Source organism: Pongo abelii, chromosome 23 (genome assembly GCF_028885655.2).
Source record: "Pongo abelii isolate AG06213 chromosome 23, NHGRI_mPonAbe1-v2.0_pri, whole genome shotgun sequence".
Classification (NCBI taxonomy): Eukaryota; Metazoa; Chordata; class Mammalia; order Primates; family Hominidae; genus Pongo; species Pongo abelii.
Genome location: NC_085929.1, coordinates 36,014,803 through 36,135,703, shown reverse-complemented (window position 1 = coordinate 36,135,703; position 120,901 = coordinate 36,014,803). Strand labels below are relative to the sequence as shown.

Genomic DNA, 120,901 nt, shown 5'->3' with positions numbered 1-120,901 from the left:
AGGGGAGGGTGGTGAGGTGGTCAGAAGGTGGGAGGGGAGGGGAGGGGAGGGGAGGGTGGTGGGGTGGTCAGGAGGTGGGAGGGGAGGGGAGGGGAGGGTGGTGGGGTGGTCAGGAGGTGGGAGGGGAGGGGAGGGTGGTGGGGTGGTCAGAAGGTGGGAGGGGAGGGGAGGGGAGGGTGGTGGGGTGGTCAGGAGGTGGGAGGGGAGGGGAGGGTGGTGGGGTGGTCAGGAGGTGGGGGTGAGGGGAGGGGAGGGTGGTGAGGTGGTCAGGAGGGGGGGTGACGGGAGGGGAGGGTGGTGGGGTGGTCAGGAGGGGAGGGGAGAGGAGGGTGGTGGGGTGGTCAAGAGGTGGGAGGGGAGGGGAGGGGAGGGTGGTGGGGTGGTCAGGAGGTGGGGGATGACGGGAGGGGAGGGTGGCGGGGTGGTCAGGAGGTGGGAAGGGAGGGGAGGGTGGCGGGGTGGTCAGGAGGTGGGGGGTGAGGGGAGGGGAGGGTGGCGGGGTGGTTAGGAGGTGGGAGGGTGAGGGGAGGGGAGGGTGGTGAGGTGGTCAGGAGGGGGGTGACGGGAGGGGAGGGTGGTAGGGTGGTCAGGAGGTGAGAGGGGAGGGGAGGGGAGGGTGGTGAGGTGGTCAGGAGGTGGGAGGGGAGGGGAGGGTGGCAGGGTGGTCAGGAGGTGGGAGGGGAGGGGAGGGGAGGGTGGTGAGGTGGTCAGGAGGTGGGAGGGGAGGGGAGGGTGGTGGGGTGGTCAGGAGGTGGGGGGTGAGGGGTCCTGGGGAGGCATTCACTCTTCACTGTTCCCTCCCCTGCCTTAAACTTCTCTCTTTCTAGAACCTTGATCTTGATCTCCAGGTCTGAGACCTGAAAACCAAGGTTTGCCCAGCCCACCCCCATCCTAGACTCAGCATTTCCCAGGCACTCTCGAGCATCCTAAATTGCATCCATGTGCTCCAGCCTGGACAGGACCGAAGGTGGCTAATACCAGTCCTGTCACCGGAGGGTCAGGAGCAGCACGCTTGGGGCAGACACGCAGCAGCCACCAAGTCAGGGTCCCCTGTAATGCTGGGGGAGAGACCTCGCGGGGCCCCTGAGCCCAGTGGAGGTCATCCTTGAGTATCTACGGCTCTTGGCCCCCTGGTGTCCCCCTCCCCATACCTTCCCTGCCCTGAGGAGCTCCTGAGGGTGGGGTGTTTCCCTGAGCCCTGCCTTGCGGGGTTCTCCACCCTACACACAGCATGCACTGGACACAGCAGGGAGGGGACTCTGGACTGGGGCTGGGAGCTGCCCCCAACACCTTCTGAGGGGAAGAATCTGCCCCAGCTGGGAGCTGCTCTCCCATCTTGGCATTTCCAGGGGCCCTTCCTGCGTGATGTGGGGAGCCCTGGCATCCCCAGCTGCTCTCCCCCTTCCATGGGAAAAGAGGAGGGAAGAGAGGAAAGCCGTATTAATAAAAGAATAGGATACTGCACTAACCCCACAGCATGTGCGGCTCAGAATAGCAATGCGCCTTCTCAAGGCAAACAGAACTCCCCAGGTGTTAATGCAAATTCACTCCAGTTAAGATGAAAGAGGGTTGTTTCCCCCTTTGCTGGTTAATATGAAGGACTTAATAGATTCAGCCTCAGGAACTCAGGAACTCTGGCTGGGTGAGGAAGGCTGAGGGGTGAGGAGGGGGAAGGATGAAGGCGTGGGCAAAGAAGGGAGGTCCCATGGGTTTTGGGGCAGAGCAACTGTCACAGCAGGCCCGGCCAACGCTGCGGCTCCTGCCACCCCCCTCCACCACCCGGGCTGACGGGCGCTGGGCCTGGTTGCTCAAGAGGAAAGCCCAGAGTGGCCGTGCCAATCCCTGCCCTGGCGCCTGCTGCCTTTCACTTGAGCTCGGGGGCTGGCAGCACAGTGGCCCCTCCCGAATTTGTGCCAGAGGATCGTGGGTCCAAGAGAAAGGAGGGATGTGGTGGGAGCTCTAACACAGGCCCCAGGCTGGGGTCCCCGCAGGGTACCTGGTTCCACTCCGGCTCCCGGCCATGGCCGTAGCCATAGCCACTCCTGCGGGATCCTGGGCCAGTCACTCCCATTTTGGCTCCTTGGAAGGTGAAGCTGGCTTGACATGGCCTTGGGGGACCTCGGAGGACCAGTCTGTGGAGTTGGAACCTAAGGGGGCCTCGAGTTCTTCTGGTCCAAACCTGACCTTCTATAGCCAAGGCATGGAAGCCCAGAGAGTGGAAGGGACTTACTCAAGGCCACACAGCAACAGGCGGAGAGCTGCAGGGGATCAGAGCCCACAGCCAGCTGGCCTGAAGCGCAAGCTGGACCCTTGAGCTGCCGTCTGCTGGGACAGACAGGGCCCGGTCCTCCCAGAGTGGAGCTCCTCTCCAGCCCCGGGCTCCAGGCTAATCTGCTCATCCCAGAGCACTTGACTTTCTCAGATATATTCCCTGGGAATTATCCTCTGCTGAAAATCCCCAGGGCCCAAGGAGGGCCCCTGCTGGGGAGGGTGGAGACACCATGAGCAGCTTGCCACAGCAGGGGTGTGCCAGGGTTCCTGGGGAGGCGCTGCCTGGCTCAGCTGGGGATAAAGGGAGACTTCAGAGATCCGGGGAGGGCCGGCCTGAGGCTGGGCTGTCCCTGTCAGTCCACTCCACTCGTCCAAATTTAACTCCTCTCTCTCTCTCTCTCTCTCAGGGTAAATGGCACAGCAGGTGCCTGCCTGGGACACCTCAGCAGCCTTCTTTGCTTTGTTTACCGACTTAATTCCTTCAGATCAAAGGCTGCCCCTTCCTCCCTGAGCAGGCAGATGGGGAATGACATTATTTATATTGGAAATGGGCAAGGTTCCATGGGACTTCTTCCTTATGCCTGATAAGAGAAAATTAGGTCACTCCCGTGCCTCCCTGGCGTCTGCAGTTGGATTTTTACAGCCCAGGTACTCACAGGCTCAGGGAAGAGCTCATGTGCACAGTGTGGCCCACCTGGTTCTCTCCCATCCTGAGCCTCCAGTCAATTATTGACCTGAGCAGCGAGTATTAATGGGACAAAATGAGAACATCCTTCGCAGGCAGCTCCAGCCCGGAGTTATCTATCATTTCCCGGGCTTTGCAGCTGGCACTGGGCAAACATGGGCTCGGACAAACAGACCAGCTGCAGGCTCATTAAGCTCAGGGTGCAGGTGGAGGGGATGGAGGCCACAGGGGAGCCGTGAGTGGACCTGATCCCTCTGAGCTGTGACATCCCCTGAGTCACTATGGCTCTTTTCTCTGCTTCCTCCTGCCCTCTGCCCCAAAAAGCAGCATTCAGAAAAAAAGCCACCATGTACCGAGTGGTGACGCACATCTAGGCAAGGTGCTTAGAGCTTTCTGGGCATTCGTGATCCCCACAAAACCCTATAAAATTCCCATTTTACAGATGAAGAAACTGCAGTGCCCAATAGACTGGGCAATTTACCTAGGCTCACATGGCTGGTCAGTGGCCGAGCAGGAACGCAGGTTTCTCTGTGTTCTGAGGCAGGGAGGGCTCTTAGCCTCTCAGCTGTGCCGTTTCCCCAGCTCCCCCTGCAGCTAATGGTAGAGATTTCACCCTTCTTCAGGCCAGCTGTGTCTATTACTTGTAAGTTACGGTAACACTGTGACAGGTCTACACCCCTTTTCTTAGAAACCTGAGTGCATTTTGTTCCTGTTCTTCACGTTATCCTGACAACATCCCCCGGGTACCCAGAGGCCTCACTGTCAACTGTCTTCACAGGGGGTGGAAGGTCTGGCCCTTGTGGGGAAGGAAGAGCCAGGTGCCCTCCACCTCTGCCCTGGGCGAGTGTGGCTTAGGGGAGGGGCGAGGTGCCTCTGGCTGCTCCGACTGCGGAGCCCTTCAGGAGAAGTCTTGATTTCAGCTCAGAGGCGAAATGCCAGGTGCTATTCTGGGGCCACCAACTTGGTGAGAAATGGGCATCAAGTGGAAACCAGGAGAGGACACGGCGGGGGTTCCTCTCCGAGTCAGCTCGAGTCCTTGCTGGGCAGATTAACGGCCCTGTAATTTTCCCCAGGTGCTCCCATCACGGCGCAGAGGTCCAGAGCCATCTCTCTGGAAGTGAGCTGCAGTCTCCCTACCGGAGCTGGGGCTGCGGCTAGGATCCTGCCGTAATGCAGTAATGACAGGCTGCCAGGGAGCCCCACACGGCCCGGCAAGGGAGAGGGAGAGGAGCCCTTGGCCTCCCTCTCTGCTGGAGATGATGCTGCCTGGGCTGTCTGAAAGGGAGACGGAGAACATGCGGGTGCCCGACTTTCTCTTCCCCAGACGGCTAAGAAATTGGATTAGATACAGTCACAGCAGTCTTCTCGCCAATACCTTTCCCCCCAGAGTTTCGCTGCCAACTCTTCATTATATGTGGGTGGCTCCTTATCCTCTCTGCCACATGAAGTCTTCTGGGGTAGGCAGCCCTGGGGAACAGCTGCCAGGCACTCCTCACTCAGGCGAGGACCAAAGGCAAAGAATGAAGTGCTAGCAGGGAGGCCAGAATGAGTCACTTGGGGCTCCGATGGGACTGGCGGCAAATGCCACAGTGAAGCACTGAGGTCTGGCCCCCCACTTTGCATTTACAGCAGGGTCACTACAGACTAGAAAAAACAGCAAAGAATTCAACTGATCTCCTCAATACCAAAATACCATTAGAATCAGTCATTGGAACTCTGGTATTAGTAATTCTAACTCTACTTAGCGGGGACCTCTGACCTCAGGTCACATTTACTATTTTGGTTGGCGGCGGGGGGGGTCGGGTTGTCTTTAATAGAAAGTTTAGGTGAAAATATTGCCTGGACGGCTTTAAATGACCAACCAATATTTTTCAAAGTGCTTTCTTTGGCTTAGACTACGTAGGAAATCAAACTGCTTCCAATTACTAAAAATAACAATCTACATTTGAGAAATGAGTTTATATTATTCATCTAATAAAAAGTCTAATTAGTTACCATTTTTTTTTGAGATGGTCTCACTCTGTCACTTTTTTTTTTTTTTTTTTTTTTTAGACAGTCTCGCTCTGATACCCAGGCTGGAGTGCAGTGGCATGATCTTGGCTCACTACAGCCTCACACTCCCAGGTTTAAGTGATCTTCCCACCTCAGCCTCCCAAAAAGCTGGGCCTACAGGTGCAGCCACCACACCTGGCTAATTTTTAATTTTTTTTTGTAGACACGGGGTCTCTCTATGTGGCCCAGGTTGACCAATTCTATATATTCAAAGCTAACAACAAATTGTTAAAACTTTTCATATTCTTGCCGGGCATGGTGGCTCACGCCTGTAATCCCAGCACTTTGGGAGGCCGAGGCGGGCAGATTGCTTGAGGTCAGGAGTTGGAGACCAGCCTGGCCAACATGGTGAAACCCCGTCTCTACTAAAAATACAAAAAAAGTAGCTGGGCGTGGTGGCAGGCGCCTGTAATCCCAGCTACTCATGAGGCTGCAGCAGCAGAATCACTTGAACCGGGGAGGCAGAGGTTGCAGTGACCTGAGATCAGGCCACTGCATTCCAGCCTGGGTGACACAGTGAGACTCTGTCTCAAAAAAAAAAAAAAAAAAAGAAAAAAAAAAACTTTTCATATTCTTTAGTTTATCCACTTCAAATATCTTTCTAAAAAAAAACAAAAAACAAGTTATGTATAACTCAAACATTTTGGAAAATCCTTGTGTATTTTGATAGGCTGTTTTCCTCACCGGCTTGTGCAATGGAAACCTGAAGTATGTCCTGACAAGTGTGTCGAGTGGGTCCCTTAGAAGTCCTGGCAGCCACACTGTGCTGTCTGAATCTCCAACTGGGGCTGCAGTGCTTTGGGACAGAGTTATCCTTTAGAAGTTTTGGTCTTAATAAAGGACTTTTGTTGCTTAAGAAAACAGAAGCAAAACCCAAACCATAAGCTCTGCAGTGGTGATTTCCAACCTCAAGTGCAAATGTCGCATAGCCCTGACAGTGGCTGCACCTCATTTACTCTGCAGACAGCGCCTGGGCCCCAGGGGCTCTGCATGCACCCCCAGAGCCTGGAACGCCGAAAACAGAAATGTCTGGAAGGATCACCCAGCCCAGCTCCCTAGTTCTCCAGTCTGAAATCACGGATGGGCAGGGACCACAGAGAGGAAATGGAGTGCTGGGATGCCATGCAGGGCCCTTGCCACCCCCCAAGTGCCCCCAGGAAGAGGGAGGGAGTTCCCTGGCGAAGGTGTCATTAGGGGTGCTGTGGAAGGAGATGATTCTTTTGCCACCAAAGACAAGGGGCCAGACGTGAAGGCCCAAGCAGTGAGGGACAGCAGAGGGCTCATTTCTCCACAGAACCACAAGACAGCCCCGCCACCCAGCCGCGTTGACGCCTCAATGGCCTGAGCAACAGGCAAACTGAGGAAGCCCAAGGCAAGTATTCTCCAGCTTAGAATTTTTATTAAAACAATCATTTAAGTTACAATCGTTCCCCAGAATAGAAAATAGCCTTCTATGATCTGGCCCTGACAGGAGGCAGGACTCGGGCCCTACAGGAAGAAGTGACGTTTGACATCTTTGAAAATGGATGGCGCTTCCCTGAAAGCCCTGGAGGGGCTGGCTTGGGCCCAGGGTCACTGGGCCAGGCTGTCTCCCTGCCAAGGCTACTCCCTCCAGGGGCGGTGAGGCCCCACCCTGTCAGTGAGGAACACTTAGACACTGCAGCTGGTTGTCAGTCTCTGGGCTTTTGAAAAAAAAAAGAGGGAAAGAGAGAAACCTGTCCCCAAAATTACAAGACACAGCCACTCATGAAGTGTTATGTAATGCCACGGGGTGCTGTCTAGCAGGGCCTGGCGGGTACATGAATAATAGGGTGGACGACACAGGTTGGGGGGACTGCTGTGGCTGAGGTGGGGCCTTGATCAGGATGAACGAAGCCGTCTGTGCCACACAGCTGCACACGGCTACTGGCCAAAAGGACAGCCTCACGGACATCATGAGCTGGGCAGTGACCTCATGAATGGTCCCGGTGCCATGGGGCTTCTGCCTGAGAGCCAGCAGAAGGGCTCGTAATGAAACCACCATGGTCAGGACGCCGCTCTATGGGCTTGAGACTTCCTTACTTGACAAGCTCTCAGGCCCTAAAATGTTCGCTTAAAAAGGACGCAGTCTGGCCAAGCGCGGTGGCTCATGCCTGTAATCCTAGCACTTTGGGAGGCCGAGGTGGGCAGATCACCTGAGGTCGGGAGTTCGAGACCAGCCTGACCCACATGGAGAAACCCCGTCTCTACTAAAAATACAAAATTAGCCGGAGGTGGAGGTGCGTGCCTGTAATTCCAGCTACTCGGGAGGCTGAGGCAGGAGAATTGCTTGAATCCGGGAGGCGGAGGTTGTGGTGAGCCGAGATCACGCCATTGCACTCCAGCCTGGGCAAAAAGGGCAAAAACTCCGTCTCAAAAAAAAAAAAAAAAAAAAAAGGATGCAGTCATGCCAGCCATAGGAACCAGTCTGTGAAAACCAGGCATCTCTTTCTTTCTTTCTCCTGCTACTGGGGCTTGAGATGCTCCTGGCCGAGCAAGGTCCTGCAGTTCCCAGCCTGCTCCCTGGAGCCCCAGGTGCTTCTGCCACCTGGGAGCTCAAACACCAGCCAGCTCCCTTGAGGCCGCGTGGCTTGGCACTTCCCAGACTTCAGAAGTACACACGGCAGCTAAAGAAGGAAACAAAGCCCGATAGCGTTTTTATAAACCACCATATGCTCCCGCCTGCAGCCATTGTTAAAGAACAAATTTACAGGTCAGGAGGAAAGTAACTCCCGGTGGAAATCCAGGGATGGGCTTCAAGACTGAGAAGAGACCAGGCACGGTGGCTCACGCCTATAATCCCAGAACTTTGGGAAGCCGGAGCGGGAGGATCACCTGAGGTCAGGAGTTCGAGACCAGTGTGGCTAACATGGCGAAACCCCATCTCTACTAAAAATACAAAAATTAGCCAGGCGTGGTGGCACACGCCTGTAGTCCCAGCTACTCGGGAGGCTGAGGCAGGAGAATCTCTTGAACCTGGGAGGCGGAGGTTGCAGTGAGCTGAGATCGCAACACTGCACTCCAGCCTGGGCGACAGAGTGAGACTCCATCTCAAAAAAAAAAAAAAAAAAACAGAAACAGAAACAGAAAAAAAAAAAACAAGAGGAGGCAGAGCCAGACCTCACTTTACAAACGCCTGAAGCTTCTGCTCCTGGCTGGGTCACACTAGGAAGACACAGGGCCACAGCATCCATACTTATGCTCTAGGTCTGGAGTCCCACCCTGTAGACCCTAAGTGGCTGGGTGGCACCCAGGGCTGGTTTCCTTGGGGCAAGGTGACCCAAGCAGTTGCCGAGCAGTCCAACCCCATTAGGTCAGCCTGACAGTGGGAAGAAGGCAGGATCTCTGTGCTCTGTGAGCTGCTAAGTTTCTCAAAACCAGATGGAATTGCCAGAGACCACCTCTGCTCTCCAAAAATCTTGAGGCCCCCATAGCCTCCATCTTTTATCTGATTAAGACAAATCACTTGCTTTGCATAACAGCCAAACTGGAAGGATCTCAAGGGCCCTGGCTGGCCACAGCAGCATCAGCCATGGAGAAAAGAAAGGGCAAGAAGGGGCTGGGTGCGGTGGCTCACGCCTGTAATCTCAGGTGTGAGTTTGAGACCAGCCTAGCTAACATGGCAAAATCCCGTCCCTATTAAAAATACAGAACATTGGCCAAGTGTGATGGTGCATGCCTGTAGTCCCAGCTACTTGGGAGGCTGAGGCAGGAGAATTGCTTGAACTCAGGAGGTGGAGGTTGCAGTGAGCCGAGAGTGTGTCACCACACTCCCACCTGGGTGACAGAGAGAGACTCCATCTCAAAAAAAAAAGAAAGGGCAAGAAGGTGGCCCCAGACCACGGAGTGAGCCGTGGGGGTGGTTCTGTGGCCCTCTGTTGCCTGGCATGGAGGTGGGTCCTGTGACAGCCTAGGTGAGTGCCACCTGTGAGTGGACACCTGCATCGGGCCTGTGCTGGGAGGGGCACAAAGGGCCCTGGCTGGCCCTCAGGGAACAGAAAATTCAGGGCCCGAAGAGGGACAAGGGCAACAGCAAAGTGAGGCCTGAGTACAACAGTGGGTTGGGAAGTGGCCTGTGGCCACTGGCACGTGGCTGGGAGGGAAGGTGAAGCAGATGGGCCGTGCAGACTGGGCCGGTGAGAAGCAGCACCTGTGGAGTCACAGGGCTTACGGATCCCTGGTCATAGTCGGGTTACGGGTACTGACTACAGTACGACCAGGGAGTGCCCCAGCCCCACACAGCGTCATTGGGCGTCGGGCAATGGGGAAGACATGAGTGGCTCCTGCCTGCCTCTTGGACCCTGGTCTAGGGTGGCCGGATGGGGACAGCGAGTGCCCTGTACCATCAGCTCCCGCACGGCACTACCCAGCCCCTTGGCTGGCAGTCAGCCTGCATCACAGCTTCTGCCTAAAGTCTCTCCCCAGCCACAGCTGCCCTGCCTATTCCCCACCAGCTGCCAGCCAGAACGCCACCTCGGGGTGCCTGGCGGGGACCCAGCACTTGCTCGTCACGAGCTCTGGGAGGGCTCCCTGACGATGAGAAGCCGGCAGGCGTGCTGGGCCTGGGATCCGCCGGGCTGGGCTGCTTCACTGCATGCCAGGTCCTCACCCGTGGGGGAATGAATGTTCCGGAACCCTGGGCTGGGTGGGGATGATGGCACTGGCTTCTCAGGGATTCAGTATCTCACTCCCTACAATGACTTCCCAGGCCGGGCATTGGAGGTCAGCTCTGGAGTGCAAGACACACACACACCAGGGTGCCTTGGACGAAGGGAGTCAGGAATCCCACATTAGACAAAGGAAGACAAATACTTCTTAAAACAAAGACTCAGGTCAGAGAACTAGAACGCCATGAGAGAAATCTCTACAGGGTCGTAGTTCAAGGCAATTGCACATAAGAGGGGCTGGGCTCTTCACTCAGCTGGGGAAAGTTCTGGAGCTCCCACAGAAACCCCCAGCCAGCTCCCTATGGATGGCTCTCTTGGTATCTGGTCCATCCCGCGGTCCCGGGAGCAGGAGAAGTGGCAGGTCCTGGGGTGGCTGGGTCACCTGCTAGAGCTCTTCAAAGAAGGCCACTCGGGACTTGGCGCTCTGCAAGGTGAGCTGTAAGAAAGCAGAGAAGAAGCTGAGATGGCACAAGACCTCCGCTCTGTCACACAGGGTCCTGTCCTGCCACTTGGACTCACCTCAAAGGTGGCTGGGAGCGAAAGGGAAGGCTGTTCAAATAGATGCTCAAGAAGTTGGCTGTCAGTCCCAAATAAGCGGCCAGATTTGCCCAATAATTCAAATTAGGAGGTGACAAATGAGGATGTGCAAGGGGAGGGCTGGTGGGCAGAGGCACGCCAGCAGGAAAAAGCCATCAGCATTGCCTCTTGACAGAGGACCGGAGATCCCTGCCTATTTTAATAGATTCTCACATTCCCATCTACCAAGGTCCCTGAGCCACCTCTGTGGTGTGCTGTCTGTGGTGGCACCAGCTGAGGCTGCTCATCCCCTCTGGGCTTGGCAGGGCAAGCATCTTAGTCCTCATGCCCTGGCAACATGGCTGGGGTAAGGTGACATGGCCTCAGGCAAGGCAGGCCTGTGGCAGATGAGGAAGAGTTTACCCCTTCTACTCCTGGTTTCCCAGGTGGTACCGAAGCAAACTTGCTCATGACTTGGCAGCTGAGAAGGTGTTTCTCTCCATGAGCTGGAGGCAACGGCTTTCTCAGCGTGGCTGGTGCAGGCAGGGAGGGCTGGTGCACACAGGTGGCACTCTGCCCAGCAAATGTAAAGAAGGACAGTCAGGGAGATGTGGAAGGGGATGGGGTGGATCAGGGACTGAGCTCTTGGCATGGTGAAGTTTGCAACCTCCTAAGCCCCTGACTCTGGGCCACTTCTCAGCATCTCCCTGGACAGAAGCATCTGGAGCCAGCACTCTCCCTATTCCCTGCTCTCTGCTGACTCCTGAAATCAATGCCTTGGATGTGACTGTGTTCCATTTCCAGCTCTGGGACTTCCCACAGGAGTGCGGGGGTGGAGGGGAGGGAGTCTGTACCATTCATCTTCATATCCCCCAAATATCTGGCTTAGTGCTATGTGCCGATCAGCAGCTCAATGTTTGTTAAGCGACCAGGACGTGGGCTATGATGATAGCTAAACTGAGGTTCACGGGAGAGGCAAGAGCTCCACACGGGGCTAAGAAGGTCCGAGAGCTGCCATCAGCAGCTCACTGCGGACACGCTTGACCTCTCTGAGCCTCTTTCCTCTGGAGGTTGCCATGGGGCAGGTAAGATGGTCTGGCCCATTCTCTGGACCCCTGGAGTCTGCATGTGAAGAGTCCTCAGTACTATCGGCAGCTCCATAAAGGGCAGGGGAGGGAGACTCCAAACCGACCACTTCACCATCAGAAGACAGACAGCATTAGTGTGCTCAGAATGAGACAGCCTGAGAGCGACTCTTTAAATCCTGCCAAATCTTTTGGCCTTGAAGTTCCCAACTAACAAGCAGAATGTGGGGAGGCAGCTCAGCTGCTTTCTTCAGTGGAACCAATTTCAGAGCCCTTCAGAAAGCCCGGTTCTGATGGGAATGGAGAGCGCTTTTTTGCCTAAATGGAACTCCCTCTAGAAGGGAGCTGCGTCAGGATGGGCTTCTCCCTAAATGTAATCAGAGGAGAAGGGCCAGGAGTTATGTGCCCCGTGATGACAGGAACCAGAATGGTCACTGGGGAAGAAAGGAGGAAGAGATTTAGCTGCCAGATAACTACTGGGACAAAAATGGGAGAGGGTTTAAATGAAAGCATGTGAGCCCAGTGTCTCCGCTCAGGTTTCTGAAAAGAACAGCCACTTTGAGTCAGACACAGGCACAGTCAGCTGCCTGGTGCAAGGCCCAGCTGGGCCACTGACCAGCTGTGTGGCCCTGGGCAGGTCACTTGCTCCCCTCTGGCCTCAGTTCCTCACCGTAAAGTGGGCGTGATGGCAGCCCCTTCCTCGTGGGGTGAGACGCAGAGGAATTGGGAACCGCGTGTGATGCGCTCAGCACTGTGCCTGGCGCATGGTGGGAACTCGGCAGCTGTTATTGCTAATAGCAGCATCATGTTTCTCCCCTCCCTGGGGAGGGAGGAGCCCTGGCTCCTCTCCTTCCAGCGGGAAGCAGGGTGCTCGTTAGGAAGGGGTGCAGGCAACAGCAAGGTCACGTATGGCACTGGCCTCCATGTCTACCAGGCAGGCCAAGTGATGCCCCCATGAAGCCTGGCCACTTCCCCAGGCAGGGAGCCTAGGCTGTGAGGGCCTTGAGAGGCTCCTGCCCATTTGTGCAATGTTGGCTCCAAGAATTCCTGGATCCTCCACCCAAGCAGCATGCTGGCTGTCCCCTCGAGGTGCTAGGGGAGGGTTCTGGCAGTGCCAGCAGCACCAGATTCCAGTGACTCGAGCATGTGCTTATTAGGATGCAGAGTGCTCTGGGGTGGGCGGGCTGCTTCCTGAGCCCCACCCCAGCTGCACTGCAGCGCCTTAGCCCCACCTCTTATCTTGCAAGAGCAGGAGCTTCGCCTCAGCCACAAGTAAAGGTAGAGAGGGAAATCAGTCTGCCCACACAGAAGTAGGAAGGCACCACAGCCACTGGGCAGGAGAGAGAGCCACAGTCTTCCAGAAGGCAATGAGGCGGTCAGAGGGAAAGGCAGACCCACCAGCTGGAGGCAGCCACGACCTGGCTGCACTGGTCAGCAAGGGCTGCTGCCCAAGGGCCCTGGGAGCCTTTGGCCACTGCTGCTTGCCCCTTAGACAGACCCGGCTGCTGCCACCCCACCCTTTACCCTCACTGTGCAATTCCTATGCGTTCCAATCCCCACAGGAGCCCCGGAGTCAGAATTTACTGCACAATGCTCCTCCCTGCTGCTGGAGTGGCCCTCCCAGGCATCCCCATGGCTCTGCTTCCACCTTGGGGGTATCTATTATCTCAGACACCACAATGCCCTCCTCCCAGCAGGTGAGGAAGGCAGGCAGTGAGATGAGGAGAGCCCTTGAGCTTCTTTCCTGCAGGTAGAAGCTCAGGGGAGCCATTTGCCCTCAGGCAGTTTTTCTACAGAGAGCTTAGGAAGCCACCCTGCAGGGCATGCAAACAGCTCTGCCACCTGCATGCCCTGCCTGGGCACTGTCTCACTCCTCCAGTGGGCAGGCTCCTCACCTGTGGATCTTTCACCATCTGCTGCTTCTAGAAAGCTCACTGGCTGTCACATTTACAGTACATCCATAGACAGGAAGTATTCATGAAGGAAAAGGCAAAAGCTCAGAAGAAATGGCAAAAAGCCAGCCCTTCATAAAATAAACTCTGCCTCCGAGTCTTCTTTTTAAACACATGAAAACCAGCTAACAAGTTTCCTTGTTCCCCTGCGATGCTCTCATACCCTAAGGTGTGCGGGCCCACCAGTGTTAGGTACATCTTCCTGCTCAGCGACTGGCCTGGGTCCCTCTACACTGCCCAGCAACACCTGCTTGCTAGAGCCAGAAGAGGCCTCCCAAGAAGGCCTTCACCTTGTCCTATGTTGCACTGTGAGTCGAGCACTGAAGCCACTCTGGTGAGTCCCATCCCCACCCTGAATTCCAAACAAAAATGTCCATGCTCCCTTTGGCAATCCAGCAACAGCCCTCCCCTTGCCCAACCTTGCCTGCCTGGGGAGTGGAGTCCCCCCAGGAGGGCGGGGAATTCCTCGCATGCACAATGAGTATCTTGAAGGTTATCCAGGAAGAAGAGGTCTCCAAATTTCAGCAGGTAATGAAGCAGAAGCACCTCAGGGTGTACAACCAGGGTCTCGAGGATAGTGGCTGCACCAGTCTGGGACCTGCCAAGTCTGGTCAACTGCCTTTGAATCCTTCTGAAGACAAGTGGGCCAAGCTCTGGTGAACGTGACCAGTGACGTCTGCCACGCACTTTCCTTCAAAACTTTCACTGAATCTAGACGAGGTCCAACCATGGGAGTCCCGCAGCCAGGCCCAGTTCCTTGGGCAGGCTATAAACCCAAGGGCCCTGCTCAGAGTCTCCAATCCAAAGCGCTCCTGCCAGTTCCCTGAAGATGCCTACAAGAACATGAAGCCTCCGCACCAGGCATGGGCTGACCCGCTGCTCTCCTCCAGCTGTCTCTTCACATCTGATTAGAATCAGCCGTGTGAATAACACAGGAGGAATTAAGTTCTCTCTCAACTGAACCGGCTGTTCAAGTCTGTCACTAATCCAATTCCATTCTGAGGAGACGAACTTCCTTGGTTCTTTCTCTGGGGCAGATCTATGAGGCTTTATTGCTATCTGACTGTTCACCTTCACATCCCCCCTCTGATCCACTTGTTGGGGCCTGGCTTTTACTTCCTGCCCAACATCGAGACTCAGCCCTGGCAGAGTCCCTTTTCCCCCGCCCACTTGTCCATAAAACTGCCAGCTGTTTGTGACAGCCAGCAGGCTGTGAGAGGGCAGGGGAGAACTTAGGAGAGTTCCATTCTGGCAGAGCTGGGCCTCCTTACGCTCCCCAAATTGTGTGTGGTGTGACAAAAACAGACACATCCACCCAATCTAAACAAGTTCAGATTCAGGAGACACATCTGTCTACTTAAAAAGACAGAGGAGGCTGGCTAAAAGAACCTGGTACCCAGCCGGCACTCTCTAACCCAGGCATGCAATCTGCATCTTCAACTGTTCCTCCTCACTGCTACCTGAGGATTTTGGGTGGCCCATTAAGGTACTTCTGAGAAATGGCCCCAGGGTCTGGAGAAAGCAAGCCTGGACAGCACCTGTGACAAACATTCTCCTGCTGCCCTGCCAGCAGCAGCTACAAAGCCTCCACCAGCATTGTTCCTGAGAGTGCCCCCTGCTGGAAAACCACAGCACGAGGCGCACGGCCAACTCTCCTTCCAGCTCTCCTCTAAAAGCCCTTTTGGGAGATCGTTTCCCAAAGTGATGGGAGGGTAACTAAATGTATTCCGGCACGGAGCCTGCAGCAGCAAGGCTGCTTGATTAAGAATGAATTACACTTTCATCAGCACAGAGAGAAAATTGATTCACAAGGCTGCATTGTGATCATCTTGTTCCTAAAGCAAGGGAAGGTTGGGGGAGACACAGAGCCACTTTGGCTATCAGTGGTGAGAGAAAGGCAGCTGTACAATTAAGCTGGGGAACAAAACTAATCAGAGCACCAGGATTCCTTCAACTCGTCTCTGGGGGCCTTGCCTGAATCCACTCATCCCAGGGGAGGAGAAAAGAAGGCAGGAGGGGATCATCTCATTCATTTTAAACAATAAGACTCACAGTGTTGAACCCATTTTAGATACTAACCTAATAACTCCAGGCGCTGGGTCTCTGCTTGTCCCATAAAAATGCAGTGGAATTGACATGTGAGCCCTAAAATCATGTTACATTTCCTCTCCATTACTACATATTGAAAACGAAGGAGCCAGGGAGGGTGTAGACACAAATGGACGCGCAGATCCTCTGGCACCGGATCCACAGGGAGAAAGCAGACTTGGAGCAGAAAGGTGACAGCTGAATCCAGTAGCAGCAAATTCCAAAAGAATCTTTGGTTTGGGGTGTGGAAAACCTTCCCCCTTCCAAATGAGCAAAGAGGAAGGGCCAGTGAAGGGGGATGGCTGTACTAAGTGGCCAGATCAAGCTTTTCTTTTTCTTTTTTTTTTTTGAGACGGAGTCTCACTCCGTTGCCAGGCTGAACTGCAGTGGCGCGATCTCGACTCACTGCAGCCTCTGCCTCCTGGGTTCAAGCGATTCTCCTGCCTCAGCCTCCTGAGTAGCTGGAACTACAGGCGCATGCCACCACGCCCAGCTAATTTTTGTATTTTTAGTAGAGACGGGGTTTCACCATGTTGGCCAGGATGGTCTCGATCTCTTGACTTCGTGATCTGCCTGCCTCGGCCTCCCAAATTGCTGGGATTACAGGCATAAGCCACTGCGTCTGGCCCAGATCAAGCTTTTCTGCAGTCTGGCTAGGGAAAGCTGCACCCAAATGCCATCTGGTGATGTGCACAGTGGGAGCACTATCCACACACTTACCCTACACAGAGGTGGAACGAAAGGCCAAGTCCACCCCAATGAACAAATCCAATTTGGTATTAGCGACTTTATCTGCTCTCAAGAGAAATCTGCCACTGAATACCCAAGGGGCCCTTTTTGTGTATTAATCCCTGAGGGACCCAAAGCAGCAAAAGCTGCCTGAAAACCTGTCTACCTGCTTTGCAGGCTGCCCTGTGGCACCGGCCAGCAGGGCTCTCCGCTGCTCCTCTGTTCCTTCCCCTGACAAATGGCCTAATGGGCCTGATTCACCTCACTGGGCAGGTGGCGGCTATCTACTCAGTGGTCTGAGCAAGAGCCTTAGGAAAAAGGTCCAGATAGACTGATGTCATTTTAAAATTGCCAACATCAAAAGAGAAATCACAGCAAGGATCATGAGAACAGAACCTCGGGCTCGCAGAATGAGTTTGCATCTGGCTCTTCCCTCCCACTGTTGCAGCAACGAATCCGGTGCCGAGGAGAGCTGCACTGAAACACATCTTCGGTGCCGAGCGGCCGAACGGGGTGTTTTACTGCCTCAAATAAGGCCTGGTAATATCCTCAGGCACCTCCAAATGGTCGTAAAATACCTAGGCAGGCAAGGCAGGTTTGTAGGCTCTTCAACACCTCCCAAAGAACAACTGCTTGACCGGGTAAAGTCTCTTAACCAAAAACAGGATTGGCTTGTTGACTTTTAGAAAACAGGCCAAGACATTCTTCTATCTAGAGCTACCAGAAACAAGCAAGAAAACTAAGCTCTCAACAGTTATGAGACCAGGAACTCAGTGTGTGAGAGTGGTAGGAGTGGCCTTCAGGGATGAGCCCAAGGTGTTCCATCCGGGAGGAGCACTCAGAGCAGCCTGCAGTTCCTAATGCCTTCCCTGGGCTTCCAGAGAGCCAGGAAGCAGAGAGGAAGAGTTCAGATCGCCACTGCAATTTCTTCCCAGTGTGCTATGCCCACATCTGGTGCTGCTACTGCTCCCTGTTAATCCTTGCTCCCCACCCCACTCCCCACTCCTTTTTCTTTCCTTCCCCCTCTCACCCCTGCCTTGCTCCAGCAGGGAAGGTTCAGGGCTGGAGAGCCAGTATGCTACCTTTTATGTCAAGGCCAAGATGTTCTACCATACAATGCCCAGTTCCTAAAGCAAGCAGAGCCATTCAGCCCACTGGGGTCATAAGGAGGGTTGGCTATATTAACTACCTATTAAACTTAAGTAATTTAGCAGCCATCTTCAGGGCTGGCAATGCAGACCAGAGGTCGCCAGGGAGGCTCTGGCCACTTGTTTTAATTGTGGGAGACGCCTTTCCCACATACGCAATCTCTCTCTGTGATTTATCACTTCCCCGGGTGTTTTTTTAACTGTTCTACTTCACTTCACCGGCTCTGCAACTCCAAGGGGAGCCCACACAAATTGAAGATGACATTGGACTTTTATGTCTTCCTGATCCAAGAGAAGCTGCTGGCGCTTGAGATAAATGTCAAGGCTCCTCTTCTTCCTGTTCCTCCATCAGTGGAAACCACAGCTGGACCTTGACGGTTCAAACCATTTACTAATGAAATAAGCTTTCTAAGCTCCACCACCCCCATGATTTCTCATCCATCAATTTCCTTGGAAATCCTGTGCTCCTTGGGAGACCACAGGCACAAAAGTGATGACTTTGTTTGCTGGCACTCAGACCAGCTCAGGATCGGGAGACTGAAACCCCTCTCTTGAGAAGCAATGAAAGAAAGACCCTGAATGTATATATTCCAGGACTGCATTTTACCTTCAAGGTATGGTGGTACAGTTACGCCACACCAAGCCACCAGTCCCATCATTGGCACTGTGGCTCTGAAGGTACGAAAGCCAGGCTCAAGGCACCCCGTGTCCCCCAACCCCAGCCTGACTGCCAGACTCACTCCCCTCACTCGGAAGGCTCAGATGCCAGGACACGTGTCGCTCCCGCTGAGAATGAAACAATTCCAGGTTCCCCAGGGCGGCTTTTGATCGCCAGCACTGCTCTGACTCAGATGCAAATGCCAAACTAGTTGTACTGATCATCAATTGGGAAAAATGGAAATACAGGAAGTTAAGATTAGCAAGAGGAGAAAAATATATCCTTGCAAACCCAAGTGAAATATTACAAGGAAACAGTGAAGTTAATTATGGCTATTTATTTATTTATTTATTTATGAGATGGAATCTTGCTCTTGCTGCCCAGGCTGGAGTGCAATGGCACGATCTTGGCTCACCGCAACCCCCACCTCCCAGGTTCAAGCAATTCTCCTGCCTCAGCCTCCCAAGTAGCTGGGTTTACAGGCATGCACCACCACACCTGGCAAATTTTGTATTTTTGGTAGAGACGGGGTTTCTCCATGTTGGTCAGGCTGGTCTCAAACTCCCAACCTCAGGTGATTCACCTGCCTCGGTCTCCCAACGTGCTGGGATTATAGGCATGAGGCACTGTGCCCAGCCAATTATGACTTTTTAAAAGTTTTTACTTCCAGCCACATAGCAATTAATACAATGAATGAATATGCCCACCACAAGCTGTGTACCTAGATGTGGTGGTGTGGCCCACATGCGGTCCTTCGCCCTTTGCTGCAGGATCACAAGCAGATTTTCCCTTTTCAGAGTTTTAGCCCCTTACTGAGCTCTGACTGTGCACTGAGTGTTGCATGCACATTCTCTCATTTATTCCTCACAACAGTCCTGGAGGCAAAGACTATTTTTATTCACCTTTTGCAGGTGAGGACACTGTGCCTCAAGACAGAGTAAGAATTCATCCTTTTTTACGGCTGCATGTATACATATGTAACAAACCTGCACGTTGTGCACATGTACCCTAGAACTTAAAGTATAATTAAAAAAAAAAAAAGAGCGAGTATGAATTATAGAGAAAGGAAGTGGCAGAGAAGTAGGAATCTCGGTTAATCAGGCTGGATGGCCGCTCAGCATTCCTGAGGGAATGCGGTAACCCCTGGTAGCCTAAGGGCAAACTCCTTGAATCAGCTTCAATGTTACACAGCCCCCATGGGTACTGCTGAAACCACACAGACTCTGCGACCTCTCAGCGAGGCAGAAGAGTACTGAAAATGAGGACAAATACAATGGCTGGGCAAAATGGCTCATGTCTGTAATCCCAGCATTTTGGGAGGCTGTGGCAGGAAGATCACTTGAGCTCAGGAGTTTGAGACCAGCCTGGACAACGTGGCGAAACCCATCTTTACAAAAATAAAAATAAAAAAATCAGTCAAGCATGGTGGCAAATGCCTGTAGTCCCAGCTACTTGGGAGGCTGACGTGGGAGGATCGCTTGAGCCCAGGAGGTCGAGGCTGTCACCAACGTGGGTGACAGAGTGAGATCCTGTCTCAAACAAAACAAAACAAACAAAAAACCTTATTAAAAACAAAACAGGCCAAGCACGGTGGCTCACTTTTATAATCCCAGCACTCTGGGAGGCAGAGGCGGGCAGATTGGTTGAGCTCAGGAGTTCAAGACCAGCCTGGGCAACATGGCGAAACCCCATCTCTACAAAAAATACAAAAATTAGTTGAGTGTGGTGGCTACTACCTCTAGTCTCGGCTACTTGGGAGGCTGAGGCAGGAGGATCACTTGAGCCTGTGAGGTGGAGGTTGCAGTGAGCCGAGAATGTACCAGCCTGGGTGACAGAGGGAGACTGTGTCTCACAACAAAACAAAACTAACATCAACGCAGGCTGGTTTGATCCCAGATTAGCGAGCTTTTGGACATTGGAAACTGTTCCATTCACTATCAGCTTTTGTATCTCATCCCCAGGCATTCTAGATGGAGTTCTGCCCTTGACATCTAGGTAACCCCACATCCAAGCCTAAAGCAGTACTTCTCTTCAGCTAGGCTTGTGCCAGCCAGACTGCAGCATGCACCACCCCAGAGCCACCCTAGTGCAGGCATGTGGCTGCTCATCAGTCCCGGTCACTGACCACAGGCACTGCCAAAGTCTAGAAAATGGAACATGCACTGAACTTTATGTGCAGCAAAATTTAATAGTGCAGCATTATTTAATCTAGTGATGCTGAGAGAATGCCTGTCCTATTAAACATCAAGTCCCTGCTTTTATTAACCCTTGATTAACCCGAGTGTTTGATTAACTGCCTGGTAGCCTGCTTTAAAAACAAGTTCACATCGAGACATTAAAATGGATGAATAAATAAATGCATCCATGCATGTCCCAGGAGCAGTGCAAATTTAACTAAAAATGAAACTTCTTTTGTCTGCAGTAAAAGCTCAGTGAGAAATGACAGTCAAAATCAGGACCCTGAAGAATTTCAGCATTCTGCATCATTATAGAAAGAAGAAAGAGGAAGTCACATTCAGGTTGAGCAGCACCTTCCCATGGAGGGAACACCTGGCAGCACTGGCTGAAATGCAGCGGGATTTTCTGCTTGCCTCCGTGGTTACAAAAAGTTCAGTAAACCAAGGTGGGTCCACCTGGCTACTCTGGGTGCCATGAGCTGGCCTGCCCATGACAATGCTGGCCATAACTGCCCTGCTCAGAGCACGGACTGTTCTGTATCAATGCCAACATGGGTATGAAAGCTGAAGAAACAGGAGCCCGCTAAATGAAAGTGTCACATACAAAACAGGGTTCATGTCATGGATTCTTGGAACCACTGACAGCTCAAGTGTACCTTTTAATGAGATCTATCAGGGACTTTAACAGCTGACCTCTCTTGATGGGATAACGACCACAAGTAGGATCTATCTTATGCCAGATCTCTTTTTGGTAGAAAGGTTCCAATGAGCTTATTCTACTCTATGAGCAGAAACTGCGGGGAAGACTCCAAAGGACACATCCTATGCTGCTGTTGGGTGGTGTGGGGCTTGTTGGCATGGGTACTACTGGGGATTAGGTGAGAAGTAGAGGCAGGATGTCATTTTATTATTGGGCAAAATATATTCTCTCCACTGCCTAGGCATGCTGGAAGAATAATGAACTGTTGCAGGTGAAAAGCAGCAAACATTCAGTTAATTCACTCAGCAACCAGTGACCGCTCCTCTCCGGGGTGCCATGAGTGTACTGTTCCAATGTGAGTTCACTCTGACCACATCTCTGCTCAGCCTGTGGAGAGGAAGCTGAAGCAGAGGTGGCTGAGCACGGATGAACAGACAGTCCACTCCCTGTGGACTCACATATCAGACCCTGTGCTCTAGGTTTGCTTTATTTGAAAAGAAAAGGGATGTGTACAGAAAGGGAAAGCTCTAAAGGAAAATGAGCCAGCACAAGCAACCCTTTCGCCCCACGACCAGAAGCTGCCAGGTGTGACCATGGGTCTTGAGAGGCTGTCACCGCATAAAAGGTCTTGATCTTGAGTTAAAGACACCAGTCTCCAAAGTGCCCAGATTGACCCCATTTCCATGCTAGGAGTATGCCACCAAGACAAAGGACTTTTAGACACACCTGACTGGACAAGAAGCCATAACCTTCCCCAGCCCAACAATGACACGAGATGGGAAGAATGGCCGGTCCTACAGTCCCATGACATGCCCTTCGGAACAAGGCAGTCTTCTGGGGCCCTGGAGGCTGGTCTGGCTCCACAGGGTGGGTGCCTGCTTTTAGACTCAAAGCATGCTGCGGCCAGTACCCAGGCACCACCTGCCCTCGTAAGGGCTCAGTGTGGCCCGAGGACAGAGACAGGCAAGCTCATGCACGGGTTAGTATCACAGAGGGCAGTACCATCACCACATAGAGAGTACCTGGGAACAACCTACTTTGAGGGCTCAAATGCAGATAGGTCTTCTGCCTTGGGCTTGAGGCTAAACCAGCAAAATAAAATGAAGAAAAACAAAAACATACCCTGTGATATCAACAATGCCATAAGTGCCATCTGCAAAATGCTTGGATAGGCCTGAAATCGTGACGAGTGATTTTGTTTGTTTTAGTGGCTTGGAATGGGGTCTCTCCAGCTCTCACACTGCAGGTTTCTGTGGCTGAGGGCCCTGCTCATTGCCGCAGCAGTGGAAATGGTGAGACTGTTCCTGGAACCCAGGTGACAAGGCTGGGGTAAGGGGTGAGATGGGGTGTCTGAGGCAGTTCATTTAAGGGCTGATTGGCTCACCGGCTCAGCCATCATTTTACCTCTTTCCTTAATGGCTGAGGCCTCCCTTGAACTCCCCTTTACTGTTTAATAATTTTGTTTTGGAAGGGAAGCCCAGTAAATTACAGAAGCCAGAGGAAAGAAGAATGTGGAATGTGGAAATGCCTTTCCTTCTAGGTTGCACTATTAACAGGAATTCTCTACCCGGTGCCAGTTGTGACTGGAGTCGAGAGGTAGAAGTCAGGGCTGCCTACTGTACCCAACAACAAAGGCAGGCAGAAACAGATCCCCTGGAGTTTTCAGATACAGCTTAACCACTAAAAACAGAGACAGTCCATAAAACTGGAAGCCCATTTTAAAGACTGAGGTAAAGAGTAAAAAATTAACTGTATCAGTATCACCTAAACTCAGTGGACAGTCTTATCTTAATAACACCTATTTTACAGGTGTTAACCTGGTCCTGGGCTATCAGTTAAGAGCAGAGCATTATTTGGCATGAGAAGACCCTTCTGCTTGGCCCAAATGAGAGAGGTATGCTCTTGGGCTGATAATTAGTATGGAATTTAGCTTCTGAATCTCGACAATGCTGAAAGCTCAAAATACCAATAGAGAAAGATATGAAACCATTTGCAAAGTAATAAAGTCTTCTCTTTTAAAACAAAGAGGTTCTCTCCTAGACACTTCCTTTTAAGTATGAAAAAAGTTAAAAATTCAGTTTGGTTTTATAGTCCTTGCCACTTAAAGACACCACAAGACTAGAGGGAAAGTCCATTCTCAATAGCCTCCATTTCATTCTGCTTTCTCATAAAGTAAGGCAGCTCCCTGGGTATAACACCCCTTGGCTTAAAAGGGCATTATGCTTTACTGCTAAATGAGGGATCAAAATCCACCCTGTAACAGGGGTTCATTACATTAGAGCTTTTAACACAAGCTCAACTTCCATCCAGCCAATGGGTTCATAGTCATTGGCAGATTAAATTCCCTTTCTGGCATAAATTTAAAAATTTCCTCAACTAAGTACATACAAAAGATGCCAATAGTCTAGTGACTTGGCTACTGAGGAAACCAGATGCCAACCGCACATTTCATTAATGATGGTCCTGATCAGCAAAATACAAGAAAGAGACCCTGGGTACCTTTTTAATGGTATTGTGCTTGCTGCTGCCACCCCTGTCGGAGTTCTCATTGTGCAGAATATCCAGAGCTGTCTCCCTCTCTTTCAGTTTCAAGGCCTCGATTTCTGTCTTGAGTTCATTGAGCTGCTCCTGCAGATGCTTGCTCTTTTCCATGTATTCCACTCTGCCGGCAAGAGGGTATCATGCATCAGGGCTTGGGCAGACAGTGAGACATGGCTCAGGTGCTCTGTGGCCCACAAGCTGCTTGGTGCGCGATCTAGGGTTTGAGGCCTAGGGTTCATGTCTCTACTTGGCCACTCACAGGCCATGGGAGCTTGGGCTGGTCACTTAAGTGCTATGAATGTTTCCTCATCATTAAAATTGGGATAATGATCACAGGGCCATGGTTAGGATTAAATAAAACAAAGTGTAGGAGGCCAGACACGGTGGCTCCACCTGTAATCCCAGTACTTTGGGTTGCTGAGGCAGGAGGATTGCTTGAGCCCAGGAGTTGGTGACCAGCTTGGGAAACATAGCAAGACCCTGTCTCTATTTTAAAAAAAAAAAAGAAAAGAAAAGGAAAGAAAAAGAAAGAGTAGAAAAGCCCTTGGTACATTCTCATAGGGGGCTCTACAAATACCAGCTGTCATGGACAGCTTTTTGTTCTGTACAAAAAAAAAAACATACGTGAAACAAGCTTCCTGGGAACCCAGAACAATCTCCTTGTCTCAACCCTTCTTGGAGCAGTAATTCAAGTAAACTCTTTTTTTTTTTTAAAGGATCTTGCTATGCTGCCCAGGCTGGCTTTGTACCCCTGGTCTCAAAGGGCTGGGATTATAGGCATAAGCCACAGCGCCCAGCTTCACGTGATCTCTTTTGATAGGCCACATCCACACTCCCACTTGTTCTGAGACTTCATCTAAAGACGAAAGAAGCTCACTCAGAAGCTCACCCAACGCAAGGAAGAAAAGATCCCCACCCTCACCTGAGAACAGATACACTGAGTGACAGCATCCATGATGGTGAAAATCTGGAAACCACCCACAAAGTGTCCAACTACAAGGTATGGCCAGAAAAACCATGCAATACAAATACCAAAAACACTCCATAGGGATTGCCATGGTTAGTATAGAGACTCTGCCAATACGTGCAAGGGTAAGAAGTGCCATGGTCTGAATGTTCATATCTTCAAAATTCATAGGTCGAAACCTAATCACCGGCTGGGCGTGGTAGCTCACGCCTGTAATCCCAGCACTTTGGGAGGCCAAGGTGGGCAGATCATGAGGTCAGGAGTTCAAGACCAGCCTGACCAACATGGTGAAACCCCATCTCTACTAAAAATACAAAAGTTTGCTGGGCATGATAGCGTGCGCCTGTAATCCCAGCTACTCAGGAGGCTGAGGCAGGAGAATCGCCTGAACCCAGGAGGTGGAGGTTACAGTGAGCCAAGATCGCACCACTGCATTCCAGCCTGGGCGATAGAGCGAGACTCCGTCTCAAAAAAAAAAAAAAGTGTCAGGAGGTGGGGCCTTTGGGCAGTCATGAGGGTAGAGCCTCATGAATGGGATTAGTGCCCTTATAAAAGAGACTCCAGAGAGACCCCTCATCCCTTCCACTGGGTGAGCACGCAGCAAAAAGGGGCTGACTATGAACCAGGAAGAATGCCCTCACTAGACTCCACCTCTGCCCGTGCCTTGATCTTGGCCTTCCCAGCTTCCCAAACTGTGAGAAATCAATTTCTTTCCCTTTTTTTTTTTGAGACAGGGTGTCTCTCTGTTGCCCGGGCTGGAGTACAGTGGTGCAATCTGGGCTCACTGCAACCTCTGCCTCCCAGGCTCAAGCAATCCTCCCACCTCAACCTCCTGAGTAGCTGGGACCACAGGCTTGTGCCACCACACCCAGCTAATTTTTGTATTTTTAGTAGAAATGGGGTTTTGCCATGTTGCCCAGGCTGGTCTTGAACTCCTGGCTCAAGAGATCTGCCCCACCTTGGACTCCCAAAGTGCTGGAATTACAGGCATGAGCCACTGTGCCTGGCCAAGAAATAAATTTCTGTTGTTTATAAGCTACCCAGCCTCTGTACAGTAGCCAAAACAAACTAAGATAGTAACAAAATACAAACTATAAAATAGCAGACACAGAACAGCTTCACCCTGATCCCGGATCCCAACCACATAAATATATATGTCTGGATAATGGTGAAAGGAACATGGACAGCAGATATGACAGCTAGAGGCTCTGGTTCATTGGCTACTTAGCTATACCCTCAGTGTGAGAGCCCAAAGAAAAACAGCCTGGGTTGTGGTTGCCCATACTGGACTCCATGGAGACACTTTCCCCAAAGGGTTTTCCTGAGGATACCACCCATGGTAAAAGCACATGGGCTGCAGAGTCAGATGGGTGAGGGGTTTCAACCCCTCTGCATCAGCTGTGGGATGCTGGTGGAGTTCACTAAACTCTCTAAATCTGAGTTCTCACTTATAAAATGGGAACATGAAAACCTACCTTTGATGTCAGTTTGATGTTTGTAAGTTAGCAGGAACTAAATGTGACAAAAGCCAAAACCCCTGACACACAGGCACTCAGTGCATGGTAGCTACTGTGGGTGTCCTCCAGCAAGCAGCAGCAGTTAACCAACTTACCGCTAGCTCTGGGAATTAGGGGCCCTCGCTTAGATTTCCTCTGCAGTGGGGATCCTTTCCTTTCCATCTCTGATCCACTTCTACCCACCATAAAGGGAAGACAGAGGGCAGCTCAGCAATTGCTGCCATGATCAGGCCATGCTGGGGCCCTGCCCAGCGCCACCCACTGCAGCAAAGTGGCCCCACCAGCTGTCAGCTTTCCTCAGCCTCGAGCCTGAGTCTCTTCTCTCACCTTTGTTTGTTCTAGACATGGGAACCACCACAGATCCCAGTTGCTGGAGAATGCAACTAGGAGGTGACTACAGTCCAGTAGTGTAACAGCAGTTGAACTGACTCAGAGATGCTAACAACCCAGTCCTACACTTTAGGTGAGGTTTAGAACCACCAAAAACTTCAGGTCACCAGTCAAGTGTTATTTTTATCCTGGATAAAAATTTTTATTTTTATTCATTCAGAATGAATGCTGATCTGTTGTCCCTTAATTTCTGATTAAGGAAATTCTTCCTCCAGGGGGTAAGTGCAGAGCAAACCTTTGCAGGAGTAATGACAGGCTGCTGCAGCGACCTCTCACCTCTGCCCCAGCTTCCCAAGGCCCCAATCACTCACTCTAGTTCACGGCTGCCCACAGCAGGGCACAGGGGGCTACATACTTTTCTTTCTCTATCTCCATGGAAAGCCGCTTCATGTCAGTATCCTTGAAGTCGAAAGACAGGCTGTCACCAACGAGGTTGAAGCTTGGTATGTCAGGAGGCAACGGTGCTGGAATTGGGTTCATGGGCTGTTAATGAGAAATTTTGGATTAGGAGCTTGGGTCGTACAAGCACAGAAGGACACTACTGTGTTGACAACTGATCCTCCAGCAGCCACAGAGGCAATGGGCACAACTCGGGTCCCACCTCCCAATGCCACCACGAGCCCCCATCCCTCCACTTCACTCCCTCCACATTTGCCACTGCCAGGTAAACAATACCAAAGACTACAAATCCAGGAAAATCATCCCTCATCCCTCAAATCTCTAACCGTTCTTCACGCTCAGCTGAATCAAACACAAACTCCCACTCGCTTTTTCATTTAGGAAACTCGCAGGCCCTGTGCGAGGGGCTGGAGATGCAGAAAACAAGACAGTATCCTTGGCTTTGAGCAGCTGAAAGTCTTGTTCAGGAAATACATGTGTTCACAGATCATCACTGTTAAAAAAGGTAAACACTGTAGCCAGGGAGCGAACAGAGGCTAGAAGAGATGCTGCTTCTGCTGGGATCCAAGACAGTGCCAGGAGAAGGTTTGCCGGGCGGGAGGTATGGCAATGGGTGGGGCAGTGCCCAGCGAGGGTGCCAGGAGTCTGCCATGCAGTGTGGAGAGGTGGGGTGGGAGATGGGCACCACCACAAAGGGCTCCACCTGCCCACCAAGGGGCTTGGGCTTGGACAATGGAACTGGAGTAGGGCCTGAAGCAGGGGTGGTGTAGTTTTTTTTTTTTTTTGGACTTTCATCCCAGCACAAAGGGTCATCTAAAGAGGGCCCCAGTCTAGCTTCCCGGCTTCTCCTACTATTTGCCCTACTAAGTCACAGACAGTATTGTTTATTATCCCCTGGACTACTGCCTTCCCAGCTCTGTACCCCTGCCTATCCCATTTCTCCTCCCTATGCTCCATCCCTCTTTCAAGGCCCTTCTCAAACACCATGATCTCTCACCAAAGCCTTTCTAGCCCCTCCCAGCCAGCCGGCAACCCTTTTCTTTGCTGTCCCTTAACGCTGTGTTTACAGTTCTCTAATGGTTCTTCTGCGATTCCACCCTGTAGAAGATTTCTTTTTGGCTGTATCTTCTTTCTACTATTTGCAAGTTTCCTGCAAACAATCTGCCTCTTTTTCATCCTTGGATCCCGTAATGAGTCTAGGACAGTGTCTGGGAAAGAGCAGAGGCTTGGAACATTCATTTGAGACATTCTCAAGGCCTGAGGCAGACCATCTGCAAGGGTGCTGAGAGAAGGCTCCTGGGGTGCCAGGGATGTCCTGTTTTCTGATCTGGGTGCTGGGTACATGGGTATGTTCAGTTTGTGAAAATTCTTCAAACTGTACAGTTGTAATTTGGGCACTTCTCTATGTGTATGTTATACTTCATAAAAATTTCCAGCAAAAACGCATACTAGTTGCTGCACCACTAGTGAGAGCATGAACTGGTATGACTTCTTTGGAGAGTATCAAAATTGAAAATTTGACCCCACAGTTCTATTATAAGAATTTATTCTACCAATATATCCATGTGTGTGTGTCAAGATTTGTGTTCAGGGATGTTCAGTGCCATTTTGTTCAAAATTGCAAAAGAAAACAGACTAAATACTCATCCATGAGGGACTGGTTAAATAAATTACAATCCATCCACACAACAAAACATGATTAAAAAGCTGACATGGATGATCTCCTCCAGGATTGACTGCTAAGAGGAAAGAGCAGTTACAGCAGTGTATAAGCTTTGCTCCAGTGTATATTTTAAAAACAACACATATAGGCTGGGCACAGTGGCTCATGCCTATAATCCCAGCACTTTGGGAAGCTGAGGCAGGCAGATCACTTGAGCTTGGGAGTTTGAGACCAGCTGTGGCAACATAGCAAAACCCTGTCCCTAACAAATACAAAAAAAAATTAGCTGGGCGTGGTGGTGCATGTCTGTGGTCCCAGCTACTCAGGAGACTGGGGCGGGAAGATCGCTTGAGCCTATGAGGCGAAGGTTGCAGTGAGCTGCGATTCTGCCACCACATTCCAGCCTGGGTGACAGAGTAAATAAAACTCTCTCTCTCAAAAAAAAAAAATAAATAAATAAAATAATAAATAAAAACAAAACACACAACTCAGGTGTTCAGCCCAGTTGAGTGCTCAGACGACTACAATCCCAGCTACCATCTGACTGTGACCACCAGAGAGATCCCCAGCAAGGATCTCTGTCTGGCCCAGTCAACCCAACAAGCCACCAGAGATACTAATGAAGCCACACAGCTGGCTTGGGTGGGTTGTTACACAGTAACAGAGAACCGGGATATACGGCAACAGCAAACTGCTTACATTTTCCCCACCTCAAACCCTGGGCAGCTTGTGCCTCTGGTGCCCTTTGTGCATCTGGGTCACGTACGTGCCTGTGCCATGTGCATGAATGTAAGTATGGGTGCGTGTGTGTGTCTGTGCTGTGTGTGTGGATGTGCTATGTGCATCAATGTATGTATGGGTACGTGTGTGTGTCTGTGCCATGTAGATGACTGTGCCGTGTGTGAGTCTGGGCCATGTGTGCATCTGTGCCCTCACCCTGAATACCCTATGTTCTCTTCTCCACCTGGCTACTTCCTGCTCCCCCTTCAAGCATCAGTGTAGACACCATACTGAGCCTCTCCTGCTCCTCCAGGGTGGGCTGTGTCCTCCTCCTCTAGGCACCTGTGCACTCTGAGAACACCTGTCAGGATAGAGACTTCCAACTGCGTGGCACTATGTGGACACTGAACAAATATGCATTAAAAAAAAAAAAAAAAAGCCAACTGAATGCACAGAAGAAAGGAAGGAAAGAGGCTTCTATTCATTTTGTGACCCCATTTAATGGAAGTCTGACTCTCTGTCCCCAAACTGAGAGTGGCTGCTCGTTCTTGCACGGCAGTAATTCACTCTGAGGTGTACAGCCAATCCCTTCCCAGAACTATAATTATGATATATGTTATATACTGATAGTTGAAGATTACATTCAGCTCAGCATTAAGAGGCAAGAGAGCAAATTCTCTTGAGGATAATTTGGGACTATATTACTTAGAACAAGAAAAACATTCCAGAGCTGGAAAAGGCCCTGTTGCCTGTTATCCAGGCAACCAAAGAGACAACTAACTAGTCCAAAGCCAAATGGCAGACCAGGATGTTCTACCCTGTCCCTAACTGCAGGCTCTCTGCACCTCTCATCCAGCCATGCATTTGCTTGAATGGTCACCCTGAAGGCACTGCCAGATGAACTGAAGGGCCGGGAGGAAAGAGAACATCACCAGGACTAAGGCAGCCCCAGCTGGTGGCCCCCAGGCTCACCGGGTATGTGGGCTTGGTGGCAATCTCCAGGAGCTTCTGCTTGGCTCTTCGCTCCGCCTCACGCGCTTCCTGCAGGTCTTGCTTCAGCTGATCTGCCTCTTTGGCCCTGTAAGGAAAGGATGAGATGTCAGCTTCACAGAAGAGGGCAGGTGGCGGGAAAAGACACCACCCTACCCCTGCAGAGGAGGGACCTGGGCTAACCCTGAGGATGGCACCTGAAGAGGTGAAAAAGGACAGTGAGACAGGGACATTTACATGAAATCAGAACTTCCAAGCAAGGACAACATTCCTGAGGATTTTTGTTTGAGTTGGTAAATCTAAACTGGAAGAGCAGGAAAACTGGTGGGGAATGAGAGAAACCAGACCTTCTACAGCCAGGAGTCAGAGGAGCTGGAGGGGGCACCAGCAGCTTTCTCTGCTTTATTTTTGGGTGAGAGTGAGCTGGGCAAAGGAAGAGCCTGGAGGATCAAGTTCTTATATTGGATCACAAAGGGCAGAATCTGCAAGAACTGCGTCTTCACAGCCCCCGGATAAAACACCAGTGGGCCTTGTGCCCACTTTCTCCAGCAGAAAGATGAGCCCAGTCACTGAGGGCACCCACACCCTGGTGTAGATCCTCATCCTATGGGGCTCAGGTGGACACGGCATGTGAGGCCTGGTGCAGGGACCTGGCCCAACCTGCATCATGCACAGGCAGTGACCCCCATATACAGTAAGGGGCCTGAAGCAGGGCAGGCAAAAAGGAACCATATTCCCAGAACGACATGCAAAGAGTGGTGAGGAAAACTGTAGTGAATGCACCTTGGTAGCTAAAAGCCAAATTCAAGTGCTCTAAATCAACAGAGCCAAAAGCTGTGGGGAATGTGTCAGTGTTTATCTGAAGGTTGCAGACCTAGAATAGTCTTTCAAAAGTACAGACAACAGTTCCATCCTTCAACCTGGCCATGAGTGGGACATCCCAATCACAGAGATCATCCTAGCCCTCCTCCCCCATGTGCCAAGGAAGGCTGGGGGATGCAGGCACTAGCTTCCCTTTAAAGGTAAGTAGCTGCTGTTCTCCTGCAGCCCCACTGAATGAAAGCAGAAAAGAACCACATTTTTTTTTTTAATGCACAAAGAGCCTCCTCACATCTCTTCAGCTGAAAGCAGTCTGTGGATATGCTCAGGGATTTTCCTGCACACACGGCCATCAGAGGGACAGGGGCTTATCAAAGAGACACAAAGAGGCCCCCCTGGCAGGAGAACTGAGTTCCTGTGCCCAACCAGTAGCGCCAGCCCCAAAATGGATAAAGCACCAGTCACTATCAGCCAAGGAGGAGCCTCCCCCCGGCCCAGAAGATGGGCAAGCAGCTTGAGGACAGCTGCTGTAGAGCTCAGCCTCAGGGCAGGCTGGTCTGCAGCCCTTCACCAGCCTCCTCGCCAGTCTGGTGCCCGGTGCCCCTCACCTCCTCTCTGACTCCTCAGCCATCTTCAGTGCCAGCACCTCGGCTTCCAGCACCTTCTGCTCCATCAGGCGCTTCTCCTCCTCCGTGCGAATGGCTGTGGCCTTGATGCGCTGCATTTCCTGCTCAGCCTCTGCGGCCTTCTGGGCCAGAAGTTTTGCCTCCTCCTCGGTGATCTGGGCCTTTTCAGCCAACAGGTCAGCTGTCTCCTCAGACCGCATCTGGAGGGCATGGTGCTCTTAGCTGAAGCGGGATCATGTGCTATTCTCCCGCCCAGATCTGCCTTGAACACTGAGATGGGACAAACCAGAGTCTCGGACTCCTGGGGCCCTGCTGCTGAGTGCCCTCCATGACCCTCTGACAAGAGATGACAAGCCACATTCCCCAATTTTTCAGAAGGGCCCTTCGGGCTGTACCCATGGGGAGTACCAAGAGCACCTTCTCTGAGTACCCACCTCAGCTCAGGCTTATGCTTCATGTGGAGAAAAACAACTTAAATTCTGTTCTTTCCCTTTAAATCAGTGGTTAGAACCAGAGTTTTTTGTCCCCTGCAAGAGACATGTGGCAGGCGGGGCATGGTGGCTCAGGCCTATAATCCCAGCCATTTGGGAGGCCGAGGCGGGCGGATCACCTGAGGTCAGGAGTTCAAGACCAGCCTGACCAACACGGTGAAAACCCATTTCTACTAAAAATACAAAAAAAAAAAAAGCCGGATGTGTTGGCGCGCGCCTGTAATCCCAGCTACTTGGGAGGCTGAGGCAGGAGAATCACTTGAACCCAGGAGGCGGAGGTTGCAGTGAGCCAAGATCATGCCATTGCACTCCAGCTTGGGCAACAAGAGCGAAACTCCATCTCAAAAAAAAAAAAAAAAAAGTACAGCTGGGCACGGTGGCTCACACCTATAATCCCAGCACTTTGGGAGGCTGAGGCGGGCAGATCACGAGGTCAGGAGTTCGAAACCAGCCTGACCAACATGGTGAAACGCCATCTCTATTAAAAATACAAAAATTACAGCGTGCCTGTAATCCCAGCTGCTCAGGCGGCTGAGGCAGGAGAATCGCTTGAACCTGGGAGGTGAAGATTGCAGTAAGCCGAGATTGTGCCACTGTACACTCCAGCCTAGGCAACAGAGCGAGACTCCATCTCAAAAAAAAAAAAAAAAAAAAAAAAGAGAGAGACATGTGGCAATGTCTGAAGATGTTTTGGATTGTTACAAATGGAGGGTGAGGTGCTGCTACTGGGATCTAGTTCCTACAGCAAAGGATGGTCAGCCCCAAATGTCAGTAGTGCCCAGGCTGAGAAGCTCTGCTGTAAAGGCAACCTCGTGGTGAAAGTGGAGTTTGGCTGCACATAAGCTCAACCTAAATCTGCTTCAGCCAACACAGGTGAAAAGAAAAGGCACTGATTTTTTTAAAGCTGAAATTAAGTATTTCAAAGCAAACGCTGCTAACTCATGGTTTTCAGGAGACCGAGCTCCAGAAAAGCCAAGGAAGTCCCCAGGTAGCCTCCTGGAACCCCAGCCCCTCAGAAATCACCAGTGCTTCGTTGGCCATTGTTGCCTCTTCTTTCATCTGCAGAAGCCTCCTCTCCAACTCATCCCTCGTGCGTTCAGCCTCCTCCCTCATCTGCTTCTCTCGAGCGAGGCGCTGCCGCTCCATCTGCGAGGGGTGAAGAAAAACAGTCATTGAATCACAGGGCTCGAGACCTAGGGTGCCACAAGGGCCCAAAGATGCCCCATCTCCAGAGTCTCCCCTTTTGGGACCTTTTTCCTTCCCTTTCCTTTAGGTAGCCAGGGTCATTCTTATTGCCCCCCACCCCGTCCTTCTAAACCAGTTGCAGAGTTGAAAGCTGTGCCACTTGAAAAACAGTCTAGTGGTGAATGAACAAACGAACAAACAACAAAAAACCAAACTGAGTCTTGACCTGGATAGAAAGAGGCATTCTTTTTTTTTGGTGGGGGGGACAGAGTCTTGCTCTGTCGCCCAGGCTGGAGTGCAGTGGCACGATCTCAGCTCACTGCAACCTCCGCCTCCCAGGTTCAATCAATTCTCCTGCCTCAGCCTCCCGAGTAGCTGGGACTATAGGCACCCGCCACCATGCCTGGCTAATTTTTGTATTTTTAGTAGAGATGAGGTTTCACCATATTGGCCAGGCTGGTCTTGAACTCCTGACCTTATGATCCACCCACCTTAGCCTCCCAAAGTGCTGGGATTACAGGCATGAGCCACCGCACCTGGCAGAAGGAGGCATTCTTATACACAGTGCACTGAAATGGCTACCTTGCCAATGTTGCTTTTTGTTGGGAAACCCCAGGTGGCTCTGCCTTGTGGCCGATGGGATGCAATGCAGGACCTCCTCCCTCAGATAGAGCCCCAGAAATAAGCAGCTTTCTCATCTGGGCAGGCTAGCCATCTCACCATTTCTAATCCACATGGACCCCTCTCACATCTCTGATTTCATCAACAATAGCTCCACTCTTGCCTCTGACCCACAGAAAAGACGGAATCATTCTACGTGATGCATCAATAGTTCACACATTGTATTTCACGGGGGGAGCTGCAACAGCCACAGCACAGACTTGTACAGCCTCATGTGGAGACAACTCCTGAGCCAGGCCTAGGACAGGAGGGAGCCAGGCGAGGAACACAGCCCCCTGTCCTTAAGGCAACAGTACAAAGCCATCACTACCTCCCTTGCCTTCTGGATCACTGCATTAATTGGACCACATGCTGAGCTTAATAAGGGGAACAAGCACAAGACAGTGCCATTCCTCTGTGATCCCAGGGTACTAACTGAGTCCAAAAAGCAGAATCCAGAAGTGACCACTGCACTATTTTCTGCCTTAAATAATTAAAGCACATTTAATTACTTCTTGCTTCAATCTTATCCCACACTCTGGTCATACAAGGTTTCTAAGACTGCTGCTTTTTCTAAATCCTAAGCCAAATACACACACACACACACACACACACAGAGGAGCTCAAAAAGATAATGCAAAGACAAGCAATAAAACAGTGAAAGTTCTTCTCCAATTTTCTCCTTGCAAGTCAATGAAAAGCTTGGCCAATTTGTTCTCTCATTTCCATCATATTACAATTTCCATAAGGTGGCTTACTACATATCTATAATTCTTTAAAAAAAAAAAAAGAAAGAAAGAAAGAAAGAAAGAAAGAGCCCAGTCAGGCCAGGCAGGCATAGCAGCTCATGCCTGTAATCCTAGCACTTTGGGGCGCCGAAGCGGGAGGAATGTTTGAGCCCAGGAGTTTGAGATCAGCCTGGGTAACATAGCAAGACCTGATCTCTACGAAACAATTAAAATTAACTAGGTGTGGTAGCATGCACTTGTAGTCCCAGCTACTTGAGGGGCTGAGACAGAAGGATTGCTCAAGCCCAGGAGCTTGAGGTTACAGTGAGCTATGATGAAACCACTGCACTCCAGCCTCGGTGACAGAACAAGACCCTCTTGTTAAAAAAAAAAAAAAAAAAAAAAAAAAGCCAGGTAATCTCCTTCAGTTCCTGGCACTGTACTTTCCCTAAGACCTCTACCCCAATATAAAGGACCTCCTATTCACAAAAGAAGTTTACTGCTTACAAAGACTGTAAGGTGTAATATACGTCCCTTCATCTGAGATGGAGAAGGTATATCATTAGTTTCACCTGATGGATGAGAAAACTGAGGTCTGGAAGGTAAGTCATTGACTTACTCACATTCTAAATTTCAGATCTGGCTCCAAGGTCAGTGTCTGTCCACCTGATATGTGGTTGCCCAGATGCCAGGTTTGTGGCTCTGCTGTGCTGTAGGCAGTGCCGATCTGCAGTGTTCCTGCTATTCTCTGCCAGGGCCCACAGGCTACATATTCCCTGACACTTTCAGATTTCTTACTTCTAAGCTTTGCTCTGGTAAGAAAAAGGTCAAAGAGAGCTCTCCTCCTCCTTCTTATTTATTTACTTATTTATTTATTTATTTTGGTATTTTGTTTTTGCTTCTGTTTTGAAACAGGGTCTTGCTTGGTCACCCAGGCTGGAATGTAGTGGTGCAATCATAGCTCACTGCAGCCTCAAATTCCTAGGCAAGTGATCCTCCTGCCTTGGCCTCCCAAAGTGCTGGAGTTATAGGGATGAGCCACTGCCAAGAGCTCTTCATGAAACTTCCACTGTGACTCCCTGCTGGCTCAGTAGGATTTCTTTGTCCAACAAATCCATCCCATCACCCTGAAAGCATCCCAAAGAACACATTTGTGGCCCACCACCTCAGAAAGCAAACAGATAGAGAGCTGGAAGCACACTGGGCATTTCATTCTAAATCCTAGGGCTGGGAGCCAGCCTCTCCAATGTATCCAAATCAGAAAGGTGCGCACAAACTAATTATTACACTTCTGAGCTTGCAAGTCCTGAGGGCAGCCAACTGCAGCTGCTGCTACTCTATCTAGTAGTTTATCCAAAAACACAATTGATATTCTCAGCAGTAAGGCCCAAATTAGTTGTGTGGATTTCCATGGGCAGAGAAGGTTTATGAGTAGAAAACAATGATGCAGATCATCCAGTCTGCTGATAGATGCTCCTGGCAAGTCCTGGGGCAGGTGACATGCCATAAGGCCTGACCTGCAGTGAGGAATTGCAGCCAGAGTCAAATTAGCATTCCAGCAGCAAGCACTGAAATGCCACCTTGCATTCTATCACCATCTAATTAGAAAAGGAGAAGGCTGCACAAGGAGGGAGACAGGCAAAAAAAGAAAGCAAGCTAGCTAGCCAGATGGATAGATGCATGCACTCTTGGTTATTTCATCCCAAACTGGTGTTAATCACACTTAATTTCTCCAAGTGTAGAAATTACTAGAGATGTTTCTTTTAGATATGCTATTAGGGTTTATTCCTCATTTCCAGAGCTGACTTCCCACCAGGTAGGCATCGGCAAATGAAGATCCAAAAGGTATAAAACAAGAGCAGGTATGTCCACGGCCAAAAGACTCCTGCCAGCCCATGACCACTCCTCGCCTCCCAGTCCAGGACTGACCACACAGTGACATCATCAGTTAAAACAAGGTTGTGCTCACCTGCTTTCTAGCTTTCTCCTCCCTGGCCTGGGCTTTCATCTGCTGAACTTCCAAAGAATCAGCTTTCCTTCTCCTCATAAATAGATCATGGTTCCCGATACATAGCTGGAGAATCTGTGGCCACAGAAGCAGACAAAAAGGTTAATATCCACAAATTTACTTCACTGCCTACCGGCCCACTAGTGCCATAGCAGTTTGAGCTCTTGCAGGTAGCAGTAAACGTGAAGATGAATGCATAGAGTGAAACACCAAAGCCCTACTAGCGGCCTCTAGTGCTGTCAGCTCTGGAAATATGCAAAATGAAGGCGCCTCAGATATGCCAGGAGGTAAAAATCATAAATGAAGAGAGGACTGGAGGACACTTCACCATGTCATCTGGGTACACCTTACTCTCCTACATCAAGATGTGGTTCTGCAGACCAGGCAGGATAGGAAAGCTCGTTCAGTAAGCTGGGCTGAGGTAACAGGTTATACATGTGGAAAAAAATAAGCTGGATCCCTCCCTTATAGCTTACACAAAAATCAACTCCAGAAGGATTAAATATTTAAATGCAAAGATTAAGCCCTTGAAACTTTTAGAAGACAATATAGAAGAATATGATCATAGGATAAGAGAAGATGCCAAGTAAGACACAAAAAGTGATTAAGGAAAAAATTTACATATTTGTCTACATTAAAATTAAAAATTCTTATTGTCAAGACATAAAAAAAAGAAAAAGAGCAACAAACTGGAAGACATAGCCAATAAAGAAAACAGGCTAGGTGCAGTAGCTCACACCTGTAATCCCAGCACTTTCGGAGGCCAAGGTGAGAGGATCCTTGAGCCCAGGAGTTCAACACCAGCCTGAGTGACATAGTGAGACACCATCTCCACAAAAAAATCAAAAAATTTGGCCAGACCTGGTGGCTCAGCACTTTGGGAAGTGTAATTCTAGCACTTTGGGAAGGGGAGGCAGCCAGATTGCTTGAGCCCAGGAGTTTAAGACAAGCCTGGACAACATGGCAAAACTTCGTCTCTATAAAAAAAATACAAAAAATTAGCTGGGCATGGTGGTGTATGCCTGCAGTCCCAGCTACTGGGGAGGGTGAGGTGGGAGGATCACTGAGCCTGGGGAGGTCCATACTGCAGTGAGCCATGATCGTGTCATTACATTTCAGCCTGGGCAACAGAGTGAGACCCTATCTCAAAATCTCAAAAAAAAAAGTTCATATGATAATGAAATACCATTTTAGATGCACAAGATTGGCAAAAATTTTAAAAGGCTGATAATACAAGTATTAAGGATAGCAAAAAAGAAATTTCACCCACTACTGTTGGGTCTGTAAAAATCGATTCACCTTCTTTAGAAAACAATGTGTCATAATTTTGAAATTTGAACATATACTGAGCCCTGTACTTCTACTCCTGTGTATATACTCTAAACTCTATTTTTAATTGATTTTTATGTATTATTATTATTTTTTGAGATGAAGTTTTGCTCTTGTTGCCCAGGCTGGAGTGCAATGGCATGATCTTGGCTCACTGCAACCTCCATCTCCTGGGTTCAAGCGATCTCCTGCCTCAGCCTCCTAAGTAGCTGGGATTTATAGGCATGTGCCACCACGCCCGGCTAATTTTGTATTTTTAATAGAGACAGGGTTTCTCCATGTTGGTCAGGCTGGTCTCAAACTCCCGACCTCAGGTGATCCGCCTGCCTCAGCCTCCCAAAGTGCTGGGATTACAGGCGTTGAGCCACTGTGCCCAGCCCTATTTTTTATTTTTTAAACATTTTATTTATTTTCATTTTTTTGGAGACAGGGTCTCGCTATGTTGCCCAGGCTGGTCTCGAACTCCTGGCCTCAAACAGTTATCCTGCCTTGACCTCCCCAAGTGCTGAGATTACAGGCATGAGCCACCCCACCTAGCCCAGTATACTCAAGACTCCAAAGAAACTATTGCCTATGTGCACCAGGAGGCAGATACGAAAGTTTTCATAACAGCCTGTTAAAACAGTATAGAAGTGGCCGGGCGCAGTGGCTCACGCCTGTAATCCCAGCACTTTGGGAGGCCGAGGTGGGCAGATCACAAGGTCAGGAGTTCGAGACCAGCCTGACCAACATGGTGAAACACCATCTCTACTAAAAATACAAAAATTAGCCAGGCGTGGTGGTGGGCGCCTGTAATCCCAGCTACTCAAGAGGCTGAGGCAGGAGAATTGCTTAAATCTGGGAGGCGGAGGTTGCAGTGAGCCGAGATTGTGCCACTGCACTCCAGCCTAGGCAACAGAGTGAGACTCCATTTCAAAAACAAACAAAAAAAGTACAGAAGTAAAAAGCACTTAATTATCCATTAACAGAAGAATCAGAAAAATATATAACAGAGTGCTACAGAGGTGAGAATGAACAGACTATCTTTAAGCATCAACAAAGATATATCTCAAAAAAATAATGAAAAAGGAAAAGGCAAATGACAGAAGAATATATATACTTGACAGCATTTAGATAAATTTCATAAACACATGACATTGAATAGTATTTTTCTTTTGCCATATATGAAATAAAATTCTGTTGAAAAGCAAGAGGATGATGAATACTCAACTCAAAACAGTGATCACCCTTGGGCAGAGGGAAAGGAGAGACCAGCAGGGTGTTAACATGAAGGGTCTCAACAGTATTGGGACTGTGCTATTTCTTTTTTCCTTTTTCTTTTTCTTTTTTTTTCTCGACCTCGTGATCCACCAGTCTCGGCCACCCAACGTGCTGGGATTACAGGCGTAAGCCACCGTGCCCGGCCAGGACTGTGCTATGTCTTAAAGTGGGGTTGTGGGTACACAGCTATTCACTTTTGTTATTCTTTATAATTCATATAAGTTACACTTACTTATCCTTTAATATGTATGAAATACTGCATTAAAAATTCTTTTTAAAACTTCCTCATCGGCTGGGCGCAGTGGGTCATGACTGTAATCCCAGCACTTTGGGAAGCCAAGGTGGATGGGTCACCTGAGGTCAGGAGTTCGAGACCAGCCTTACCAATATGGTGAAACCCCGTCTCTACTGAAAATACAAAAATTAGCTGGGCATGGTGTCTCATGCCTGTAATCCCAGCTACTCGGAAGGCTGAGCCAGAAGAATCTCTTGAACCTGGGAGGCGGAGGTTGCAGTGAGCCGAGATGGCACTGCCACTGCACTCCAGCCTGGGCGACAGAGCAAGACTCTGTCTCAAAAAAAACAAACAAAAAAAACCTTCTTCATGATATAATTTAGTTTTAACTCTTTAAGCTAAACAGAAAGTATGCGCCAAGTGAGATACCATTCTACACTTCACAAGATGTCACTCTGATATCCTTTAAAAAGAAGTATTCAATTCTCAGAAAAGCTACCATTATCAGTAATGAAAACCAGGATCTCAACTTACCAGCTTATTAACACGAAGCTTTGAGGAGTTAAACTTGAAGACATCAATTTTCTTATCCAGTGGTTTAATAGTAAACTGGAAGAACGAAGCAGAACACAGTTTCAGTCCGACAGCCTGGAATGTTACCACCAATTGGAAATTCCACAAATGCAGCAACCACACTGGCCACAGACCAGCATGAAGTTATGCCTTGTCCTGGCTTCCCAGTATCCAGGCACTAAACCTCAGGGAATTAGGAGCACCAAGTCTCGGGCTGTGGAAGCTCAGGACCCTAAAGGTATGCTCTCTAGACCACCTTAGGCATGAGTGTGGGAAGGGATTCTTGACAACCTAAAATAAGCATCCTTAATGGGCCCAACCCTGAGGCCAACACTGGAGGGCTACTGTAGTCTAGGGCATGGGCCCACCTTCATGAAGCTCACCATCTAGTTGGAACTAGGCTAACAACAGCCAATTACTCAAGAAATCACATCAAATATTAGTGCTTCATTGGGTGGTACAAATCACAAATGTGTGGAGGTTCAGAGTAGATCCACCATAAGCAAGAGAGAGTGAAGCTGATCTTAAAAGAAGAATCCAACAGGGTAGCTAAAAGGCAGGTGAAGGGGCATTCTGCACAAGGCAAAACCAGAAATAAGGTAGAGATGGGGAAATGAGCAGTGTGTGAGAGTGTGTGTATGTGTGTGTGTGTGTGTGTGTGTGTGTGTGTGTGTGGTATTAGCTTTTTGGTGACTAAGATGATATAATAGGCTTAGCCTGGGAGGTAGGAAGGGGTGGGCGTAGGGGCTGGCAGTGAGAATAAAAGTCAGAGGTGGCCAGATATGGTGGCTCACACCCGTAATCCCAACACTTTGGAAGGCCAAGGCGGGAAGATCGCTTGAGGTCAAGAGTTTGAGGCTGCAGTGAGCTGTAATTGCACAACTGCACTCCAGGCTGGGCAACAGAGTAGACCCCTATCTCAAAAAAAAGAAGGGTTTAGGTTTGATGTGACAGGATACCTGCGCTCACCACAGGTTTCTGAACATGGGAATAATTTGATAAAAGCTGTTAATAGAAAGAATCAAATGGGGGAAAAATGGACTATAGTAGAAGGGAAAACAGTTCTTGATGCTGAAATCAAAATGGAGAGAAAGATGAATGATAAAGACAGAGTGGTGGCTTGGTAGGAGAACCTAGGGTTAGACCACTAGCAGGAAAGCCTGCAAGGAACAAATGGCTGCTGCTCTCAACAAACAGATCCTAGATTTCCAAGATGCACTTACAAAATGGATATCCATTCCCAAGAAAGACTTGCTAAGCAGATAAATATGTTTGGGAAGACATATTTCTTTCACACGTTATATTGCCCAAGAAGGGGTTAGTACATTGAGGACAGAAAATGATCCTTTGTTTAGCTTTCGGCCAAGTTAACTTAGAAGCAGTGTTGCTCTTGTGTAGGCTGCTATTCATGAATTTTGTGAGCTTATTTTTGGCTTTGCTGTCAAACCCTGGAGCTGTCAGTGGGAAACCACAAGTAGTGGGGAAACCACAAGTAGTGGGGAAACCGCAGGCTCTGCACCATGCCAGGGCGTACACAAAGAATCAATGGATCACTTAAAATAAACTAACATTTCTGTTTTGACAGTACGGCTGTCATGCATAACTACCAAGACTACTTCTTTTATGTCAAGTCAGCTTGGGGTCTGCTTACTGCATGAGTTATTGACATGATGGAACATGATGGCGCCTGTCCCCCAGAGAGGGCATATTAGAGTTTACTGCGTCAGGCCACACTATGGGAGACTTCAATCCTTGGCTTCTTTGAAGAACGGGTGTTTAGGGAGCCTTTAGCACACAAATGTGTGGACGTGAAATAAACAGACTTTATGAAATTGGGAGATGAAAAACTACCATACGGTGGCACACATACAGCTTTATGTCATGTGGAACTTTCAATTTAAGTACTTTAAAAAAGAAATACCTAACTGCTTATCTCCTGGGCTAACTACTAACAAAAACTTCAGAGTCAGAATGTTTTGAATTAAGGGGCTCAGTCTGTCTTATCAAGCACGGCTGAGTAGATCCCAACCATATACTGGAAACCAGGGGCCTGGTGTTCCCTTCCTTGAGTTGCCATGAAAAAAGAGAAAACAGGAAATATGCTCAGGTTTGGGGCTCTGCAGGCAGCAACATAAGCTGTTCCTGTTCTTCACTCTCTACTCTGTGTCCTGGCTGTGCAGGTACCAGGAGGTCACTGAGTGGAGCCTCCCTCTCCCCGGTGCCCCTGTGCTCTCAGGGCTCAGCCTCTGGGCCTCCCTGAAAGGCGGGGGCTGTGGCATCAGCAACTCTGGCTCCTACTCTCTGCTACTTCACTCAGACACAGGTCACTTGATCCTTCTGTGTCTCTGCTTCCTGATGTGACACAGAGATAATGACAACACAGCCCCTGCCTTTACAGCAGTGTTCTTATAGAGATTAAATTCAGAGGGTCAGGGTGAAAGTGCTTGTATGTGGAAGACTACATTGGCTGTCATCATGTCTCTTCCATGGCACTTATTTATTATAGCAGGTGAGTAGTTACTTGACTTCCTTGAATGCTAAGACTGGATTTTCTACATCTTTGTTTCCCCCATTAAATCTAACACAAAGCAGATGCTCAATAATTCCTTTAAAATTAATGAAGAACTGCTGAGCACAGTGGCTCACACCTGTAATTCCAGCACTTTGGGAGGCTGAGGTGGGAGGATTGCTCAAGCCCAGAAGTTCAAGACCAGCCTGGGCAATGTGGCAAAACCCCATCTCTACAAAAAATTAGCCAGATGTGGTGGCACACGCCTGTAGTCTCAGCTACCTGGGAGGCTGAGGTGAGAGGATCACCTGAGCCCAGGGAGGTCAAGGCTGCAGTGAGCCGTGATCGTGTACCACTGCATTCCAGCCTCAGTGACAGAATGAGAACCTGTCTCAAAAAATAATAATATATAAAATAAAATGAATGAAGGATGAATGAATGGATGAGTGAATGAATGAATGGATGGATGAGTAAACATAAGATTATATGTTATGGGACCTTTCTGGTAAAAGTCACCACCCTACATGGAAATATTTGAATTCTAAGAGCATTTGTCTAAGTTATTCAACCTTAATTATTTTGGAATTGTTGTAAGCATATTAACCTAATATACTTATTTATATCATTACTGAGAGATACACACACAAAACACATATATGTCCATATGTGTATATGTGTGTATATGTATTTCTCTGCCACACGTATCAAGCACCGGACACAGAAAGAGAGCTCAATAAAGACCACACTTAAAATACAAAGAGAATTTAAGCCAGGTGCTGTGGCGCACACCTGTAGTAGCTACTCAGGAGGCTGAGGTGGAAGGATTGCTTGAGCCCAGGATTCAAATCCAGTCTGGGCATACATAATGAAATCCTGTCTCTAAAAAAGAAAAGAAAACATACAAAGAGAATGTATCGACAGAAATAGAAAGCCAAGTAATGAGAAAATGTTACTGTTTTTGTTCACTATTCTTTGGGGTTTCTCCCTGGCCAGTTGAGCTTCCCAGTTTCCTATTAGTCATAGTGGGGTTATTGATGCCAATACTGTTCTGTAAAGACTTCGAAAATCAACAACCACACCCTCAAAGCCTGGGAATTAAAGGATTCTATGAAGAACAAGGAGATGCCCTGGCTGGGGAGGCTCCAGCGAGGGGGGCAGACAGGGAAAGATCTGCTGGACCCCTGGGCCACTAGTGGCGTCTGCAGTACACACATGTCCTACCTCCTTGTCACTGTACGAGATGTTTCGGATTTCATTCCACGGGAAGGAGATCTTGGGGGTCAGTCTGTTCTCAGGGTCATAAATGTGAAGCCCCAGGGCATCCACTCCAAGCAGCAGCTCTGTGCCCTTTTTATTCTGTGGATCCAATAAAAACAGCCACTGTAAGCTCCAGCTGAGGCTCAAAATTTTATTCAACCTTCCAAAGAATCTGGCACACACTGTCATATGTGACAAGTTTCAGCAGGTCCCAACAGAAGTCACAGCCGTCTTATAAACCAAGAAGATTTCAGCTTTCTGAATTGAGGCAGGCAGAAGCAAAACTGTTCCATTCTTGTGACTTCTGGGTCCCCCAGAACAATCACTGAGGGCTTCTGTCACTGGCTCGATGGCTAAAGGAAGAGTAACATAAGTGTTGTTCCCTCTGGTTAAATAACCAGGCTATCATAGATTTAGAATTAAAGCCCATAGGTTTAGGCCGGGAGCAGTGGCTCATGCCTGTAATCCCAGCACTTTGGGAGGCCGAGGCAGGCGGATCACGAGGTCAGGAGTTCAAGACCAGCCTGGCCAGCATGGTGAAATCCCATCTCTACTAAAAATACACACACAAAAAATTAGCCAGGCATGGTGGCACGCGCCTGTAATCCCAGCTACTCAGGAGGCTGAGCAGAACTGGTTGAACCCGGGAGGTGGAGGCTGCAGTGAGCTGAGATGGCACGCCGGCACTCCAGCCTGGTCGACAAAGAGAGACTTCGTTAAAAAACAAAACAAAAAAAAAACCATAGGTTTAATGATTTCTTATATTTAAAGAAACCATTGTTGGACTACTAGAAAGAAAATTTTCAGTGCCTGGGGCTGGATGGTCTCATTTTATGATAAAATGTAGTCTTCATGTGATAAAGCAAGTCTGGTAAAATATTAACTGTAGAATCTAGGTTGTGCATATATATGGGTATTCACTGAAAAATTCTTTCAATTTTCCTGTAAGTTTGAAATTTTTAATAATTGCATGTTGGGAAATACATATCAAAAAGAATTCTATTCATCAACAAAGCTGTCTAAAAGCGGTACCTATGCTCTGCCCCTGACAGCAGTCCTGGCCAGCAGTCAGAGCAGCTCGCGGCGGGTGCCCTGGGCTCCCACAGCACTGACCCTGCTACGGACTGAGTGGCTGTATCTTCACGTGCAGGTCCACCCACCAGTGCTGTGGTCTAGCCCGCATTTGGAGTGGAAGGAAACTCGCTGCACAAGGATAATACAGCTCCTGACCCCTTGCCGATAATGGAAATTGAACCAAGACTCAAGGGCAGAAAAACAGGTCTGCAAACTGAGAAGGTACTGGGACTGTGAAGAGAAGTACCCATCTAACAGCAGACATCAGATTGAGGAGTGAGTACTCCAGCATAAATCTTTTTACTCCTAACATCCTGAAGTCAGGTGCTATCACCAAACCATGAGAGACTCTTCTGCTTGTCAGCAAAGCCATGAAAGCTACTGCATTAACAGAAGTGAGGCTTTGTACTTTTAAATCTGCAGTACATTTTGGAAAATGAGATGTTTCGTTGTGTTTCAATAGTCAGAAAATAGTTTCTGACTATTTAGTTTAAATTTTTTAAAAAAGATTCAGCCTTCTGCCTCCTACCATTATGACTCCAACACTCCTAGAGATTAAACAGAGAGAGAGGTGGGGACTCAAGCAGCCCTTTTTAAACTGTTTTAAGCATACATCTTCCTTAGTTAATGGTGAGATTTCAGGAAATTTAACATAAAAGACACTAAAATAGCCAGTAGCTTTGTCTATTGCTCAATATAGGAAACACACACAAAAAACAGTATCCATTAGTCTAACTGATATAGAAATATTCCCTAAGAAGAAACTTTTTCAGCCAGGCACAGTGGTACACCCCAGCTACTTGGAAGGCTGGGGTGGAAGGATCACTTGAGCCTAGCAGGCCTGGGCGATATAGCAAAACTCCACCTCTAAAAAACAAAAAAGATTTTTAAAAACCAAAAAACTGTTTTCTGAGGATTATAAAACTTTAGTTTTCTAGAATCTAGGTGGCCAGCACGTGGGGCAAGAGGAGTTGAGATGACAAAACCACAGAAATGTGTTACATTAGTTTGACCTTAAAGAAACCAAGCAATTAGCAAATACAAACTGACAGAACTTTAGAAAAGAACTTCCTGTACTATTATGGGGCATCTTGTAGGCACTTTAAGTGTGCCTTATTTTCTTATGCAGCGTAATCCATACAAATCTGTATTTACAAAATACAAATGAAGTAGAAAGCTATGCTAGAATATTTAAAATGTGTTTCAATTTACCTGAATTTAATACAACAACTGTAGGAGACCAATAAGGGAAAGCAAAGCATGACTATGAAAATAAAGGTGGACCCGCCTGATTGTTTTAATATCTACTCATCTGCAGTTTGGAGTCCGCAGTGAAATGCTTTGGCAAATCGCATGCATCCCTTTGTAAGAAGCTGCCTATACACTGCATCCAGATACTGACCCACAGGAGAAAGACATTCTAAAGGCCCAGATCTGGGCTGCACACAAATGCCTCTCCCCGCAGAAGCAGTGGGTTCCCAGCAGACAGCAGACTATTAATAGTCTGAATAGAAAACCAATTAGCCTCATAGTGAGAATCCCAAACAAATCAGTAATCTATAAAGGCAGATATACTCTCCTAGTGCCTGGGGTGGGGGTGGGGGAGGGGTGTGTTGTGGGGGGAGAAGTACTTACAAGTGCTCCCTGTGGACTGAGATCTCACAGAGCCAGAAATAATCAAATCTTACACACAGAGCATTCAAACAGGTTTCTGCTGAGATCAGAACCAGGTCCAAGTCCCCCAAGGCTCAAGTGACCCTTAATTACTTATGATCTCATTGAAGTCCAAAAATAGAAAGTTAGGCACTAAGACCTCTCTTTCCTTCCTCTTTTCTTCTTTACCACAGAACCATAAAATAGTCTATCACCTTGGAATGAAGAAGTAACCATTTTAGCAGTCTGGCCCTCATTCAGTCTCTGTCTACTACACAAGGAGCTCAGAGAGGTTTCAACACACCCGGATTGCAAAGTAGTTCACACCATACATCTCCAGGTCCTGAGCTATCTTCAGATATTCCATTTCAGCTTCATCCCTGTGGGGAGAACGGAAGACACTGTCACTGGAGCTAAGTGAGATGGGTGGAGAGCGGGTGGGCACCAAATCAAGCATTCTGACCCTGCCGTTCCTCTAGAGCCACGTCACTGCCAGAAGACAAAAGCCACAGCAGACACCAGCAAACCTCTGCCCGGCCCTGAGTCTATTAAACACACTGAGGTCAAGCAGAATTTTCCACCCCCATCAAAAGAGAGTCAGAGAACAGACTCACCACGGTGTTTCTTGGCCTTCATTTCTCACCTTGCCCTTGGTAAACAGTAAACTCATCTCAAGTAATTCAAGAAGAGTGTGTGGTATGTTATCTTCTACCCTCAAACAGATTTGGGTGTTGGAATTTTATTTAAGTTCTTGCTTTTCCTTTGTGTACTTTCTTTACCTGGAAGGTTCTGAAATGAAACAGCTCTCTCTGCAAGCTTCCTGAGTATTGTTGGAGGTTAGGGCAAGAGCTACCTGGGTTGTAAAACCCAAGTCAGATCACCTTCATCTAAGTTATAATTTAAAGTAAGCTCTTGAAGTAGCAATAACTTGCAGAAAACTCCCAAACAGGTATCATACTGAAATATTTTAACTCAAGTCTCCCTATGACCTTGTCCTCTTCCTTCTCTCTCCAATCTCCAAATGCTCTCAAGTGAATTTTTAAAAACCCAGCCTGAGAGAACGCCAAGTGTTGGTGAAAAGGTGGAGAAATCAGAAATCACACACATTGACGTAAATTGATACAATTACTTTGGGAAATTATTTGACATTATTGTAATAGCAAAACCCACGGGACAACCCAACAACCTAACTGTCCATCATTAGGAGAATGAATAAATAATTTGTAATATACTAATACAGTGGAAGTCTATACAGCAATGAAAATGAAAAAACTATTGCCACTTGCCACAAACCCCAATCTGACAATATGATGCTGAGTAAAAGGAGACACAAAAAATAGAATACAAAGTTTAAGATGCGCAACACCAATCTGGAATTAAAAATCAGGAGACTGGTTGCCTTTGGGGAGGAAGAAAGGGGAATTGGGGTTAGGGAGACATAGGTTATTTCTTCCTCTGGTGTTTTCACCTTACGATAATTGATCAAGTTGTATACTTACAATTTGTCTACTTTTCCATATGCATGTTGCACTTAAGTTTTTTAAAAAAAAGCTTCAAATCAGTGTTAGGAAACTGATTTGAAGAACAGAAAAAACTGTTAAAGGCTAATGGAAACATGACCAATTCCTAATCAAGGGAATGGCAATTCTAACATGAGATACAACTTTTCACTTTTTAGATTACGAAAATTCAATTGATAAAAACAAGTGTTGAGGAGACTGGGGGTGGGGGGTGGGACACTCTCATAACATTTGTCGACAGGCATGTATAAACAGGTACAGCCTTTTTGGAGAACAATTTGGTGGTACCTGGCAAAATGAAAAATGCTCACATCCTTTGATCCAACAACTCGTTTTAAAGAATATATCGGCCAGGCACGGTGGCTCATGCCTGTAATCCCAGCACTTTGGGAGGCCGAGGCAGGCAGATCACGAGGTCAGGAGATTGAGACCATCCTGGCTAACACGGTGAAACCCTGTCTCTACTAAAAATACAAAAAATTAGCCGGGCGTGGTGGCGGGTGCCTGTAGTCCCAGCTACTCGGGAGGCTGAGGCAGGAGAATGGCGTGAACCCGGGAGGCGGAGATGCAGTGAGCCGAGATCCCGCCACTGCACTCCAGCCTAGGTGACTAAGTGAGACTCCGTCTCAAAAAAAAAAAAAAAAAAAAAAGAATATATCCTCAGAACTACTCATACAATTGTATAAAAATAAAAGATTGTGCACTGAAGAAATTTTTGTAAAAGTGAAAAACCTACAGATACTCAAATGCCATCAATAAAGGGATGGATGCAAAAGCAATGGGATAGCCATACAATAGAATTCTTAAAATTCAGGCTGGGCACAGTGGCTCAGCTCACGCCTCTGATCCCAGCACTTTGGGAGGCCGAGGTGGGCAGATTGCTTTGAGCCCAGGAGTTCAAGACCAGCCTGGGTAACATGTTGAAACCCCATCTCTACTAAAAATAGAAAAATTAGCTGGGCATGGTGGCGTGTGCCTGTAGTGCCAGCTACTGGGGGTGCTGAGGCAGGAGGTTTGCTTGAACCCAGGAGGTCAAGGCTGCAGTGAGCCGAGATGGCACCACTGTATTTCAGCCTGGACAACAGAGCAAGACTCTGTCTCAAAAAAAAAAAAAAAAATCTTAAACTTAATTACCAATGAGTACAGGTCTATATATCCTGACAGGCAGTACACATACCTACTTTATGTCATACGTACTAGAAAAGGACACACACAAAACTGAAGACCAACGTTACTCCCAGCTCCCCAGCTCTCCCTTTTTCTTTTATAGACTTCAGTACTGCATTTTGTTTAACAAGCATGTCCTAGTTTTGCAGTTCTTTAAGGCAAAAAAAAAAAAAAAGCCCATAAAGGAATGTAAACCAACAATGAATGGGCCTCACCTGGCTCGGCCTCGGTGCTCTGCATACCAAGCAGTAATTCTCTCCTCCCACATTTCCGGAGTCATCTGATACAGATTTATTACCTACCAAAAAATAGAGCAAAATAAAAAACCTACACATGAAGTAAATTTGGTATTGTTTGCCACTTTTATAATTATGCATCATTTTTACAAAACAGTAAAGCTATTTTTAAAAAGCTACACCCAGGGAGATAGTCACACAGAGAGAGGGCGTGTAAACAAGGCACCATTCTATTGGAGGAGCAACTCAGAAAGCTGCATGGTAACTCAGACCTAGGTGCATCCCTCATCTGGCAGTGCCCCTGTTCCCTGCCTGGGCGGTACATCCCAGAGACCACCTCTGACAGCGGAGCTCAGTCAGAAGCAATGCTCACTCATCTCAGGTCTTCACATGCTCAGAAGCCATCGAGGGACAGGTAAAGGCAGCAAGAGGTGAGGAACGGGCCTTTATTACCCAGTGACAGATGAGTGGGGCTATAAAATCGGCAGGAGCAAAAGGGAGGGCGGGCTTGCTTCTGTGGCTAATGAATAAGATGAACAACACTGAGGATTAAAAACCACAATGCTCACCCCTACCTCATCTCCTCTATCCACCCCTCGACACTGCAAACAGCTCAATTCCCCAAGCTGAATAAACTCTGCTCCAGCCTCCTCTTTGGGAATCAATGATGCTCAACCACATCTGAAAAAACAACCATGCTAGAAAAAACATTTACAGGCCATGCTAGTCCTGGTGACCCCAAACTAACTACACAACCTTTGCTTTTTAATATTCTTAACAGAGATCCCACACTCTTTACTAGAGATTACAAAATATTTATTAAAATTAAATTGCTATGTACTTCCAATATTCCTTCAAGTCCTTTGGTTAGCTTTCTTTTAGACCACATATCTGCTATGTCTTCCTGAAAAGGAAATTTAATCTCTTACCCTTTTTGGAAGCAATTCCTCTTGGGCCAAAAATCCCCGCTTGTGAACACTAGGGTCGTAGTCACCATACTGGAAAGAAGACAGGGAGAGCAGGCAATTGAGATTCTAAAGACAACTGCCATTTCTGAACAAAGCTGGACCAATCTCATTCCCTCCCAGCTCCAGGGAGCAATTCAATTCCGATGACAAGTCAAGATTTCAACCTTGCTAGTTTGTTATCCTTGAATGAAAATACAAAGCTGATTATATCTATGAACTGAGTTGCATAATCCTGTAAGAGATGGATGGGTGATGTGCTAATAAGAATGTGACATTTGTATGGAAATGTGGGCATGTTTTCTAACCCTCAAAGAAAGCAGTCACTTCCAAAACAGTAGCTTTTGAATTAAAACACCAAATCACAACTGTGAAAGTTGTGATTAGCAACATATGATAAGAGTCTTACCTATAAATTCTTATAAGTGACTGGTAATTGGAGCCCATTACTAGGGGGATCCAGGAATAATACAGGCAGTAGTTTTAATACCTTTCACCCAAGTCTCTGAAAAACACTTTGGAAAAATCTGATGTCAACACTGCCATTCCTATTGTACAGACAAAGAAGTGAGTAAAAGGTTAATTGATCTTCCTAAAGCTACGGAGAAGTCACTAATGCGGTTGGAAATAGGCCCTGAATTTTAATTTATCCCTCCGGGGACAATGACTTGGAAATTTATTCTCTGATTTAAAAAAAAAACTCTTTTCTTTCCTAGAAAACTCAAGTCTGATCAGGAAATAATAAAAAGTTAAAGAATGTTTAAAAAGAAACTAACTGAAACATATAGTAGAATATAAAATCAAAGCCTATCTCTTATCAATCAGCGTACAGTGGCTCTTCATTTTACCAAAAACAACAAAGCTCAGTACTTCAGTATAATCTTCTATAAACATTTATTCTTTTAGCCACCAACAGTGAAAAAACAAAGGTCAGGCACAAGGCTGCTATTTCTAAATACCACCAAATCTCATTATTTCGTTCGTTCTCTCATTCTCAAAGAGCCTCGAGTTAAGACTTCTGGTGTGTTCTCCAAATGAAGTGGCCTAAAACTACAGACACAGGAGTGAAAGAAGATATTCATCATTAACTTTAAATCATGCCTCATTCCCATATCACCTTAACTGTAAAAGCCCCATGAATTAATATTTCTTTTGAATCTCATAATTATCTTCCAAATAGCAGAATTGTATTGCTTTTTTTTTTTTTTTTGGAATCTTAAGGGAATTAATTTGTCAATTTTTTTTTTTTTTTTTTTTTGAGACAGAGTCTCGCTCTGTCACCCAGGCTGGAGTGCATGGCGTGATCTCAGCTCACCGCAACCTCCACCTCCCAGGTTCAAGCAATTCTCCTGCCTTAGTATCCTGAGCAGCTGGGATTACAGGTGCACGCCACCACGCCTGGCTAATTTCTGTATTTTTAGTAGAGACGGGGTTTCACCATGTTGGCCAGGCTGGTCTCAGACTTCTGATCTTGTGATCTGCCCGCCTCAGCCTCCCAAAGTGCTGAGATTACAGGCGTCAGCCACCGCGCCTGGCCTAATTTGTCAAATTTAAACATTTTAAACATGCCACAGTTTTTGTAACACAATTTAAGCATTTCTTCATTTAAAAAAATAGGCTGGGCACCATGGCTCATGCCTGTAATCCCAGGACTTTGGGAGGCCAAAATGGGAGGGTCACTTGAGCCCAGGGGTTAAGGCTGCAGTAAGCTGTGATTGTGCCACTACACTCCAGCCTGAGTGACAATGGAAGACCCTGTCTGTAAAAATAAAAAATAACTTAGAAATTATAAATGAAAGGCCTTGGTATCTCTCTACTTCTGGGAGGCTCAGAGACATGATGCAGTAAGTCGTAACTGTACTAAGCTTTAACAGTACTCCCTGCAAGGCAGCTGTAGAGTGAGGGTAGGAGCCTGGCTCTGGAGGCAGGCTGCCTAAGATTTTATCCTACATCTTTCACATAGTAGCTATGTGGCCTTGGAAATTTTTGTGTCTCAGCTTTCTCATCTGTAAAACAGGAATAATAATAGTATTTATCTTGCAGGACTCTTACAGGGATTGAATTAAATAAGATCAGCAAAGTTTTTAAAACTATGCTTGGCCAGGCACGGTGGCTCACGCCTGTAATCCCAGCACTTTTGGGAGGCCTAGGTGGGCAGATCACCTGAGGTTGAGAGTTCGAGAGCAGCCTGACCAAATGGAGAAACCCGTCTCTACTAAAAATACAAAATCAGCCAGGAGTGGTGGTACATGCCTGTAATCCCAGCTACTCGGGAGGCTGAGGCAGAAGAATTGCTTGAACCCAGGAGGTGGAGGTTGCAGTGAGCCAAGATCACGCCATTGCACTCCAGTCTGGGCAACAAGAGCAAAACTCCATCTCAAAAAATAATAATAAAATAAAATAAAATAAATAAAACTATGCTTGACACATACAACCTGATGTCCAAAAGATCTCAGGTCTCTCCAAATCTGTCTTCTTATTTGTCAAATGAGAGCACTGGCCTTAGAGGATCTTGAAGGGAAGTGGGTGGGGGGGTGCTGGAGTACCCTCTCTGAGGCCTTGAGTAAGGCATCCTCTTTCTAAGCCTTAACTTCCTCATCTGTAGAGTGAGGGTCATAATAGCATCTGCCTTATAGGGGATGATGAGGATGAAGTAAAACAATACAGGTAAGCATTTAGCACAGGACATGGCTCATGGTGAAAGTCAGGTATTATTATTATTGCCATCCTCTGCATTACTTATGACAACATTGATCATTGTTTGCCTCCTGGATTTCTGAAAGGGTAGGATGCTAAAGAAAGCCCTGTTAGTTGCATTTGCAAATCTCTCAACAGTGCTGACCAAGCTCTAATGCAAAAGCAAGCAGATATGCAAAGTTAAAGCTGTAAATTCAGGTTCCAAAGGCATGCAAGATTAACAATCCCCATTATTATACCAAGCTCTCAGCTAGTCCACTGATCAAATACATCACATTTGAGCAATGCAGAGGTGGCAAAGACCCTGCTAAAAGAACTTCTCCACTGGACTAACTCCGCTTCCAACATTAAAGCCACCTTGATGTATGTGTCTGCTCTTAAATGTCTCTTTAAACAACAAGGGAAGAAAAAAATCCTGAAGTTGTGGTAGCTGGTGAATACAAAAGGAAGTCATACCACTCCAGGGATGGAGATGGCTGCTCCTCATCCTTTTATGTAACAGATGCATTCTGATAATGTAACCAGGGTGAATTTACTGGGAAGCTAAGGAAGCTTGGATTTCAGGTCTCTGCACCTTCATAGGTCTGTATCTAATTTGGTACTCTTGCATTAAAGACAATCCCCTAAATTATTAAAATTCAGACCCAGAAAACCTGGACCTACTCCTGACATAAACTAATTGAATTTAAATTCAAGGAGTTTACCATTTAAAAGACTTGTGGAGCCAATACTTAGGTTAAACGGAGGCTCTATCTAGATATGAAATAATTTCCTGTCTATAACTATAAGAAATGAGATAAAATGCTCTGAGTAGGATTTCACAAAAACATAAAGGTTAGATTACTACATATGTAGAAAAAAGACAGACCCCCTACCTACTATACCCACACACCAGTCAATAAATTCTTAAACCTATAAATGAAAATCCATAAAAATACCAGAACAAAACATAACAGAGTATGGATATAATAATGGTTGGTAAACGCCTTCTAAAAGTCACTGAAAACATACAAAGAAAAAGATTGACTAGTCATACGTAAAATAGACAAAAGGTTGATAACTCAAAATACACGGAGCGTCTACAAATCAATCGGAAAAAGATGAACAGGTTGGGTGCAGTGGCTCATGCCTGTAATCCCAGCACTTTGAGAGGCCAAGGCGGGTGGGATCACCTGAGGTCAGGAGTTCCAGACCAGTCTGGCCAACATGGTGAAACCTCATCTGTACTAAAAATACAAAAATTAGCCGGGCGTGGTGGCGCATGCCTATAGTCCCAGCTCCTCTGGAGGCTAAGGCGGATGGATCACTTGAACCTGGGAAAGGAAGAAAGGAAGGAAGAAAGAAAAGAAAAAGAAAGGGAAGGGAAGGGGAGGGGAGGGGAGAAAAGGGGAGAGAAGGGAAGGGAAGGGAGAAAGAAAAGAAAAAGAAAGAAAAGGAAAGAAAAGGAAGGGAAGGGAGGGAGGAAGGAGAGAGAGAGAAAGAAAAAGAAAGAGAAAGAAAGAAAAAGAAAGAAACAAACAATACAGTAGTAGACAAGTCATAAATGGCTGATTCACAGAACAAAGAAATACAAATGGCCAGTAAGTTTATGAAAAGATGTTCAGTCCCAATAGCAATCAAGGAAATGCAAATTTAAAAAAATATTTTTCTATCAATTAGCAAAAATTTTAAAGACTGATAGTATCTACTGTTCGCAAGGATGTGGAAAAACAGGTATTCTCACACACTGTTATTGAAAGTTAAATTATGACATCACTTTTGGAGGGTGATTTGGCTATATCTATTTAAATTTTTTATTAAGATAAAATTTATATACATAAAATTTACATTAAGTGTACAATTCAGTGTTTTTTAGTATAGTCAGAATCTTGTGCAACCATCACCACTATCTAATTCCAGAACATTTCCATCACCCCAAAAAGAAGTCCTGTACTCACTAGCCATCACTCCTAATTTCATTTTTTAATCTTTGTTAAGTTATAATTTTATTAATTTTTAATTTTTAATTTTTGTGGGTATATAGTAGGTATATATGTATTTGTGGGGTACATGAGATGTTTTGATACAGGCGTGCAATGTGAAATAATCACATCACGGAGAATGGGGTATCCATCCCCTCAAGCATTTATCCTTTGTGTTACAAACAATCCAATTAATTATGTTCTTGTAGTTATTTTTAAGTGTACAATTATTATTGACTATAGTCACCCTGTTGTGCTATCAAACAGTAGGTCTTACTCATTTTTTCCTTTTTTTTTTTTTGTACCAGTGGCTCCTTTTTTATTTTTATTTTATTTTTCGGACAGTCTCACTCTGTCACCCCAGGCTAGAGCGCGGGGGGGCAATCTCAGCTCACTGCAACCTCTGCCTCCTGGGTTCAAGTGATTCTTGTGCCTCAGCCTCCCAAGTAGCTGGGATTACAGGCATATGCCACCACAGCTGGCTAACTTTTATATATTTTTTAGTAGAGACGGGGTTTCGCCATGTTGGCCAAGCTGGTCTCAAGCTCCTGGCCTCCAGTGATCCACCCACTTCAGCCTCCCAAAGTGTTGGGATTACAGGCATGAGCCACCGTGCCTGGCCAGTACCAGTCACTCCTAATTTCCTCCTTCTCCCTTTCCCTGGAAACCACTAAATCTACTTTCTGTCTCTATGGATTTGCCTGTTCTGGATATTTCATATACAGGTAAGTGGGAGCATAAAATATGTGGCCTTTTGTGTCTGGCTTTTTTTTTTTTGCTTCACATTACTTATATTTTAAATGTTCTTATTCTTTAACCCAGTTATGCCATGTCTTGATATCTATTATAGAGAGATATTATTCATATATGTCCAAAGATGCATATTCAAGGATGTCCACTGCATCTGTTTCACCAATAGAAAAAGAACAGAAAGAAAAACAAACCTAAATATCTACCAATAAAGATATACTTAAATAATCCAGTCCCTCCTTTCTATGAAACATAGTTCAGCAGTCAAATGGAAATGAGTTGGGGCCAGGTGCAGTGATTCATGCCTGTAATCCTTGCACTTTGGGAGGCTGAGGCGGGTAGAGAGCTTGTGCCCAGGAGTTTGGGACCTGCCTGGGCAACAAGGGGAAACCCTGTCTCTACAAAAAACACAAAAATTAGCAGGGCGTACTCTGAGGCTGAGGTGGGAGGATCCCTTGAGCCTGGGAGGTGGAGGTTGTAGTGAGTGGAGACTGTACCACCTGGGTGACAGAGAGAGACTCTGCTGTCTCAAAAAAGAAAAAGAAAAAGAAAATGAAGTGGGTCTATCTGTTGTGACAGTTTTAAGTAAAAAGGATGCATATGCAGAGATTCCTCTGGAGTAGCCACCTGGAACAGCCAGCGGTGTATCTCCTCACTTCTACCTGTCCCTTCCACACCTGGTGCTCTACAGGGGTTATGCCAATTTCACAATCCCTTTGGCAGGTAAATGAGCACCAACAATGCAGTTACCCAATCTAGTAATCCCTGCCAATCTTATGGGTTTGAAATGTTGCCTTATTGTTGTTTTTTCTTTTTCTTGATTACCTGTGAGATGAAACATCTTTTTGTATTTATGACCATTCTTGTTTTCTCTTCTATAAAGTGCATGTTTCATGCCCTGTTCATAGCATTTGTCTTTTTATCAACTTAAGATTTTTTTATATTGGGGTTCACCTCTTTTGTCAATTCTATGCAATTCTTCTTCTAGACACCTACCTTTTTAAATTTTTTTACTTTATTTATTTATTTTTTTTTTATTTTTTGAGATGGAGTCTCACTCTGTTGTCCAGGCTGGAGTGCAGTGGTGTGATCTTGGCTCTCTGCAACCTCTGCCTCCCGGATTCAAGCGATTCTTCAGCCTCAGTCTCCCAAGTAGCTGGGACTACAGGCGCCCACCACCGCACCCAGCTATTTTTTGTATGTATGTATTTATTTATTTATTTTTGTAGGCACCTACCTTAAGGGGAAAAAGCATTTGCACATGTACATAAGGAATCACATAAAAGGATCTTCATTTGAGCACTGTTTAGATAATACGGAAAAAGTGGAAACAAACTACCTCTCCCTCAGAAGGGGAACAGATAAATAAACTAGGTTTATTTATCAGTGGTTATACCATATGGCAATTAAAATCAATGAGCTGCATCTATACACACAACATGGATACATCTCAAAGTAGATGCTGAGTGGGAAGAAAAATACCATTCTGTAAAAGGATATGAAAAAAAGGGATATGCAGAGTACAGCACCATCCAATCAACTTTTTATCTCCTGGATATTTTTAAATCAGTCAGCCCCCATCTAACCAACCACCTGAAGTGTGAACCTAATATTCTCTCACCAGGGCAACTATCACAGCCTTCTAATAGGTCTCCCTGTTTCCAAAGTTGTCTCACTCCAATCTGTCCATCACACAGCCACTACAGGCTCTATCTAAAATATAAACCGTTCACTGCATTGCCTACAGGATAAAGTTAAGACCTTTTAAGATCTGATTTTTTGCATACCTCTCCAGCCTGAACTCTTGCCACTCTCTACCTACACTTTATACACTCAATTTTCTAATTCAATTGTACTTTGGCACTCTGTCCCTGATTTACATTAAAGAGTACTAAGAAACTAAGCTTCCCCTCCCACAATTCTTTTCTCTCTTCTGATCACTAGGAGTCTGCACACAGCAACATGAGATGCATAAATTATATGCCATTCTCTCCCAAAGTCATTTTTAATAAGAACACATTTCCAACACCAAATGGTCAATATACAATCCAACAGGTGACTTAAACATTGCAAGATGGTTTAGTGTGTCATGTGACTGCACCAAAAAAACCCTGCCTACATTTTTTTTTTTTTTTTTTTTGAGATGGAGTCTCACTTTGTCGCCCAGGCTGGAGTACAATGGCACAATCTCAGCTCACTGTAGCCTCCACCTCCCAGGTTCAAGCAATCCTCCTGTCTCAGCCTCCCAAGTAGCTGGGACTACACCACCACGCCTGGCTAATTTTTGTATTTTTAGTAGAGATGAGGTTTCACCATATTGGTCAGGCTGGTCTAGAACTCCTGACCTCAGGTGATCCATCCTCCTTGGCCTCCCAAAGTGCTGGGATTACAGGTGTGAGCCACTGTGCCCAGTCCCTGCCTACACTTTTGATTCAAGCATAACTCATATATGGTTCTTGTTAACTGAACCATGTGATTAGTATTTGTATTTATACTTTGAGGGTAATTGTTTCTTTACGCTTTGGAATTAACTGTGTCTATATCATTCCAACAGCTGAAATACTGTAATGAATACATTTGTGCATAATTACATTCCACGTGTTAATGAGCTCAATTCGCTTTCCCTTCCACACTTCTAAAGTTCCTTTCTGTTTCAGAAAGGTTGTGGAAGAAAACAAGCTGAATATAATGGAAGGAACCAGTATGACTTACTGAAGAACTTAGACAAATGTGATCATATAAATGAAACCAGCCTTTAGTGAAAGGCAGTGGTTGCTACCCAAAGACCTCCCTCATGCTAGACAGTGACAGGCAAGTGCAATGTGCTAACTTAGGCAGCGTGGACACTAGGGTTCCCATCCCAGCTCCACTCATTCTATTTGGCCTGAAATCCTCTCCATCGAGAAGTGGGCTATAAATTTCATAAAAATAGGCTTAACATAAAAGTATTGTGAGTTTGCACAAATCACAAATCCCTTTCTGAGCCTTAAATTCCTCATCTGCAAAACAGGCGTAATACTCTCAAGCCTTGGCTTCTGGAAAGACTACACTGAGTGTCGCACAAAATATTCATTTGTATTGCTTTGGTAAAACTAGAAAACACTATGGGCATGTAAGTTCTTATTAATATTATAATCAGATATCCTTTCACTATTAACCAGCAGTCCTAGAAACTGGAAGCATGTCATAGTAAGCCTTAGTTTCCCAAATGAAGACTTTAAGCCATAGATTACCTTTATTTGTAAGATCCTTAAAATTTACACCAGAAAAAATAGCTAGAACATCCTCCTCCATGTGAGCCACATATGTTGTCTGTGAATCACTTTCATCTCCAAATTAGTAGGATCCAAATTAGCAGGGCTTTCCTACAGTGAAATCTGTTTAAGCAAACATCTGCTGGTTCACTGAAAAGTGATTTTTTTCTACAGGTGGCCTTTGAATTTGTGGCCCAAAAATCCATAGAAACAAAATGTAGCCTTTGAGATGGAAGCCCTTCAAAGAGAGGTGGTGTCCTTGAAAGCCTGGGTCTGCTCTCGCTGGGGAGAAAGTGTGCGAAAAGGAACTCAACTCCAGGCCAGGAAGTGCTCGGATTTAATCAAAGTGCCAATGACTGCTTCATCACTGTCGGAGTGATACCGATTGAAAGGACACATTTTTCGTCTTACTAATATTCTTGATCAAAGCATAAAAGGAAGCATATGTTTTAGTTGAATGAGGGCCCATTTTCTGTTTTCTCAATTACTCATTTTTCAGGGAAGTAGAATATTGGAGGCACAAAATGCAATCCCAAAGCCATGAATTCTGCCCTTCTGCTCTTAGCTTTGCCCAAGATTGTCTGAATGATCTTGGGCAAATCACTGAGGGCAGATACTTGCTTTAGTGCCTGCAACTATGAGATGGTCAACAACTCCCACACTCCTCCCCACCCCGGGCCTGATGAACACTCAGCAAATATTACATGAGCCATCAAATGATTAAATTGACTTTGGTGCTTCTATTGGTCTGACCAGCATGTATAGCCTTTTTTCTCCACAAATGACAGTTACTTCCTGGCTTTGATCTGAAATTGCATTAATCTACCCCAAAAAGTGAGCTAAGAGTATTTTATTATTTTTTCTAACCTCATAGGGAAATGGCTTCATGAACACCTTTAATTAAAAAGAAAAATAAGTGAAAAGATTATGTTTTAAAATCACACAAGTAAGACCAGGCATGGTGACTCACACCTGTAATCCCAGCACTTTGGGAGGCCAAGGTGGAAGGATCACTTGAGCTCAGGAGTTCAAGACCAGCCTGGGCAATATAGTGAGATCTCATCTCTATAAAAATACAAATAAAACGTAAATAAAATAAAATCACACAAGTAATCAAGGAGCCCCAATTCTGGGGACAACATCTTGTGCTCTGGTGAAAGGCAGGGATTGGGGAACCAAGAGAAGGTGATATATGACTGAAGTGAAAAATCTGAGGGACATGAAACACCATGGCTGACCCTCTCATTGATCTTGTAAAAAAAAGGTCTATAGTGATTTAACGGAAGTGAACCATTTTCAGCTAACCAGACAGCTCAACTGGGCTTGGTGGGCCACAGCACCTGCACTGCTTAGCCACATGAACAGCTAGCATGTCAATCAGGGGCAGATGAAGCAGGGCATTCTCTGAGGGTGTAGTGTAGTGTCTGTCCACACACAGGGCAGCTGGTTCGCAAATGAGTTTGGAGTGAGGACCTGGGGCTTTCTGACCTAAAGGCCATGTTTGGCTAAAATTGGAGACCATAAATTCATTTTTCCTGGCTAATAGAAAGGTTGTACCACATGGTTGAGTTTATGGTTTTAAAAAAAAAAAGAAAAAAGGTTTGTCCAGTAAATGTCATAAACCACATGTACATAATGAGATTACACAGAAAATTCATCTTTCTGAATGAATTCACTTAGAATGAATTCTAATTCATTAGAATGATACTTATAATTTCTGCACACCACACACACACACACACACACACACACACACACAAAGATTATACAAACACTGGAACAGCAACAGTGGTTCTTTAAGTCCACAAGTCCCATAACATCTTACTTTCTGGGGCAAGTCTCTCTGAAGTACAGAAAACCCAAAGAAAGAGAAGATAGGAGTGATCCCATAACCCAAATTAACGCCCAGGAAGAATACATTTTTCTTCTTTGAGCCTACCTTGGCCTGGACGGCGTAAGAAGCCAGGAGCACAGAAGCCTCAGGAGGGCAGTAGATCTTTTCATCTAAAATCTGCTTCTTTACCTGAAAGGAGCAACAAGGGAGACATGATACTGTGTGCGTGGAAGTGAGGTGTGTAGGCTGATCACAACAGATGGCCTCACGGTGTTCTAATGAGGGCTGCCAGAGCAACCTGTTAATAATTTTCTGACAAAGGGTACAATTTTTTTTTTTACTGATGCAGACAGGTGGAGAGTTCAGTCACAGAAGTTACTGGTATGACGGCTATGCATAAAAACCCCTTATCTCTTCTCTTCATGATCAATGCTGAAGAGTAAAAACGGTCTCTGTAGTTACAACAGAGGCTGTGTGACAGAGCGCTATGAACCCAAGAAGTGTCAAGAGCAGCTCTGGGGGTGACTGCGGCCTCAGCCCCTTTGAATACACATGGCCCCAGAGGAAATGGATCTACTTTTAAGTATTAACACAAGACAAAAGTCACCAAGACCACTGAGTTATGATTGCAGAAAAAAACCATCACTCTCAACGTGCTGCTCTAAGGGAAAAGGAAGCAATAATATTTGATCGATTCAACTTTTAAGTACACGTGAGGTCCAGGAAATATAATTCTTAAGCCATAATGTTGAATTAACATATTTCATTGCACTTAATTTTCTTAGGATGGTGCAACTTGGGATGTTCCAGACACATGTCGTGGCGGAGGGACATTGAAATAAACACAACAGGAAAGCCAGTTCTCCCATCACAGATGTCAACAGTCACTGGATTCATAAAAGCAGTAAATTTTGCCTTGCTCAGTCATAAAAATGCCTTAACATTTCAGTATGGGGAAAATCAAGTCAGTCACACAAGAGATAGGCAGTGCTTCCAAGTGCTTACAAGAAAGCCATTTCTACAACATTAGGACATTCTGGGACCTAGGAAATCGTTATGTGCTTTCGTTCAAACACAAAAATTCTTCTTAGGTTTTAAAAGTGATTTTATATTCTTAGAGAGAAAATGAAACCTGAGATGTTTCTGAAGCAGTGCAACTTTCTAATCCCTTGGTTTCATTTCCAAAGAGAGGGGGAAAAAAGCAACCCTATAGAAAAACTGCAAGAGCATCCCTTTTTTTTTTTTTTTTTTTTTTTGAGAAGGAGTTTCGCTCTTGTTGCCCAGGCTGGAGTGCAATGGTGCAATCTTGGCTCACTGCAATCTCCACCTCGTGGGTTCAAGTGATTCCCCTGCCTCAGTCTCCTGAGTAGCTGGGATTACAGGCATGTGCCACCATGCCCGGCTAATTTTGTATTTTTAGTAGGGACAGGGTTTCTCCATGTTGGTCAGGGTGGTCTCAAACTCCTGACCTCAGGTGATCCACCCGCCTCGGCCTCCCAAATTGCTGGGATTATAGGCATGAGCCACCATGCCCAGCCTAAGAGTGTCCCTTTGATCTGAAAACATCAGAAATAAATTTGTCACCTCTTTTGCGCGTGCACACACACACACACACACACACCCCAGACCTTTTTTAAAAAGAATTTAGGGGGTTTTATTATATTTAACTTAATATTTGCTGAACACAATATACTGAGGCTGAAATTAATTACAGGAGGGCTATGTGACAGACTACCCATCTATCTCTGGGAAATCATGTAATTAACGCCCCTACTGCCATCTTTTACATTACTGAAACCTTTGAGCACACAAATAGTCCCAGTGCCAATCACTGCAACTGGCCATGAAACTGGGGAGCCACTCTGACCTGCAGTAAGAACATAAGTGAAACTGATAAGGTTTTCATCCTCAGACCAGTTCCCCTCCCTGTGCCTCTGGATGGTCAACCTGTAATTATGAATTTCCTAATTTCTTCAATTCGGTGGGACAATTACTTATGGAATGCCTACTGTGCACTTAATGAGGCTTGCCTTTAAGGGGCTTACAATCTAATGAGGAACTAAGGAAGAAATAGGACAATTAGAGACACAGCATAGCATGAAGCATGATGTCTGAAGTACCACATATGGGGCACAAACCAAGTGTCACTAGAGCTCTGAAGTCCTCTCTTTTTTTTTTTTCTTTTAGACAGAGTCTCATTCTGTCACCCAGGCTAGAGTGAAGTGGCTCAATTTTGGCTCACTGCAACCTCCGCCTCCCGGGTTCAAGTGATTCTCCTGCCTCAGCCTCCTGAGTAGCTGGGATTACAGGCATGCACCACCATGCCTGGCTAATTTTTGTATTTTTAGTAGAGATGGGGTTTCATCACGTTGGTCAGGCTGATCTTGAACTCCTGACCTCGTGATCCGCCTGCCTCAGCCTCCCAAAGTGCTGGGACTACAGGGGTGAGCCAACGCGCCCAGCCGAAGTCCTCTTTTTTTTTTTTTTTGAGACGGAGTTTCACTCTGTTGCCCAGGCTGGAGTGCAGTGGTGCAATCTTGGCTCACTGCAACCTCCACCTCCTGGGTTCAAGTGATTCTCCTGCCTCAGCCTCCCGAGTAGCTGGGACTACAGGCACCCACCACCATGCCCGGCTAATTTTTGTATATTTAGTAGAGACAGGGTTTCACCATGTTAGCCAGATGGTCTCGATCTCCTGACCTTGTGATCCGCCCGCCTTGGCCTCCTAAAGTGCTGGGATTACAGGCGTGAGCTACCGCGCCCAGCCAGTCCTCTCTTAATGAGGGCAGATTTTAAACTTTTGGAAGAACTACTGCTTTATAAGACTCTCTCTTTAGCCTTCCTTTGAAACTATTGAGTACTTTTAAGTTAGCTAGAAGAAAATAGGATCCATTTTCAAGGAGGTTTTAAGTTAGGTAGCTACTTGTATCCATTCTTCACCATCACACCTTCGCAATTTCATCTGACACCAATTTTCATCACTCGAGTATAGTTCTGTTCTGAAGCCTTTTTTCCATTACAGAACCAAAGGGGCTGACTTTCCAGAGGCAGAATATTTTTGCAATACAAAGGTGTTTGTGGTCAACTCTGAGGCCAACTCTGCAACCACTCCTGGGCAAGTTCTCTCAGAATTGGGGGGTAGCCTGGACTGATGTACCTGTAAGAAGAATAAATGTTGTGTGATCTCCTGAACCAGCTCCTCTTCGGCATTCTCAGGATAAAATTTGGCCAGGAAGTGAAAGGTGACTGGTTCTTCCTTTGAAACATCATGATCCAGTACCTGCAGAATTGCAGAGCAAAAGACAAACACACTATATTGGCACTTCTTCCTCCTGTGCTACCCTCAAAGAAGCCTTTGCAAGGCATGCATTAAATTTTTTTCCCACTAAATTTATCACATTTCCCGAAAGTTGTGATTCTACAGTTTGAAGCATTCACAAAGTCACCTATAACAAGAGGTAATATTCACTTCCCATGGTGTTTCTGAAACAAATTAATCAATAGCCCCAAGAAGTGAGTAGAGCTAGGATTAAGGCATAAATGTTCTCAGGGCCACGGAATAGCTAAAAACTAGAAATTTATCACTCAGCAGTCTTGGGCACTGTCCTTTATGGTAGGTGGAAGGTTTTTTAATTATCTGAAGTAGTGGAATCTTCCTTTATTCTTTTTTCTTGATGCCTACTACCAATATTTAGGTCCGTGTTAGAATACGGCTTAGAGGGCTGGGCGCGGTGGCTCACACCTATAATCCCAGCACGCTGGGAGGCCACAGCAGGTGGATCACCTGAGGTCAGAAGTTCAAGACCAGCCTGGCCAACATGGTGAAACCCCATCTCTACGAAAAATACAAAAAATTAGCCAGGTATGGTGGTGGACACCTGTAATTCCAGCTACTCGGGAAGCTGAGGCAGGAGAATCTCTTGAACCCGGGAGGTGGAGGTTGCAGTAAGCTGAGATTACGTCATTGCACTCCAGCCTGGGCAACAAGAGCAAAACTCTGTCTTAACAAAAAAAAAAAAGAATACAGCTTAGAGATGATGAACTAGATCATTATGAAGTCATCTAAACATTAACTGAGCAACAGAAGAAAATGTGTCCATCATGGCAACCCTTTGTTTCAAGGAACCTCCAGAGATGCCCCACAAAATACTTGAAGCACAGTCTGTAAACCACTGCCTTTAATCTTCTAGCATTTCCATTCACCCCTGTAAAGCTTGAACCATCTGCTCTCCAGAGTGAATTTCAAGACATAAACATGCCATGTGACAGGCTACAAGGCTCCATTAACATGTGTCATGATGTATTTCCCTTGAGCAGCAAGTTCCATGGCTCCTGATGCCCCCAGTCTAATATCCATTTGGCCTACACTCAGCTATCATTAAAATTCACTTCGCTAAGAATCATAAAAAATATACAAAAAGCTTTGCTGTCTTTGACACATGACTCTCCATGCTCCTGCCCAAATTCTAGATGGCAATGCCAAGGAAATTCAAAATCTGGTCTATGACACCCTCACTGACAGTGGCTCCCAGTGGCACTTAGATGCTCATGATCATTGGGAATTACCATTGAACTTACAACTAGCAGGGATTCCAATGTGATGATTTAGATTACTGTGTACATATGTGAACACAATTCGAACACTTAAGCTTTGAGTCAAACTGGTGAAAAAAAAAAAAAATAGGAAGCTTTCATTATTTATTATGCTCAGGTAGGCAACTGGAGGGGGCATCATTTGGGGTAAGAATTAGACATTGACTTACTTTGAAGTTCAGGTGTCTTTTAGGAGTTACTGACAAAAGCATATGGTCCTGCTCCCCGCCTGCCTTTCATGGCTAGGTAGGCAGGTCAATAAGCAAGTGTATCCTTGTGTGAACATATGAACCCATGCAGAGGGCAGTTCCTTTAGGCAATATTCATTTCCAAGCCACATTAAAATTGCCAGGAGCCCAGCTTTTTTGGCCGTGTGTCAGAAGCCCCAGAGAATCCTGAGGACAAAATGGACATTCTTTCACCCTGGGGACCAGGCACTCTCTATTCCTTAGATCATATTAATGATTACTTCACATCAGACTATGGTGTTTCTCAAAAAGACTTTAAAAAATTCCCTAAAGAACACAAGCCCCAATACTCTCTAAAAGACACAAATTGGTTATTTTTAAGTATATGAAGATAACAGTAATTTTTATTCATAAAGTTTTTATTCATAAACTGAAAGGCATAAAGCCAGAAGCAATCAGGCTGGTAACAATAGGTAAAGAAGCCAGGGCCAGCAGCAGTCTAATCCTGGTAACTTCTGCTTGCCCAGGAGAGCCTGTGAGGAGTAGGAAACTGGTAGCATCTCTAGATCCTGCTTTCTGCATGACTTCATTCAGGAATGTGCCCCCTTCTCTACTATACAGCTACAGCGTCCCAGTGATGAGCTAGGCGCCTGCTCAGGGAAAAACTGGAAAGCACACGTCAGCCCCACCAGTTTCATCGAGTTCTAGCCCAACCTTCTTGTCCATTTTGAGCCAGGCCACTGTGTCCTTGATTGTGTACTGCAATCCAAAGAACCAGGTTTCTCGGAGCCCCAGAGTCCGGCACACCAAATCAAAGAGGTCCTTGCCTTTCCACTTCATCTGCAATAACAAACCAATGGGGAAGGATATCGTGAGCAAAAATCATTAATAAAACCTTTTCTCTGCACTCTCCACTCTCAGATTCCAAAACGTGGGGATGACACTAAGACAGCTGATGAGGACTGAATTCCTAAATAATTTTAAAGCTTCCTTTACAAGCCCATGAGTGGGAAAATACCAATTAGAGCTTAATGGCTTAATCACTGCAAAGCATACACAATACATCCCTTGGACAGTTCCTTACGGATTTTAACATCCCCAAAGCTGCTAATTTAGGAAAGCTGGTAAATAAGCATCCTCATTTAGGAGAGTCTAGCCTCTTGAGTTAACTCGGGGAGATGGCTAGCTTCTAGGGACATTCATTCCCTTGAAATTTTGTTGATTTTTTTTAAATCATTACTTTGCCCTTTGATAAAAGGCTAGTATTCCTTTAAATAAGACTGGTTTTACTACAAGTTTTTTTTAATATAAAGAAATCATAATCAAAGTCATAAATCATGGAGAAAAAGAACCATGAGAGACCAGACAGTCCAATCACAGGTCTCTCCTGTCAAGGATGCCTAACTGAGGCCAAAGGGGAAGCTACTTACCCAGTCACCCAGAGCAAATTCAAACTCCTGGTATCTAAACCCAGGTGATGAATAGATACCAATATACTGTAGTGTGTTTATCCTATAGCCTCACTTTCAAAAGAACCTGAAGCAATGGCTACTAAACTCTTTTCTCAGCTATTCCATCTGCTATGTGGAAAAGCAAGTTCAATGTCTTAAGGGAAGAGAATGGCCGGCAACTTAGTAAATGTTGCCACCTAGTGGCTTTCAAGTCAAACCACCCAGGATGTTCCCATACAACCCCTTAGTTGCTGCTTGCCCCCTCCTTGCCCCAACCACCCCTAAATATCAGATGGACATTCAAATACAAACTCGAGTGCATTAGGATCATATGAGATGCATCACAGAAATGGTGGTCATGAAAGAGTAATCTTTCAACAGACATGGGAAAAATGTGACCACTCAATTGCAGAAGCATCCATCCCTTCCTGCCCTCATTAGAAACCTCCACTCAAAGTCTTGGCACACTGAAGATGTATAATGAAAAGGAATGAAAAAAATTCTTAGGCAGCCGGGCGCGGTGGTTCACGCCTGTAATCCCAGCACTTTGGGAGGCTAAGGCAGGCGGATCATGAGGTCAGGAGATCGAGACCATCCTGGCCAACATGGTGAAACCCTGTCTCTAGTAAAATACTAAAAAATTAGCCAGGTGTGGTAGCGCATGCCTGTAGTCCCAGCTACTCGGGAGGCTGAGGCAGGGGAATCGCTCGAAACCAGGAGACGGAGGTTGCAGTGAGCCGAGATCATGCCACTGCACTCCAGTCTGGCGACAAAGCAAGACTCCATCTCAAAAAAAAAAAAAAATCTTAGGGTTTAGAGACTTGATATAAAACCAAAAAGGGAAAAATAAGTTAGACCTCTGATACCTGATTGGTTTTTGCTAAAACCTGATTCTACAGGGGAGTTTTCAAGTAGGCTTTTTATTTTTAATACATACGAATGAACAGTGGGTTCTCTACAAGGTACTCAACAGGAAAGCCCATCCCTTCTCTGTGTTTGCAGTCAAAGTCAAGCAAAGCTGCAACCTAGATGGAAGAATATCAGGACCGCAGCAGACAAGTAGCTGAGATGCATACTGGCTTTTATCTTTTAGCAGGGCCGTTTCTCCTATCTGTCCTTCAACTTCTGCCCTGTCTCCTCTCTGACTATAGTGGGCCCACCAGAACACTATAAAGATTGAGGTCTTTAGGGATTATTTTGAGAAGAATAAAAGAAAATGATGAGTTTTATTTTTTACAGATGATCTCCTTCCTTGTTTTTAAGGCTGAGTAATGGGCCACATCCATTTCCCAGTCTGACAATAGGACAAAAGGCTTTTTAATTCACCAAAAGTTTTAGTTCCTACAGGCAGACTTCACTGAAGAAATGTTATTTTGGAAAACTAGAAGCTTCAGGATGCTGATTATCCTCTTGTCTCTATTTTAAGGCAGCTCTAGTATATAAATTATAAATGACTACCTTGCTACAAGATAATGTAACATTAAAGAACAGGCATTAACTTGGAAAAGTTAAACACCCAAGGGTTGAGAAGATCAAGGTAACAATTCTCAATCTGCCATAACTCATAGTCATGGCTGGGCCAGGCTTTGGCAAGAAGGGGCTGTCTGTAAGTGGGGTGTGCAGTGCAGAGAAACAAAAGCTGCCAAGGGAATGATGAGTGAATTTCCTGACTTGGGAGTTTAAATTCTCCAGCATAAAATTGTATTAATGCAGTTTTCCTGTATTCCCTTCTACTTTGTTTTTAAAATGCAAAACTGTCTTTGTTGAATGCAAAAAGACAATGTATTTGTCCCCTTGGCACTTGCAATACAGTGAGGAGAAGTGCATCAACTCTGACACCAATTCAGAATGCCCTACTTAGATTTTTAACTTTGACACAAAGGATCGTAGACTGTCAAGAGTTGGAAATGAGCATGAGTAATTACCTAATCTGTAGATTCATCCCCTTTTTGTGCAAATAAGGAAACTGAGTCACAGGATTCTTTGCCAGCTGCCAAAGCATACACTGGCCTTTTTCATGGTGATCTAACATAGGCAAACCACAGACCCTAGAGTGCCTCTTTTCCTGTTCTGTGGGGTCCCCTTGTTCTTGCTGTCCAGCACTCTCCAGACACCTTTTCCAGTAAGTAACCAGTGTTTGAAACAAAATCCATTCTCAGAAGAGTCAGATATTGCTCATTTACAGCTCAATGTTAATTAAGCCTCTGTTGCCTCACACTTATTCTTTCAACAAGGATTATAGAGCACACCCTACATGCCAACCAATGTTAGACACTGATGCTACGAAATGGTGGAAGCAGTGTTCTGCAGGAGAAACAGGCAAGACCTAGGTCAGAGAAGGCTTTAAAGAGCAAGTGAGAGTTACATGCAGGAGAGAAGGATATAAGTCTTTTTTAAAAGTTATGCTCTCTACAGGAAACTGCAAGTCACCTTGTAAAGCTGAAACAGACAGGAGGTGGCATGGTGGGAATGGGGCTCCATTTGGGACCAGGTGGCTCAACTTCAGCCAAAAGCCGCAGTCTTTGAAGATTCTTGAGCAGAGGAGTCACAGGCTCCAATCTGCATTCTGAATGGGCTCTGACAACAGGGTAGAGTATGAGTTGAAGAAAAGAAGCCCTGGATCAAGAAGGCCAGAAAGTAGGCCAACCCCTGACATAAGGAAGGCAGTGGAAGGTAGAGAAGGCAGCCTGAGAAACAGAAAAGAGGCAGAGTCACAGAACAGGCGCCTGAACAGGACCAGAGGAGACAGAATTAAGAGGGACACCTGTGTGTCTGGCTTGAGTACCAGGTGGTTCCACTAAAGGAGAGATGGATTCAAGGAGAGGCAGCAAATCTGGCAGGGATAGACCAGCAATTAAGTTTTAGACAAGATGAGTGAAGGTGCCTGAGGAAACCAAGTAAAGACGTTCAAACATACTTGATTTAAAGCCCTAATTCCACTTATAAAATAAAATGTTGTCTTTAAGCAATTAAGAAGTCTTTCTGTTTGGTTAAATCTAACCTCAACATGTTGTTACCTACATCAGGTTCCACTTTCCAACAAGCACTTCCCCAAATGCATGAGGTTTGCTCGGTCTTCCTAATTTGGGTTTCTACTTCTTTAAAAACAAGCGCCATTGGTCACAGTTGCTCTGGGTGGTTCTCAGGACGCCCTGGGAAAAGAGGTCTTGGGGTGTGGACGGGACTTCCAGGTGTCGGCCAACTTGCCAGAACATGACCAAGCTCATCTTCAGTGTCATCACTCATCCACTACACCATGCTGATGCTGTGAAGTGACTCACTGTCCTCTGAACATCTCCCGAGACCGTAGATGCCTCAGCACAAGGGCAGTATTAGTCCTCTTTCTGCTCCCCACAGTGCCAGGCAAGTGTGTACATACAAGACATGGCAAACAATGGCTGTCCACAGGACGGACTTGACTACTTCAAAAACCCAAAACTCAAAGACTGAAAGCCAGTTAACTCCCGCTCACCCATTTCTTCCACAAATAGTGAACACACACATTGTGTCCAAGCACCACCCAAGGTGCAGGGGACAAATGGGGAATAAGAAACAAGTCTCTACACTCAGAGGACTGGGATATGAACTAGCTGGGAACAGATAATCACCTCCTTCACCGCACACATAAAAACCCCAGGAGTGGGCTTTCAGCACTATAACACTTGTGAGTGCCACAACAGGGACACCCAGGGGCTGTGGGAACCTCCTATCCTGGGCGGGTAGGGAAACAACATCTAAACTGGCTCATGGTAGAAAAGAGGAACCAAGTGAAGAGGGCTTGAGGAAGGAGGAGCAAGCAGGTAAGTATGTTCCAGGCAGAGGGAATAGCATATGCACAAGTCTAGAGGCAAAAAAGAGGTCAGTCTCCTTACAGGAAATGGGAGTAGGATAGTTCAGTCTGGCTGGAGGATAATGCTATGTTTCCAAAAGGACCGAAACTACCATCGAAAATCAAGAAAAAAAATAATAAAATAAAATAAAAATAAATACATAAAATCAATTCTTTGTCAATTAACTCTACTCTCTCATCTGAACCAAAAAAACACAGAAAGTTATCTGGTGACCATTTTCTCCATTCTCCCAAGTACGGAACACACTAATACCATTCTAGAAACAAGAGAGAAGTTAAATTGTTACCTAAGATGGATGCCTCAGGACATGAGGGCTTAATCTTTCCAGGAACTAGTCTAAAAGGAATATAGATAAGTGATGGTTATCTACCATTGGTATGAATCTCTGCACTGTCACTGTGTGACCTTGGGCAAGTGACTGAACTTCCTTGTGCTTTGCAAAGGGGATAATAAACAGAACGCGTCTTAGCAGATTGATCTAAGGATTAAGTGCATTGATACATTTAAAAACTCTAGGAGAGTGCTTGGCCCATAGCAAATAAATACTCAGTAAGGGGTAGTTATTGTTAATTGTAACTCTGTCTCCTCTCCTTAGATTCTCAAGTGGCACTATTTAAAGCCTCCGAGCCCTGCTTCACACCAAGGATGATGGATGACAGATCACAAAGGGCACCATCAATTCTCACTGAGCTAACCATACTATCACTCATTTGACAAACCTTTATTGAGCATCCACTACATCCTGGTCATTGTGTTCAAAACAGGAGATAAATGATGAATTGAGGACAAGACACTGTCCCTGTTCACATCTGACAGGGAAGACAGGTAAATGGATCACAAAAATGCAACCTGGTAAGTGCTAACAGAACAGGGTACAGTGGCAACACAACTCGGGCCTGGGTCTCCAGGAGTAAGGTCTTTCCTGAGGAGATGCTGTTTAAGCTGTATCTTGAAAGCCAGGGTGTAGTTGAGCTGTGGTAAAGGGGCTGACAATAGGGAGGTCACGCCAGCCAGAGGGAACAGCAGGTCTGCCGCTTGGATCCAAGCTGTTGCAAAGTGAAGGAATAGTCTTTGCACTTTTCTAGTATCTGACAAACAGCATAATTATCCTATCTGCAGTACTGAATGTTCAGTGCAGTACTGAATATGCAGCTTCAGCCCAGTGCATGTGACAATTCTGACTCTCCACGCTGATTAGGAACTGGGTTGTTCAGTCACTGATTTGAAGCAGTGATGCATCCTGCAACAATACCTGCGGGGCTCCAAGGACCTAGGACTGCTAGCGGGATGAGTCTCATGTTTATTTTCTGGTTAAAAAATGTTCTTTTTGGATACCCGATGGCACGTAAGGCTTTCAGGCCCTGCACTCATGCCACCTGAGGGCCTTTTTGTTAGGGTTTATCATTTTTCCTCAACAGGTTGCCAAAAGAACAGCTCCTGGTTCTGATTAAATGTTCACTTAACCCCATCGCTTTCCACGCAGCCAAAGTGTTCAAACTGCTCTGGATCCACCACGGTTCCCTGCCTCATCTCAGCCTAGTAAAGAAGAGGGAGGCTAAGAGGCAGATGCTTATTTTGCAGAAGGAAATAGAGAGGTGGAGGGCGTGAGAAAGGTGACTTGCGGGAAGAAGAAAGACAGAAAGGAGCACAAATGTGGGCTCCAATGCCTGGAAGCTCCCTTCCACAGACCTCCTCCTCAAGGTGCCCTTCAGGCATAGAAGCTAATAGGAGGAGTCTGGAAGTCGGATGCTTCTCGCCTTTGTGGCTGTGCTCACCCATTACTTTAACAGGCTGCAGTGCTATTTCATAGATATATACTTGTGCCTGTATCATAGATAGATGTGTATGAACTTTATAAACAGGACTAAGTGCTATCAGCTTGCTATTTTTTTTTTTGTAGGAGCTGAATTTATGAGCTTTACCCAGAGTGAAGTGCTTGTAATTTATCAACCTAGAATGTTTTAAGTAAATAGCACTAAGCACTTATGTTCCACAGCAGGAACGTAGCTGGAATGCAGTACTTTTCTGTTATAGGAAGCAACCAGCACCAATAACCTGCAGGACTGATTGAGGTCTATTAACCAGGGAAGCATTAGGAATAACATCTACTGAACAGCCATCTTGCAACTGGCCAGGTTGAGACTCAACCTTAAAACTGCTATTTGTTTTTTGCTTTGACAGCTGCATTTCTCCCACTGCTTTCTTTGGGACATACAGTCATCAGCAATCATATCCTGGTACCTGCTGATACAACAGTGCGGGGTGAGTAAGAAACCAGACCCATGACAGGAAAAGGCCACAGTTTGAAAAGGACAACTTTCTTGAAGAAAGTGAACTGAATCTGGCTACTATATATGAAATGCGTAAGTATTAGAACCTATGGAGAAATGTTGGCTTTAAAGAGAAGACTAAAATGTGGAAAAAGCTAAGAGAAAAGCAATATTCCATTTCATAGAGGTCTGGCGGGCTGAATTACCAGCCACACGAAGAATGCCGTTTGACTGGCTGTCTCCTCTACAGAAAATGAAAGAGAATCGACGAATTCAGCATTCACTTATCAGTTTCTTCTAATTAGCTCACAAGCTGCCCTAGCATTTGCCATAAAAATTGTCAAAAGGTTAGCTCCCATATAGATAGAGCAACAAAAGGAACGGCGCCTCCCCAGGCTCAGGACATGTGCCACGTGTCTGCCGTTATTTCAGAAATGGAAAACAAAGGATGATGTGATCTCCCCTCTCAATGTTTATCCATAACTGACTTCTGCAGTCATAGCTGGCCTAAGAGAACAGGTTTACAGGAGACTTGAGAATTTAAGATGCTAACATACCAGATCCAAACTTAACCTGAATATAATTTTTGTCTGTTTTGAAAAATAGAGGCCAAATACCTCAATTTACAAGAAAAACACAATGGAAAGTTATGAAAGTAATTTTACTGTGCAGTAAGTGAATAATAAATTCCATTAAAATCTATTTTGATTAAGCGAAGAAGATAAAAAAGTACAGTAATATAGGTCTAACACTGATACTCTCAATTCAGGGTATGGTATCACCACACAACAAAAGCTGTTCTTGTGTCTCATGATTAAACCGCAAAACCATCATGCCATTTCCTTTCAAAATTAAAGGATAAACCGCACCTCAGCCATTATTCTCAACATGAGGGGAAAAGAGATCCTCCAAATAGAAATAGATCACAGGTCAACACCTGTGAAAAGTGTGGGAAAAAAAAATAGATCATAGCAAAAAGGTGGGGGGGGGGGAGAGAGAGAGAGACATTTTTCCTCTGCTGTACCAATCCTGAACCCCACATCCTTCATTTAAATCTGGGCAAGATCTCACAAACTTGGAGGCCAGGCACAGTGGCTCATGCCTGTAATTCCAGCACTTTGGGAGGCCGAGGCAGGTGGACCACCTGAGGTCAGGAGTTCGAGACCAGCCTGGCCAACATGGTGAAACCCCGTCTCTACTAAAAATACAAAAATTAGTTGGGCGTGGTGGCGCATACATGTAGTCTCAGCTACTTGGGAAGCTGAGGCAGGAGAATCGCTTGAACTTGGGAGGCAGAGGTTGCAGTAAGCCAAGATCACGCCACTGCACTCCAGCTAGGGTGACAGAGCAAGACTATCTCAAAAAAAAAAAAAAAGAAAAGAAAAAAAAGACATCACAAACTTGAAAGCTCCTCTTTGCAAAAAATCCCAACTCTAATCTCTTGCCCTGTCAGTTTCTGCCATAATCAACTATAGTAAGTAACTTTCTTCTCCCAGTGCTCCAATCATCTGTTATTATGCCAAATCTATCTAAATTATTGCCTTCAACTCTTCACCAATTGCTTCCTCCCTCCTTCAACCAATTACCCTACCTTATTACAACCCAGCCTATGTCCTCCCACGTCAGCAAACTTACATGCTTCCATTTATTTGTAACTAGACCTTTCTAAGATCCATCCCTTTGTCTCCCTGCTGTCCATGTCCCCCAGTGCCACATACATGATCAGTATGGGCTTTACATGTATTGAAAAATGAGGTACTTGTCTTTCCCCAAGTTTTCTGTCTTTCCTCCAATTCTGCAGATCACAAACTCCTTGAAGGCAAGGGTGTACACACACACACACACACACACACACACACACACACACACACACACACACGTGTGCGCGCGCATGCGCACACAGACAGATTAAGTCTCCCAGAACCCTGGCAAGTGCTGCATAATCTGTGGATACTCCATAAATGCTTGATGCTTGTGGTTGGTTGACGATGTTGATGATAATAATGATAACTAGATGAGGCTTCTGAGCAGAACAGTCTTCCAAGTAATGATTGCAATGAAGCAAGAATTTATGACACTCATTATTAAAAATGTAATTGCACAATTAGGCCTTAAGGTATATATTTTACCCCTTTGGTGACACATACTGATTTCCTCTCTCTAAAAATACTTTGGCAAGGAAATCTAAATCTCAAAGAACCAAAGAAGAAAATTTTCCGCAGAACAAAGGAGACTAGTAAGAAACAAATCACAGCACCTTGGGAAGCCACAAAATGGAGCTTTTAAACTCTGGTAAGTCTTTCAAAACCAAATGAATTACAGTTTTTTAGGGGAAAAAAAGGCCTTATGCTTGCAGTTTCTGGCATCTTTCCCGCTGAAGTGCAGAGCAGTTACGGGAGCGGGAGGAACCCAGCAGGGAGGTCTGTATCCTAGATTCTCTGCCTCAACCACACACAAGTCTATGACTTGAGTGTGCCATGCAGCTCAACCGGGCCTCAGTTTCTTCATTTGTAAATCTCTTATGAGCCATGCAATCACCGTATTTTACTATGCTGTAAACAAAGAAGATTCGCTTCAAAGTTGACTGACAGATGATAAAGCAAAAAGAAACAATACAACCATCATGCTATGAAAGCAATACAGTCCCCACAAAAGCAAACACGACAATATATTTGGAATTTAGCTCACAACATGAGAGCAATCATAGCTCCGTCAAACAGCTATAAAACACCCAAACCCGCTGTGCTGGGTAAGTCACTTAACCTCTTTGGGTCTCGGCTTCCATAATCATCAAGTGGTCTTTCAGGATTAACACCACTCTCTGAGTCTATGAGCTTGACATGACTTTGTATAAACCATGTAGCACTTTTTCATTGCTACAATAATTTTCTTTTAATCCTTTAACATCTCATTCTGTATCTTAAAATCATTTTCAGGGATGTAAATGACTTCACCTTTAGTTTATGTGTGGTTTCACATTCTTTTCCCTCATTCAGGGTCTGCTATTATGTTCCTTACTCCTAATAATCATGAGTTGACTGTATAATGATGAACTCTCTGATGTAGTAAAATTGGGAATGACAATGCTGCTGACAAATAGAAGTTTTCATCACCTAGCATGTTATTGATATTCAGTGATTGGCAATGATTACAAATGTGTGATATACTGAGAATAATTTTGCAGAGCACTACAAATAGGAAACAATAGTAAATTCAGCACAAATAAGGCACAAGGTTAAATTTCAAATGGCTAAACATCAGGTACAACTAGCAGACTATGAAACACAACCTCTGACTAAGTATCAACCAACTGATTACTCCTGCCCTGGACAATGTAAATATTGTGGTTAGTATGTAACAATGCATTCCTTCAAAAAAGCTCCCAGCACAACAGAGCTAGAGCATGATCCATTCACGTGAACTAGCATCTATTGAACTCAGACGTTTGCCTGGAAAGAAATTTTGAATATTATTTGTTTCTAGCTTGACCTTTTGATTAAGTTTCATGGTCATCAATGATAATAAAACTGACTTTAATAACATTAGAAGGTGTATAGGCATGAGAGGGTAGGACAGGTAAAAATATCTGCAGATGGGGCCAGGCGTGGTGGCTCGCACATGTAATCCCAGCACTTTGGGAGGCCGAAGCAGGTGGATCACGAGATCAAGAGATTGAGACCATCCTGGCCAACATGGTGAAACCCTGTCTCTACTAAAAATACAAAAATTAGCTGGGCGTGGTGGCAAGCACCTGTAGTCCCAGCTACTCGGGAGGCTGAGGCAAGAGAATTGCTTGAATCCAGGAGGCAGAGGTTGCCAAGAGCTGAGATGGTGCCATTGTACTCCAGCCTGGTGACAGAGTGAGACTCCATCTCAAAAAAAAAAAAATGTCTGCAGATGGATGAGAAATACTGTGGGCTGAAGACTAACATATTTATGAGACTGATTTAATTTCAAAATCAATATGATTAAGAAAGTAGGGAGATGCACTGTTGGTGAATTTAAAACCACAGATCAGTCGAGATACATTTAGTAATTACTCCGGGCTTCAGTTTTAAGTTTTATCTGAATGTCAAACTATCAAAACTATTGAAACAAGAAGACTAAAACAGGCAAGGTGGAGGAAAAAGCTATAAGCAACATAACTCACTAAGAGAAAGTTTATATGAATTTTTCAAAGCTCTGTCCAAATTTGGCAAAGAAGCAAAAAAGAGAACAGTGGCGAAAGAGTTGGAAGAGAAAAGGCTGTGTCTTTAGAAATGATGCAGTCTGGCACCACCTAGTGGTGCCACAGAGATTCCTGCACTAGGACAAGCACCTTGTGTCAACATGAGAGACTGAAGATTTCATTAAAATTTTTTCCCTGAAGTCAGTACTACTTTGGTAATAAATTTTGACGCACTAAAAATGTCCTAAAACATGTAGATTCAGAATCTAAATTAGACAAAGTACAGACAGGCGGACAGAACACATCATCCTGTAACAAGAATTGAGAAGCCTCGTCACCAGCTGGCTAGAAAGATTAGCAGCTCTAAGAAAACTCAATTCTGGGTTTTTAAAACCTCAAATGCTTTAGTTTACGAAATTAAAAATAAACAAGCAGCAAAAATATTCTTGGACACGATGCAAAATTGGCATGAATAACTGGAGAAGTCATCAAAAACAAAGCAAAAAGAAAAATTTCAATATGACACACTAGGGACAAAAGAATGCAGAATAATTAACTATGGCAGAAATCCGAAAAGAATCCTGCTATCACCGTGGACATCAAGCTAAATAGAGATGTATTACTTAGCACGTTACAAAAAAGAAGATCCGGCCAGGTGCAATGGCTCGCGCCTGTAATCCCAACACTTTGGGAGGCCGAGGCGGGCGGATCACGAGGTCAAGAGATTGAGACCATCCTGGCCAACATGGTGAAACCCCATCTCTACTAAAAATACAAAAATTAGCTGGGCGTGGTGGCGTAGGCCTGTAATCCCAGCTACTCGGAAGGCTGAGGCAGGAGAATCGCTTAAACCCAGGAGGCGGAGGCGGAAGTTGCAGTGGGCCGAGATCTCGCCACTGCACTCCAGCCTGGCGACAGAGCAAGAGGGCAGGGGCCACTGCACTCCAGCCTGGCGACAGAGCAAGAGGGCAGGGGCCACTGCACTCCAGCCTGGCGACAGAGCAAGAGGGCAGGGGCCACTGCACTCCAGCCTGGCGACAGAGCAAGAGGGCAGGGGCCACTGCACTCCAGCCTGGCGACAGAGCAAGAGGGCAGGGGCCACTGCACTCCAGCCTGGCGACAGAGCAAGAGGGCAGGGGCCACTGCACTCCAGCCTGGCGACAGAGCAAGAGGGCAGGGGCCACTGCACTCCAGCCTGGCGACAGAGCAAGAGGGCAGGGGCCACTGCACTCCAGCCTGGCGACAGAGCAAGAGGGCAGGGGCCACTGCACTCCAGCCTGGCGACAGAGCAAGAGGGCAGGGGCCACCGCAGGGCAGGGCAGGGCAGGGGGCAGGGCAGGGCAGGGCAGGGCGGAAAGGAGAGAAAGAGAGAGAAAGAAAAAGAAAGAAGGGAGGATCCTTCAACAAGAACATGGCATAAGGTGAGTTCATTTTATTTGGACTAATTATAGTTTAGAGCGTCTACAGTTACAAAGGCATGGATAATCTGAATAAGGTTCAAAGAAAATGAAGGCAATGATTAAAGGAGAACATTCACAGTGCTTCTGGCATGAGACACTTCCTGTTCCCACACTCCCAGCCCATGACAACATAGATAGGTAATATTTATCAAATGCTCACTAGGGGTCAGGCCCTGAACCAAGTGCCTGTAAAGGTCCACCTCTTTCATGTCTCAAAACAACCGTGGCCAGGCACGTTGGCTCACGCCTGTAATCCCAGCACTTAGGGAGGCCAAGGCAGGAGAATTACTTGAGGTTAGGAGTTCCAGGCCAGCCTAGCCAACATGGCAAAACCCCATCTCTACTAAAAATACAAAAATTAGCTAGGCGTGGTGGTGCACTCCTATAATCCCAGCTACTCAGGAGGCTGAGGCATGAGAATTACTTGAACCCGGGAGGCAAAGGTTGCAGTAAGCCGAGATTGTGCCACTGCACTCCAGCCTGGGCAACAGAGGGAGACTCCGTCTCAAAACAAACAAACAAAACAAAAAAAACCCTCTAAAAAACATACTATTATTCTCATTTTATAGATGCAGCAACTGAGGTTTAAAGAGTTAAGTTCAAGGTCACTTGGGAAGCAGGTAGCAGAGACAGGGCTTTTCCCAGGCCAATTTACCCCTTCCATCAGGGCTGTAGCTCTTATTGTTTAAGCAATATTCTTCCTGTCCTCTAGCAGATTTCCTCATGCCTATACACTCAAGTCTTGAGACGACTTCCTACCAAAGCAGGAAATATGAAAGGGAGAGGAGCACAGTGAGACTCTTCTGCCCAGATCGCCTAAAATAAGACGCTAAAGCTGAGGGCCTTTGAAAGTGAGTTCTTCCCCTCATCTTTCAGAAGAACTGAGGCCTGGGGGAAATAAGTTATGTATCCAAGGTCACACGGTGGAGCTCTGCCTAGAAGCCTGGTGTTCAGACATCGGTTTAGGGATCTCGATGGTTTTTACACAAGTAAAATCATGCAGGAACCAGACAAGAGAAAGTGCACTGACTTCCTGAGCTCAACTCTGGCCAGCTTGATCCAAATTCCCTTCTGCCTGACTGACTTCGGAGACTGAGGACTGGCTTTGGACCTGAGAATCTCCTGAATCTTAAGCCTAGCAGGTCTTCTGCTCATTCTTGGTCACAGAACATCCTAATCCCTAGATTCACTAGACGCTTACATCTGCCTAGTTTTGTCCCAACCCAGCAAGTCCCACTGCTGTCCAGGTTTCAATGTGATACCTTGCCCAAAGCGTTTGCCTTCTAATTGTTTCCTATTTCCAACCTCTCTCTCCCCACCCCAAACCCCAAACATTCCAAATCATTTTGCATGCCAACCAGTTTAAATCACACTCCTGGTAAAAACTTCAAAGCTCTTCATCGCATCTGATGAATACAAGCCTCTTTAACCTGGGCTTCATGAGCCTCCAATATCTAGCTTGAACCTACCAATTCACACACATCTCTAGCTGGGCACGTTGGCTCATGCCTGTAATCCCAGCACTTTGGGAGGCTGAGGCGGAAGGATCGCTTGAGCCCAGAAGTTCCAGACCAGCCTAGGCAACATAGCGGGATCCCATTTCTTCAAAAAAATTAGCCAGGTATTGGTGGCACGTGCCTGTAGTCTCAGCTACTTGGGAGGCTTAGGCAGGAGGATCACTTGAGCCCAGCAGGTCAAGTCTGTAGTGAGCTGTGATGGCACCACTGCACTCCAGTCTGAGTGAGACCCCATCTCAAAAAAAAAAAAAAAAAAAAGGCCGGGCACAGTGGTTCACGCCTATTATCCCAGCACTTTGGGAGGCTGAGGCAGGCTGATCACGAGGTCAGGAGATCGAGACTGTCCGTCCTGGCCAACATGGTGAAACTTCGTCTCTACTAAAAATACAAAAATTAGCCAGGTGTGGTGGTGCACACCCATAATCCCAGCTACTCAGGAGGCTGAGGCAAGAGAATTGCTTGAACCCGGGAGGTGGAGGTTGCAGTGAGCAGAGATCACGCCACTGCACTCCACCCTGGGCGACAGAGCGAGACTCTGTCTCAAAAAAAAAAAAAACAACAGGCTCTTCCAAAACTGAACTGTCAGTGAGAGGGAAGCAGATTTTAAAAGTCAAAGAAACAATGTCATCTGAACAGTTAACTAACTTTTCAAAATCCATACATGAAAGAGTCTCAGAATAAAGATGTTACCAATTGCTATCTAGGTAGGCATACCAAATATTATAAGACACCAGGCTGAATACAGGCAGGAGCATTCTGACTATGTAAAATATGCAACTAGACAATGCTTAACTGTTATAAAATAAGCCTCATTTTAAGCCAAAGGTAAGGAATTCTCATTATATTATGGGCAAGTGAAAATGATTCACTTACAGAAAATGTCCACTTGATTCAAAATGACAAACTAGACACTGAGGTAATGTAGCAGGGATCGTTAGTCATGTCATTCACCCGGCAAAAATGTAAGCCACTGGCAAGTTTACAAAATGCTTTTGAGATAGTATCATACACCAAATGCAATAAAATAATGCCATAGGCAAATAGTTGTTAAATTGAGGAAGTCCTTCAAAGGATCTCTTCTTTCCACTTTCTTTTTCCTGTTTACCAAATACCTAAGTTCTCTCCAGGTTTCTAACTTTTTCTCTCCTACTTCTCTTTTACGCTTCCTATTTGGGTAGCACAGGGTAGTGGAAAGAGGGCTGGCCTGAAAGACAAATGACCTGGCTTCAAATCTCAGTCCCATCACTTAGAAGCTATGTGGTGACTTTGGGCACAAAGAGGAGGAAACCCTTGAGCAGAGCCTAGAAGGAGAATGAGTACAGTTCTGCCAGGCAACAAGTGAGAATGGCATTCCAGGCAAAGAGAACAGCCTATGCAAAGGTGTGGCAGTGTGAAGGAGGGACCAGGACAATAGGCTCAGAGCAAGAGGGTGCGTGAGGAAGTGGAGGAGAGGCTGAGAAAGGGAGCAAGCTAACGACAGGCACTGAACTTATTTCCTTTTTATTTTTTTAATTTATTTTATTTATTTATTTTTTGAGACAAGGTCTCACTCTGTCACCCAGGCTGGAGTGCAGTGGTGCAATCAGGAAGCTTATGGCAACCTTGACCTTCCAGGCTCACATGATCCTCCCACCTCAGCCTCCCGAGATGCTAGGACCACAGGTGCACACCACCACAACCGGCTAATTTTTGTATTTTTTGTAGAGACAGGTTTTCGCCATGTTGCCCAGGCCGTTATTTCTTTTAGGTAACAACCATTATATATAGCACTTATCTTGTGTTAGGTACTATTCTATGTACTTTACCAGTAATTACTCAAATTTAATTCTTGTAACACTATGCAGGAAGAATTAATTACAATCACCATTTTACGGATAGGGAACAGAGGCATGTGAGGGGGTTAAGGAGCTTTAAGGTTGCAAAGCTGGTTAGAGGCAGAGCCAGGAATCAAACTCTGAAGTCTATGCTTGTAATCTCTAGGCTATGCTGCCTCAGTGGCCCCAACAAGGAAACTGAAGCTTGAGCTAAGACTTGCTCAACTTACATGACAGCCTCAATGTGAGGTTCAAATAAGCAACTGCAGGCTTTACTGGTCGATATTAAGTTAAAGGGTGTGCCCATCTATTCTCCCTATTCTCTCACTACCTACCTGTCCCTGTCCTATTCTGCCTCTTTCAGAATAGACAGTGGCTTCACTAAGCCTTTAAGCATGCTATGTATCCCGTCTGAGCCTCTGTTTCCCCACTTAAAGATGAAGCCAATTACAGAACCTAGGTCCAAAGTAGTCCTTGATCACTGCTAGGAGGTGTTTCCTGCCTGGTCAACATGGGCACCCAGTAAATCAGAGCTGCGTGTGGTGGTTCACATCTATAATCCTAGCACTTTTGGAGGCTGAGGCAGGAGGATCCCTTGAGCCCAGGAGTTTGAGACCAGCCTGAGCAACCAATGTAGGGAGACCCCCCGTCTCTAATTTTTTTTTTTTTTTTTTTGGAGTCGGAGTCTCTCCCTGTCATCCAGGCTGGAGTGCAGCGGCTCAATCTCAGGCAACCTCCACCTCAGGCAATTATCCTGCCTCAGCCTCCCAAGTAGCTGGGATTATAGGCACATGCCATTGCCCCCGACTAATTTTTCTATTTTTAGTAGAGACGGGTTTTTCCCATGTTGGCCAGGCTGGTCTTGAACTCCTGGCCTCAGGGATCCACCTGCCTCAGCCTCCCAAAGTGCTGGGATTACAGGAATGAGCCACCATGCCCGGCCAACCCTGACTCTATTTTTTTAAAAACAAATAAATAAAAGAGACAGTCTCACTCTGTCACCCAGGCTTCATGCAGTGGCATGAACATAGCTCACTGCAGCCTCGAACTCCTGGGCTCAAGTGATCCTCCTGTCTCAGCCTACCAAGTAGCTAGGACTACAGGTGCGCACAACCACGCCTAATTATTGTCTTTTTTTTGAGACAGAGTCTCACTCTTCTCGCCCAGGCTGGAGTGCAGTGGCGCGATCTCGGCTCACTGCAACCCTCGCCTCCCAGATTCAAGCAATTCTCCTGCCTCAACCTCCAGAGTAGCTAGGACTACAGGCGCCCACCACCACGCCTGGCTAATCTTCGTGTTTTTAGTAGAGACAGGGTATCACCATGTGCCCAGACTGGTCTCGAACTCCTGGCCTCAAGTGATCTGGCCGCCCTGGCCTCCCACTGGGATTACAGGTGTGAGCCACTGTGCCCAGCCTATTTTATAATATCTCTTGAATGAATAAATGAGTCCCTGTTATATCAAATGAGGTAGTGTGCGTTTAAAGCATTTAGCATGGTACCTAGCACAAAGTAACCGCTAGTCCCTGGCGCTTTGTCCCATACAAAGGCAGAATGGGGTCCAGTGGAGGGCAGCACTAGCCAGCATCTGTCCTACTTCCTTCTTCACACCCCTTCATCAGCACGCATGCACTCATCACTCACCCCTGCCTGTCCTAGGCCTGAGTAGTGGCACCCATGCCATCCATAGGCACTACTTAAAACCCATGGGAGAGGCCGGGCACGGTGGCTCATGCCTGTAATCCCAGCACTTTGGTAGGCCAAGCCAGGCAGATCACGAGGTCAGGAGTTCAAGACCAGCCTGACCAACATGGTAAAACCCCGTCTCTACTAAAAATACAAAAATTAGCCTGGCGAGATGGCAGGCGCCTATAATTGCAGCTACTCAGGAGGTTGAGGCAGGAGAACTGCTTGAACCCGGGAGACAGAGGTTGAAGTGAGCCGAGATCACGCCACTGCACTCCAGCCTGGGCGACAGAGCGAGACTCCATCTCAAAACAAAGAAACAAACAAACAAAAAAAACCCATGGGAGAGCACAGCGGTAAAAAGGTAGATAACAGGCCAGGCATAGTGGCTCATGCCTGTAATCCCAGCACTTTGGGAGGCCAAGGCGGGTGGATCACCTGAGGTCGGGAGTTCGAGACCAGCTTGACCAACATGGAGAAACCCCGTCTTTACTAAAAATATAAAAATTAGCAGGGCGTGTTGGCACATGCCTGTATTCCCAGCTATTTGGGAGGCTGAGGCTGGAGAATCACTTGAACCCAGGAGGCAGAGGTTTTGGTGAGCTGAGATCATGCCATTGCACTCCAGTCTGGGCAACAAGAGTGAAACTCCATCTCAAAAAAAAAAAAAAAAAAAGGTAGATAACAGTCTTACTTCTGAAACAGGAATAGAAGTTTCTTGTTGCACTAATAAAGAGTATAGAACTATTACCCTGTACAACTACACTGCCCTCCAGAGTTTACATCCTTGAAGGGGATGGTTTGCCTGGTCCTAGGGAGCCTAGGATTTAAGATTTTACTGAAAATGCCAGAATTGTTCTATCTGTCTTCCCCTTTAGAAAGTTCCTTCCGTTATGGACAACTTACATCCACTTGTATGCTGGAATGATCTGCAATGTTGGTATTTAATACAATCATAATCCCACTTAGGTACGTGAAAACATTTAGAATGCCAAACAACAGGAGAAGCAGGCTTTGTTTTCAATATAAGATAGTATTAGGATCTCTCACAACTTCCTATTTGGCTTTTCTTACTGATAGATTGAATTATTAGAGTAAAATTCCAGCCTAGATAAGAAATAACATAGCCGTTTAGTCTCCTGGCAAATTACACTCAGCACCCACTTTCTCAAAATGACAAATAACAAATCTTTCAAGTGGAAAAATCTTCCAAAGCATCCAGCCAATTGTGCAATGCAGCAAGTAGTGCAGGAGATTTTTTCCCCCTATCTCTGCAGTAAAAAGAAAAAAATCTGAACTTATTAGCATAAGGTAACATGACTCATATGTTAACTGCCACCAGTTCTGAAATTGAGTCCTTCTTGAAAAGCCACCTACATTTGACCTCAATAAAGTCAAGAATTCTACAAGTACTCGCTCTCTCCTTTTTTTTCAAAATGCATCTGCCATCTCCTTGCATCAGCACCTTGCTCATTAATGGACAACATAAAAAGCAGGCAGGAGAATAAAACTAATCACTTATCTGAGCCCTATCATCATAAATCAAACTGATTACTTTCAACAGAATATGTGAACATGGTTTACAAACAGGTTTTTCCACTGGAAATCTGAGGTTCAGTGAGGTGTAATGGCTTGATAAATCACAACAGGGCAGTGCCCATGGTAACCAGAGCCTCCTACTTTAGGCCAATTATAGTCCCTCCTATATCTTCTTTTCTGCCAGGGACTATGCATTCCATGAATCCTTATAGGAACTCTGCAGGGTCAGCATTATTAGTTTCATTTTACCAATGAGAAAATAAGGTCCAGAGAGCTATGTATCTTGTCCAAAGTAGAAGTATTTTAGCTAGAATTCAAGCCCAGGTCTGTCTTCTTTCAAAGCCCATGCACTCTCTACTACTGCTCTGCTACTCAAAGTGTGGTCCTTGGGCCGGTGGCACAGGTATCATCACCTGAAAGTTTGTTATTAATACAAAATTCTCAGTTCCATCCCAGAACTACTGAATCAGAACCTACATTTTCCAAGATTCCCCAGGTCATTTATGTAAAATTAAATTTTGGCAAGCTTTGCACTATACCATCCTGCCTCTCTGAATGTCACTACTATTATCCTTTTCTATAGATCAGTGGTTCTCAATATGGTCATGGAGGTTGGGTAGGGAGAAAGAGGAGATTGGAGGGTGTCCTCCCTACCCCAGGGACACCTGACAGTGTCTGAAGACATTTTTGGTTGTCACAACAACTGGGATGGGGTGGGGGAATGCTACTGGCATCCAGTAGATAGAGGCCAGAGATCCTGCTAAACATCCTAGAACATACAAGACAGCGCCCCACAACAAAGAATTATCCAGCCAAAATGTGAATAGTCCCAGGGTTGAAAAACCTTGCTCTAGCTGATAATACTGTCCAACATCTTTGGGTCTGGAATCTACTTAATGAAGAAAAAAGAGCTTTTCCTAGCAAAATTGCGGCTGAAAAATGTCATACAAAATCCCTTTCCTGGACGGACACAGTTGTTCATACCTGTAATCCCAGCACTTTGGGAGACCAAGGCAGGGGGATCACCTGAAGTCAGGAGTTCAAGATCAGCCTGGCCAACATGGTAAAAACCCGTCTCTACTAAAAATACAAAAATTAGCCGGGCATGGTGGCACGTGCCTGTAATCCCAGCTACTTGGGAGGCTGAGGCAGAAGAATCGCTTGAGCCTGGGTGACAGAGGTTGCAGTGAGCTGAGATCACACCATTGCTTTCCAACCTGGGCAACAGAGCGAGAATCCGTCTCAAAAAAAAACCCCCAAAAAACTAAAATCCCTTTCCTTATAGGCTAGTCTCTCTTACCCTCTCACAAATCTAACATCTATCAAATAGTAACTTAGATCAGAGATCAGCAAACTATGGCCCACAGGACAAATCCAACCCACCACCTATTTTTGTGTGGCCTGAGAGCTAAGAATGATTCTTACTTTTTTTTTTTTTTTTTTCTTGAGACGGAGTTTCGCTTTTGTTGCCCAGGCTAGAGTGCAACGGCATGATCTCGGCTCACCACAACCTCCACCTTCCGGGTTCAAGTGATTCTCCTGCCTCAGCCTCCCGAGTAGCTGGGATTACAGGCGTGTGCCATCACGCCCAGCTAATTTTTCTATTTTCAGTAGAGGCAGGGTTTTACATATTGGCCAGGCTGGTCTGAAACTCCTGACCTCGTCATCCGTCCACCTCGGCCTCCCAAAGTGCTGGGATTACATGCATGAGCCACAGCACCCAGCCTGTTACATTTTTTAATGTTTTTTTATTTTCTTGTGAAAATTATGTGAAATTCAAATTTCTGTGTCCATAGAGTTTTCTTGGAACACAGTCATGCCCATGGTTTACATTTTGCCTAAGGTTTTTTTTTTTAAAACATCTTGATATATAATTCATATACCCTAAAATTCACCCATTTAAAGTGCACAATTCAGTAGTTTTTAGTATATTCACAGTGTGTACAACCATCACCAGTCAGTTTTAGAACATTTTCATCACTTCGTAAATAAAACCTTGTATATTTCAGCTATCACACCCTCTACCTCATCCATTTTTGCCAGCCCTGAGCAACCACTGATCTACTTTGTCTCTGTAGATATGCCTATTCTAGACTTGCATATGAATGGAATCATATGTGTTCTTTTGTGGCTGGTTTCTTTCACTTAACATAGTGTTTTCAAGGTCCATCCATGTTGAAGCATGTGCTGGTACTTCATTCTATTTTATTGCCAAGTAAATCCATAATATGGATAGACCACATTTTGTTTATCCATTCATCAGCTGATGTATATTTGAACTGTTTCTACCTTCTGGCTATTATGAATAATACTACTATAAACATTCACATATAAGTTTTTCTTGTAAACCTATGTTTTCATTTCTCTTGAGAAGACATCTGTAAGTTGAATTGCGGGGTCATATGGTAACTCTGTGTTTAACTGTTTGAGGAACTGCCACCATGTTTTTCTTTTTATCTTTTTTGAGACTGGGTCTCACTCTGTCGCCCAGCCTGGAGTATAGCACCACAATCACAGCTAACTGCAACCTCAAAATTCTGGGCTCAAGGAATCCTACCACCTTGGCCTCTCAAGTAGCTGTGACTACAGAGGAACGCTACCACACCCAGCTAATTGTCTTCCTTTCTTTTTTTGAGACAGGGCCTCACTTTGATTACCAGGCTGGAGGTGCAGTGGTGCAGTCATGCCTCACTACAGCCTCTCCCAGGCTCAAGTGATCCTCCCACCTCAACCTCCCAAGTAACTAAGACTACAGGTGCGAGCCACCATGCCTGGCTAATTTTTAAATTTTTTGTAGAGAAAAGGTCTCACTTTGTTGCCCAGGTTGGTCTCAAAATTCTGGCTTCAAGTGATCCTCCCACCTTGGTCTCCCAAAGTGCAGGAATTACAGGTATGACCCACCATGCCTGGCTAACTAGTTTGCTTTTCAAACTGGCTGCACCATTTTACGGTCTTACTAGCAGTGTAAAAGGGTTCACATTTCTCCACATTTGTTTTTTGTTTTTGTTTTTGTTTTTTCCAGACAGAGTCTTGCTTTGTTGCCCAGGCTGGAGTGCAGTAGCACAATCTCAGCTCACTGCAACCTCCACCTCCTGAGTTCAAGTGATTCTCATGTCTCAGCCTCCAGAGTAGATGGCACTACAAGAGCATGCCACCACGGCTGGCTAATTTTTGTATTTTTAGTAGAGATGGGGTTTTGCTATGTTGGCCAAGGTAGTCTTGAACTGCCGGCCTCAAGCAGTCCACCTGCCTCAGCCTCCCAAAGTGCTAGGATTACAGGCATGAGCCACCACACCCAGCCTAATTTTTGTATTTTTAATATAGACAGGGTTTCATCATGTTGGCCAGACTGGTCTTGAACTCCTGGCCTCAAGTAATCCATCCGCCTCAGCATCCTAAAGTGCTCAGATTCCTGGGGTGAGCCACCTCAACTGGCCCTTTGATCCATTTTAAGCTTTTTTTTGGGCGGGGGACGGAGACTCACCCTATCACCCAGGCTAGAGTGCAATGGTGTGATCTCAGCTCACCCCTGGGTTCAAGCGATTCTCCTGCCTCAGCCTCCCGAGTAGCTATGATTACAGGTGCCTGCCACCACGCCCAGCTAATTTTTTTTTTTTTTTTAGACGGAGTCTCCCTCTGTCGCCCAGGCCGGAGTGCAGTAGTGCGATCTCGGCTCACTGCAAGCTCCACCTCCTGAATTCACGCCATTCTCCTGCCTCTGCCTCCAAAGTAGCTGGGACTACAGGCGCCCACCACCATGCCCAGCTAATTTTGTTTTTGTATTTTTAGTACAGAGGGGGTTTCACCATGTTAGCCAGATGGTCTTGATCTCCTGACCTCGTGATCCACCCACCTCGGCCTCCCAAAGTGCTGGGATTACAGGCGTTGAGCCACCGCACCCAGCCTACTTTTTGTATTTTTAGTAGAGATGGGGTTTCACCATGTTGGCCAGGCTTGTCTTGACTTCATGATCCGCCCGCCTTGGCCTCCCAAAGTGCTGGGATTACAGGTGTGAGCCACCGTGCCCAGCCATGAGTTAATTTTTATATATAGTGTGAGGTAAGGGTTTAATTTCTTTTTTTTTTTTGCATGTGGCTATCCAGTTGTCTCAGCTCCATTTGTTGAAAGGACTATTCCGCCTGGGTGCGGTGGCTCACACCTGTAATCCCAGCACTTTGGGAGGCCAAGGCAGGTGGATCACGAGGTCAGGAGCTCGAGACTAGCCTGGCCAACATAGTGGAACCCTATCTCTACTAAAAATACAAAAATTAGCCGGGCGTTGTAACAGGCGCCTGCAGTCCAGGTACTCAGGAGGCTGAGGCAGGAAAATCACTTGAACCCAGGAGGCGGAGGTTGCAGTGAGCCAAGATTGCACCACTGCACTCCAGCCTATACAACAGAGCGAGACTCCATCTCAAAAAAAAAAAAAAAAGAAAAAAGAAAAGAAAGGACTATTCCTTCTCACAGTCTGTGGCATGTAGCAAGAAAAGACAAGACAAGACAATTCTCCCCCACTGAACGGTCTTGGCACCCTTGTCAAGAATCAGGTGACCATGAACTCTCAACTCTATTCCACTGGGTTTATTTCTGGACTCTCAATTCTATCCTGCTGATCTATACATTTATCCTTAAACCAGTACCACACTGTCTTTTTTTTTGAAATGGAATCTCGCTCTGTCCCCCAGGCTGGAGTGCAATAGCACGATCTCAACTCACTGCAACCTCCACCTCCTGGGTTCAAGGGATTCTTGTGCCTCAGCCCTCCCAAGTAGCTTGGACTACAAGTGTGCACCCCCACGCCCGGTTAATTTTTGTATTTTTGGTAGAGACAAGATTTTGCCATGTTGCCCAGGCTGGTCTCTAACTCCTGACCTCAAGTGATCTGCCTGCCTTGGCCTCCCAAAGTGTTGGGATTATAGGCATGAGCCACTGTGCCTGGTGACATTGTCTTGATTATAGTTGTTTTATAGTATGTCTTGAAATCACAAAGTGTGAGTCTTTCTGCTTTGTTCTTTTTCAAGATTTAGCTATTGTGGGTCCCTTGCGATTCCATATGAATTTATGAATTGACTTGTCAATTTCTTTTCTTTTTTTTTTTTTTTTGAGATGGAGTTTCGCTCTTGTTGCCCAAGCTGGAGTGCAGTGGCGCGTGATCTCAGCTCACCGCAAGCTCCGCCTCCCAGGTTCAAGCAATTCCCTGCCTCAGCCTCCCGAGTAGCTGGGATTACAGGCATGCGCCACCACACCCGGCTAATTTTGTAGTTTTAGTAGAGATGGGGTTTCTCCATGTTGGCCAGGCTGGTCTTGAACTCCTGACCTCAGGTGATCTGCCTGCCTCGGCCTCCCAAAGTGCTGGGATTACAGGCATGAGCCACCACGCCTGGAGACTTGTCAATTTCTACAATGAAATAAACCGGGATTCTGACAGGGATTATGTCGAACGTGTAGATCAATTTCCAAAATACTGCCAACTTGACAATGTTATGTCTTATGATCCATGAACAAGAGCTATTTTCTATTTATTTATTTATATCTTCTTTCTTTTAAAAATGTTTTACAGGCCAGGCACGGTGGCTCACACCTGTAATCCCAGCACTTTGAGGGGCCAACATGGGAGGATTGCTTGAGGTCAGGTTCAAGACCAGCCTGGGTAACACAGGGAGACTGTCTCTACAAGAAATTAAAAAAAAAAAAAAAAAAAGCTAGGGATGACTGTGCATGCCTGTGGTCTGAGCTGCTTGGGAGGCTGATATAGGAGGATCGCTTAAGCCTGGAAGGTCTAGGCTGCACTGAGATATGATTGCACCACTAGACTTGTTCTCACTTCAGTGCAAGTCCGAGAAAAAAAAATAATCAATTAATTAAATATTTTAAAAGGCCAGGCCAGGCGCACTAGCTCACGCCTGTAATCCCAGGAGTTTGGGAGGCTGAGGCAGGTGGATCACCTGAGGTCAGGAGTTCGAGACCAGCCTGGCCAACATGGTGAAACCCCCTCTATACTAAAAATACAAAAATTAGCCAGGCATGGTGGTGCACACCTGTAGTTCCAGCTACTCTGGAAGCTGAGGCAGGAGACTCTTTTGAACCTAGGACTCAGAGGCTGCAGTGAGCCGAGATCGCACCACTGTGCTCCAGCCTGGGCAACAAAGCAACACTCCATCTCAAAAAAATTAATTAATTAATTAATTAATTAAGGCCAGTGCGGTGGCTCACACCTGTAATCCCGGCACTTTTGGAGGCCGAGGCAGGTGGATCACGAGGTCAGGAGATCGAGACCATCCTGGCTAACATGGTGAAACCCTGTCTCTACTAAAAAAAAATACAAAAAATTAGCTGGGTGTGGTTGCACGTACCTATAGTCCCAGCTACTCAGGAGGCTGAGGCAGGAGAATCGCTTTAACCTGGGAGGCAGAGGTTGCAGTGAGCCAAGATCGTGCCACTGCACTCCAGCCTGGATGACAGAGACTCCGTTTAAAAAAAAAAAAAATTAATTGAAAAAACAAAACCAAAAATGTTTTACAGCTTTTAAAGTTTTATACTTTCTTTTACTCAACTGTCAGAGAATGGAAAAAAAAGATACCTCTTTTGTTATAAGTATGTTTATTTTCTAGGTTATTGTAAATGGAATTTTCTTAATTTCCTTTTCAGATTGTTCATTCCAAGTGGATACATTTACAACTGAGTTTTGTGTAATGATCTTGTATCCTATAACCTTACTAAACTAATAATTTATTAGTTCCAATACTTTTGTAGTGGATTCCTCAGGGTCTATATGCAAGATAATGTCATCTGCAAACAGAGATGATATTACTTGTTCCCTTCCAACATAGATGTATTTTATTGCATTTTCTTGCCTAATTGCCCTGGCCAGAACTTCCAGCACAATGCTGAATAGAAGTGGTGAAAGTAGACTTAGCTCTCTTTTTCCTAATCTTAAGGATAAGCATACAGTCTTTCACTATTTTTTGTTTGTTTGTTTGTTTCGAGACGGAGTCTCACTCTGTCGCCCAGCCTGTTGTGTGCAGTGGTGCTATCTCACCTCACTGCAACCTCTGCCTCCCAAGTCCAAGCAATCGTCCCACCTCAGCCTCCCAAATAGCTACAATTATAGGTATGCACCACCACACCTGGCTAATTTTTTTTTGTATTTTTAGTAGAGACAGGGTTTCACCATGTTGGCCAGGCTGTTCTTGAACTCCTGACCTCAAGTGATCCCCCCAACCTTGGCCTCCCAAAGTGTTAGGATTACAGGCGTAAGCCACCGTGCCCGGCCTCAGTCTCACTATTATGAAGTTAGCTGTGGGTTTTTCATAACTGCTGTTTATCAGGTTGAGGAACTCCTCTTCTCTTCTTAGTTTATTTAGTGTTTTTATCATGAAAAACATGCCGAATTTTGTCAAATGCTTTTTCTGTGTCTACTGAGATGACAAGGTGATTTTTGTTTTTTATTCTATTGATATAATGCATTACATTATTTACACTAATTCATTTTTGGATCTTAAACCAACCTTGCACTCCTGGAATAAATCCTGCTTGTTTATGGCATATAATTATTTTTATATGTTACTGGATTCAGTTTGCTAGTATTTTTATTGAGGATTTTTGCTTCCACATTTGTAAGATATATTCGTCTATGGTTTTCTTTTCTTGTAATGTCTTTGTCTGGTTTTTGGCAACAGGGTAATACCAGTCTCATAAAATTCGTTTGTAAGTATTTTCTCCTCTTTTTCATTTTTGAAGACTTTGTGAAGAACTGTATTAATTTTTCTTGAAATGTTTGGTAGAATTCAGTGGTGAAGCTATCAGGACCTCTAGTAGGTAGAGTCCTGGGCTTTGCTTTGCTTTTCTTTCTTTTTTTTTTTTTGAGATGGAGTCTCACTTTGTTACCCAGGCTGGAGTGCAGTGGCGCGATCTCAGCTCACTGCAACCTCCAACTTCTCGGGTTCAAGCGATTCTCCTGCCTCAGCCTCTCGAGTAGCTGGGACTACGGGCGCACGCCACCATGCTCGGCTAATTTTTGTGTTTTTAGTAGAGATGGGGTTTCACCATATTGGACAGGCTGGTCTTGAACTCCTGACCTCGTGATCTGCCCACCTCGGCTTCCCAAAGTGCTGGGATTACAGGCATGAGCCACTGCACCCAGCCTCTTTTCTTTTTTTTAAGAGACAGGGTCTCACTCTGTCACCCTGGCTGAAGCACTGTGGCACAATCATAGCTCACTGCCTCCTCAACCTGCTGGGATCAAGTGATCCTCACACTTTAACCTCCTGACTAGCTGGGACTCCAGGCTGACACCACCACGCCTAGCTGAGTTTAGATATACTATGTATATTTTAGAGTTGGGGTCTCTCTATGTTGCCCAGGTTGGTCTCAAGCTCCTGGCCTCAAAGGATCCTCCTGCCTTGACCTCCCAAAGTGCTGAGATTACAGGCAACAGCCACTGTGCCCAGGTCTCTCTCTCTAATTATTTATTTATTTTTTAAGGGTACACTATCCTACCCAAACTTATATTTTTAAATTCCATTAGACTCATATTACCAAGCATATAAACAAATCACACATAACATGAAATAGAAAAAAACATGAAGACTTCCTTTGCTTTTGGAAAACAACTGAGAAACAAAAAAATTCTTCTCAGAAATACAGAAAAAAATTGTTTTTATAGTGTAGCTAATATGCCCTCCTTAGACATTAAGACACTTTTCTGTTTGTAGCCTTAATGCAGCCATATATTTACTCTATAAAAATCAAAGCTCTCAATAAAAACAGTATCTCACTCACTAATCATTAAATTGCATAACTGAAAATGTAGTTATACACACCAATTTCTAACTTCTTAGAATACTCTGCACAATCAATTATAATCACTGAAATGAATAACTGCTCAAAAACGCAGAATGGCTTCAACTGCACTATGATTTGGTAGTCAATATTCCTGTTTTCCAGTAAAAAGGGGATTTCATAAACAAACATTGGGCTCCTTAAGGTTTCATCAATCAAGAGAATCTTTCTGAGCAGCTTCTGAGCAAACATTTCTTAACAGGCTGATCACAGATCTAGGGTCTTCACTCCTCACAACAGCACTGCCAGACACAATCATGTTAGCTCCTGCCTCTGCACACCTATGGACAGTGTCAGGATCTATTCCACCAGCGACCTCTATAGCCAAAGATGGGAACTGGATCCTCAACCAGTGAATCTTTAACATCATATCTTCCATGAATTTATGCCCTCCAAACCCTGGTTCCACTGTCATAACCAAGGCCATATCTAGTTGGTTAGCCCATGGTGCCAAATACTGAACTTAGGTTCCTGGTTTGATGGCAAGGCCAACCTTCATCCCATTCTCCCAAATGTCTTTAATCAAAGCCCCTGGGTTCTCAGTTGCCTCGAGATGAAAGATGTACTGACTGGCTCCTCTTATAGCCATTCGCTTTACCCACTGTTCTGGCTTGGACACCATCACATGCACGTTCGTCCATTACATCCCGGTGGAGATAATCATCCCCAGAGTCTAGCATCCAGAGGCACTGGGCCCCTAAATTGGCCAGGTAGCGTTGAGGATGGACAGGCCAATCTTGCAGCCCGATGCCATACTACTGGTTCCCAAGGGCAAGTTACCCCATGAGTCTCCTCAATTACTAATTTAATATCTTTACTTGTTACAGGTCTATTCAGATGGTGTCTCTTCTTGAGTCAATTTTGGTGGTTTATGTCTTTCTAGGATTTTGTCCATTTCATTGAAGTTATCTAATTACTTGGCATTCAACTGCCATTTTACTTTTTTTTTGTATGTGTTTCACATCTTTTTTTTTTGTGGGGGGGGAGGCAGGGATGGAGTCTCGCTCTGTCACCCAGGTTGGAGGGCAGTGGCACGATCTCGGCTCACTGCAGCCTCTGCCTCCTGGGTTCAAGTGATTCCCCTGCCTCAGCCTCCCAAGTAGCTGGGATTACAGGTGCATGCCACCACGCCCAGCTAATTTTTGTATTTTTAGTAGAGACAGGGTTTCACCATGTTGGCCAGGCTGGTCTCAAACTCCTGACCTCAGGTGATCTGCCCACCTCGGGCCTCCCAAAGTGCTGGGATTAGAGGCATGAGCCACCACACCCGGCCTATTTCACATCCTTTTTATTTCTCTATTCCTCCTTTACTACTTTCTCTTAAGTAATTTAACAATTATTTCACTAGTTTTTCAGGCTTTTGTTTTTTAGTGGTTGCTCTGGGATTTACTATATAATCTCAACATATCAGCATCAGCTTCAGATTGGCCGGGCACGGTGGCTCATGCCTGTAATCCCAGCACTTTGGGAGTCCAAGGCGAGTTGATCACCCAAGGTCAGGAGTTCAAGACCAGCCTAGCCAACATGGCGAACCCCTGTCTCTACTAAAAAAATACAAAAATTAGCCAAGTGTGGTGGCGTGTGCCTGTAATCCCAGCTATTCGCAAGGCTGAGGCAGGAGAATCACTTGAACCCAGGAGGCGGAGGTTGCAGTGAACCAAGATCATGGCCTTGGAATCCAGCCTGGGCAATAGAGCAAGACTCCGTCTCACAAAAAAAAAGAAAGACTCAGCTTCAGGTTTATACTAGCTTAATTCCAGCGATATATAGTTATCTTTATATAGGAGTTACTCCTATATAACTCCATTCCTTTTTCCCCTTTTTCATGGCCTTATTGTTATACATACATCTATTACATATCCATCTATTAAACTTACATACTCAATAAAAGATTTTTGTTTTGTTTTTTGAGATGGGAGTTTCACTCTTGTTGCCCAGGCTGGAGTGCAATGGCACAATCTTGGCCCACTGTAACCTCCACCTCCCAGGTTCTAGCGATTCTCCTGCCTCAGCCTCCCGAGTAGCTGGAATTACAGGCATGCGCCATCATGCCTGGCTAATTTTGTAATTTTAGTAGAGATGGCGTTTCTCCATGGTGGTCAGGCTGGTCTTGATCTCCTCACTTTAGGTGATCCACCCACCTCGACCTCCCAAAGTGCTGGGATTACAGGCGTGAGCCACTGTGCCTGGCCATCATCTTCATTTTGAAATGTCCAGTTCATCTATATCCAGCTTTGCTAAATATAGGATTCTTAGTTGATGGGATTTTTCTTTGAGTACTTTGAAGATGTTATCCCACTGCCTACGGCCCTTATGGTTTCTACTGAGAAATCAGCTATTAATCTTATTGGGACTCCCTTGAATGTGATGAATCCTTTTTCTCTTTTTGTTTTCAAGATTTTCTTCTTCTCTGACTGTCAGCATTTTTAGCATGATATGTCTTTTTGTGGATCTCTGTATTTATCTTACTTGGAGTTCATTAAGCTTTCTAAATGTATGTTTTTCAATAAACTTGGGAAGTTTCAGCCTTTTTTTTTTTTTCAAAGGTTTTTTCTGCTTCTTTTCTATCCTCTTCTGGTATTCCCATTATGCATTTGTTGGCATGCTTAGTGATCTCCCACATTTCTGAGGCTCTGCTCATTTTTCTTCATTCTTTTCTTCTAATCTTCAGCATGCATAATCTCTATCAATCTGTTTTCTTTTTTTTTGAGATGGAGTCTCGCTCTGTCGCCCAGGCTGGAGTGCAGTGGTGCAATCTCTGCTCACTGCAACCTCCGCCTCCCGGGTTCAAGCAATTCTCTCGCCTCAACCTCCCGAGTAGCTGGGGTTACAGGCACTCGCCATCATGCCTGACTAAATTTTTGTATTTTTGTAGAGATGGGGTTTCACCATGTTGGCCGGGCTGGTCTTGAACTCCTGACCTCAGGTGATCCACCCGCCTCAGCCTCCCAAAGTGCTCCCAAAGCCACTGTACGGTGGCTGAGGCAGGAGAATCACTTGAACCAGGAAGGCAGAGGTTGCAGTGAGCCGAGATTGCACCACTGCACTCCAGCCTAGGCAACAGAGCGAGATTCTGTCTCAAAAAGAAGAAAAAAATTCACTAATTCTTTCTTCACCCAGTTCAAATCTATTATTGAGTCCTGAGTCCCTCTAGTTAATTTTTAAATTTGTTATTGTACTTTTTTTTTTTTTTTTGAGACAGAGTCTCGCTCTGTTGCCCAGGCTGGAGTGCAGTGGCACGATCTTGGCTCACTGCAACCTCCGCCTCCCAGGTTCAAGGAATTCTCCTGCCTCAGCCTCCCGCGTAGCTGGGACTACAGGTGCCGGCCACCACGCATGGCTAATTTTTGTATTTTTAGCAGAGACGGGGTTTCACCATGTTGGTCAGGCTGGTCTCGAACTCCTGACCTCAGGTGATCTGCCCGCCTCAGCCTCCCAAAGTGCTGGGATTACAGGTGTGAGCCACCGCACCCAGCTGTTATTGTACTTTCAACTCCAGAATTTTCATTTGATTCTTTTTTTATAATTTCTATATCTTTATGGATATTCTTTAATTGACGCAACAGTGTCATACCATCCTTTACTTCTTTGTCATATTTTCCTTTAGTACTGTGAATATATATATATATATGTATAGGCTAGTTTGAAGCCTTTTTCATTAATCTGGCCCCTTGTCTCGCAGGCAATTTCTGTTGCCAGCTTTTTTCCAGTGTATGTGTCATATTCTCCTGTTTCCTTATATGTCTCACAATTTCTTGTTGGAAACTGGACATTTTAGATAATATACTGTAGCAACTCTGGGGATTGGTACCCCCTCTCCAGGGCTAATTGTTATTTATTTGTTTAGTGACTGGTTGGATTATTTGAGTGAAATCCATTTCCCCTGAAAAGTGTTAAGGCCTATGATATTGCTCTTCAGGGAGGTGCAGCTGTGGGTATGCCCATAGTCACGCTGGGATGACAGTGGTTTTGGTAGGGTTCTCTTCTATTCTCTCCTTGACCACACCCAGCTATGAAGCTCCACTAATTGTGGCATATTGTTCTATTATTTTCAACAACACACTGAGGCATAACTTGCTCTTGCTCTACAAACTGATACAATCAAATTGTGGCTGTTTGGAGGAAAGCATTTTTTTCCACCTCTGCCACATACCTTACTTTTCAAATTGTTTTTTATTGATTCATAATAGTTGTACATATGTTGGGGGTACCTGTAGTATTTCGATACATTAATATACAATGTATAATGATACAACCAGGGCAGGAGGGACATCCATCACCTCAGAGGTCTGTGGTCAATGTTTTGTTTTGTGACAGGACAGAGCTTCACTCTGTCACCCAGGCTGGAGTGCAGTGGCGTGATCTTGGCTCACTGCAACTTCCACCTCCCGGTTCACGTGATTTGCCTGCTTCAGCCTCCCAAGTAGCTGGGATTACAGGTGTATGCCCCCATGCCCGGCTAATTTTTGTATTTTTAGTAGAGACGGGGTTCACCATAGTGGCCAGGCTGGTCTCAAACTCCTGACCTCAGATGATCTGCCTGCCTCAGCCTCCCAAAGTGCTGGGATTACAGGCATGAGCCACCATGCTGCGGTCAATGTTTGATCCTTCTTCTGACCCTAGAAGGGCTTCTTCCAGCTGTCTTATTCCCCAATTCTTTCCAGCAAACCAGGAGGCCTACAGTCTAGGCTGCATCTCCATTAAATCCGCAGATCTCCCAGTTGCCTCTTAACCAAAAACTTCACATCTCCAGATTGCCCTTAGGCATGAATTTCTCCACACTGTGTTGCAAATGAAGTCACTGCCATTGGAAAGAGATTAGGAGCTATCTGTTTTAGGGCCTGCTTCTCTCCTGAGGCAAAATCCCGGAGCCAAGGCTCTGGAGCTGGGGGGAAGGACCCTGGAAAGCTTCTCTCTGAGAAATATCCTCACTCTAGGAACTGAGCACTTGGTGGAAGGAGGCAGGGGACCGCAATAACCTGAGGCTCAGCCTGCAAGAACTAGGGGATGAGCAACCGGGGCACCAGTAATTTCAGTATGTCATGCCCAAGGTACAGTCCTGTTCCACAAGTAGGGACTAGGTGGAAGAAGGGAGCTCCAACTTTCGCTGGGCACAGTGGCTCACGCCTATAATCCCAATACTTTGGGAGGCCGAGGCAGGTGGATCACCTGAGATAGGGAGTTCAAGACCAGCCTGACCAACGTGGAGAAACCCTGTCTCTACTAAAAATACAAAATTAGCCAGACATGGTGGTGCAAGCCTGCAATCCCAGCTACTTGAGAGGCTGATGTGGGAGAATCGCTTCAACCCAGGAAGCAGAGGCTGCGGTGAGGCGAGATCACACCATTGCACTCCAGTTTGAGCAACAAGAGCAAAACTCCATCTCAAAAGGAAAAAAAAGGGAGCTCCAACTTTCAATTGCACTCACACAGGTTTTAACCTCAGCAACAAGTAGCTCTCGGTAGGATGAGAAATGCTGATGTCCTGCTTTTCCTGGGAAGAAAGCATTTGATTGGGAGCTGGGGGAGCAGTGCCCGGTATTACAGTTTGCAATAGTCTGGAGTAGAAGCTCCACCTCACTAAGCTAGGAGTGGGTAAGGAGGGAATGATCTTGGTTCAAATACCATACTCTCTCATCTTTCTTATCGAATTTGTAGATTTTCTTGAATAGGTGTTTCTTCATTTGTTGTTTGCCCTCAGGACCATTGCCTGAGGGTTTAAATAGTTGATTGTAAAAAAGAATTTTTTGGCCAGGTGTGGTGGCTCCATCTGTAATCCCACCACTTTGGGAGGCCAAGGCGAGTGGATTGCTTGAGCTCAGGAGTTCAAGATCAGCCTGGGCAACATGGCAAAACCCTGTCTCTACAAAAATTAGCTAGGTGAGACTGGGCACGGTGGCTCACACCTGTAATCGCACCACTTTCCCACCACTTTGGGAGGCCCAGGTGGGCTGGTCACGAGGTCAGGAGTTCGAGATCAGCCTTCCCAATATGGTGAAACCCTGTCTCTACTAAAAACAGAAAAATTAGCCAGACGAGGTGGCGCACGCCTGTAATCCCAGCTACCTGGAAGGCTGAAGCAGGAGAATCGCTTGAACCTGGGAGGTGGAGGTGGCAGTGAGCCAAGATCGCGCCATTGCACTCTGGCCCGGCGCCATTGCACTCTGGCCTGGTGCACTCTGGGTGACAGAGTGAGACTCCGTCTCAAAAAAAAAAAAAAAAAAAACTAGCCAGGTGTGGTGGCACACGCCTGTGGTCCCAGCTACTCTGGAGGCTGAGGCAGGAGGACTGATTGAGCCAGGGAGGTCGGTCAGGGTTGCAGTAAGCAATGATCACACTACTGCATGCCAGCCTGGGTAACAGAGTGAGATTCTGTCTCAAGACGAAACAAAACAAAAAAGAATTTTCACCAGTTTTACAGAGGAATGGGTTCCTTAAGCTGTCATGCTGGAAGCTGATCTTATCTAAGGCTGCTTTTGTGTTACAATGATAGAGTTGAAGAGTTGAATAGCTCCAACAGAGATTCTCTAGTCTACAAAGTTGAAAATATTTACTATGTGGTCCTGTACAGAAAAAGCATGCCAACCCTTGCTTACTGCTGCCAATGCTGCTGGTCCACAAACCACACTTTTAGCAGCAAGAACTTAAATTACTTGAGAAGCAGTACTGTACGGGCTGTGAGCTTGGTTCAAAACCCCACCTTGCCATTTACTAGATAAATAGGTTTGTTCTGAGGATTAAATGTGCAAATGTCTGGCACTTTGAAGATACGAACAATTGACAGCTGTTATTTCATGTTGGAAACTATATGGAAAGTAAATATGAGATATTATATCGTTCTTCAAAGGGTTTTTTTTTTCCAGAATATGTAAGCTTTAGAAAAGGGAAACAAGTATTGGCTTTCCAATAAACAAGACGCAACTTCTAATACTTGGGTACATAAAAATATTACCTAATGAAAGAATAAACTTTCAAGCGTTTAAGCGTAAGCCTAACTTAAGCCTGACACTGAAATCCGGAATTTTCTATCACAGGAGCATCCATCTTCTTCCAATAACAATGAATGAAAATAACCTCCAGGAAATGCCAAAACCCAAAAGTCCTATGAAAAAAAGCAGCAATCATCTTTAACATGAGGTTTTGGGCCTAGTTGGCCCTTCCGGTTCTGCCCGTCTCTAGCTACACCCATAAGATGATATAAAGAGAACCTCTCGAGCTTCCACCTCGACTGTCACCGCAGCAGTCGGGGCTGCCGGCCGGTTACCTCGCAATTGAACTCCATCTCGGCGTCCATGGTGACGATCCTCACGGTGAACGTCTTGGGTTGCTTCCTCTTGAGAGAGCTGAAGCTCATGCGGGAAGCGATGGCCCCGGCCATGGCGCGGGGCTCAGGCCCGGGACCCTCGCGCCCCACGGCCTGCACTCTGAGCCCTTTAGCCCCCCTGGAGTTGCTGCACAGGCCTCAGGGCCACCATGGTGGCCGGCTGACCGGCCCGGGAACGGTCTGGGCTACGCGGGTCCCCAGCGGCCAGCATGGGCCGCGAGGACCCTGCCCGGGCGGAAAGGGGAGTTGGGGGGCGGGCCCTGACGGCTGCAGGTCGGTGCAGGCGCGACCTGGCACTCCGGGATTCGGGCCGGAGATGCCGGGGACGCCTCGGGACGGGAACCCTAGACGGCAGCGGCCCAGACTCCGCGCGCCTCTCAGCGGCCGACTAGGGTCGCGGGGCCGCGCTGCAGTCAGGCGCGTACGCACGCGCGTGGCTGTCACCGTCCTCACTCCGCGCGCCCGCGGGAAGCGTACCCTTCCCACAGCCCGGGGCCTGCTGCCGGCCCCGCCCTCAGGTCGCCCAGACCACTACGCGCAGCGCAACCGAACCGGAGGCTGCCGCATAGATGCTGCGATTGGCTGGGAAGGCCAAGGTAGGCAGGACTTTCCCGGTCCGTCCCGCCTCCTTTGGGGTGACTTCACCAATGGAAAGTTTCACTCTAACCGCAAAAGCGGGCCTGGGCTCGGCGTTGAGTGGCTACAGTGGCAGTCACTCCGAACGCTTTTGTACCTACTCTAACAAGACTGGTTGAGGCGGCGGACCTCTGCTGGCCTTACCTGGGAAACCACGTAGAGGCTGGATCCGGGGCGCGGGAATTGGGTCCTTCGTTGGCCCAGGGAGGGACTCTTTCGGTTCAAGTAGGCTCCGAGTGTGGCGCCCCAGGGGACTGAGTTTCGGACACCCGGCGAATATTATTGTTTGGCAGTTAATCGCATATACCGACCCCTATGAAACTTTCAAGACACTTGTGGAGGCCTGTTAGGTTTGCTGGCACTTTTCCGCCAGATCTCTCTGCTTCCCTTTAGAATAATAATAATTATAATATTTATAATATTATATATAATAATAATTTTTTGAAACAGGGTTTTACTTGTTGTGTTGCCTAGGCTGGAGTGCAGTGGCATGATCACAGCTCAATGCGTCCTCAACCTTCCTGGGCTGCGGTGATCCTCCTACCTCAGCCTACTGAGAAGCTGGGACTACTGGTGCATGCAACCACACCCAGCTAATTTTTATATTTTTTGTAGAGGTGGAGTATCACCATGTTACCCAGGTTGGTCTTGAACTCCTAAGCTTAAGAGATCTACCCTTCTCGGCCTCCCAAAGTGCTCGGATTACAGGCGTGAGCCCCTATGCCCAGCTATAAATAAATAACTTTAGAAAAAAAAGAAAAGAGAGCCGGGTGAAGTATTATTATTATTATTATTGGGACGGAGTTTCGCCCTTGTTGCCCAGGCTGGAGTGCAGTGGCGCGATCTCAGCTCACTGCAACCTCCGCCTCCCGGGTTCAAGCGATTTTCCGTCGTCAGCCTCCCGAGTAGCTGGGATTACAGGTATGCGCCACCACGCCCGGCTAATTTTGTATTTTTAGTAGAGACAGGGTTTCTCCATGTTCGTCAGGCTGGTCTCGAACCTCAGGTGATCCGCCCGCCTCGGCCTCCCGAAGTGCTAGGATTACAGGTGTGAGCCACCACACCCCGCCTAGAATTATTATTGGTTATACCTACCTCGTGAGGTTGTTGAATTTCAGCGCACTGAATACATATAAGGCTTTAGAGCTGAGCCTGGCATCCTATGAAATTGCTGAATTTGGGTTGAAAATGAAAGCATTCTTTATTTTATACTCTATGATGCCCATTTTTGAACCATATTCATGTATTATTTATTTAGTGTCATCAAGGGTTATAACGGGTGTAGGGGGGATAATTATACCTTTCTGTACTTAGATAATAAATTCTATTTTAAAATAGCTCTTAGTAGTCAAATAGGGACAATTTACTGTGTTTTTTCGTTTGTTTTTGTTTTGAGACAGAGTTTCGCTCTTGTTGCCCAGGCTGGAGTGCAATGGGGCGGTCTCGGCTCTCTGCAACCTCTGCCTCCCGGGTTCAAGCAATTCTCCTGCCTCAGCCTCCCCAGTAGTTGGGATTACAGGCGCCCGCCACCACGCCCGGCTAATTTTTCTATTTTTAGTGGGACGGGGTTTCACCATGTTAGCCAGGCTGGTCCCAAACTTCTGACCTCAGGTGATCTGCCCACCTTGGCCTCCCAAAGTGCTGGGATTACAGGCGTGAGCCACCGCGCCCAGTCTACTGAGTTTTAACAACAATAATCACCCCATAAATGTTAGCTAACATTAGCATCACCCCCCCCCAAATCCACAGGTGAAGATACTGAGAGATGTGATAGAGCCACTCGCTGGCTATAATGCAGATAGTGAAAGGCAAAGCTAGGACTCAAACCCAGGTCTGTCCCACCCAGAGCCTGCTGGTTAGCACTGTGCTGCCCTGCTTCCAAATTCTCCCTACTACAGCCTCAGGAAATATGAATTACAGTTCCGGAGTACTCAGCAGACATTATTGCTGTAACGGTATATTAATGGAATAAATCTAGCTCTTCTGCACGGACCACTGCTGTGCCTGGTAGCACCGGCCAGGCCTCAGGAATGGTTTGCTGCCACACCCAATGAGGCTGCTGTGGGGACTTTATGTCCTGCCTTCTGTTAGCAAATTCTCCCCACCAAAACTGATTGTTCAGGGCAGTATGGGCTTGGCATGGGAGTGTCTTCATTATCATTGCTTCATTTCTTCCCCGCAGGTGGGAGAACCCGGCTGGGTTTTCTGGGCTCCCCCCAGGGACAACAAATCGCTGCTGATAGAAAATACCTGACACCGGCCGGGTGCAGTGGCTCACGCCTGTAATCCCAGCACTTTGGGAGGCCGAGGCGGGCGGATCACAAGGTCAGGAGATCGAGACCATCCTGGCTAACACGGTGAAACTCCGTCTCTACTAAAAATCCAAAAAATTAGCCAGGCGTGGTGGCGGGCGCCTGTAGTCCCAGCTACTCGGGAGGCTGAGGCAGGAGAATGGCGTGAACCCTGGAGGTGGAGCTTGCAGTGAGCCGAGATGGCGCCACTGCACTCCAGCCTGGGCGAGAGTGCGAGACTCCGTCTCAAAAAAAAAGAAAGAAAGAAAAAAGAAAATGCGTGACACTGGGAACCCACTGAGGAGTAGTAAAAGGAGGTGGATCAGCTAGCAGGGACTAAAAAGCGACACCGATGATCGGTAATAGCTTATTTTTATGGAAAGACTTACCAGGTGGTAGGCACTGGGCTAATTGGCCCAAAATGCCAAATTTAATGTTGCTGGGAGGACATCCAGCTGGACATATGGATTTGAATCCCAGAAGGGAGGTCAGGGCCAGGAATAAAAATCGATGTGATAGAATATTATGCTGGTATTAAAAGTGCCATTCACAGGCTGGACACAGTGGCTTACACCTGTAATCACAGCACTTTGGAAGACCAAGGTTGGAGGATCACATGAGGCCAGGAGTTCGAGACCATCCTGGGCAGCATAGTAAGACCCCATCTCTACAAAAAAATTAAAAATTTAGCCAGTGTGCGCCAGGTGCGGTGGCTCACTCCTGTAATCCCAGCACTTTGGGAGGCGGAGGCGGGTGGATCACTTGAGGTCAGGAGTTCAAGGCTAGCCTGGCCAACATGGTGAAACCCCGTCTCTACAAAAATACAAAAAAAAATTAGCCGGGCGTGGTGGCGCACGCCTGCAATCCCAGCTACTCCAGAGGCTGAGAGAGGAAAATCGCTTGAACCCAGGAGGCAAAGGTTGCAGTGAGCTGAGATCGTGCCATTGCACTCCAGCCTAGGTGACAGAACAAGACTTCATCTCAAAAAAAAATTAGCCAGTGTGGTGGAGTGTGCCTGCAGTCTCAGCTACTCAGCGGGGCTGAGGCGGGATGATCACACCAGACCAGGAGTTGGAGTCCACAGTGAGCCATGATGGTGTTATTGCACACCAGCCTGGGTGACAGAGTGAGACTCCCAGCTCCCAAAAAAATGCCATTCATAAAGAATAAATACGGCCAGGCGCAGTGGCTCACACTTGTAATCCCAGTAATTTGGGAGGCCGAGGTGGGTGGATCACCTGAAGTCAGGAGTTCAAGACCAGCCTGGACAACATAGTGAAACCCCCGTCTCTACTAAAAATACAAAAACTTAGCCGGGCGTGGTGCCAGGTGCCTGTAATCCCAGCTACTCGGGAGGCTGAGGCAGGAGAATCTCTTAAACACAGGAAGCAGAGGTTGCAGTGAGCCGAAATCACGTCATTGCACTCTAGCCTGGGCAACAAGAGTGAAAATCCATCTCAAAACAAAATAAATAAATAAATAAATAAACACAGATGATAATTATACGCACCAGATAAAGGTCTGAGGGGGAATTCAGATAGAGCTCATTATGATCTGGCACACAGACCCCAGTTAATAAATATCTGTTGAATGAATGAGTGACGGTCATAAGGAAATACTTATGGTGTCACCTATGGTCTGGACAATATTAGTAGCTACCATATTTTAAGTGCTTACCATATACAGCACTCTGCAAAGTGCTTTGCATGCTTTATTTATCTTGATCTTTTTTTTTTTTTTTTGACATGGAGTCTTGCGCTGTAACCCAAGCTATAGTACAGTGGCACGATCTCGGCTCACTGCAACCTCTGCCTCTGGGGCCCAAGCGATTCTCCTGCCTCAGCCTCCCGAGTAGGTGGGACTACAGGTGCGCCACCACGCCTAGATTTTCATCCATCTCTCCTGATTTACACTTTGCTCTTCCAGATCAGTGGTTCTCAGATAGTGGTCCCTGCCCTACAGGGGACATTTGGCAATGTCTGGAGACTTTTTTGGTTGTCACAACTGGGGGATGTTCCTGGCCTCTAAGGGTAAAAGCCAATGATGGCGCTCAACATTCCACAATGCACAGGACAACTCCCCACAACAAAGAATTATCCAGGTCAGAGTGTCAATAGTGCCAAGATAAAGAAACTCTGCTCTAGAGCAGAGATTTTTGTTTGTTTTTGAGACAAGGTCTAGCTCTGTCGCCCAGGCTGCAGTGCAGTGGCAAGATCATGGCTCAGCCTAGACCTCCACTGGATCAAGTGATCCCTCCGCCTCAGCCTCCCCAGTAGCTGGGACTCAAGAGGTGATGGCATGCTGGCAGTCCTCGCTCGCTCTCGGTGCCTCCTCGGCCTTGGTGCCCACTCTGGCCACGCTTGAGGAGCCCTTCAGCCCGCCGCTGCACTGTGGAAGCCCCTTTCTGGGCTGGCCAAGGCCGGAACCAGCTCCCTCAGCTTGCGGGGAGGTGTAGAGGAAGAGGCACGGGCGGGAACCGGGGTTGCGCGCGGCGCTTGCGGGCCAGCGCGAATTCCGGGTGGGCGTGGGCTCGGCGGGCCCCACACTCGGAGCGGCCGACCCGCCGGCAAGCCCCGGGCAGTGAGGGGCTTAGCACCTGGGCCAGCAGCTGCTGTCCTCGATTTCTCGCCGGCCTTAGCTGCCTCTCCGCGGGGCAGAGCTTGGGACCTGCAGCCCGCCATGCCTGAACCTCTCCGCCACCGCCATGGGCTCCTGCGCAGCCCGAGCCTCCCCCACGAGCGCCGCTCCCTGCTCCAGAGCGCCCAGTCCCATAGACCGCCCAATGGCTGAGGAGTGGCGCACGGCGGGGGACTGGCAGGCAGCTCCATCAGCGGCCAGGGTGCGGAATCCACTGGGTGAAGCCAGCTGGGCTCCTGAGTCTGGTGGGGCCTTGGAGAACCTTTCTGTCTAGCTAAGGGATTGTAAATACACCAGTCAGCACTCTGTATCTAGCTCAAGGTTTGTAAACACACCAATCAGCACCCTGTATCTAGCTCAGGGTTTGTGAATGCACCAATGGACACTCTGTATCTAGTTAATCTGGTGGGGACTTGGAGAACCTTTATGTCTAGCTAAGGGATTGTAAATACACCAATCAGCACTCTGTATCTAGCTCAAGGTTTGTAAGCACACCAATCAGCACTCTGTGTCTAGCTCACGGTTTATGAATGCACCACTCCATACACTGTATCTACCTAGTCTGGTGGGGACTTGAAGGATCTTTATGTCTAGCTAAGGGATTGTGAACGCGCCAATCGGCACTCTGTATCTAGCTCAAGGTTTGTAAATGCACCAATCAGCCCTCTGTGTCTAGCTCAGGGTTTGCAAATACACCAATAGACACTCTGTATCTAGCTAATCTAGTGGGGAGGTGGAGAACTTTTGTGTCTAGCTCAGGGATTGTAAACGCACCAATCAGCACCCTGTCAAAACGGACCAATCAGCTCTCTGTAAAACAGACCAATCGGCTGTCTGTAAAATGGACCAATCAGCAGGATGTGGGTGGGGCCAGATAAGAGAATAAAAGCAGGCTGTGGGTGCCAGCAATGGCTGTTTGTGTAGGTCGCTTTCTCTATTGTGGCAGGTTGGTTCCTTTGCTGCTTGTTTGGGTCCGTCCTGCTTTTATGAGCCGTGATATTCTCCGCAAGGGTCTGCAGCTTCACTCCTGAAGCCAGTGAGACTGCGAACTCACCGGGAGGAAGGAACCATTCCAGACGCGCCCTCTTAAGAGCTGTAACACTCACTGCTTCACCGCGAAGGTGTGCAGCTTCACTTCTGAGCCAGTGACCATGAACCCACCAGAAGGAAGAAACGCCGAACACATCTGAACATTAGAAGGAACAAACTCTGGACAGGTCGCCTTTAAGAACTAACACTCAACGTGTGAGGGCCTGCGGCTTCATTCTTGAAGTCAGTGAGACCAAGAAGCCACCAATTCCGGACACAGGACTGCAAGCATGCACCATCACGCAAGGTTAATTTTTTTTTTTTTTTTTTTTTTTTGGTAGAGACACAGTTTTACGATGTTGCCCAGGCTGGTCTCAAACTCCTGGGCTCAAGCCATTTTTCTGTCTCAGCCTCCCAAAGTGCTGGGATTACAGATAGGAGCCACTGTGCTTGGCCTGTATGTTATTTTAAGCCACTAAATGTGTAGCAATTTATTACACAGCACTAGGAAACAAGCCAGAAAGAAAAACATTTTTTGGTAAAGAAATGGGAACTCACTCTGTCACCTAAGCGGGAGTGCCACTGTGACACGATCATAGCTAATTGCAGCTTTGAGCTCCTGGGGTCAAGAGGTCCTCGCATCTCAGCCTCCCAATTAGCGGGGGCTAAAGGCACCACCATGCCATGCTAATTTAAAAAAAAAAAATTTTGTAGAGACAAGGATCTTGCTATGTTGCCCAGGCTGGTCTCAAACTCCTGGCCTCAAGCGATCCTCCCCGCTCGGCATCCGAAAGTGCTGGGATTACGGATATGAGTCACCGAGCTCACCTCGCCCCACCAAGAAAAGCAATTTTTGGGGCCCAGCGCAGTGGCTCACTCCTGTAATTCCAGTACTTTGGGAGGCCGAGGCGGGCGGATCACCAGATTGGGAGTTTGAGAGCAGCCTGACCAACATGGTGAAAACCTGTCTCCAAAAAAAAAAAAAAAGTTAGCTGAGCGCAGTGGTGCACGCTTATGGTCCCAGCTACTGGGGAGGCTGAGGCAGGAGAATCCCTTGAACCCAGGAAGCAGAAGTTGCAGTGAGCTGAGATCGCGCCACTGCACTCCAGCCTGGGCGACAGAGCAAGATTCCGTCTCAAAAAAAAAAAAAAAAAAAACAAATTTTAACTCGCATAATCCACTGACCCACCGCTATCGCATAGTACTTATTGTTTTATGATTTGTTTATTTTTTTTTTGAGACGGAGTCTAGGCTGGGCTGGAGTGCAGTGGCACAATCTTGGTTCACTGCAACCTGCTCCTCCTGGGTTCAAGCAGTTCTCTGCTTCAGCCTGCCGAGTAGCTGAGATTATAGGTGTCCGCTCTCACGCCCGGCTAATTTTTGTATTTTAGTAGAGACGGGGTTTCACCATCTTGGCCTGGTTGGTCTTGAACTCAGGACCTCGTGATTCACCCACTTCGGCCTCCCAAAGTGCTGGGATTACAGGCGTGAGCCACCACGCCTGGCTGATTTGTTAATTTTTCATTCATTAATATGATTATCCTCACTCGTCACTAAATATTTTATAATTTTCTAAGAAATCTACAGGACTTTATGTATGGATGTAAATTTTAAGTTTTTTTCTTTTACACTGTAACTCAAGTAATCAAGTTTCCTTCTTGCTGGTAAGAAGCTCAGAGCCAAATTGTATGTCTGCTTCTGGCAATTGTACTTGACCTTGCCTTATTTTTGGCTTTATTCTTGCTGCTCTTGCTTACTTTACAGTGAATTTTTCCCTACCCACTTACTATTTAATTGTTGCACTAGCTGTATTTCTTTTTACACAGTTACAGATCTCTTATTTAAGGTTTGTTCTTGTTTATTCTTCTTGGGACAAAAACTTACATAACAAATTTGTTTGTTTTTTGAGATGGAGTCTTGCTCTGTCGCCCAGGCTGGAGTGCAGTGGTGCGATCTTGGCTCACTGCAACTTCCGCCTCCTGGGTTCAAGCAATTCTGTCTCAGCCTCCAGAGTAGCTGGGATTACAGGTGCCTGCCACCACGCATGGCTAATTTTTGTATTTTTAGTGGAGACAGGGTTTCACCATGTTTGCCAGGCTAGTCTCGAGCTCCTGACCTCAAGTGATCCGCCTGCCTCAGCCTCCCAAAGTGCTGGGATTACAGGCGTGAGCCACCGTGCCCCACCAACAAAGTATTTTTTAATGTGTATAATTTATAAGCTTTTTATTTTGACCTAATATTGGACTTAAAACCTGCAGAAATAGTAGTTTCCCTATATCCCTCACTTAGCATCCTCTAACGTTAACATTTTACTTAATTGTAATACAATGATCAAAATCAAGAAATTAACGTTGAGGTCTGGTGCGTGGCTCATGCCTGTAACTCTTAACACTTTTGGGAGGCCAAGGCGGGTGGATTGCCTGAACTCAGGAGTTCATGAAGAGCCTGGCCAATGTGACAAAACCTCATCTGTACTAAAAATATAAAAAATTAGCTGGGCATGGAGGTGCATGGATGTAGTCTCAGCTACTCACTGCCAGCTCCACCTCCCTGGATTCAAGGATTCTCATGCCTCAGCCCTCCCTTGTCGCTGGGACTACAGGCGTGTGCCACCACACCCGGCTAATTTTTGTATTTTCAGTAGAGAAGGGTTTCGCCATGTTGCTCAATGTGGTCTTGAACTCCTGGGCTCAATTGACCCACCCGCCTCGGCCTCCCAAAGTGTTGGGATTACAGGCATGAGTCACCGTGTCCGGCCAGCCTTGACACTTTTTAAAAAGTATGGATAGGCTGGGCGCAGTGGCTCATGCCTGTAATCCCAGCACTCTGGGGGGCTGAGGCGGGTGGATCACCTGAGGTCAGGAGTTCGACACGAGCCTGGTCAACATGGTGAAACCCTGTCTGTACTGAAGATACAAAAAATTAGACGGGTGTGGTGGTGTACGCCTGTAATTCCAGCTACTCGGGACGCTGAGGCAGGAGAATCTCTTGAACCCGGGAGGAGGAGGTTGCAGTGAGCCAACATCGTGCGATTGCACTCCAGCCTGGGCGACAGAGCAAGATTCCATCTCAAAAAAAAAAAAAAAAAAAGAGTATCGGTAGAACATATTTCTCAAAGGTCTGTCTCGATGTCGGTTTGTCTTACATTTGCTTAGGATTGGACTGATGTTCTAGATCCATTTTTGTAAGCTGCACCAGCAGAGATAGCAATAAGCAAACTAAGAGGTTCTTGCCTCTCTTGCAGCCTGAGGCTCAGTGAGGTAACCCGACTCATTAAACATCACCTGGCCCAGGTGACTGACCTTGCATGGTCAGAGGCTCAGCCAAGGCACCACACTGGGGTACTGAACCTGAATGAAAGCAGGCTGCAGGTAATGACTCCTATCTGGACCTAGAACACTTTTGGAAATAAGTAGTACTCCTCCTGTCCTCTGTTCTCTTCAGGCTGGATTGCAGAGATTTGAATTTCTCTAGGATGTCAGTTGATGGTGGAGGCAGACAGGCCTGAGGTAGAATTTCTACTTCTCTGTGACCTTGGGCAATTTAACTTCTCTGAGCTTCAGTTACCCCATTTGTAAAAATGGTAATACTGTAATAATAAATGATATGACGAGTTTAAACCCCCTCGTAAACTGTAATTAATATTTATCGACCGGGCGCGGTGGCTCATGCCTGTAATCCCAGCATTTTGGGAGGCCGAGGTGGGTGGATCACCTCAGGTCGGGAGTTCAAGACCAGCCTGACCAACATGGAGAAACCCCGTCTCTACTAAAAATACAAAATTTAGCCGGGCGTGGTGGCATGTGCCTGTAATCCCAGCTACTAGGGAGGCTGAGGCAGGAAAATCTCTTGAACCGGGGAGGCAGAGGTTGCGGTGAGCCGAGATCGCACCATTGCACTCCAGCCTGGGCAACAAGAGCAAAACTCCGTCTAAAAAAAAAAAAAGTATCAAGCACCTCCTATGTCCAAGGTGCTGTGTTACCGCAAAAAGATGTTTACCATTTCCTGGCCTTCATTTCATCATCACTTAAAAAGGAGAGAATAAGAAATGGGGGCAAGGCACAGTGGCTCCCCTGTAATCCCAGCACTTTGGGAGGCCAAGGAGGGAGGATTACTTGAGCCCAGCAGTTTGAAGACAAGCCTGGGCAATATGGCAAAACCCCGTCTCTACTTAAAATATAAAAAATTAGGCCAGACGCAGTGGCACACACCTGTAATCCCAGCACTTTGGGAGGCTGAGCCAGGTGGATTACCTGAGGTCAGGAGTTCAAGACCAGCCTGACCAACATGGTGAAACCCCGTCTTTACTAAATACAAAAAATAGCCAGGTGTGATGGCGCATGCCTGTAATCTGAGCTACTTGGGAGGCTGAATCACTTGTACCTGGGAGGCGGAGGTTGCAGTGAGCTGAGGTCGCGCTATTGCACTCCAGCCTGGGCAATAAGAGTGAAACTCCATCTCAACAACATCAAAATTAGCTGGACATGGTGGTGCAAGCCTGCAGTCCCAGCTACTCTGAAGGCTGACGTGGGAGGATCGCTTGAGCCCAAGAAGTCCAGGCTGCAGTGAGCTGAGATTGTACCACTACGCTTCAGCCTGGGCAATGGGAGTGAGACCTTGTCTCAAAAAATAATAATTTTATTTTTTTGAGATGGAGTCTCATTTTGTCACCCAGGCTGGAGGGCGGTGGCACGATCTCGGCTCACTGCAACTTCTGCCTCCTGGTTTGAAGTGATTCTCCTGCCTCAGCCTCCCAAGTAGCTGAGACTACAAGCATGCACCACCACGTCTGGCTAATTTTGTATTTTTAGTAGACACCGGGTTTCACCATGTTGGCCAGGCTGGTCTCAAACTCCTGACCTCAAGTGATCTGCCTGCCTCCACCTCCCAAAGTGCTGAGATTACAGGCATGAGCTACCCTGCCCACCCAAAAGAAATAAAAATAATTTTAAAAAAGAAATGGAGGCCAGGCATGGTGGCACATGCCTGTAATCCCAACTACTCAGGAGGCTGAGGCAGGAGAATGGTTTGAACCCGGGAGGCGGAGGTTGCAGTGAGCCGAGACCGCGCCATCGCACTCCAGCCTGGGCAACAGAGTGAGACTCTATCTCAAAAAAGAAAAAAAGAAATGGAATTGCAAATAGTAAATCCATCCTAAAAGCACAAATTTATTGAATTGTTACTGAATGCTTTTTTTTTTTTTTTTTCTTGAGACGGAGTTTCACTCTTGTTGCTCAGGCTGGAGGGCAGTGGCACGATCTCAGCTCACTGCAACCCGCCTTCTGGATTCAAGCAATTCTCCTGCCTCAGCCTCCCGAGTAGCTGGGATTACAGACAGGCACCACCATGCCTGGCTAATTTTGTATTATTAGTAGAGACAGGGTTTTTCCACGTTGGTCAGGCTGGTCTCGAACTCCCAGCCTCAGGTGATCCTTCTGCCTTGGCCTCCCAAAGTGCTGGGATTATAGGCATGAGCCACCACGCCCGGCAATTTTTGCATTTTTGTAGAGATAAGAGTTTTGCCATGTTGCCCAGGCTGGTCTTGAACTCTTGGGTTCAAATGATCTGCCCACCTTGGCCTCCTACAGAGCTAAGATTACAGGTGTGAGCCACTGCGCCCAGCCTAAATGTCCCCTGTTCACAACGACATTAGTCATACTGGATTAGGGCTCACCCTAATGACCTAATTTTAATTTTATTACTTTTATCAAGACCCTATTTCCAAATAAGGTCATATTCCGAGATACTAGGGGTTAGGACTTCAACATCTCTTTTTGAGGAAACACAATTTAACCCATAGCTCCCTGCTTGCAGGAGTGGACTCAAGTGGCCACATTTATGCTGGGGAGGACCAGGAATGTCATATTTATTTATTTGGTTTTTTTTTTTGAGACAGCGTCTAGCTCTGTCACCCAGGCTGGAGTGCAGTGGCACCATCTCGGCTCGCTGCAACCTCCACCTCCCGGGTTCAAGTGCTCCTCCTGCCTCAGCCTCCCAAGCAGCTGGGATTACAGGCATGGGCCACCAAGCCTGGGTAATATTTGTATTTTTAGTAGAGACCGGGTTTCGCCACGTTGTCCAGGCTGGTCTCAAACTCCTAACCTCAGGTGATCCGCCCGCCTCAGCCTCCCAAAGTGTTGGGATCATAGGTGTGAGCCACCACACCTGGCCAACCTCCCTAATTTAAATGTCATATTTTACAAGAAGGATGCCTGCTGTAAACTTAACATGATTCAAAACTTTGTGTTCCAAGAATACGAGTAGGAGATGAAATGCACTCACATAACTCATAAATCTGCACAACCATCTGACCACATTTTTGCTTTTGATCCTGCTTTGTATCTTTGCAGCATTATCTGTACCTGCGGGCAGTCTCCTAAATTAACAGCACCACCTGTCATGGAGGTGGTTTGGTCTTCATGGTGTTTCATCATGTCCAATATCCACTCCAAAGGTGTTGATTTGAGGACATGCTTTTCAGCACTAGCCCCTCTCCTTCAGGAATGCTTGAATGATGTTGTTATAGCCTTTTTCTTATTTGTTGTTGTTTTTTCTGAGATAGAGTCTTGCTCTGTCACCCAGGCTGGAGTGCAGTGGCACAATCTCAGCTCATTGCAACCTCTGTCTCCTGGGTTCAAGCAATTCTCCTGCCTCAGACTCCTGAGTAGCTAGGATTACAGGCATGTGCCACCACACCCAGCTAATTTTTGTATTTTTAGTAGAGACCGGGTTTCACCATGTTGGCCAGGCTGGTCTCGAGCTCCTGACCTCGTGATCCGCCTCTCTTGGCCTCCCAAAGTGCTGGGATTACAGGCATGAGCCACCGCGCCCAGTCTTGTTATAGCCTTTTTAAGTGGCTTATAATAACAGTGCCTGGCCAAATAATAGCACAAAAAACAATTGCTAGTGTCCCAAGCACGTCAACAACTGTGTGATTTGCTCAGTAATGACAGGATGTGGGCATTTGCTTCCTTGCTAAAGTGGCGCCACCTTGTGGCAATAGCATAAACACAGTTTATAATCCACTCCACCAGCTTTGAAATTGTTCTATACTTAACAGGTTAATTTTTTCCCCTAGCATTTGTATTATTTATAATCTATATGCGGAGTAGCACTTTTTGTTCATTTTTTTTTTGAGTCAGAGTCTCGCTCTGTTGCCCAGGCTGGAGTACAGTGGCACGATCTCAGCTCACTGCAACCTTTGCCTCCCAGGTTCAAGCGATTCTCCTGCCTCAGCCTCCTGAGTAGCTGGGATTACAGGCGTGCACCACCACGCCCGGCTAATTTTTGTATTTTTAGTAGAGATGGAGTTTCACCATGTTAGTCAGGCTGGTCTTGAACTGCTGACCTCAAGTGATCCACCTGCCTCAGCCTCCCAAAGTGCTGGGATTACAGGCGTGAGCCACCTCGCCTGGCCTGTTAATGTTTTTATGTGGCACTCTGTCAAAGGCACAGGATTCATATCTGCATATGATGCATAGTCCAGAAAGGCTGGGACTTAGCTCTGTGGCTTTTGCCCCAGGTGAGACATAAAAGCTTTCTTGTCCCTTTCCCTCCTGTTTGGGGTCCCATAGGAGCTGAAGGATACAGTTCTCAGACAGCAATTGGGTCTGAGCATAAAAGCCCATTAATAAGGAGCAGGTGACACTGCCACAGCTGGGTAATTTGTCTCTTTGCTCGTCTGCAGCCCGTTTGGTGATGATCTATTTGTCCCAGGGAATGGATGATGGCAGGTTTGTCAATATTTTACACTTATGAACCTGCCTGTTCCTCTCTGCCTGGCTCTGCGCATCTGTCTTTGTCCCTGGCTCCTCTCATTTTGTTTTGCAGATTGGATAACAGACTTCGGCAAAGAGTTATAAAGGTGGATTCCATGAGGGCAGCTTAGGGAAGGGAGGAGGGCGGGAGAGGAGGGGTCGGCTCTCTGCAGGGAGAGGAGGGGTGGGTGGGAGACATGTTCAGGAGAAAAAGATGTCACAGACATAGTGGTGGGCAGAAAGGAACTTCAGAGAGAGAGAGATCCTAGGACAGAGGACAGTGGGGACTCCGGGGAGGCCTTGTAGAAGACAGCTTGAAGAACTGAGTCCAACCCTAATAATTGGGCCTAGTACAAAAGCTAATTGTGCTAGCCAGCCTCCAGGATGTCCCACGTGACTCTCGCATGTTGATATTTACACCCATTGGTTAGACGTGCAGCCCTGCTCAGGTATTGATATTTACATTCTGAGCATGGATGGCGCATGCCTGCAGTCCTAGCGACTCAGGAGGCTGAGTCGGGGGACTGCTTGAGCCCAGGAGTTGGAGACTTCAGTGAGCTATGATTGTGCCACTGCACTCCAGCCTGGGCAACAAAACAAGACCCTGACTCCTGCTGAGAAGGGCTGCATGTCCAACCAATGGGATGTACAAAAACGACAGTGTGACTTCCAAGGTCAGATCACAAAAGTCCTTGAAGGTTTTACCTTACTGGATCACTCGCTCTGGGGGAAGCCAGCCGCCATGTGGTGAAGACACTCAAGCAGCCCTCTGGAGAAGCCCATGTAGCAAGGAACTGAGGTCTCCTGCCAACTACCAGCACTAACTTGCCAGGCATGTGAATGACTCACCTTGGAAGGGGATTCTCCAGCCTTGGTCAAGTCTTCAGATGACTATTAACCCAAGCCAATATCTTGATTACAGCCTTGTGAGACCCCCGGAGCTGGAACCGCCCCAGGTAACCACCCACTCCAGAATTCCTGACCCTCAGGAACTGTGTGAGATCATAAATGCTGATTGTTTCAAGCTGCTAAGATTTGGGGTAATTTATTCCATAGTAATTGGAAATTGTCTAAATCCCTATTTGTGGAATTTTTCTTTTTTTCTTTTTTTAAAGACAAGATCTCCCTCTGTTGCCCAGGCTGGAGTGCCGTGGCATGATCACGGCTTACTGAAGCCTTGACGACTTGGGCTTAGGCAATACTCTGGCCTCAGCTTCCCGAGTAGCTGGGACTACAGGCACACACCACCAGCTAATATTTTAAAATTATTTTTGGAGAGATGGGGTCTTCCTATGTTATCCAGGCTGGTCTTGAACTCTGGCCTCAAGTGATCCTCCTGCCTCAGCTTCCCAAAGTGCTGGGATTATAGGTGTGAGCTACTGTGCTCAGCCACATTTTTACTGGTGGAATTTTTTTTTTTTTTTTTTTTGGAGACAGGGTCTGGCTCTGTCACCCAGGCTGGAGTGCAGTGATATGATACTGGCTTACTGCAACCTCCGCCTCCTGGGTTCAAGCCATCCTCCCACCTCAGCCTCCTGAATTGCTGGGACTACAGGTGTGCACCACCACACCCAGTTAATTTTTGCATTTTTTGTAGAGATGGGGTTTTGTTATGTTGCCCAGGTTGGTCTCGAACTCCTGAGCTCAAAGCTATCTGCCCACCTCGGCCTCCCAAAGTGGAATTATAGGCATGAGCTATCCCACCAGGCCTATTGGTGGAATTTTATCTTGACTGGGTTGCTGACCAGAATACAGCAACTGGTTTGCTACACAGAATGAATGGTCTGTGGGTAAGGACAGTTCACATCAATCAGGTGCTCAGTTAACCAGCATTGTATGTCACTGAGTGCCACAAAGAGAGCCCAGTTCCATCCTCACTCTTTTTTTTCTTTTTCTTTTTTTGAGATGGAGTTTTGCTCTTGTTGCCCAGGCTGGAGTGCAATAGCGCAATCTTGGCTCACCACAACCTCCGCCTCCCGGGTTCAAGCGATTCTCCTGCCTCAGCTTCTCGAGTAGCTGGGATTACAGGCACGTGCCACCACGCCCGGCTAATTTTGTATTTTTAGTAGAGACGGGGTTTCTCCACATTGGTCAGGCTAGTCTCGAACTCCTGACCTCAGGTGATTCGCCCACCTTGGCCTCCCAAAGTGCTGGAATTACAGGTGTGAGCCACCGTGCCCGGCATACCCCTTTTCTTTTAGAGTGAAGGTCTTGTTCTGTTGTTCAGGCTGGAGGGCAGTGGCATGACCATAGCTCACTGCAGCCTCCAACTCCTGGGCTCAAGCAGTCCTCCCACCTCAGCCTCCTGAATAGCTGGGATTACAGGCACACACTACCATGGCCAGTTCATTTTTAAAAATTTTTAGTAGAGACAAGGGTCTCACTATGTTGCCCAGGTTGGTCTTGAAATCCTGGCCTCAAGTAATCCTCCTGCCTGGGCCTCCCAGTGTGCTGCGATTACATGTGTGAGCCACCAAGCTTGGACCCCATCCCTGCTCTCTTTCTTCCTTTCCTTTCCTTCCTTTTTTTTTTTTTTTTTTTACACGGAGTCTTGCTGTGTTGCCCAGGCTGGAGTGTAGTGGCATGATCTTGGCTCATTGCAACCTCCACCTCCTAGGTTCAACTGATTATCCTGCCTCAGCCTCCCGAGTAGCTGGGACCACAGGCACCTGCCACCACACCCGGCTAATTTTTGTATTTTTGGTAGAGATGAGGTTTCACCACATTGGCCAGGCTAGTCTTGAACTCCTGACCTCAGGTGATCCACCCACCTCAGCCTCCCAAAGTGCTGGGATTACAGGCGTGAGCTACCTTGCCCAGACCCCCAGCTCCCTTTCAAGGAGGGTAAATAGATTTAGTTAAGCAAGGAAAAGATTCTGGGATGGAGTGGGTATATGTCCTGGGGAGAGAACTAGGGCCGTAATTGGGGTGACCAAAGGTTCTGGCTTGTCCAGGACTGAGGGGTTTTCTGGGATGGAGGACTTTCAGTGCTAAAACTGAGAAAGTCCAGGATAAACTGGGATATGTGGTCACCCTAGCTGAGTTGGGAGTGGGGGCCTTGAGGTTGCCCTTCTAGTCAGCGGCCACACTGTGGTTCATGTGGGATGGGGAGGGAGGCCCGTATCCCATCTCTCCCAGGCAGGGGTGGAAGCATGCTCCCAGCACCACCTTTTTTCACCCTCCTGCCCTATTTGGCTGGACAGAGACGGAAAACCCTTCTTGGAAATGCTAAGACCCACAGGAGGAGGCTGCAGGTCAGTCCTCCCTCATTTTCCTCACCTGGGAGGCAGCGTGAGGCAGCCAGGAACACCGAGGCTTTGGTGAGAGCTTCTCACCCTAAACCAGCAAGGCCGGCTCCTCCCTGTCCTTGGGTCCAGCTTGCTGTGGCCTGACTGCCAAATGCCCTCTACCACATAGCGAACGTGCTGCTACTCAGCCTCTGTTGACACAATTCAATGACATGTCACCAAGGCAGCCCATTCCATTGTTAGAAAATTATTCCAGCCGGGTGCGGTGGCTCACACTTGTAATCCCAGCACTTTGGGAGGCTGAGGCGGGTGGATCATTTGAGGTCAGGAGTTCAAGACCAGCCTGGCCAATGTGGTGAAACCCCATCTCTACTAAAAATACAAAAATTAGCCGGGTGTGGTAATGCAAGCCTGTAATCCCAGCTACTTGGGAGGCTAAGGCAGGATAATCCCTTGAGCCTAGGAGGTGGAGGTTGCAGTGAGCTGAGATCACGCCATTGCACTCCAGCCTGGGCGACAGAGTGAGACCCTGTCTCAAAAAAAAAAAAGAAACAAAATTATTCCTGTACTGAATGAGAGGCTGCCACCACATAATCACCACCCGTTCATTATATTCAACTGTGCTTTCTTCCTGGAAGAGCCCTCAACACACACCCCTCATTTTTTTTTTTTTGAAACAGAGTATTGCTGTCACCCAGGCTGGAGTGCAGTGGCACAATCTCCACTCACTGCAACCTCTGCCTCCTGGGTTCAAGCCATTCTCATACTTCAGCCTCTGGAGTAGCTGGGACCGCAGGTGTGTGCTACCATGACTGGCTAATTTTTTGTATTTTTAATAGAGATCGGGTTTTGCCATGTTGGCCAGACTGGTCTCAAACTCTCGGCCTCAATTGGTCCGCCTGCCTCGGCCTCCCAAAGTGTTGGGATTACAGGTGTGAGCCACTGTGCCTGGCCTCTGGCAGCCCCTTCACATACTGTGTACACATTGCTTCCTCTGAGTTTCCCCTGGTCCTTCCCTCTCTCGTGGCAGACTCCTACTCATCCTTTGAAGCTCAGGTCCAAAGTCAGGCTGGCAGAGGTGGTCGCTTCCACCACTCCACAGTCAGTCTGCCACACTGGGTTCCTAAGGAAAGAGCTGCTCCCACCACATGACACCATTTGCTGTGCTTCCATCAACCCACCTGGGTTTTTCCTGAGTGGCTTTGACTGGGGACTCTGCTGAGATCATACTGACTTTGATTTTTTTTTTTTTTTTTTTTTTTTTGGAGACAGAATCTCTCTCTGTCACCCAGGCTGGAGTGCAGTAGCGTGATCTCGGCTCACTGCAACCTCTGCCTCCCGGGTTTAAGCCATGTTCCTGCCTCAGTCTCCGGAGTAGCTGGGGTCACAGGTGTGCGTCACCATGCCTTGCTAATTTTTGTATTTTTATTTTTTTATTTGTTTGTTTGTTTTGTTGAGACAGAGTTTCGCTCTTGTTGCCTAGGCTGGAGTGCAATGGTGCGATCTTGGCTCACTAAAACCTCTGCCTCCTGGGTTCAAGTGATTCTCCTGCCTCAGCCTCCCGAGTAGCTGGGATTACAGGCACATGCCACCACACCCGGCTAATTTTTATGTTTTTAGTAGACATGGGGTTTCGTCATATTGATCAGGCTGGTCTCGAACCCCTGACCTCAGGTGATTCCTCTGCCTCAGCCTCCCAAAGTGCTGGGATTACAGGCATGAGCCACTGCACCCGGCCTAATTTTTATATTTTTAGTAGAGACGGGATTTCACCATGTTGGCCAGGCTGGTCTCGAACTCCTGACCTCAGGTGATCCACCCACCTTGGCCTCCCAAAGTGCTGGGTTTACTGGCATGAGCCACCGCGCCCAGACTTAT

At 46.7% G+C, this 120,901-nt stretch overlaps 1 protein-coding gene and 1 pseudogene across 4 annotated transcripts; both read right to left on the bottom strand.

Annotated features, from left to right (window-relative positions):
- Nucleotides 1-6,387: 6,387 nt before the first annotated feature.
- On the bottom strand, nt 6,388-101,959 carry NF2 (NF2, moesin-ezrin-radixin like (MERLIN) tumor suppressor). 4 transcript variants are annotated; one of them, XM_024239938.3, is made up of 17 exons: nt 101,366-101,950; nt 66,220-66,345; nt 63,882-64,004; nt 60,830-60,913; nt 50,193-50,261; nt 49,243-49,325; nt 46,645-46,720; nt 43,578-43,712; nt 39,809-39,883; nt 36,412-36,525; nt 32,893-33,015; nt 31,361-31,578; nt 29,916-30,021; nt 26,517-26,644; nt 23,246-23,408; nt 21,784-21,828; nt 9,990-10,129 (listed from the first exon to the last, which is right to left on the bottom strand). In XM_024239938.3, exons 1-16 carry the CDS (start codon nt 101,477-101,479, stop codon nt 21,793-21,795), a joined length of 1,773 nt encoding a protein of 590 aa, XP_024095706.1. In that variant the 5' UTR covers nt 101,480-101,950; the 3' UTR covers nt 9,990-10,129; nt 21,784-21,792. The 4 variants fall into 4 exon arrangements, with proteins under 4 accessions (XP_024095705.1, XP_054399282.1, XP_024095706.1 ...); XM_024239937.3 differs by lacking the exon at nt 21,784-21,828 and having other exon boundaries at nt 6,388-10,129; nt 101,366-101,959; XM_063723013.1 differs by lacking the exon at nt 9,990-10,129 and having other exon boundaries at nt 21,769-21,828.
- On the bottom strand, nt 92,985-97,102 carry LOC129052614 (ribulose-phosphate 3-epimerase-like; annotated as a pseudogene).
- Nucleotides 101,960-120,901: the final 18,942 nt, after the last annotated feature.

What these genes read in the sequence shown, in the direction of transcription:
- NF2 (XM_024239937.3), bottom strand. Translation starts at nt 101,479, where the DNA reads ATGGCCGGGGCCATCGCTTCCCGCATGAGCTTCAGCTCTCTCAAGAGG. An exon ending in AGATGGAGTTCAATTGCGAG is followed by an intron (nt 66,346 to 101,365) that starts GTAACCGGCCGG and finishes TTGTTATTGCAG; the next exon opens with ATGAAGTGGAAAGGCAAGGA. An exon ending in AGCACAATACCATTAAAAAG is followed by an intron (nt 10,130 to 23,245) that starts GTACCCAGGGTC and finishes GCTTTCTTACAG; the next exon opens with CTCACCTTGCAGAGCGCCAA.